The sequence below is a fragment of the Capricornis sumatraensis genome, chromosome 2, assembly GCF_032405125.1.
Source record: "Capricornis sumatraensis isolate serow.1 chromosome 2, serow.2, whole genome shotgun sequence".
Taxonomy (NCBI): Eukaryota; Metazoa; Chordata; class Mammalia; order Artiodactyla; family Bovidae; genus Capricornis; species Capricornis sumatraensis.
In genome coordinates, this window is record NC_091070.1 from 127551801 (window position 1) to 127695979 (window position 144179).

Here is a 144179-nt window from a genome sequence, read left to right on the forward strand (position 1 = left end):
CACAGGTTCGATCTCTGGTCTGGGAAGATCCTACATGCCGCGGAGCAGCTAACATAGGCCACAGTTACTGAAGCCCAAGCATCCCAGAGCCTGTGCTCCACAAGAAGAGAAGCCACGGCAATGAGAAGCCCAGACACAGGAACAAAGAGTGAGACCCTGTTCACCACAACTAGAGAAAGCCTGCGTGCAGCAATGGAGATCCACCACAGCCAAAAAATAAAATAAATCTTATGCCTTGTCCCCGCCCCCCCAAACTTCTAGATGACCAAGTCCCCCAACTCCTGGACTGGATCTTCATGAGCTGGTGCTTGAGAACCCTCCCATCACCTCACCTTTCAGACACAGAACCACTGTGTTTCTTTGAATGGGTCTTAATATCCTCTCATACTGTCCCCTCTGCTTGAATGGGTCTTAACATCCTCTCTAATTTTGCATACACTGTCCCCTCTGCTAAGAGCCCTCCCTACCTGATATATAACTACTTATTTAAAATTTGGGTTTGCGTCTCCTATGCAAAACCTTTCTTGACACCTTAGAAAGTGCACCGCTCCTTCCTCTATCTCTGCCATGAACTGCTATAATACTTATTACACATAATAAAATGAATGATTTACATGCCCATGCCCTCTCTGATAAGTCCATGAATTTCCTAAGGGCAGGAATCAGTTCTTACTCATCTTTCTATCTCTTCAAAAAATATTGAATGGCTAAAACAGTCAGACACTGTAGCCGGTGCAGTGATTTAGAACATGTACACACTTTGGAGCCAGAAAGACCTAGGTTCAAATCTTGAGCAAATTAGTTTCCTTAAGCCTCGATTTCCTCATCTCTAGGAATGGGGACAATAATAGGAGAAACTCCACTATCTTTGACACAATTAGAGCTATCAGTTGATCAGTTAACAGAAATGTCAGGTAAAGATGAGAATTATCAAGACATTCATGTATTTTAAAAATTTTATTTTCACTTCAATCATATAGTATGTATTTGCTCAACAATCTCTTGATACAGGCCCAGGTCTATTATCTGGAGTCTCCTCTCTTTGTTTTGCATAAACTAAACCTATTTCCTCTTCTACAACTTTCAGGTTTGATTTCTTTAAAATGGAGTAAGAATTAACAACAACAAAAAAACCAACGTTTGTAAAGTCAATGGAGTACAGATCTTCCTATGCTTTTATGATTTATAAAAACATAAATTGTTTATAGTTGTTTTGCCTGGACTTAAATTGACAGCACTGAAAAAAAAAAGCAATTTGCCTCTATCTAGTCTTTTCAAGGAATTCATCTCCTTTTCATCAACACATCTTTCTCTGGCACTCATATTTCATTGATTTACATATTATTCAATGAAATTATATAATCAAAGTAACCAGTACTGGTGGCACAAATACACTGGCAAACAGAACAGAGAGGACTCAGGTGAGCATTACTCCCCACCCCTAGTGGAGCCGAGCCAACCAGGTGTACAAGCCCCAAGCAGTGAGTGTATTAATCATGTCATTTTATTTCTGGTTTTTGATGCTTTGACATCCAGAGCCTGGAGACACTGCTCCTCTCAGGACTGACCAGTTCCTAGAAAAAGGAAGTCATTCCGATTTGCCTGTGAGCATGCCTTCCATCAGCTGGTAAAGAATCTGCCTGCAATGCAGGAGACCCCGGTTCGATTCCTGGGTTGGGAAGATCCCCTGGAGAAGGAAACAGCTACTCACTCCAGTATACTGGCCTGGAGAATTCCATGGACTGTATAGTCCACGGGGTTGCAAAGAGTCAGACAGGACTGATCAACTTTCATTTTTTCACTTTCATGCCTTCCGTGTGCAAACCCCTCCTCCACTGAGCTCTTACACTCAGGACCACTGTTCCTTGCTCAGATCACCCCAAGGCCAGGAACCAGATGTGTTGGGGGGAGAAGGGGAATAGCTGGAGTATTAAATTAGGCATATGCAGACCATGACCTATTGAACAAGGAGGCACAAACCACCCACATCGGGTCAGCAAGTTGCTCCCTCAGCATCTGAACCCCCACCCTGAGGAACTGAAACCCAGGGTCATTTTGATTGAAGGCGCAATTTCAATACACTCACACAAAGAAAGTTAAGTCATAAGATTTATTACTTACAGACCCCAGAAACCAGGGCTCGGGGACCAGCAAGCCAGGGGAAAGGCAGTCCTGCGACATCCCAGGTGTCCAGTGAGCAGGAGATAGCAGGCTAACAAGCGCCTATTACTTGTCAGGTGGCTGCGGTGGAGGCTGCAGGCTCAACTCAAAAGGGTTATTTTAAAAGGAGCCTGGGGAAAAGCAAAGTGGGGACTTGGGGCAGGAACCGTAAGCTCAGGTCCTTATCTATACGTTCAGGCTTTGGCTGTGAGCAGCACTTTTATCCTGTAAAATCCTAGGCAGCAACGCAAAATAGCTTTCTCATCACACCTGATAACTAAGGACACTTGCTATGCCCCAGAATCCGCTGAAATTCTCCAAACTAATCAATCCAAAGCCAGCTTACCCTGACTTGCCTGTTCCTTCCTGTGAAAACCAAAACAAGGGCTGCAGTCCATGCTTTTCTCTTGCTCCCTCTGCTGCCTGAGGGACGCTGGCGCTTCCCCGTGTGGTCCCTGGGGTGTGGTGTGACTCCTCCTCCTGGGATCTGTGAGTGAAAAAAGCTATCTTCTCAATGGGTGGCCCTGCTTCACTGAAATAATAAAACCTGTATTTTGAAGCGGTGTGCTACGCACACTGGTCTGTGGGTAAGAGGACATGGGGTGGCTGTTAGCTGGAAGATCCAGTTACATGAAGAGCACGTAAGAAATCTGCAGTGGTCACCTAGGGTGACCTGAGGCTCTTGCCCGGGTGAGAGTGCATGCGTATGCATGCTCAGTCAAGTCTGGCTCCTTGCGGCAAGAGTGCTAGAGTGGGGCGCCATTTCCTCTTCCAGGGGATCTTCCCAGCCCAGGGACTGAACCCATGTCTCCTGCATCTCCTGCACTGGCAGGCAGATTCTTGACTGCTTGAACCACCTGGGAAGCCCTCGTGCCCTCGCCCAGGTGCACAGCACATCAAAGCATCCCAGTGTTAGTTCCCAGTGGGAAGAGGTCCCTGCCCTCGGGCCACTTTCAGACGACCAGAGCATCTGTCAGGGGTTTCTCTTCCAGCCTAGAGGGGCAGATAAAGGCTCCCTGTGAGACTAGACACAGAAGCAGGAGTTGGAACAGGTAGAAAGAGGTTTCTGGATGAGCCAACAGCAGCTGCCAAGCCCTCTAGGAAGGACATAAGTGGGAGGTTTTCTGTGCTGAACACAATGCGTTGGCCATAGGAGTTGTGTGAGCAAGTTTTTATTTTTCTTTTAATATAAACTGAGGCAGGTACAGGCTCAGCAAGAGGTGTGGGACTGCTGCTGACCAGCTCTGACTGTGTCAGTGTTTTGATGTAAGCAGAATCTTCCCTCTTCGTGGAGAAGCATGCAGTGTTGGGCCATTTCCCACGGGACAGCGTTCATTGCGCATTCATAAACCTCTAGTCCCTACTATGGGGTTTCCCTGGTGGCTCAGTGGTAAAGAATTTGCCTGCCAATGCAGGAGATGCGGGTTCGATCCCTGGTCTGAGAAGATCTCCTGGAGAGGGAAATGGCAACCCACTCTAGTATTCTTGCCTGGGAAGTCCCATGGACAGAGAAGCCTAGCGGGCTACAGTCCATGGAGGCAAAAAAAAGCTGGACACAACTTGGCAACTAAAAACAACAAGTCCCTTCCATATGCCTGGACTGGGGCCAAGCCCCAGGCGAAGTTGGTTAACAAGGACACAGACCCAGCCTCTGAACACCTCACAAGTGAGGTGGTTGGTCCCTGCCCAAGACACAAATAGGGAAGGCTGGCCGAGGCTGAGCGGCTGCTCCTGGGGCCAGCAGGGAGGTGGGAGCCCCAGCACTCTCTCCTATCCTGGACTCAGAAGCCAGCAGCCTGGGGAAAGGATTGTTTTTAGATAATACAGGGGCCTGTATGGACCTGTATGGACCTGTTTGGCTCCAGACTGGGTCATGAGTCAGAAAAGCTGTTCTGTTCCAGGCACGACATGGTCACAGAACTTGGGTGTGTTTCCTCATCCGCAGAGAGGAACAGCCTCTAACTTCTCTCTTTCCTGGCAAGGGTCCTATAAGGTCGTGAGAATGCAGGGAGAGACCTAGAGACCATCCTCAGCAGGGGGGGCCCAGCCCTCACCTTTCCACTTGGTGGAAATCTCACTACTGGTCCTGTTAAATCCATTTCTTCTTTTATCTTTGGTGAACATCTACAACACTTTCACGGGATTCCAAGAGATGAGAAGGTGCTCTAGTGGCAAGGGAAATCAGCCACAGTCCCTTAGGCGGAGGAGATGAAAGGTTAACAGAGGCCGAGATCAAGTTCCTCACACAACTTCAGTTTAAATTAAACTTCCTTTAATGAAATAAAAAACAAACGGTGCATTGCATAATATTTTGTGGTCACAGTATAAAACAATACAATTAGTTCATATAACATTGGATATGGACAAAAATACACAAGACCCTTTCTTTTGTCTATGTAAAATTCGGCAGATCTGTATGTGCCACGCTAAAAAAGAAAGAAAATCAACTTTTTTTCTCCTAGTGATCTGCACATAATATTTATCACTGAGAATTTGGTCAAACAGCGGAGGAGAACTTACCCAAATCCCAGTTCCCTTCTTCCTCTGTTGTCATCGGTGAAGGTTAAAAAAAAAAAAGGGTTTTCTGAAAGTAGCAAGTTGTGTAGTATTGCTTATTATTCCTGCTAAAGAGGCTCAGTCTTTGGCGCACAGATGTCAGTGACAAAATCATGGCTGCAGGCAGTCTGCAAAGCAAGAAGCAAGAGCCACCAGGGAAAACAGACAAGGGTCTGGGCAGGAGAAGCCACTTTGACCAGGATCTTAGGGAAAGCCACATAGATAGGAGGGGAGAAAACACACAAATAAATACGTTTCTAAATTAAGATTTTAAATCCAGTTGGTGAGTCAGAGTTCCACTGTCCCATGAAAAATCTGAAAAGTTGTTAAAAAGTCAGAGCTGGCATTTTCTTTTTTTTAGAAAAGTGAAAAGTATATGTAAACATTATAAAGTAAACAATGGAAAGGACTTTTCAGGCGTTTATCTGAATATAGCTTAGGCTCTTTCTGGGGATATTTTTACGATCAGAAGAGGAAAAAAAAAAAGTCAAACTCTCTATCAAGTTTCTTTGTGTTACGCAGTGCACTTTCATCCGTGGCAGTCGTAGCTGGGTCCTTGCCTTCATGCCAGTGCTTCTGCGGTAACCTTTTCCAGAAGAGCACTCAGCAGGGGGCCCTATTTGGTATAACAAGAGTACATCTCACACTCTGACCAGGGCACATGTTCCAGCCATGTTCACGTCCCTGGAAGGAAGGAGGTCCTTGGTACAACGCCCTGTGACTTCTCCCTACTTTGTGCCAGCCCAGTGGATGGAGGGCGGGGCTAGGGGCTCAGTAGATGCCCTAAAAGCCCCAGCCTTGAACTGCAACAGCAGTTTGAAAGGAAAAGGTATGGTGTGTGAGCACGTGTCTCCTTTACTGCCTCTGGTTGTCTGCTGCGACCCGTCCACGCTTTTTCATACACCTGGGGCCACCGGGTCATCCAAAGCCAAGTATCCTTTCCTCCTTCCGAGGGCCTGTACTACGACAATCCTGAACCTTCTTTGAGAAGGCTGATCACTGTGAGGGCTCAGAGGGCACTGGCTGTTCTGAATGCAGCACCTGTGTCTATTTCCTGTTTGCACAATCACCTGTGACTCACCTCCTCTGAGATGGCACAGTTAGGAAATGGCATAGGAAATACCCGAATCTAGAGCTATCACAGCCTCTTCCCCTCCCCCTGGTCTTTCGTGCTCTGGTAGAGCAGACCTGCGGTACGTCTTCCCACCACAGATGCTAGGCCCGGAATTCCTCTGTTCTGCTACCGTTAGTACAGAATCTAGTTTCAATTATATGAGGGGTCCCCTCGGTGGGCAAAACCAAAAGGAAAAATTTGGTGGCAATCTGCCGTCTGCGGGGTGACTTGGTGATATGCACAGAACAAATCGTGGGCAACAGAGGAGGGAAGTAGAAGGGAAGATGGCTGGGAGCAGTCCAGCTTGTCCGGCCCATTGTGACAGAGAGCCGCATGTGAATGGCCATCATTTTGTATTACTTTATTGCTCAAAACAAACGAATCTTTTTTTCCCTTTTGGAAGACAAAGTGGTATTAGGTCCTTCAGAGCCAGGGTAAAAGGACGCAGAATGCAATGTGGGGACTGAGTCACCAGTGAGCCTCAGGAAACCCCACTGGGATGCTTCTGAAAGGCCAGCGCTGCGTAGGGGCAAGACACAGATCTTTCTGGGACCGCTGTCCTACTCCTGGTGCGAGTGATCGGGCAAAGCGGACCACTCTCAGATCTACTTTGTAGGCTGTTCACACAGCAATAAATTGCTGGGTTTCCTTTGTGTTCCTAATAGGAAACCAAACACACCACAAAGTATACCCTTTCTCACTAACCCCCTGCAGGGGATTTTTTAAGACTTGAAGGACTGACAAGGTCACAGAAAATGCATGGTTCTTCTGGGTAATTTCTGATTCTGTGAAGTTAGTCTTGCAAGCAGCAATTCGACTTCACATTAAAGAGCCCAAGTGGCTCGTGAAGGACATGGGGTGTCAGTGGTTCCCCCTGAAGACCCACAAGGCTTTAGCCTCTCATAAAAGGCGGGACAGGGAAGAGAGGTGGCTCTGTCCACCTGACACACCCCTGTACCACTGACCCTCTGGCACAAACTGCAGAAATCGAACTTCCAGGATATCCCCCTTCTGCAATCTCTGGGGCCCCCTGAGGCATGGTACCCTCGAACTATGGGAGTGACTGTCTGTTCCTTTCCTTGTCTCCGACGTCGTCTTCTTTGCAGGCCTTCTCACTGCCCTGGACAGAGGGGGCTGTGCATTTTTCTTCATACTCATTCTTAAGGCTAAGGTGGCAAGATAAGGTGCTTGGTGGAGAGCCAAATTCTCAATTCCAGGGCCATTTCAGCACTCGCACATAAAGCAAATACGAAAGAAGTGGAAAGGGGCAGAGAAGCAGAAAACCAAAAAACAAAATGCATTTGGGCTTGATAGGAAGTTACGGACTGCAGGTTTAGATTTTAAATGTAGCCTAAACCCCCTGGAAAATAGGGGGTGGGGAGGGCAGTAAAAGCCACACATTAGCCTTCAGCACTGGTCTGTGTTGTCCTCGGCCGGGGCAGAGGGTCGCCTTCCGCAGCTCTCTTAGCACGTGCCTCCGACTCGGAAGGCGTACGGATCTCACCCGAGACAAAGAACTCTGAACGCCTTCACCCCTTTCTCACTGCAACCCCTCAAAACAAAAGGTAGAAACACACACAAGTCAGAGATCTATAAGCCAGGAGGAGAAAAAAACTAGAGGTTAACCATTAAAAAGCCGCCGTCGGGAAAACACACACTCGATTGTTCCATCAGAAAGTGCCGTGGGAAGAAGAGCCGTGTGCTGGTAAACATGTCTGCGCTCAGGACTTGACATGCAGAAAAGAGAGAGCGCCGAGTCCCACCTGAGATTAGAGAGGACTGGTTTTTAGTGTAACACACTTTGCGTTAAAAGATTGCTGTCCTCATCTCGCCCGAACCGCTCCTCGACCGTCCCTCGGTCTCGGCCTTTCTGGCACCAACTAGTCCATCTCCATGGACATGAGCCGGCGGCGCTCTCGCCGGGTCTCCTGGACTTCCTTCTTGCAGCACCAGTGGGAGCTGCAGTACCCAATGAGGCAGGACAGGAGCCCGATGGCCGCGGACAGGCCGGTGCCAATCAGCAGCGGGTACTTGAAGGCGTTCAGCACTGGGAGGGAGAGACCAGAGGGACAGAATTAGTGATGCAAATCGCCGGGTGCCGGGGGGTGGTGGGGAGAGCTCAGGGAAGACCACTGCCTCCCCGCCTCCACTGCCCGGGGTCTCCCCTAGGAGTCTGACCTCACAGGTCTTGCACCTAGCACAGGGCTTGAGACAAGAGCAGCTCAGCCATAGGTGTTCAAAAATGAGCAAATATATCCCCACCCAATTCCATAGCAGGCGGGGCGGTGGGGGGGGGGTAACCCAGAAAAAAAATTTCCTTCGATATCTTTGAATGTCAACTTGCTTTTTAGGGTTTTGGCAGGAGATTGATTTTTAAAAGTCAGTATAAGGGCACCACACATTCAGCAGCAGATGCATCCTTAAAAAAAAAACTACATAAATCAATTCTATGCATCAGATAACTGAAGTGTACTAGGGGAGCTATTTTAAGTAACACTATAGTAAATTATCTAGCAAAGTGAATAATCACTCCCTGCTTGTTCAGTGAATCTGGATTTTCATATGGAATGACTTCAAGCAAGACATTTCTAAGAGGCAAATATGGTATCACTGACTAAGTTGCAGGAACGCATACAGTTCAGATCCTGCACCTACAAAGTCCCCGTCCCCCAAATAACCAGCAAACTTTGGGTGGAGGCTGGCACCATGCTTGTCTGCCTGCCATTTAGCACAACAGCCCCATGAGAGATTATTATCCCATTTAACAAGAGAGGACACAAAGGATTAGAAAGACTAAGTCGACTGTGGAAGAGCTGGGGCTCCAATTCCAGTCCCCACCAAACTGACACATCGTCAGTGAAACGCACTTGACGGCTCCTACTTAATCCTTCCAGGCACCTGGACTTGGATTCTGTCCATGACTTTTTCAATTTACACTTACTCTGACACTTTCTGCAGAGAAGACAAGTTTTCCGTTAACCAAGGAAAATGTGCCCCCACTCCAGGAGGCTCAGAGAGCAGAAGGGTGGGGAGAGGGCCCCCTGACCACTTAGGCTGACTGGTGGTCAGTGTGAGCGAACAAGGCGGGGAGCTCCCCCTCCCATCTCAGGGTTCTGTGAAGAACCCTCCCTGTGCGAGTGAATGGGAGGAGCCCCCTTTCACCAAAAGCAGGACCAGTAAGGAGCTTTCCCAGATGGCTCAGTGGGTAAAGAATCCACTTGCAATGCAGGAGACAAGGAGACTCGGGGTTCGATCCCTGGGTCAGGAAGATCCCCCGAAGGAGGAAATGGCAACTCACTCCAGTATTCTTGCCTGAAAAAGCCCATGGACAGAGAAGCCTGGTGCGCTGCAGTACATGGGCTCTCAAAGAGTCAGACACGACTGAGTGACTAGCACAGCACAGGGCCAGTAGAAGGGTGAAAGGGGCAGGAACTCACTCACGGCCCCTCCAAGAGACCTTGACCCACTCTCTAGATGTTGTTCTCTGCCCCTGCCTGGCAGAATCCGTGCCAACCCTAGGATACAACAAAGTGACTATGTCCAGAATTTATAGAATGCATTGAAAATCTGTCCAGTAAGTTTGAAAAATCATTTCCCAGTGGTGCCTCCAGCACACCCGGTACCTAAGCTGGGAAAACAGCAAGGGCTGAGTGTGCACGCCTGAGCCAGGCCAGAGAGAAACCAGGCACATTCCTCAAAGGGTGAGAACCTGGATCCCATCAGCAGTGGCAAAGCGTGCGGAGAAGACATTCCCCAAACACTGAGAAGGTTATTTGTGTGTCATTCTTACCATCCATCTTCACAGTTATAAAGATGGGCTTGGACTGGATCTCTGCCTCCTTCTGCCAGGAGCCTGTGGGTGACTTCACCCACGGAGTCACGGAGCAGTAGTAGTTGCCAAAGTCCTGGTCCTCGGAGCCGTGCACTTGCAGCAGGAATTCCAGCATGCTCATGCGCTCCAGGCTGAGGCTGCTCTTCCAGTCCCTCTGGGCCGTGTTCACAATCCCCTTCCGATCCAGTGACGACAGGAGGACAGGAGCCTTGTCCAGGCCAAAAGAGTGCACCGCAAACCAGGACACGTCAAAGGCCATATCGTCTACGGATGACCAAGCCAAAACCCTGGGATCAGTGGCACAGGCAGAAGTTCCAAGTATGGATAACACACCTAAGGTGGGGTTAGTGGTAAAGAACCAGCCTGCCTAATGCAGGAGACATAAGAGACCTGGGTTTAATCCCTGGGTTGGGAAGATCCCCTGGAGAAGGGCACGGCAACCCACTCCAGTATTCTTGCCTGGACAGTCCCATGGACAGAAGAGCCTGGCAGGCTACACTCCACAGTGTTGCAAAGAGTCAGACACAACTGAAGCCTGACTGGGGGCCAGCACGGCTCTGGGGACCTTAGGTGTCCCCGAATCCTCTCAACAACTGTACATGAAGGTACGGTCACATTTTCTAATCTCTGGGGGTCCCATTAACCTTGTTTGAGATCACACAGCCAGGAGTTTGCAAAGCATGTGGCTTAACCCAGGAGTTCAACTGCAGAATCCAGCCTTTTACCCAGGCCACTGCCACCACCCAGCTGAAGGAGCACAGCCCCCAAATGTCTCCTCTACAGAACTTGGGATGGAAAGCTGGTGTGTGGTGACATAGAATGCTCTCTCCCCCAAAAGAAAGCAGGGCCCTTCAGCATTTCAGGCAGAAGAACCCAAGACTGGAAGGACACTAGTTGTAAGCAACAATACGCACATGAAGTGAATCGTTCAGAGACTCTGTATGATTTCAATATCGTTAGATCATGAAATTTTTGCAACTTGTTTTATGTCCCTGGATATGTTCCAGTGTCTCCTAGTTTATAGTCCATGGGAACTTGAGTAGAATCTGTATTCTAGTATTGCATGAAAATTGTATAAATCTTATTTATGTTGAATTGGCTCAAAAAAAAAAAATAAGCTTTCAGTTACAAGATAAATAAACAGTACTGATGTGGTATACACATGATGACGGAAGCTAACACTGCTCCGTGATGTATATGAACATTAAGAGAATAAATTCTAAGAGTTTTCATTACAGGGAAAAAAACACTTTTTCGTATCTATGTGAGATGATGGATATCCACTAAACTTACTGTGATAATCATTTCATGATGTATATAAGGGAAATCATTATGCTGGGTACCTTAAACGTGTATAGGGATGTATGTCAATTTTATCTTAATAAAACTGGAAGGAAAAACGGAAAAAAAATAATAAAGTGAATCGTACAAAATGGAGAGTTGTAAACAGTTTAGATTTTATCATTCACTGTGATTTTTTTTTCTCCCCTGAAGTGCTTAAGTTCAAAACAAGAGGAAAAAAATGTCAAGCTGAGAAAATTGAACACGGTTTAACAGTCCCAGTGAGTAATGCTGTGGAATCGTAAAGTACTCTGCAAAATTAAGGTTCTAACAGCCTCAAATATATTAATGTGGGCACAAGAGTAAGATGACTTTGGCACAAGTGGTAATTCTCATCGAACGTGGAAATAAGACTGCAAATCCTAAGCCTCTGACCTCTTCTTCTGACAGTTACCAAGTGATACCAGCTGTGTCGGGTCTGAGAGTCACCCAGCAGGCAAGAAAGCAGGCCACAAACACTGCTTTATCTTAAATTCACTTGACAAGACTTTCTATACAAATGTTAAATGACACAATTTTTATTAAACAAAAAGTAATATCCATTTAGTAAAAATACACTAATGACCTCAAAAAGCACATTATAAGGCAAACAAATCATATTCAGATGCTTACACAGAGAAAAAGAATGTAAGCAAAATTAAAAGCAAGAATTTTTTTCTTTTTTTTCAGGGGGGCGCTACGTCTCTCAGCTTGTGGGGTATTAGTTCCCTGACCAGGGATAGAACCCTGCAGTGGTTAAGCACGGAGTCCTCACCACCGGACCACCAAGGAATTCCCCCAAAGTGAGAATTTCTACAAAATTGTTCAAATGATAATTCCTTTTCAACTCACAATAAAAATGTTAAGTGCCCAGTTGCTTTAGTCAAGTCCGACTCGGCGATCCCGTGGATTGTAGCCTGCCAGGCTCCTCTGTCCATGGGATTCTCCAGGCAAGAATATTGGAGTGGATAGCCTAACATGTTAATGGCCGCAGGCAAATCTCAACTCTACAAGTGATGTCAGCTCTCTACTCTGAGGCACCAAAATGTCATTTTTTTCCTTCCCATCAACCCACCGAGGCACTTGAGCAAAACATTTGATTGTTCCCAGCGTGCAGGCCATCTCTTGCCAAATGACCAACTCCCTGAGGGCAGAGGGCGTGCGGTCAACGTCCTCACATCCTGGCCAGTGCCTGGGCAGAGTAGATCACTGCCAGGTCCTCAATGAAAACCAGCTCAGCGCTGCTGTCACCTGCAGACACGGGGTGTTACTGAAGGCAGAGAGTCACAGCTGTGTCCATATTACTTGTGCCCGGACTCTAACCCCTCTCCCACCATGCCTTACAGTATGGTGGCCAGGCTGTAGAGTCAGGCTACTCAGGCTAGAATCCTAGCTCCCATTAGCCGTGTGACCTGGTTGAGTCACTTAAGTTCACAGTGAGTCAGTTTCCTCCTCTCTAAAAGGAAATTACAAGAGCACCCATGGTTAGTCAGCTGTATAAAATGCTTAAAATAACACCCGGAAGGTAGTAAGTGCACAGTAAAAGGTGGCCGCCATGAACATCCTTATCTCTGCAGTTCAACATACACACTGTACTAGGAGATGCTCTGACAGGAAGGGCACTGCCGCCTGCAGCAGGTGTTCCTGGCACTCGGCCCTGACCAGCTGGAGTGCTGGGCCCCCAACTGCTCTAGGTGTCGGCTGCTAAGCTCTCACACCTGAACCCTTCTCCAGTGGACTGTCCTTAGCTGTCAGAAGCCACCTCCAGGAGAGCCCCCCTGGAGGTGAGGAAACGCTACCCCTCCCCAGCCATTCACTGTGGGCAACAACCAACAACTGGGGAGGGCAGGTATAAGAGCCTTAGCTCAACAAGGTCACATTCTGTGGTATAGCCCATGCTCTGGGGCGCACCACAGGGGGTCACACTTGTTCTGAATTCCGATCTTGGCCTGGCTTCTTTCCTAGTTCTCCTTTGATTCCCTCAGTCCCTCCTAGTTTCCTCCTGAGGGCACATCTTCAATTAATCACTCGCACGCTTGTCTCAGGCTTTGCTTCTAGGGAATCTGACTTAAGACCCCGCCTCTAAAGAGCTGTGATCCTCCCCACCCCTCCCCCTGCGCTGGCACTTGGCCCACTTGGGCCACAAGTCCTTTCCAGAAGACAATTCCTTCATAGCCCATAGGAAACGTGAGGAAAAATGAAACCACAACTTGTGTTTAATTATTCAGAATCTTGTACCCATGTAGTCCAAGAGTGCAAAGTTCTGGAAAATTGTGATGTGTAAGATAACAGCTACCTATAGCTTTTGTAATTACATTGCAATTACCTATGAAAGTGAAAGTGAAAGTGAAGTCGCTCAGTCGTGTCCGACTCTTTGCAATCCCATGGACTGTAGCCTACCACGCTCCTCCGCCCGTGGGATTCTCCAGGCAAGAGTACTGGAGTGGGTTGCCGTTTCCTTCTCCAATAGCTTTTACAATTACATTGGAGGGAAAGACTTACGTTAAGGGCACAATTGGTGACCCATTAATTTATAAGAAAGACATTGAAATGTTACATTTTTATATATTTATAAATGAGCTTAATTTTTTTAATTTTTTATAAACAGAAGGATTGTTGGGGAGGGATAGTTAGGGAGGACATATACACTCTGTTATATTTTAAATGGATAACCAACAAGAATCTAGGTGACTCGTGCTCAATTGTGTCCAACTCTTTGCAACCCCAAGGACTGTAGCCCACTAGCCTCCTTTGTTCATGGGATTCTCTAGGCAAGAATGTTGCAGTGGACCTACTATAGAGTATATGCAACTCTGTTCAATGTTATATGGCAACTTGGATAGAAGAGGAGTTTGGGAGAGAATGGATACATGTATACGTATGGCTGAGTCCCTTCACTGCTCACTTGACACTATCACAACATTGCTTGTTAATTGGCTATAAACCAAAACAAAATAAAAAGTTTAAAAAACATTTTTTATAAATAAAGTTTAGAGGCAAAAATAGTATTAAATCATTTTAAGTTTTGCAAAGGACCTCCCTGCTCCCCCTTCCCTGGCAGCCTCCCACAGGAGTGGTGGCTCCTTCCTGACCAGAGGACAGAGCTGGCCGATCTTTGTTTCGGATGGTTTTTTTTTTTTTTCTTTTCCTTTTCTTAAGTTTTCCATAAACCCTTCTCCTTTTTTTTTTTTCAACCTGTAAAGCTCAATCATATTTAGGTTCCTGACAAGAGTCAATCTTGGTATCAATCAACTTGTGCAGGGTTCAGTAAACTGTAGCCTGCAGGTCAAGCCAGCCCACCACCTGTTTCTGTAAATAAAGTTTCACTGGAACACAGCCAGGCCCATTGGTTTATTCTCTTTGGCTGCTTTCCCTCTACAACAGCAGAGTAGAGTAACTGCCTCAGAGATCATATGGCCCACAGAGTCAAAAAAACTGAAAATACTCCCTACCTGGGTCCCTTCAGAAGAGGTTTGCTGACCCTGAGCTAGACGCACCTGGACCTTCAGCTGGGGGCCATGCGGGAGTCAGACCTCAGTGGGTGGAGGCCTGGGCCTCTGCTCCTGTTGGTCCCTCAAGATCAACTACAGCCCACTCTCAGTTTATGGACGGCTTGCCGTTAACATAGAACGAAGACCTGCTTCATTTCTACCCCAGGGCCACATGTCCAGTGGTCTCCGCAAAGAACTCAGTGAGCTCTGCACAATTTGGCCTTTTCAAGGTGCAAATCTGTGTGAGGTCATCAATCTGCCTATGATGGAGAAGGCAGTTCAAGACACCGGAGGTAAGAGCATGGGCAGCCCCTAGGCAGGGAGTCAGGGTCTCCACAGGCTCTGCAGAAGGCAGAGACACACCTGCATACATTTAATATTCTTTCAAACCCTGAGGATCTAAGTGAGAAGCACAGCACCTCATACTAAGGGCACCAAGCAGAAAAGGTGTAAGGCTGCTGGCCCACAACTCTTGAGCATCCTGTTGGCCCTGCTAATATCTTCTGCAAAGAAAAGATTTACAAAGATTTCCTAAAAGTTTAAACTGCAATAGCATACCCTGGTTACTTGCCACTCATTTGCTCTGCTTTGTATTTCTCCAGTGTTAATCACTATCTGATATTACACATATGGTGATTTCTTTCTTGTCTGTTTGATAAACTAGGCTGCAAGCTCCATGAAAGTAGATGTAGAATATTTTGATCATGCCTCTCTAATCCCAGTATCTAGAACAGCATCTGTTTATAGGAGTTCAACAACTATTCGAAGGAATAAACGAAAGACAAAATGGAAGGGAGCTGGACTCTTCCAGTGGGTTGCAAATCAGCCTGAATTAGCCCCTGAAGTGGCCACTGGATCACCATGAGAACTTACATTCGAATGTCTAGCTGTGTTTCCAAACCATCTAACAGATAGTGGCATCCATTTTAACAAGTCCTCAGTAAATATTTACTGAATACAAAGGACCGAGCTAGGCACTTTGGAAATAAATAGCCAAGCCAATCCCTGACCTTCACATCTGTAACACAGTGGGGATGATGAGTAACACTTAGAAAAGCCATATGAGGAAGGGGAAAGGATGGAGAGAGGTACCTGGATCCAAGGCTGCTCCTTCGACAGTGATGATACAGAACAATTTAATGAGATCTCCCCGGATGACCGACGGCGTGTCCGAATGCACAGAGGCATTGAATATAGGACCTGGAAGAAAGTAACATCACTTCATGATCCTCTTTCTCACTTTTGTTTAAATCCCATTCTTGGTGCACAAATGTGCATCCAAATGTGGGCTCCCTTTCCTTGCAACTGGGCTAGAAATCCACAAAACAGGTTTTTAAGTCCACAAAATAGATTTTTAAGGATGTTTTTCTTCTCTTCAGAGAGACATGAATTAAGCTACTTCCAGCTGAGCTTCACCTTAAGATTCCAACCATAGTCTCATTTCGAGACCACCCCACCTCCCATTCTGGTACAGTCGGGGATGTTTCTGGCTCCACACAGTTCACTTCCAGGGCAGAACGGCTCAGAGATCAGAGGGCTTGGGACTAAGTCAGGGACGCTTTTGGTCTCAACAGACTGAGTAGCTTCATTGTGCTGGGTACTGGCAATGGGCCCTGTTGTTACGAGGCTGACATCCAGTAGGGAGATGGGCAGGCCAACAATGATGATGTTGCTACAAGGTTCAGCTGAAGGCGATTCCAATCTGCTGGGGGAAACAGAGGCAGCTTGGAAATTCCTTTTAAATACCACCCAGACAGGACCTGTCCTGCCTGCTTCACTGGAATCCTCCCTCAACACCCAGTTCACTTTTATAAACGACCCCTTTACTTCTCCCAAAGGCCAGAAGATGGTTCTACACAAACCATGCTGACTCCTCATAGTATCACTGATTCACTGCAAGGCAGGGCTGTTTCAAGTTTGTAAGTTGTAAGGTAATGAGCATATTGTGTGGGCAAAAAATATGAAGGGTAAAGTAAAAATAATTTAGGGCTAGAAGTTAATAATATTTACCATAGAGTCAGTTGGATGCATTTGGCTGTAGGGATAATTATCATTGTGTTGTTTCATTACTAGGCACAAATAAATGACTTATTATATTAAAAAAAGGTATGCCTTGTATGGAAGAAATCTGTGGCTCCAATCCCCTCCTGAGGCAGAGAGAGGGGCTAGGTACTGCATTCTTTGGTTTTAACCCTTTGACAGCTTACTTTTTAGGTGAGGTTTAGCAGCTTTAAGCTAATCTGATCCTAAGAGCTCAATAGTTACCATATCCCAATTCTAACATCTAGGAATAGGCAAGCCTGAAGATGATTCCAGAATACCAATGCTATAGGATTTCCCTTGCGTTTTCTTGAAAACAAAGATAGATGGCCCTGGACACTGATTCTGAAACTCATTCGAAGATAAGAATGCAGATGTAACTACCTTTAAAATCAGATTATCAGGAAGGAAAAGGTACTTTTTAACATCCAAAAGAAATGACTGTGAGAAAGAGAGTAAAAGGTCATGTGAACCAATGAGGCAAAGAATTGAAAAGGCTATACTTTTATTTCAACATGAGTAGTAAGATGAATTCAACAAAGGGCTTTTCTAACACCGAGGTCACGAGTAGTCTGTTTTGCTGGGAGAAAGGCGAAGGATGGTTGGAGAGCATGGAAACCTTGAGGCGTCAGACGGCTCTGGTGGGTTCTGCTGAGCACTCACACTGGGCCTAGGGGATGGAGGACACAACAGAATGGCAGTTCCAGGACACGGGGAATGGGATGAAAGCGAAAAGGACAAGGAAACTTCACCCCCTTCTGGGCATCACGTCCCTCAATTAACTCGGCTCTCGGCCACGGTTTGCTCAGGTCCTTACCACCCTGGACTTGCTCTGTTTATAGCAGTGAGGTGGGAAAGGATTACGCCCGTTGCTCTGAGCTGGCTCAGTGGTGATGACTGGGGGGACTTCATGCCATTTATGGTCATCTGTGAGGACAGGTTAGTAGCAACCATGGTGAGCAATGGGGACTCAATTTTTTTTTCTCCGACTAGAAATTTCATGGTTAAAAATAGAACTATACTATGGGGCTTTCTTAAAGTGTTCCAGGCGCCTTCTCAGAGAACACAAGATAATGAAACACAAGGAGAGCCTCAGAGTGGATTCCGGTTCCTCTTTACTTAATTAGAAACAGCAAAGAAATTTGGACATATTTTCTTTACCTTATTTGGACAAATTTCCCTACCTAATCTGAACAGATTTCACTCTCTTTCCTTTACATTTCCAAAGAAACCCAAAATGCCTTCCGGCTCACAAGTCACAGCTCTCATTTCTCCTCGTGGCCGTGGGAACAACAGAGGATCTGCGCCATTCTCACCACACAGACGAGGACCAAGGAAAAGGCCTGCATTGTGGACTGTTCACAGCGGTGGATTTCCTTCGGACGAAACCAACAACTCACTGTTAATACGGGTCATTATCCCAGGCTTAGAAATGTTTTTATTATGGTCAATTTCTGGGTAATGCTGCTTTTGTGAGGGAATGTGTCTGGTTAACTTCACAGATGACAGATTATGGCACAGATAATCTAAGTGAACAACTAGGGCCACTACATGTCCCCAGATTCCTATCTGTAGAGTACACGGACCACTCAACTTTTAAACACAAACATTGACACAAACCATGCTCCAACTCTAGCCCCTAAGAAAAGACTGTAAAGGACAGTATTTCTGTGAAAGCCCAAACTGCAGACCATCTGCATGTCATCAGCAGGGAAGTGGTTAGCCAAATTCTAGCAGGTGTAGTCATTAAAGCTGGTATTGACCTATAATTTTTTATAACATGGAAAATGCTTATCTTATAATGTTAAAGTGGGGGAAAGCAGGTCATAAAATTGCATAGACAGCCTGATTTCAAAGTCATGAAGAAAACACGTAAGGGAAAAATTCTAAGATAACAAATACCACTAATTAGCAGTCTCTGGTAAGATGAAGGGTGATTGGGTGATTCCTCCTTGTATTTTATTTCCAAACTTCTCTATTAAGAAGAAAAATGTTATTATTATTCTTTTAACATCAAATATTAAATATTTAACATCATCATATTTAAACCATATAACCACATTTAAACCCCTGATACTTTGAGTCAGAAGATGTCACAACTCAGTAAGGCCCCTTGGGGAAACACGGTCCTTATACCAAGAGGTAAGTGTGCTGAAAACAGAGGACAAAAAGGTGGGCAGGAAAGACCTCTCTGTTACATGTATTTTACTGTGTGCCAATGATTTTTAGGAAGTGAAAGCTCTTCAGTATCAAGTCAATATTCTCATGGAGCTATTCAGGGCTATTGCAATGTGCTAGGTGTTGGATTTGATGCAGCTCCTCTTAATTAAACTGTGAACCCATGACAACTCCATGGGTTCAATAAAGCAAAAACCTTAAGCAGTCTATTCAACCTGTAAGCTACAGTGATTTTATCTGTTATGATGAGATTTAAAGAACTGGGTAAATAGATTCAATACCTATTCCTCACCTAGAAATACATATAAAAGATTTTATGTCTCCCTTCTTTCTCATAATAGTTTTAAAGAAACATCAAATAACAAATATAAAACAAAATGGAATAAAATCCTATAGACAATAAAAACAGATAACCCAAAGAACAAATACCCACATATTCATCTGAATCTCAATAGTCAGAGAGAAAGCATTTGATAACACCCAACACTAATTCGTAATAAAACATTCAACAGATTAGGGATGAAAGAAAACTTCCTCAACTCAATATTTGCTGTCTATGAAATACCCATAGCTAGCAAGATACTTAAGGGTAAAAGACACTTAACAGGAAAAATTCCCTCAAGATCAGGAAATAAACAAGGATTCCACTTGCACCACTACTGTTCAACACTTGACTAGAGATTCTAGCCAGGACAATTAAGCAAGACAAGTAATTAGAAGGCACTAAGGAAAACTGAATATAAGAAGTAAAACTACCTCTATATGTAGATGACACGGTCCTGTATTTAAAAAGCCTAAGCCACCAACAAAAACAACAGCAACAAACTATTAGGACGAATAAACAATTACAGCAAGGTTGCAGGATATAAGGCCAATTTATAGAAGTCAGTTCCGTTTCTGTACACTCACAATAAATAAGCTGAAAAGGAAATTAGGAAAGCAATTAATTAATTTACAGTTGCATCAACAATAAAATACCTAGGACAAATTTAATGAAAGAAGTTCAACATTTGTATGCTGGAAACTACAAACACCATTGAAAAATTTTAAAAGACCCGAATAAATGGGAAGACATCTCATGTTTATGGATTAGAAAACTATAGTGTTAAATGGTAATACTCTCCAAACTGATTTACAAATTTGGCACAATCCCTATCAAAGTCCCAGTTATCTTTTTTGCAGATATTAATGAGCTGATCTTAAAATTCATTTGGAAATGCAAGCAGCCCATAAAGCCAAAACAACTTTGAAAAACAACAAAATCAGAAGAGTCACACTTATTTCAAAACTTACTAGAAAGCTATAGTAACGAAACACTATGATTCTGGTACAGGAAAAGATACAGGATCATCAGAATAGAACTGAAAGTTCAGAAATAAATCCTTTTATTTATGGTTAAATTATTTTTGACAAGTGTACCAAAGTCGATGGGGGAAAGAATATAGACTTTTCAACAAATGGTGCCAGGACAACTAAGTATTCACACACAAAAGAATAAAGCTGAGTCCCAACTTCATACCACAGACAAAAATTAACTCAAAATGGATCATAGCCTTGAATGTTTGAGCTAAAACTGTAAAACTCTTAGAGGAAACCAGAGGTGTCAATCCTCACAGCCATGGATTAGGCAATGGTTTCTTAGATATGACACCAAACCCACAAGCAACAAAAATAAACTATAGATAAATTGGACTTCATCAAAATTAAAAACTTGGGTGCTTCAAAGGACACAATTAAGAAAGTGAAAAGACTACATAAAGAATAGATATTTTCAAATCACATATTTTGTTAAAGGACTTTTGTATTCAAACTATGAAAAGCTCCACTAGCCAACAATAAAAAAAAAAAGTCAATTAAAAAAGGGGTAAGTGGTATGAATAGACATCTCTACAGAGAAGACACACATATGACCAAGAACTGTTAATATCTGAAAAGATGCTCAACATCAACAGGCATTAAGGAAATGCAAATTAAAACCACAAAGAAATACTACTTCATATACACCTGTTGCTGTTTAGTCACCAAGTCGTGTCTGACTCTTTTTATGACCCCGTGGACGGTAGCCTGCCAGGGGCCTCTGTCCATGGGATAGCCCAGGCAAGGATACTGGGGTGGGTTGCCATTTCTTCTCCAGGGGATCTTCCCCAATCCAGGGATCCAATCCTCATCTCTTTATGTCTCCTGCATTGGCAGGCAGGTTCTTTACCACTAAGCCACGAGGGAAGCCCTCACATATACTAGGTTGGCTATAATTAAAAAAAAAAAAAAAGATGAAGAATAACAATAACTAACCCGTGAGAATGAGGACAAATTGGAACCCTTACACATTGCTGGTGGGAATGCAAAATGGTGCAGCTGCTTTGGAGAAATATTTGGCAATTCCTCAAAGAATTAAAGAGTTACCTTATGACCCAGCATCACTCCTAGGGGAGAAATGAAAATTTAATGTCTACACAAAAACTTGTACACTAACGTTTATTCAGCATATTATTATTATAATGGCCAAAGGATGGAAACAATCTAAAGGTCCATGGGCTGATGAACAGCTAAACAAAATGTGGTATATTCTCACACTGGAATATTATTCAGCAACAAAAGGAATGAGTTATTGACACATGATATAATATGATAGACCCTGAAAAAATGCTTCAGCAGAAGAAGACAATACAAAAGCCCACATACACGTCTCAAATCATATGAAATGTTTAAAAAGGCAAATCTATAGAGACAAACAGCAGAACAGCGGTTGCCAGAGGCTAGAGGTAGAGTTGGGAGTGATTATTAACAGGCACAGCGTGTGCTTTTTTGGAATGGTTAAAAAGTTCTAGAATTACATACTAGCAATGGTTGTACAATATATATCTGTGAATATACTAAAAACCATTGATATTTTGAATGGGTGAATTTTATGGTATATTAACCTTATTTCAATAAAGCTATTATTAGAAAATAAATAAGAGACACTTGTATTTTCTCTGTTCTTTCCAATTCCAAGGGTTTAAAATCAATATTCACTCTTTATTAATCTAAAGGTTGAGAGATGATTAGATGCCAGAACAGAAACCAACACAACACTGTAAAGCAATTATCCTCCAATTAAAAAATTGAAAAAAACAAAAAAAAGATTATTAGATGCCAGAAGATTATTACAATAATACAAAATAATACTAAAATAAAACAAACCTTACTAAGATTTAGTTTATCTTTCCTATAAATGCAATTCAACAAATATCTTGCATTCATTGTACTGATTCAATTAACACTTGAATCTTTATAGGTGAGTATGATCTTATACATCTAGAAATTTCTAACTGGAATCCAGGGCAGATTTAGTGAAAACATTCAGTGTTAAACTCAAAAGTGATGATCCTTCACTTTGATATTCTAAATAAGATTGGGAATTTAAAAATTTTAAATCATTTACCTGCTGAAACACACAGAGATTTGTCAGAGGAGCTTAATGAATTATACAGATGAATAAGAAACATTTCCATTTGAGAATATGTATGCATGCTATTAATAAAAAAAGGTAGATCTTCCCAACTTAAGGCATAAAAACATTTGACTTACCAAAGATAAATTATTCAGAACAGACACCAAAATGCTCCTGTTTTAATTAACCCTTTCATAACACTGCTAATAATTACTCTTAACAAAGCAGATTGACAGACACAGTCACATACACCACCAGAGCTCTGGAGACTCGACTAATTGGAAATCCTTTCCTAATCCAAAAGCAAAGGTGAGGCCCAAGGTTGGGATACTCACTTGTGTATGGAAATATTGCTGTGATAAATCAGACCAAGAATAGCACCTACCACCTTCAGTCCTAGGGACCTCAAAGAGTGAAAGCTACGGGCTGGATAAAACTTGGGTCTTAGCTTTGAATCTTTCACTCTTGGCAAGTCATTTAATCCCTCTAGAGGCCCAGTTCCCTCTTATCTTTATACTCTGCCATGTTCCCTGAAGGATTTGACATAGCCGTGTGTCAACTGATCTGTTTTAAAAATGAGGGGGTTGGGTTTCCCTGGGAGGCCAGTGGTTAAGAATCTGCCTTGCAACGCAGGGGATATGAGTTCAGTCCCTGGCCTGGGAAGACTGCACATGCCGCAGGGCAACTAAGCCTGTGTTCCACAACTACAGAACCCGTGCTCTAGAGCTGGGGAACCGCAATTACTGCAGCCTGCACGTCTACACCCTGTGCTCTGCAACAAGAGAAGCCGCCACAGGGAGAAGGTCACGCAGGGCAACTAGCTAGAGAACAGGCCCCACTCTCCACAACTAGACAAAGCCTGAGTACGGCAACAAAGGCACAGCACAACCAAAAATAAATACACAAATATTGGGGGAGTAAATGAGGGTCAAAGTAAAGGTAGTATGTTCACACAAAAACCTGCACCCAGATGCTCACAGCAGCATCACTCAGAATAATCAAGGACTGGAAACTCTCAAATGTCCGTTAGCTGATGAACAGATAGACAAAATGCGGTGTACTCACGTAACAGAATATTATTCAGTCATAAAAATGAAGTGCTAATAATTTATTTTGCATTAAATGCTCAAGTACAAAAAGGAGGGAATATGTGATTTTCCTGTGTTTGATTCTTTAAAAAACAATCAGTAGTATTTATAGTTGTGAGTTATACAGGTTTATGTGAAGAGAGCACAGTTTGCTATAGCCACCAAAAAAAAAAAAAGCCTTGCTAACACTTTCCAAGCACTTTGAGATTCCTAAACTTATTTTCTGATATACAAAATGTGGTATTTACTGGCATTATTTTGCATTTCTCAACACAAAAATGACATTAAGTAAAAGCTGTGTGTAAATTTGATTCACAGGTACTTAGAATCGCCAGTCTATGTCTGACGCAGGATACAGCATGCTTGGGGCTGGTGCATGGGGATGACCCACAGAGACGTTATGGGGAGGGAGGTGGGAGGGGGTTTCATGTTTGGGAACACATGTAAGAATTAAAGATTTTAAAATTAAATTAAAAAAAATTAATTAAAAAAAAAAAAAACCTGCAAATGAAACAAAAGGTCCCCAAAATTCAGACAATGATATTTTCTTTTTCTGACTATGAGTTTATATCTGATTTATTTTATAAATGGTTTAGTTAAAGCAGGCTTCAGTGGTGGCTCAGATGGTAAAGAATCTGCCAGCAGTGCAGGAGACCTGGGTTCGATCCCTGAGTTGGGAAGATCCCCTGGAGAAGGGAATGGCAACCCACTCCAGTATTACTGCCTGGAGAATCCATTGGACAGAGGAGCCTGGTCCACTACTGTCCATGGGGTCGCAAAGAGTCAGACACAACTGAGCAACTAACTCTCCTTTTCTTCTTTAAAGCACTGTTCCTTTTGACATTCAAGTTTTCATTGTACTACATTTTTCATGTAAGACCAAATCCAGAACTGCATTTTTACAGTGCCTTTTTCCTCTCAGTGCTGCTAAAAAGAAAAAGCAGCTAACATTTTGAATTTACAACATGCCAAAGATGACACAGAAATTATTACATTTATTTTTGTTCTTGTTAAAACTCTGTGAGCAACATTTACCAAGATAGCATGTTAAATTACTGGCATTCTCTAGGTACTAAATAAAAGGCTGCAACTCTCTAACATTAATATATATATATATATACAACATTCCCTAGCGGTCCAATGGTTAGGATTCTTGCTTTCACTGCTGAGGGCACAGGTTCAATTCCTGGTTAGGGAGCTAAGATCCAACAAGCTGCAAAGCACAACCAAAAAAATACAGACATAGAACAACAACAAAAAAAAGAGTAATTAAAAAAATAAACAGAACGAAGTACTGATATATATTATTACAATGTGGATGACTCTTGAAAACATGCTACATGAAAAAAGCCAGACACAAGACTATATACTACATTCCATTTATGTAAAATGTCCAGAATAGGCAAGTTTATAGAGACAGAAAGGAAGTATGTGGTTGCCAGGGGACAGGAGGTTGGGGAGCAGAGTAGGGGGTGTTGAGCGGGAGGACTGAAGGGTGTTAGCTAAGGGTGCAGGTTTCTATTGATTGCAATGAAAATGTTCTATAATTGATAGTGGTGATGGTTACACAACTCTGTGAATATACTATACATTTATATTTATAGTGTAGTATAAATATTGGGTTGACCAAAAAAGCTTGATTGGGTTTTTCTGTAACATGTTAAGGAAAAACCTGAATGGACTTTTTGCCAACCCAATACTCTAGTATAGTATTTAAATACTAAATATACTATGGTATAGTATATTCGCTGTTGGCTCAGTGGTAAAGAATCCTCCAGCACATGTAGGAGACTCGGGGTCAATCCCTGGGTTGGGAGGATGACTTGGGGAAGGAAACGGCAACCTACTCTAGTATTCTTGCCTGGGAAATCCCATGCACAGAGGTGCCAGGTGGGCTATAGTCCATGGGGTCACCAAGAGTCAGACACAACTGAGCACACACATAGTATATTTAAATACATACTATATATTTAGATGGGTAAACTGCGTGGCATGTGGATTACATCTCAATTAAGCTGTTTAAAAAAATGAAGACACTGGATCAAAACCCTCGGGTCTCTTCCAGTCAGTCTATGACTTACCAAGTTTCCCTGCTCACCTGAGGTTTGGAAGTCTATCTCAATAGGATTGGAGAGACTGGTTGCTGCTTCTCGCCACAGGCTGCCCCTGACAGGAGACCAGGCTGTCACCACACAGCGGTACAGGCCTGCATCTGAGACCTGAGTCTGGTACATTCGATAGCGAAATTCATCTTCCTGCACTTTCTCTAACACAACACCATCCACCCGCGATGCATCTGTCCAGTTCTCCAGCTTCACCACGGAATCCTGGTCCAGGGAGATGATGTACTTGGTTTCGTTGGGACTGGAGAGGTCCCCAACAGGTTTCTCAGCCGTGATGAGAACAGAGTAGCGTGGCGACTTAATATTTTTGGAAGACACTTTGCAAGTCATCTCAAATGTATTTCCAGCAGCGAAGAAAGGCTTGGGTTGCCTTGCCTTCACCACAAGCACGGAATCTGCAATGAAGTACCAGAAAGATGTGATTTCTAACAGGATTAGCTAAATGGATATGCATCTGAAAGCACAATGTCAAGGAAATAGAAATTTATTTGCAAATTGCTGCACAATAGCGTTTAGGAAAATCTGGAAACTCAGAAAGAAACTAGCGTGTGTCAGGAAGCAGACTGAACACCACCACGCTGCAGGAGGCAGAGCAGTCTGCTTCGATTTAACAGGTGTGAGGGAACAGAGGATCGATGGGTGAGAATTTGCTCTTAAGGATTTTCAAGTCCTTGAGAAGTCTCACCCAGAGTGAGAATTTGGGAAGCTACTGGTGCCACCACGGATGTGAGCGAGAACTTGCTTCTAGTAAAGTGGGGAAGATGCTCTAGGCAGTTCCACCTGCCTCTCCCCACTGGGACTCCCCTGGCTGCAAAGATAGTAGCAGAGCAAGTGAGAAATGGGTTCTACCGCTGTTTCACCATATGATGGTAACATTGTAGGACACGTCATTACTAATGTGACTGCAACATACGTGCGTAGATCTGTGTATGAAGATATGACTGCAAAGATGCATAGTCATTTCCAGAGATGCAATTAAAATTTAATTAATTTTAATTCTGAACCAGCATCCAAGGCTACTATCTTAAAGATTTAAGTGTGTTACTTCCTGTCTCTCTGTCAAAAAAAAAAAAATTAATCTCTAAGCATATACACATTAGAATTCATCTATATTATAATATTAATAGCTCAATGCCAGGCACTTGGAAGATACCTAAATGTTTGCTGAGTGGATGGATAAATGAGTTAAATACAACCCTTTTACCCTTTAATGATATAATTCTGTAACCCACCCAGTTACAAAACAAAATTTTTATGTTGGGGTTTTTTGAGGAATAGTTGTTCTACCAAACTATTAGGACAACATGTATGTTACCAGGGTCTCTCCAGAATTACTGATTCCTGAGGTTCCACTGAGCCATTTACATTCTTTCTTGAAGCTTCAATTTGTGAGATTAGAAGAGATAACTAGAGGTTAAACAGGAAAAGAGTTCAAGGACTGTGTCCTCAGGCATCTAATGTTTGAGGGTCAGAAAAGTAAACAGAAATCAGCAAAGGAAGCTGAGAAGAGGTCAAGCTTGGAGAAAAGCCCAGAGAGGATGGTGTCCCACAAACCAAGGAGAAACCAAAGTATTTCCAAGAAGAGGGAATGATCATCGTGGTAAATCCTGCTAAGTCAGGTAAGATGACTAACCATTAGATTTCGCAATATGTCACTCACTAGTCATCTGGATCAAAAGCCAGATGAGAGGAGATTAGAGAACAGGAGGAGGGAAAGTGGAGACACTGAGGACAGACAAATCAAAGGAAAGAAACAGAAAGGGGTAGGCAAGGGGTATGGAGAATAGAAAGACGGCGGTCGGGGAAGCAAGATCAAGTTTCAGTTCAGTTCAGTTCAGTCGCTAAGTCATGGCTGACTCTTTGTGACCCCATGGACTACAGCACACCAGGCCTCCCTGTCCATCACCAACTCCCAGAGTTTACTCAAACTCATGTCCATTGAGTGGGTGATGCCATCCAATCATCCCATCTTCTGTCGTCGTCTTCTCCTCCTGCCGTCAATCTTTCCCAGCATTAGAATCTTTTCAAATGAGTCAGTTCTTTGCATCAGGTGGACAAAGTATTGGAGTTTCAGCTTCAGCATCAATCCTTCCAATGAACACCCAGGACTGATTTCCTTTAGGATAGACTGGTTGGATCTCCTTGCAGTCTAAGGGACTCTCAAGAGTCTTCTCCAACACCACAGATCAAAAACATCAATTCTTTGGTGTTCAGCTTTCTTTATAGTCTAACTCTCACATCCACACATGACTACTGGAAAAACCATAGCTTTGACTAGATGGACCTTTGTTGGCAAAGTAATGTCTCTGCTTTTTAATATGCTGTCTAGGTTGGTCATAACTTTTCTTCCAAGGAGCACGAGTCTTTTAATTTCATGGCTGCAGTCACCATTTGCAGTGATTTTGGAGCACCGCCCCCCCCCCCAAAAATAAAGTCTGTCACTGTTTCCACTGTTTCCCCATCTATTTGCCATGAAGTGATGGGACAAGATGCCATGATCTTAGTTTTCTGAATGTGGAGCTTTAAGCCAAGTTTTTCACTCTCCTCTTTCACTTTCATCAGGAGGCTCTTTAGTTCTTCTCCGCTTTCTGGCATAAGGGTAGTGTCATCTGCCGGCAATCTTGATTCCAGCCTGTGCTTCATCCAGCCCAGCGTTTCTCATGACGTACTCTGCATATAAGTGAAATAAGCAGGGTGACAATATACAGCCTTTCCTTTCCCAATTTGGAAGCAGTCTGTTGTTCCATGTCCAGTTCTAACTTGCTTCCTGACCTGCATACAGATTTCTCAGGAGGCAGGTCAGGTGGTCTGGTATTCCCATCTCTTTAAGAATTTTCTACAGTTTGTTGTGATCCATACAGTCAAAGGCTTTGGCATAGTCAATAAAGCAAAGATAGATGTTTTTCTGGAACTCTCTTGCTTTTTCGATGATCCAGTGGATGCTGGCAATTTGATTTCTGGCTCCTCTGCCTTTTCTAAATCCAGCTTGAACATCTGGAAGTTCACGGTTCAAGTACTGTTGAAGCCTGACTTGGAGAATTTTGAGCATTACTTTACCAGCATGTTTGAGATGAGTGCAACTGTATGGTGTATGAGTACAACATTCTTTGGCATTGCCTTTCTTTGGAATTGGAATGAAACCTGACCTTTTCCAGTCCTGTGGCCACTGCTGAGTTTTCCAAATTTGCTGACATATAGAGTGCAGCACTTTCACAGCATCATCTTTCAAGATTTGAAATAGCTCAACTGGAATTCCATCACCTCCACTAGCTTTGTTTGTAGTGATGCTTCCTAAGGCCCACTTGACCTCGAATTCCAGGATGTCTGACTTTAGGTGAGTGATCATAACCATCGTGATTATTTGGGTCATGAAGATGTTTTTTTGATCAAAATTAGCTTAGCTTTAATTTAAAAAGACCAAATAATAATAATAATAATAAAATGACCACAACAAGAGATCTAACAGCATGTTAATAGGCCAACGGGAAACAATGGGAGTGATCTAGAAAGATAGGTGTGTTGAGAGGATAGGCTGCGTGGAATTGAGAGTATGGCAGGCTCTCAGCTATCAGAAGTGAGATTTCTAGCGTAGGGTGTAAGCTTGGGAGTGAATAACCCAAACAGGACAAAGGTCATGATGACTAGAGAAGGGGACACGAGACGGAGAATGAAAGGCTCCTCAACCTCAGATGCACCTGAGAACCATCCTGGCTGCATCTGAAAACTTCAATGCCCAGGTTGCAAGTAACCTCAGGCCAGTTAAGACAGAACTTCTTGTGCGACTTCAGCTTCAGTACTTTTTCAAAGCTCCTCAGGTGACTGCAACGTGCAGCCAAATATGACCCAGTGCCTATAAGGATCATGAAGACAGCAGGACAGAGGGGCTGTGAAACAAGAGTGAGCATCTCCACTCACTGCCTGGGGAGGACCCAGGAGTGACGGCAACAAGAGGAGGTGGAACCATCTGACGACTGGAGACCTGAAGCTGGATGTTTTCAGGGAGGAGGGAAAAGGGCCTGGAGGCTGCAGTGAGGGATGAGGGGCCTGCCCTATCTAGACTGGGCTACACAGAGAGAAGAAAACAGCACCACCCAGGAAGACTCCAGGGAAAATGGTGTCCTTGGGGAGAGCTAGGTGGGGCATGTTTACCGGGAGGAAGAGAAAGGAATATTCAGAGATGAGGTCAGGAAGCAGGAGATTTTGCCAAGTACTAGAGGGACCAGTGTGGGGTTTGGGGATTTCAGAGGCATGGCAATGAGGCCACAAAAGCATGTGGAGGGCTGTGAAGGAGGACCCAGGAGGCCTGGCCTTCCTGCAATACGGACTAGACCGAGGATAAAAGCCTTGACCAGTCTGATGTCCCAAGACACACCGGGCTCTGAGCATTCAGGAGGAGGCTGCATCAAAGAAACCGGTTCCCTGAAGTTCTTGTCAGCTCTCCCCAGGAACGGTCTCTCTGAATGGGTGACTGGCCGCTCAGGGGCAGGTGCCATGGCCTGGGGCTGCCCACTCACTCTGGGATTATCTCGAATGTGCCTGCGTCCAGCGGGAACTCATGGACACTGAAACACTCCCAAAGGACTGTGTGAAGTTTGGCTTGAGACCAGCCAATGGGGCAAGAGTGTGGATGGCTTCTCTGGGCACCTGTGAGCTCCCACGAGATGATATTCTATCTCCAACCAAGCCCCAGCCCTCTCATTAGGACTTATCCCTCTCAGCGTCAGCCCTGCAAGGGGATTCACACTGAGGACAAAAGGAACCGTCTCTCGACTGCACTTCTTAGATTCCTCATGTAGAGGGAGACTTGCAGGGTGACTGTGAATCTGAACTGCAGAGCAAGATGACCGAAGCCAAAACAAACCAAAAATGTTCATGCACGAGACGAAAGCGCCTACCTTCCAATGCCCAAAATATGTTGATGGGCTTGGAGAAGACGTCCTTGCTCTTCACCCAGCTATTGTTACGCTGTTTGGTCCAGGCAGACACAACACAGTAATAATTGCCCCTGTCTTCCTCTGTAGTCCTTTGGATCCGGAAATTGAACGTGTCCGGGTGCTCCTTAGAAAAAATGAAGTCTCCCTCCCGGGCCCGCTGCTTGCTCCGCTCTCCGTACTTGAGTGTCCAGTCCCCATTCATGACGGCCAGGAGCTCACTGGTGACCACGTCGTCGTTGCGCCGGTTCGCTCTGTAGTACCAGGACACTGTGAAACGGACGCTCGCCTCTGGGTTCTTCACATCCACTATCCGGCATTCCAGCTCGGTGAGGTCGTCTGAGAACTCAGGGGCCTTAGAAGCATTCAGGTACACCTGATAGTCTGGTTCTGAACAAGAGGGGGCCAGGATAAAAAAAAAAAAAAAATCCATCAATCAAATCAGACACAGCAATTTCCCAAGAATTAACAAAAGGAACAAGACAAGCACTATTCTTGTCCTGATGATTAAATGCCCATCCTACCAACTATAGTGAAAGAAATAGAAGTCTTTACAATGCACAGGAAGGATCCTCTGAGGTCGTCACAAAACTTGATATCACAAGTTTTGTTATCACAAAACTTGACAAGCACTGGCCCCACTCTGACCCTCAAGAAAAACTTCCAAGGCCAGAAACTAAATATCTCCAATCAGAGTCTTTATCTTCCCAGAGGGTTGGGGTCGGCTGTCAGTTTCCCCTGGAGGTTAGTCTTTTGACAATCTCTTAACTGGTATCCATGCTCGACCAACATGTCCTCTAGCATGCCAGGCAATGCCCAGAGACCTCCAAAGCCCCCACTGGAAAATCTCAGAATCTCAGTATACAGTTTGTTCTTGAGGCCAGTCAACCCCCCTTGGCTCCGGTTCCTGCCATCCTTGGCTTTGGCCTAAAGGTAAGGTCCTCATTTCCCCATGTGTGTTGGTTGCTCAGTCATGTCCACCTCTTTGCGACCCCATGGACCGTAGCTGGCCAGGCTCCTCTGTTCATGGGATTCTCTAGGTAAGAATACTGGGGTGGGTTGCCATTCACTTCTGCAGGGGATCTTCCCAACCCAAGAGATTGAACCCAGGTCTCCTGCATTGCAGGCAGATTCTTTACCCTCTAAGCCACCAAGGAAGTCCCCATGTATAGTCATACTTGAACTCCCCAAATAGCATTTTTTTTTTTCCACTGACACATGTAACTCTCCCATTCAATTCTGCCAACTGTGAAGCTAGCTCACTGTGATCCTGGCTCTAGTACAGCCTGCTCATGATGACCACTCTGCTTCTCGCCAGGCAGGTTCTGATGAGGGAGGGAGGGAAGTCAGCGTTCTCCTCATGTCCCCACCGCCACTGTCACAGTCCGGTTATTTTTCACTTGTATAAAAAGCCCTCCTGCTACAAGGGTCATGTAGGCATCTAATCCATTTTTGCAACTCAACATTTCACAGCCTCCCAGAAACTCCTACCGGGGAGCCTTCACACTTCCTTCCCTCCACCACCACCCTCTCTGGGTGTCACACCTAGTCATCTGAAGTCCTCTGTTCACCACAGTCTCACACCTCTGGTGACCTGTCTGCCGAGGCCTCTCCTCTTGACTTCCCTACAAATGCGCTCTCGTTCTTTCATCTCCTCCGTGCCCCCTTCCTGGGTCCCCAGAGTGTGACATCCTTTCTCTGTGCTCCCATAAGCAGCAACTTACTCCCTGCTTGAAGGTCTTGTCCCCAAGCTCCAAATACACAGCCTTCTATGCAGTAGTCACTTGGTGTGAAGCCTTTTAAAAAGGCTACATTTTTCTCCTATAGCACTTTGCCTGTTAGGAGACAAATAATTCTACCTACACAGAATTTTCCATTTGCCAATACGATATTCACATCACTTCCATCAGACAGTTTAGTTTTATTTAATGTTGCTTTTATTTATGACTCATACAAATTATAAACTGCTGAGGTCAAGGAACTGTTCTTTTGTGATTTATACTTCTTATGAAATGTATAACATCATGACTTCCCCAAGAGTGATTCAGTGGCCAGGAAATGGAAAGAACTCAAAATCCTAATTCCCTCAAATGTCATATTCACAAGCATTTAGTTGCAAGTGAGGCTGGACCCCGTGCCACAAAAAGTTCAGTCAATGCTGCTCTGCCTGCCGATGAGAGAATGTCCTCAGTGACATGGATGTTACAGAGAAACACGCTAGAATGTCATCTGCCACCTTGTCTCAGAGGTGAATGTGTTGAAGATGCATCGCTGGGGGGTTTCCTGGCCCTGGGCAGAGTGCTAACACACACATTGCCTCTCCAGCAACTGCTGACTCTGGAGCACTGAAATGTCACATGCATAAGGCAAGGCTTTCCCAAATGACCCCACATCCAGGGTTTCAGATCCTTCCCTCATGTCAGAGTTTGGCACGGCAGCAGGGGTGAGGACAAGGTCAACCAAGTTTACTTAATGCAGAAAGGACAGAGTTGAACAGGTCGTGCGTGCAGCAAGACTGCCCTCCTCAGTCCTGGCAGGACCAACCGCGAACACCGTATCACTAAGAGTCCTCTTGAAGCAGGAGCAACCTGCTGCGCTCTGAACCTTCCCATGGGTCACCACACTAACCTGAACAACAAACCGTGAAGCCGTAAAGAGCAGTGGCGAGGAGCCAGGGGTCTGGAAGACAGACTGCGTCTGCACCTGACTGTGCCATGACTGGCTGTGTGACACTGGGCAGAGTACTCAACCTCTCTGGTGGCTCATCTGCAAAACTGGGGGGAATAACAGTAACACCTCATGATGTTATCATGAGGATTAACAGGTAACATACAGGTGAAAGTGCTTAGACTGGTTGCTTAGTCCTGGGGGTGGGCGGAGGGAGGGTGTACTGCCAGAGGCGGGTGGGGAGCGAGATGAACTGGGTTGCAAACATGTTATTGCTGAGATCCAATGGAGACACCAAGTCAAGATGCTGAGGACAAAGCTAGATGCCATCGTTTGAACCTGGAGACTCAGAAAGAGCTGAGGCCAAAGCAGGGGAACGAACACACACACTCCCCTCCCCAAACAAAGACAGCCGGCTCCTCCCCTTACCTTTCCAACCACACCCCATTCTTCACTCCCCTGTGCCCATTCCCACTCTCCATGCAGATGGTCCCTAAGTCTCTCAATTCTACCTCCTCAGCATCTCTGCCACTCCTCGACGTCCAGGGCTCACACATAGTAGGTGCTTGATAGATATTTGTGCATAGAAGTGAAAACCTCACAACCGCCACTCCCATCCTGGCTCTCTGCCTCCATCCAAGACTATTGTGATAACCTTCCAACGTGCCTCCCAGTTCACACCAGCACCAGGGCATCTGTTCAAGAAGGCTGCCACGGCTTTTCCTCTCATCTACTGAGTTAGGGCTTCCCGGCTAGCTTAGCAGTAAAGAATTCTGCCAATGCAGAAGACGGGTTTGATCCCTGGGTCGGGAAGATCCCCTGGAGAAGGGCATGGCAATCCACTCCGGTATTCTTGCCTGGAGAATCCCATGGACAGAGGAGCCTGGAGGGCTCTAGTCCATGGGGTCACACAGAGTCAGACACAAGTGAAGCAACTGAGCACACACACACACACCGAGTTAAGAACACACTCCCCAGCCTGCTATTCAAGGCCCCACAGAACACGAGTCTAGCCGCTCTGTCCAGCCCCACTGCCCACTTCCCTCAGTATCCACTCCGGACTCCACTCCCTCATTGCCTCCTCCGCCTTCTTCCTGCTCTCGCCTCTGCGTGATCACATGGGACACCTGCTGAGTCAGGCACTGAGTAAATGGCTGAACAGATTCCTCTCCTCCGCTCCCCACAGAGCGTCTAAGTCTGAGTATTCAAATGTGGAGCGAGGACAGCACAGGGGTTGCAGCACGTGTGCATCTGGTCGCAGGGATTCCAGCTTGGCAGAAGAGCAGAGTCTCCTCGTTGACAGGCTGGTCTCCTTGTTCTCTGTTAAAACTAAATCTTAGGTCCCCAGAGGAGGAACCGAATTAAAAAACAAACAGACACGTGGATTTTTGTGAACTTACAAGGCCTAAGTTACAGTGGTTTAAAGCAGTGGCCCCTAATCTTTTTTGGCACCAGGGACCAATTTCGGGGAAGATAATTTTTCCATGGACTGTGAAAGGGGGGAGGTGGTTTTGGAATGACTCAAGTACATTACACTTATTATGCACTTTATTTCTAACCCAATGCCACTGGTGATCTAACAGGATACCGGTCTGAGACCTGGAAGTTGGGGACCCCTGGTTTAAAGGACGCACAAAGGTCATCTGAACTATCCCCCAGCCTTGGAGATCGTCTTTCAGACTTAGACTCCTAGAGAGGATAGGACTTCACTGCATCAGACTGGTAGGGGTGTGCGTGGGTTCTTATTTCCTTTTTGTTTTGGTGCATGTGTAGAAACCTTCCTTCGTTGCTGTTTCACAAGTTGGCAGAGACTGGGCCTGTTCCTCATGGTCCAAGGTACACAGACCTCACTCTGAACAGACAGAGACAGCCTCTCCTACTGGACAGGAAGGCCTCCTTTGAACTCACCAGCCCATCCCACCTCTACTTCTTATTCAGCAAACGTTCACAGAGACCCTACCACCTGCCAGCCTCCCTGCTCTCTAAGGACTCTCCTTGAACATTGCCTTGAATTTCAGTTACATGTCTGTTTGCCTCATGGACCTTCATTAGGGCCCTTCACTGGGTCTGGGACCCCCTACTTGATTCATCTGTGTGTGCTGTGCATACAGTGCCTTGTACATAAAAGACAGTAACACACTTGCTGAATTGGACTAAATTTAATACTTTGCATAAAAATGCTCATTTTCAGCATAAGCATTCCACTACTGATTACTGCTATATTCTGCTTGATCTCATCAAGAAATCATGTAAGAACGTAATGGTGCTTATGTTTAAAAAATGCTTATCAGTGAAAGATGCATACTAAAGTATTTAATGGCAAAATGACATGATGTCTGGGATGTGTTTTAAATTCTTTCAGAAGGAAAAAAAAGAGGGCAGCAGGGGAAAAAAAGAGAGAGAGAGGAACAGGGTGTGTGTGTGTGTGTGTGTGTGTGTATCCAGGGTGTGTGTGGGTATGTGTGTGTGCGTGCGTGTGTGTGCGTGCACGTGTGTGTTTGTATCCAGGGAGTGTGTGTGTGTGTATCCAGGGTGTGGGTGTGTGCGTGTGTGTGTACGTGTGTGTGTGCGTGCACATGTGTGTGTGTGTATCCAGGGTGTGGGTGTGTGGGTGTGTACATCCAGGGGAGGGAAGACAGATAAGTAAGATTAGCAAAATACCAGTAATTGTTGAAGCTGGTGGTTTGTTCTACTACTGTGTGAACTTCTGTTTCAAAAGCTTAAAACAAAGACCCCACCCACATAGTCAACCCTTTCACAGAATACTGAGGCCACTCTAAGGCACCACATCACTAACCTTCCAGAAACAAAGATCTCCCCCTAACCTGTCTCCCAGGTCAACCTGCTCACTTACACATCACCTCCCGAAGCTTTTGCCTCCCATAATGCAAACCCTATCACCTCTAAGAAAGACTTTATTTTTTGATTATGGATTATTAAACTCCTTTGTTACTACTTTCAAGACAATGAAAATATTCAGGATTATTGGCTAGTGTGTAAAAGCAGGCATTTTGTGCCTACTGCGTGCAGGACCCTGAACTGGGGGTTTCCATGGATTACCTCCTCCTTTTACTCTCACAATTCTGTGTGGAAAGTACAAGAATACTAAGAACTGGAATGTGTGCAGGGCCTCCTGTAAGCCAGGGACCACGCCATGTACTTTCCTTGCAATCTCGTTTAATCTTCAGAATATCCTTATGTAATAGGTACTACTTATTTACGTACATTTCCTAAACAAAAACAAAGCTAAAACCAGAGCTCAAAGGTTAAGTTCAAAGACTAAGGTCTTGCATGGTGTAGGGGAGCAGAATCATAGGAGAGGCTCCTGCTCCATGGCCTGGCTTCCACTAGTGCCAAACTGCACAACATCATTACACACCCAAAGATTAATGCTTCTCAAGGCCGGCTCCATCCCAGAAGACAAGAGTGATGATAACAGCTGAGGCACTAATCCCGAACTGTGTACAGTGCCACGTTCTAATACCCACTTTGAAGCCTAGGTAACTTGGGAGAGCTAATTAGATGAACAGGCTGCACACACATGTCAGAAGAAACAGCAGGAACTGGGCCTTGGCTTCTGCCAGTGCCGATTTTACCATCCTGCTGGGCAGGTACTTTAGAGGCAGCTGAATGAGCTGACTGTCAAAGAGCTGCCACCATCATCATTGGTATGTGCATGCATGCTCAGTCGCTAAGTCGTCTCTGACTCTCTGCAGCCCCATGGACTGTAGCCCGCCAGGCTCCTCTGTGCATGGGATTTCCCAGGCAAAAATACTGGAGTGGATTGCCATTTCCTCCTCCAGGGGATCTTCCCAACTCAGGGATCGAACTCACGTCTCTTGTGTCTCCTGCAATGGCAGGTGGATTCTTTACCATACATTTAAATATTCTCTAACATTTAAACAGAGAAGACTATAAATAAGCAGCTGTTATTGGGGGTGGGGGGCGCTTTATCCCACTTAGGAAAGTGGTTATTATGAGGTTGCATTCAGCATTATGGATTTCAGGGCAACAGAGATAACATTATTTGAATGGGATACCAATGCCCCACACCCAAAGTCACACTTGTGCCGGTTTTCTCTTTTCTTTCTTCACCCTCACTCACTCCTCCCAGAAAAAGAACAAAAAGTTATCAGATTTGGTGGGGGGGCGGATAAGGGCTAGGTGTGCTCAACTCGGCTCCTCTTTGGACCGACACATTCCTCGTTCTTCATGTCCTAAGACACCTCCAACGGCTTATTTTTTTCCCACGACTTATTTAGTTAAGAGCTTGATGGAGAAGAGCATGTTCTATATCGACTCTTCCTCCAAAACACTAATCAGTAACTGCCACTGCCACCATGAAAATGTATGGAGCACGTAAGTGCCAGGCACTGCCCTAAGGCACTTCATCTGCAATATCCCACAAAGCCAAGAAAACCAAAGCTTAGAAACCACAGGCATCAAGCCCGAGGCAGCAGGCCTAGAAGGTGGTGGAGCAGGACTCCTTCTCTCTTTGGCCTTCAGAGATAATCTTGGACAGACAGCAGATTGTAGTTGCCTGTAAAATTCTGCAGATCTAAACCTTATCTTCTATAGACGGCAAAGAACTTTCAAATCTCTCCCAAGTAGTTAGCAGATTAACAGCTCCTTTTAAAGAAAAATAATTACCTTCCTCACTGGCTCTCGGCTGGAAGAGGGGACAGTCCTGAAGTGGAGAAGAATGCAAATTAAGTGCTTAAGCTGGAATAGCCGAACTCGGCTCTGCCTCCTCCCGCTCTCCTATCTGAAGCCGGTAGAACCCTCTCCAATTAACACCACGGAAGTCTGGGACTTCGGGCAGACAGCTCAACCATGAACTGATTAGTATCCAACTCTTGCCAAGGGCTCATTGAAGACATCCGATAGCAGAGAGAGATGGCTTAATATGCAGAATGACCAGTCATTCCTCCAGATTCTCTATAGTTTTAGCCACATACTAAATGGGATAGACACAAGGCAACATTTGTCCTCTGGAGTAGCTCAGCTTCTTACAAAAACTCCTTCACACACTTAAGGTTTATGCCCTTGGCTTTTCTAGGGAATGGATATAAGAAACATCCATTTAAACAATCACCTAGAGTTTTCGTAAAAGAACAATAGAAAGCACTGTCCGTTATGTTATCCGATGCCCCTTAAAGAAAAAGCACGTGATATATTCAGTGCCAAGAAAAAGTTTGTTTCTCTTTCGTTTGTTTTCCCTCATCAGAATAGGACTGCATAATCACATCTCTTTTTGCCTCAACTCTCCAAAACTTCAGAGGCAAATTCAGTGCTCAAATGCAATAACTAATTCATCCCAACCATCTTGCCATATCTATTCTTTGATTTTTTTTTACCCCTTTTGATCTTGATTTTATTTTTGTGCCTCCTGCTTTAAATTGGACTTCGTTTTGCAAGCCAACTTATATCTTTTTCCCTTCAAAACTAGGACATCCATCTTAAGTAAAGAGGCTTTTCTTACCCTCTAAGGAAAATCATAGTCCTCCCAGATGCTACAAGTGCTCTTGGACTTCACAGACCCATTCATGTCTTTGCCCTAATCTGTCTGGTTAATACGGTGAACATGAGAAGACCCCAATCAGCTTCAACCCCTCACCTACTTAGTGCACCAACGCCAAGCAAATAAGAACAAGGACCACCCAGCTTTTAGGATTTTATGCTCTTGAGCTTCAGGAGTCAAGCTGATTCCCAAAGTCAAAATGTTTCCACGCAGGGTGACAATACTTGGGACAGACACCCCCCTTAAGATAAAAACACTTAGGACAGACTTGACCCACAGCCATAATTCTGTCCAAGCCATTCTAAACAATTTTTTTTGAAATAAAAGAAACAAGCATTAACCACACGTAGATTTTATTTTCCAAAGAGAGCTGCAGTAACGTTTCCCATTTCACACATCCTTTTTGCAAAGTGACCTTGCTAGTCTCCCATTAAGAGATGGGGTCTCTTTCTCTACTCCTTTGAACTTGGACAAACTCTGTAGTGGCCCTGGCCAACAGGAAACAGTGGAAGTGTGTTGTGCCAGGCCCAGGGATAGCTTTTAACCAGCCTGGCACTTCCACTTCCTGTGTCTTGGCAGTCAGCTGCCATAAAAGGAGCATGACTGTCCCGAGAAGACAGTGCCATAAAAAGCACCACATGGAAAGGGTCTGGATGAGACACCACGTGGGGACAGAGAGAGATGCCCCAGAACATGGTGACACATGCGTGAGAAAGCCATCCGGAAGGGGACCCCCAGCCCGAACTGTCCTAGCTGTCACCATGGGCATCGGAGATGAACCTGGACTCGTTCCCGAATTCCTGACCCTCCAAACTGTAAGCAAAACGAAAACCAGTGGTTTTCAAATGGGGACTGCGACAGTGTCTTAACTCACACTATTGTGAGGATCAAATATTTAATGCATGAAAAGCCTCTGGCCCAGTCCCTGGCATGCAGTAAGTGTCCAACACATGGTAGTGATCATTTTTAATTGGTCTAAGTAACAAACTGAGCATTTTGAGTCATACCTGCATAGGGAGCCGGCTTGCTCCAGAGCTCTTTTGTGACAACACTCCACAGTCACACAACATAAGATGACCTATATAAACAGAACACTTCCTGTCTTATCGCCACCTCAGCTACCTCCAACAGGCCGCGTGTGGCATGGGATCGACATGCGTATGCATACATGCTGTAAACCTAGAGAATGTCACATAGTGTCAAGCCATGCATGATCTCTGCCGGGCAGAGAATCCTTTCAGGAGGTCCTGGGGGAAGGTCTCCTGCTGCACTTATGCCCAACTCGCCTTCTGACAAATGTCCAGGGAGCTTCGTGGTATGAGTCGCAGGCACACGGAAGGAGAGATTTAAGGAAGACAAGAATACCACTTACACTCCTGGCAGGTTTACCCATGTGCCTCTGAATATTCTGAGCTGAACATTACTGCTTTCTTTGCCATTCTTCTTTTCCGATGCACATATTTTAACATATCCATGTGTAGGTGCTGCCTTATCTCCCCATCTGCCCAGTTGTTTACCGAGTGTCCATTACTTGCAAAGGTTCAGGATGGAGGTGGGAGGGTAGGTCACCCAGGGAAAAACGCACTGACAGCTTTCACAACAGCAGTACTGAACCCTTAGGAGAATAATTGAACCTTTCCCGGCAATTTAGTCTCCTTATTTCTTCCCACTTTCCGGAGAACACAGCCACCAACAAATCCCTCCCAGCTAAAAGAGCCCATTCCCTCCCAGAGCTCCCATCCTCTTCCAGCCAGTCCCGCCATCTCCCCCCAGGGTAGCCTGGGATCAATGCAGGAGGACTTCAAAGAGGCCCTCAAATTGGAGTGCAGGCAGCACTTTCTTTAAAAAAAAAGAGAGAGAAAAAAACCCCGCTGGAGCTGTGATCCTAAGTCAGTGGGGGAGGGGTGCAGGAGGCAGGGGTGGGGTCTGACAGCAGGGCACAACGAGGATTAGGGCTGTGAGACATATTCAGCTCCAGAGATGAAAACTCTTCTTTCAGTGCTGACAACATCTGTTTTATTTTGAAGGTTGCTAAGGAGAGTTCTAGCTGGGCTAACATTGTTCCAGTTCAGTACTTCATAGTGAGTCTCTGCGCAGGGTTCAGGCGGCAGGAATAAAAGCTCACCAGATAAACCCCGCTCCTTTCACTCTGCAGATATCAAAGAATCACTTTCCTACCAGGGATGACTACCACCCCGCCTCGTTTCGTTCTGAATTGGACGGACCCTCTGCTTACTCTCTTATTGCTCTTCCTCTCCCTGCCCCCCTTCTGTCCCCACTTGCCAACTCCCCATCTCTGCCAAATAATGGCTTATTAGGAGGAAACAAGACAGTGAATGTGCCACTAGCCTGGGAGAAGATTTCAATGCAGAGACAAGAAAGGGCTGAGGAATGAGCTGGGGCTCATGGAGTGAGGATGTATGGCATTAAACAAAGGAGGAAATGATTTCCTAGCCTTTAAAGATCTGTTTTATCTCCTAGTAGAGCAATGCCAAATGCCTTTGTGTGGGCTTAGAATGGTCAGGGGACAGTAGAGAGATCAAGTTCAAAACAGGCAAGAGGCTGACCGGCAGGCCTATGTCCATCTTTGCAGCAATGGATGTGGGAAGCAAGGCCCTCCACACTCCACTTGGTCCCATCCTGCCTAAGTTCACTTGCAATTAATTACAAGATGGTAACAAAATTAGGAAAAGCATTCAGAAAAATAAGAGATGGGGAGGATGACAGTGGTAAAAAAAAAAGAAGAAGAAAAAAAAGGATATGACAATGACCTTCATATATATGACAAGTAGCAATTGCATGAGTGGCAAGGTGGGCAACAGCTGAGGGCCACTCTGCTTCTCCCCAGGGAATCAGACTTGGGGAGAGGACCCTCCAGAAAAGGTGGGGAAACAGGAAAGCCCTTACATTTAATTGCTATCTGGAAAAAGAAAAATCATTCTGGGATGCCAGGGCATTCAGTGAAAAAACTGTGTTCCATTAACTGAAGGAATTCTTTTTCTTCCCCGGGCTTTAGAAAAGCAGCAGCTCCTCCTACCAGAGAATACCTAGGCGTCTAGGGAAACGCGAGGGAGAATGGCAGTGCGCTCCCTCCAACAAAGATCCATTTCAAAGAGCCAATCAGCAGGACTCCCAACCTTGCAAATCTCTGACCACAAAAGGAAACTGTATCCTCTCAAATGAGGGTATTGAGACAACTGAGGCCACATCATCTAAACATCCCCCTTGACTGCCAGATTCTGTTTCAGCCAGTTTTGCTTTCTCTCCTCCCCAGCTTGGGATCTATCCAGGAGAAAGTATGCTTGTCGATATCAAGAATGCCACAATGCAAAACACACAGCTCCTTGACTCCTCTCCAGATCCCAGGGGAAGGATTAAGCCAGAGAGGTGAAGAGCCACCCTCCAAAACCACTTACCTAGCCAGGTCACAGTCACTGCAGCCGGAGCTGACACGGCCTCCGCCACCTTGTGCCAGGTCCTGTTGTGTCCGGGGGTCCAGAGTGCCACATGGCAGAAATAGTAGCCAGCATTTTCTTTGCTGATATCTCGAACCAGTAGATGGTAGGAGCGTGCATCCATGTGACTCAGGGCCACACGAGGAGAGCTGTGCACCAGGGAGTCACGGTCCAGCCGAGCCAGCACACGGGAGCCAGGCAACGTGCTGTCGGGCGTCCGGCTGAAGGACCACGTCACCTCAGGTCTGACATCGTCCGCTCGGTCTGTCGTGATGTTGCAAGCCAGGCCCAGGTCCTTGCCTTCAGCTACAGACACATTCCTAGCCACAGCCGCTCGGAGAACTGGAAAACCAAAAACAAGGACATTGAGATAATCTCAGTTACATCTGCTGCTTCCACCCCATCCCCTTAGATCACCTCCTTTTACCTTCTTATGTACGACATTCAAGTTAGGAGACTTTGTGCAGTTTTATGTGCTTGAGAAATGTACTGAGTAAATGAACGAATATTTCTTTTTATTGCATTAAAACAATAACAGCAGCAAACACTTATATAGATGCTTCTATATACCAGGTACTCTTCTGAGTCCTTTATAAATGTCATCTTCAAAACAACCCTACGAGGTGGTTCTATTATCATCTCCATTTTACCAATAAGGCAACTGAACCACAGAGAAGTTAAGTAACTCGTCCAATGTCACACAGCTACTACTATGTGGCAGGGTTAGGATTCAAATTCAGGCTGCCTGCCTCTAGGGACTCTGTTCTTCAGTGTTATACCATCATTATGTACATTATCATTTGAAAACAACTCTGTTGAACATCACAAAACTAAATTTATATTTTCTCCACATGCATGATAGACTTGGGTGACTTTCAGAAAAAGGATAAGTCAGCTCTGGCTGGTACATACTGTCATTCGGGGGCTAGGAGACGGAGGGTGGAAGTGAGGGTAAAACCATCTTCTGGGTGAAACAGGGTTGGGGATGTAAACAGAAGGACTGGGAAAGGAAAACCAGACCACATGCCTAGCAGGTCAAGTCTCTCAAATGCAATGTACCTAGAGCATCATGCATGCTGTTCTACACCCCCACCTTAAAGTCAAGGATAAAGGATATTCTAAAACCAAAACACAGTGATTTCTGGACAATGCCACTGCCCTCTCTCATTAGTGTGGATAATTAAAAGTAAACAATATTTAGATGAAGCACTGAAGGATTTGGTGTGACAGTCCCCAGGCAGATCTGGTTTCAGCATTCCCCTGTCAAAGCTTTTTATATGGAAACATTTTATTTTATTCAAGGGATTTTTTTTTTGCAAAGAAGTTGAACATCTGTAATCAGAGTAGAAAACATTCAACACGTGGTAATGCTCTGGGAACAACTGCTTAGATGATGAGGAGCCGACACCTCCCAGGGGATTCAAGTGGAAGCACAGAACAGGCCTGATCTTCCAGCCAGGGTCGCTCAGCATCAGCTACAGACCTGGGTCAGCTCGGCGACAAATGCTGGCACTTGGTTCAGAAAAGACCCAACCTCCCGAACCCATGTGCTTTGAAGTAAATGACTTTCACTATAGATTTTTCCAAAGACTGATGATATTTCAAACTAGAGTTTCAGGTCAAGTTCAAGCTTCACTTTGATGAAGACAGAAAATGAGGTAGGCATAGTATCAGAAAAAGGAATTTAAAGTCTAATTTCTCATCACCACCCGCCTTCTTCCAAATTCTTCCTCCTCCTTCACCCCTTTAGAGGAGCCAAAAGCAATGTGAGCCATCATTTGGGAGGAGCCAGGAAACTGCTGCTTGGAGCCCATGCTGCCGTCTGAACCACTCTGTGTGCAACCATGGTCAGAGGCCCTGGAATACTACCAGAGTCGCTCTCTGCCAGCCACCACCACAGCAGCTGTACAAGAAGGCCCAGGAGGGAGCCAGCCGAGAAAAGAAGCAGACAGCAACTGCGGACAGTATGCATGAAGAAAACGGATCCTTGCATTTAGAAACATCAGCATCTCTGTAACAATATAGTTCGCTTTCTAATTTTTTTCTCTGCAAGTGGCTAAATATCACATCACTCAGCACAGTTTCCACATGTTTTATGGGATTGGAGGGTTCACTACTGGGACAAGATGAAGTATGGTGAAGGGAAAAAAGAATCAGTTCTAAGGACTCATAGAGGGGACTTCAGACAAAGTCTGTGATGGTGTAAGCTTTCTCCTATTGGATATAACTGACCCTATAAATTAAGACACCAGGCTTAGCATTATAGGGGGGTTTACTGCCACCTACATGGTACAGCCCCACCATGTAAGTCACTTTGTGCCATTTATCACAAGAATGCAATAAGAATAGTTAAGAAGTTAGCTATGGACAACTTCATAGCAGCACTATTTACTATAGCCAAGACATGGAAGCAACCTGTGTCCACCAACAGATGAATGGGTAAAGAAGATGTGGTGTATATAGACAATGGATCATTACTCAGCCATAAAAAAGAATGAAAGTTAGCCATGTGCAACAGCATGGATGGCCCTGTAGGGGTTTACACTTAGTGAAGTAAGTCAGACAGAGAAAGACAAATATTATGTTTCTCCTTATAGATGGAATCTAAGAAATAAACAATACAACAAAAACAAACAAACAAAAAGGCTCACAGATGCAGAAAGCAAACTAGTGGTTACCAATGGGGAGAGGAGGAGGTGGGGGAGCAAGATAGAGGAAGGGGGGACTTCCCTGGTGGTCCACAGATTAAGAATCTGCCTAGCAATTAGGACTTGGGTTCAATCCCTGGTCAAGGAACTAAGCCCTACAACTAAGATACAGAGCAACTAAGCCTGCATGCTGCAACTACTGAGGCTGCACATCACAAGGAAAGATCCTACGTGACATACTGAAGATCCTGCATGTTGCAACTATGACCCAACACAGCCAAATAAATAATACAAATTAGTAAATACTCTTTAAAAAAAAAAAAAAAGATAGAGGCAGGGAGTCAAGAGACAAGAAGTACTAACTACTAAGTAGAAAGTAAGTAAGATTCAAGGATGTAATGCACAGCACAGAAAATAGAGCCAATATTTTAAAACAACTTTAATGGAGTAAATGGGGCTTCCCTGGTGGCTCAGATGGTAAAGAATCTGCCTGCAGTGCAGGAGACCTGGGCTCAATCCCTAGGTTAGGATGATCCTCTGGAGAAGGGCATGGCAATCCACTCCAGTATTCTTGCCTGGATTATTTCATGGACAGAGGAGCTGATGGGCTACAGTCCATGGGGTTGGACACAACTGAGTGACTAACACTTTCACTTTTAATGGAGGAAAATCTATAAAACTATTGAATCACAGTGTTGTGAAACTGTCTTGCGACTCCATGGACTGCAGCACGCCAGGCTTCCCTGTCCATCACCAACTCCCAGAGCTTGCTCAAACTCATGTCCATCGAGTCAGTGATGCCATCCAACCATCTCATTCTCTGTCATCCTCTTCTCCTCCCGCCTTCAATCCTTCCCAGCACCAGGGTCTTTTCCTATGAGTCAGTTCTTCACATCAGATGGCTAAAGTATTGGAGCTTCAGCATCAGTCTTCCCAAACAATATTCAGGGCTGGTTTCCTTTAGGATGGACTGGTTGGATCTCCTTGCAGTCCAAGGGACTCTCAAGAGTCTTCTCCAACACCACTAATATGATATTATAAATCAAATAAACTCCAATTTTAAAAAAGAAAAGCTAGCTAGGGAGAATGCAAGTGTTTAAAATGAGAGAAAGACCATCACTCTAGTGTGGTGGTTCTTAATCCAGGATCCACAAAAAAAAAATCTAAGGAGTCTGTGACATGGATGTGAAAACAAATTGCCTTTCTTTTACTAACCTCTACCTGAAAGACAGCATCTCCTCTCATTATGAAACTAAGCAACAAACCAGTGTAGTATTATCTGTCCCTGGGATCTTGCTCCCAATAGAAATCACAGATATTTTGACATTACAGTTCAATTGTTGCAGATATCTTAAAATATTATTTATATTCCTCACTTACCAGAAATTACAGTAGTTGTTAGGTCTGCCACTCTATCTTATTATTTAATGCATTAATAAAACACTGGGCTTCCCAGGTGGCTCAGTGGTAAAAGAATCCAATGCAGGAGATGCAGGTTTGATCTCTGGGTCAGGAAAATCCCCAGGAGTAGGAAATGGCAACCCACTCCAGTATTCCTGCCTGGAAAATTCTGTGGACAGAGGAGGGCTATAGTCCATGGGGCCGCAAAAAGTCGGACACAACTGAGAGACTGCATACACACACACGCAATAAAACACTATATTATTATATAACAAATTTATCTTAAATATTTTTGATAACTATTTTAATGTTATTGTTTTCCTATGTCATCCTCTTTATGTATTTTATTAATTAAAATATATTAACTCTGAAAAGGGCTTGTGAGCTTCAAAGGACTGTCAAAGATACCTATGCACAAAAGGCTATGCACCCTCAGGCTTGAGTAAGAGCCAGATGCTACTGCCTGCCTAACAGGCTCAGAATGTTCAAGTCTTATAACTACATTCTGGGTTTTGTGGCTTGTTGGAAATTTTTAAACAAACAAACAAACAAACCTTTACAACTGAAATTTTTGCATTTGCTAAATCTGAAACTCTTAACCTGTTAAAATAGTTGTTTGATGCAAGATGAACATCCAAGGTTTCTTATGTCAGATTCCTGACATCATTTCCGAAAAGGCAGGTGACCTGAATCCATCTGGAAAGTGATTTCGGCAGCCAGGAGAATCACGATTGAGTGCAACCTGTGGCCCCTCTTGTCGGCGAGAACACCTCCGACTTGCCTGACTGCCACAGTCAAGAACATTAGTCCTGCTTTTACCAAATTCAGCTCTCATGCTGTGGTGTAAATTCAGGGGCAAGTGCTCAGGACAACACAGTTTGCAGAGGAAAAACACTTCCCATGTGTATCATTGTCTGCTTTCCTTCCCAGCTTAGCAACATAGCAGCCATGCTCTCTTGTTTATAGTCAGGAAACAAGTCCAGCCAAGGTCTCCCCAGTTTCCAAAACAGGAGACAGCAGCAACAGCTCAAAGTACTCTGCGATCTGGCAATGTCAGACTCCCAGCAAACAGTCATCCGACCACCCGCAGCAGGGACATCCCCCTGAGAAGGTCTCTTTACACCTTCCCTCTGCCGAGCCAGAAGCTCTGTGAGGCTTGGGCACGATCCTCAAGCATCTCTGACCCCAGAGCCCAGGACAGAACTCAGCACACAGCAGGTTCTCTACTCATGCTTGCTGGACACTGGAGGCAAAAATGGCATATTTTTCATTTATTTTTATGGGTTTTTGGAAATATATTTTGCATTTCTTTAATTGCTTCTCTAGTAAGAGTAAGAAGGTTTTTGGTTATTGTTTTTTAAAAAGATGGTTCACAGATGAAAACAACTCCTTGCATATAGACCCCAGAGTTGGATGCTTCTGAGGTTTGCGTCCTCAAGGAGATAAGAAGAGGCCCAGCCCTAGGGAATCCCTCACCTACAAGGGGATGTCACATCAGAGGGGACCTGAAAGGCAGGCCTAGAGGACCCAAGTCGGACAGAGGTTTGGGGACGAGCCAAACACGTCCCCAACAGCTGTGGGGAAGGGCAGATCCAGAGATTGGGAAACACCAAACAAAATGAAGCCATGGGAGCAAGGTGGGGGCAGCCCCACCTCAAAGCCCCTCTGAACACCAGGCTGGACCTTGTCCTGGCACTTAAAGGGACTTAATCTTTCAGTCACAAGATTCTCTTAGTGTCTTATGTAACCTGCAGCTTCCCGTGGGTATGAATCCAGAGAAAAAGCAGCTGCAGAGCAGAGCTCAGCATTTGGCACAAAACAAATGCATCCTTTCCAAACCATCAACACCACCCTATACCCTCACCCATCAACAGGAGGTCTTCCAGGAGGAGGAGAAATCTTGTCAGAGAGGAATAAGGCTCTGGCCTAGTTCTTTACCCGGCTTCCCTGATGGCTCAGCAGAAAAGAATCAGCCTGCAACGCAGGAGACCCAGGTTAGATCCCTGGGTGGGAAAGATCCCCTGGAGAAGGAAATGGCAACTCACTCCAGTATTCCTGCCTGGAAAATTCCATGGACAGAAGAGCCTGGTGGGCTACAGTCCATGGGGTTGCAAAGAGTCGGACACAATGGAGTGATTCAACAACAACAATAAATAGTCTAAAACATGCAATTTTCAGAAGCTCACCTGTTGGCTGGATCACCACGGTGGCCACATCCACGGCTTTTTCTTGAATTTCTTGCCAGCTTCCCTGCTCCCCGATCCACTCGCTGACGATGCACCTGTAGGAGCCCTGGTCGGAGGACAGGGCCCGGGACACGGAGAGGCGGTACCCGTCGCTCCCCACAGTGTCCAGGCGTACGTCCCCGCTGCGGTAGCGCTGCTCATAGCCAGGGCCGGGTCGGAACCTGCCTTCATGGGTCAGGAAGAGGATGCTCCGCCGGGCGGGGCCGCGCCGCACCTCCCACTGCAGCGCCAGGTGCGTGTGCAGCGGCGACGTGGTGGAGGCTGAGCACCGCAGCTCGAAGGGCTCGCCCTCGCGCAGGCTGGGGCCCGGGGAGGGCTGAGGGCTGGCGGCCACACGCAGGGCATCGGGTAGCACTGCGGGGAGAAAGCAGAGCGGTCAGAACACTGCTGCCCCAAGCACTGGGCAAGTGCCCGCCAGCCTCCAGGCCTTGAGGGACAACTTCTTCCTCCCCTCCCCTGCTCTAATGCCCGGATGGGCCCATCTGCCCATTTCACTACATCTCTCAGCTCAGCTGACATTCTGACTTGACGAAAGACACAGCACTAATAAGACACCCCTGCTAGAACTGGGTGGTGCAAACTCCCTTTGGGAAGCTGTGTCTTAGGCTATACTTCTGTCACCCTTAGGCAAGCCACTTAAACCCCTCTGTGCCTCGGTTTCCTCATTTCTAAAATGGGATGACAACTAGACCCAACTCAGGAAGCTGACTGAGAATTCAACTAGATATAAGGGAAGGTTCCCAGGACCGCGCTTGGTACTCAGTGATAACCAGCCATGACTGTCCAACATATCTTTGCTGGGACACAGGCTGGAGTAGGGAGCCTGGGGGATCTTCTAGAAGTTAAAGCAGTGTAATTTGCAGAGCACTAAAGTGTGGGAGAACTTCCTGCACCCCCAGGTCTAGGCAATGCCTAAGAATAACTAGGTTGAGAAGACGGTATCTGCAGGGAGATACCCTGGGTTAAGATCTCCTTAACCCATCAAGGAAAACCGAAGCCTCAGTTATTTAATTATTAGGACCCATTGGGAAAAGGCCAGGTTTAGATCAGGCAAGTGTTGGTGAGAGCTACTGAGGAAGGGAAGCCACACTTGATATAGCAGGGAGGAGGCCCCTACCAAAGAGACTGCAGGAACCACCACTTCTCAGGTTTGCCTAAGGCTGGCTGAGAGAATCCCCAAACACCACTGTTCACCATCTCCTTGGGTTTTCCTGCCATCCTACACTGGGAAATGAATTCAATGTCCTTGAAAAGGGACTACTTTAAATAACAGAAAAAATTGCTACATTTTTAGGACCTATCCCAAAGTCTTATCTCTACTGCAAATGAACATAATGACTTTCTAGTATATACATCAGTCTGTGAGTCCAGCTAACACGACTCAGTTCCCAAGACCAGTTATCTCTGAGGCCATGGATACATATAGTTTTAAGACCTGTGAAGCTGAAGGCCAGAGAGACCCTAGATCATGCCTGGCAGCCACCAGAGGCTCCATCTGGGCAGCCAGCCAGTCTCTTTCATGGCCATCCATCTGCTTTCCTGACCCTGAGGAAAGCCTCTCCTTGCTTCTCCTTCCAAAGACTGGAGAAGAAACAGAAAGATACTGGGGCAGAGGGCAGGAAGTTCCTCCCGCAGCCTCCAGCTCCTGAAGATGGGCCTCGCACATGGAGACAAGTGTGTATCTGATCTAATGGAGGTGTGGCATGTCATGTGTGTGAGGACTACGGAAGCAATGGATCACTCCAATGCAAGAATGCCTTATGAGACTTTGTTCCAAAAAACATGTTTGATTTTTGTATAGGAATGAGAAGAGGTAATGGAAGAGGCAGATTTGACATTTTAATGCTTCCATAATGGAAGTGGCTCTTTTTATCCCCTCATGAGTCTAGTTGGGGAACAGAATCTGGAATATGGTAGGAGTCAAGAAATCATTACAGAAGAAATGAATGCCTGAATCAACCCCTTCCTTTTTATATCATATCATGTAGATTTTCTGCTTTCTTGATCATTTAATACACTACTACCCTGACATAATTCTTTTTGGAACAAGGCAACTAAAGGCATAATTAAGTAGCAGTAATAACAACATTAATGTTTCTATTTTGCTAGCCTCAAATTAAAATTATTTGTTCTTGCTCATTTACCAATTAGCTGTGTGATTTTAGGCAAGTAATTAACCTATGCTTTTCCATCTCCTTGTGTGTAAATTAGGGAAATACCCTGCCCTCTCTTCTTTATTGGGTTGAGAACTGAATGGGTGAGTAAATCAAACAGAACTTAGAAAAATGAAAAAACAAACAAACTCAAATATTCCAGTCATGTTAGGTGTGATTACTTGCACAGCTAGGCCCACCAGCTTGCAGTGGCCACATCATGCCTTCTCTACATGACCCATACGACTTCTAGAAAACACAGGTACTTAAATCATGAAGGGCACAGAGAAAGAAAGACATGAGCTTCGAAGAATCTCTTATTCCCATAAACATGAACAGTGTCCACGTGACCGTCATCCTCACATCCCTAACTTGACTGAGTGCTTACTATGGCACTGCTGAGGCTTTACATGTGCTAATTCACCTTGGGGGTTTCCCTGGTGGCTCAGTAGTAAAGGCTCTGCCTGCCAATGCAGGAGACGTGGGTTTGACCCCTGGGTCAGGAAGATCCCTTGAAAAAGGAAATGGTAACCCACTCTAGTATTCTTGCCTGGGAAATCCCAGGGACAGAGGAGCCTGGCGGGTTAGAGTCCATGGGGTCGCAAGAGTCGGACAAGACTTAGCGACTAAATAAGAGCAGTTCACTTTGACCTTTATGGGAGGTACTGTTTTCCAGAGGAGGAAGCTGAGGCATGGGACATACAAATGGCCAGAGAGCTGACAAACGGGAGAGCCAGCCATGGAACTAAGCGCAGGCAACCTGGCTCAGAGCTGGACTCTCCACCACACACCATGCTGCCTCCAACTCACCAGCCACGAGACAGTTCTATTCACCATGGAATGAAGAGGGGGACCTCAGAGGCCCTCTGGCCCATCCTCTGCCTTTCATCAGGTAAGATACTATTACTCCCTTGGACAGAGGAGGGAGCAGAGCCCCGGGCACAGTCACTCACGGCGGGGTGGCAGAGGGAAGTACGGTCCCCTGGCACAGCGATCCCCCTCCTCCCACGAGGATGCACCTTTAACCTGCACTGTATCCTCATAGTTGCCCTGCATGGTGGCGTCCGTGCTGGGGGTAGAGCACTTGTAGTGGCCCTGGTCGGGGTCCTGGACATTCTTTATGTGCAGCTCCACCGCGTCGTTGGCCGTCCGCCGCAGCAGGATGTCGCCCCTCTGCAGGCGCTCGCGGTACTGTTGGGCTGGGAAGCCCGCTTCCCAGGTGCTGGCAAGCTCCACGAAGCTGCTGCCCGAGGCCGAGAAGCTCCAGTCAAAGTTCTGCTCGCTGGGGCCATCGTAGTCACTGACGTTGCAGGGGATGACCAGCTCGGTGCCCACTACCCGCACCAGGCTGCCCGCAGGGACCCTCACCACGCGCCCTCGGCAAAGAGCTGCAACGACAAGAAGTGAAAAGAGGGAGGCTTGAATCCAATAAGCTCTTCCCGGAATAAATGTGGCAAGCCTGTGGGCGCTTCAGCTCCCAGGCACATAATGGAAAACATAACACTGAGCAGCGTGCTGCCAGTGTCTGTGCAGAAGAAGGTTCAGCCCACCCCAAGGACCCTGAGCCAAGAATAGCCCCCTGCAGTGAGTATCTCTCATGCACCAGTCTCCTAGGATCAACAGGGAGGAAGACAGGTGCTAAAAGTAGGCTAACTATAAATTTGAAGAGCTTTCTCCCTCCCGTTACTATTTAACCTACTGTGATCACTCAACGGGATGTGGAAATAGTTTAGGTTTTGTGTGAAAGAAAAGGACACAGCTAATCAAGTATTTACATTTCTGCCCACCCTATATCAACCCTCTTCCCTAGAGACCATTCCCCAGGGCTCCTGAGACCTGATTTACAATGATGGATGCCAATTTTTTAAATCCTGAAGCAGCCTGCTGATAAAATGATTTAACTCTGGTTATCTGACATCGCCTATAAATTAATTTTAAAATGTGACGACTCTACCAAGTATTAATTTTCTATTTTCTGGCTCATTTCCTTCTCTCTACTTTTCGCCCTGATCCAGATGCAGAATGAGGCTAGGGAAGCACAAAGAGAGAGAGTACGTGCTCTGGCCTGTTGCTGGGCATTGGTAGGAATGCAGCAGCTTACTGGGGATAGGCCGGGTGGACAACACCAAGAGTTCACTGGCATTTCCCGCCCCAAGAGCACAGACCTCTCGGGCCTCTGGGCGGGCCCTTGGGGCCTGTCATGGGTGTCCTTTAAGATAGCTTCTTTGTGATGAACTTTGGCACATTCTCTAGTGAGTTTACTACCTGTGTAAGCATTTCAATTTGGACCAAAAGAACTTGCACGGTTCTTTCCTGAGGTTCTATGAATATGCCCAGCATCAAGATATACAGGAGAAAGGGTGGGCTCTGAAATCAAGGGGGGTGTGTGTGTGTTAGTCTCTCAGCTGTGTCCGACTCTTTGTGACCCCATGGACTGCAGACCACCAGGTTCTTCTGTCCATGGAATTCTCCAGGCAAGAATATGGAATGGATGGCCATTTCCTCCTCCAGGGGACCTTCCAACCCAGGGATCGAGCCCAGGTCTCCTGAGTTACGAGCAGATCTTTACCGTCTGAGCCACCAGGGAAGCCCTGAAATCAAGGGGACCTGAGTTGAAATTTGAGAGACTTCTTTTAGCTTTGGCTTCCTCAACAATAAAATGAGGCAAGAAGGAGTCATTGAGCTGATGAAATAAAACGGCTAGCTGAGACTCCATCATGTAAGAAGAGCTCAACCAAAGGGATCTTCTATTATTTATTTTCAATTTTGTGTTTCTGTCGCTTGTTCTGGGTGGAGTTGTGTCTCCCTACCACCACCTCCCCATTCATATGCTGAAGCCCAGGCCCTCAGCACCTCAGAATATGACCTTATTTGGGAATAGGTTGTTGCAGCTGTGATTAGCTTAACTGTGATGAGGTCACGCAGAGAAGAGTGTGCCCCTGATCCAATGACCAGCATCCTTAAAAGGGGGGGAGAGTGCTAGGTGAGGCTCAAGGAAGAGATCTGTCTACGATCCAAGGAATGCCCTGCACCCCAGACTCAGGGACAGACACCGAGGCTGAAACCAGGTCCGAGTCCTCCTGGCTCATTTCTGCTGAAACTTCTCAGAAAGACATTTTCACCTCCTTTGGGATCAGGGTCTTAAAGGGATGCTTTGCTCTGAAACAGCACATGGGCAGCCCTCTTGACTAGGCAAGAAAGCGGTCTATGGCAGAAGAGACTCAGGCCAACACCAGGAGAGGTGCAAGGAATGTGTCCTCCTGACAGATAGCCTCATCTGAGCCACTAGATTTGGCCACACCCTCTACGTCATTCCACACTTGCCCATGCACACACATGTGCATGTCTTCCCCAGACATTTCAATTCCTTACAATTCCACTCACATTTATGGTCCTTAAGCTAATATCTGTCACTGGCAACTCAGGGCACTGAAATAAAACATACCTACCCAACAGTGAGGTCATCATCACCACAGTTCACAAAAGAAATAGGCGATCTTTTTTACATTTAATTTCAGAGATGACCGGATAATCCTAAATCTCACAGAGACCCTTCAGAAGGAAGGTCACAGTGGAGACCTGTAAGAGGGGTCACAGCCTAATGCTTTTTTCCTCGTGCCCAGTGTCCTCTTCTATGAAGTGGACACATGACCCCTTAGGGCTTTGTAAGGCTTAAATGAGCCACAGAGCCCCCATGACAGGGCATGAAATTCGGTAAGGCTCTGCTTTGCAGGCGGCATCTATAATAAACTTGATCACATTCATTCACTCTGCTTCCCCAGCAGGTTTACAAAGGAATTTCCTGACGTGTCAATCTTTGCAATTCCTAGCCCTTGTCAAGAGGCTGACCAGGTTAATAACCAGCTCAACAGGGCCCTTCGGCATGAGGCTATATTTCTTGTAAAGTCTCTGTCTTTATTCTTAGTGAGCAGAGCTTGGGGGACAGCCGGTTCTTCTCAGCTCTCCAGTCCTGCTTCCACACACAGCTGCCCAAATCATCTTTTAAGGCATAAATCATGTCACTTCACTGGTCAGAAGTCCTTCACGGCTCCTCATCACCTGCAGGATTCACTCTATCTTCCAGGTCCCCTACTGTGATCCCCCTGGTTCAAGCTACCTTCCCTCTCACCTGAATTATTGCAACAGTCTCTCAACTGGCTGCCCACCTGCCCTCCACTCTCAACATGGCCAAGCCATCTTTTAACAACTCAAGCTGTCTGACACCTTTACTCTGTTCAAAGCTTCAGATAAAAGGCAAGACCTCACAGGACCCGGCCCTTTTTGCTTCTCCACCCTCCTGCTCCTCCTTCCACTGTACTCTAGCCATCCTTAACTCCTAAGACTCTTGAGCAAACAGAACTACTCCAACCTCAGGGTTTCTGTGCGTTGCTAAGTCCAGAACATTCTCAGATGCTCACCATGCTCCATCATCAGCTCCACATTTCATTACAATGTCGCCTTCCCTTTCCTGACCATCTTAAAATTGCACATACCCATTTGGCCACCTCATGAGAAGAGTTGACTCACTGGAAAAGACTCTGATGCTGGGAGAGATTGGGGGCAGGAGGAGAAGGGGACGACAGAGGATGAGATGGCTGGATGGCATCAGAGACTCAATGGACGTGAGTCTGAGTGAACTCTGGGAGTTGGTGATGGACAGGGAGGCCTGGCGTGCTGCAATTCGTGGGGTCGCAAACGGTCGGACACGACTGAGCAACTGAACTGAACTGAACTGATCCTTATTCTTGTTGTATTTTCTTGTCACTTATCAATAATACTCTTTACGTGTATCCATATATTTTTACTACTATTTATTATCCACCTCCTCCCACTAGAATGTAAGGACTATATGAGCTGCGATTTTTACCTGTTTCCTTTGCTCCTGAATGCCAGTGCCTAGAACTGGACCTGATAGCAGATGTTCAGAAAATATTTGCTAAATGAGTGGATAAATAAAAATACACAAGATCCTTCAGAGTCTGGACCATGGCTACCATTCCAGCTTCATCAGCTATCACTCTCCCAGCCCTTAGTGCTTAGATGTCAACAAAACAAATGGCCGTTCGTTCTCCGGAAATGCCATGCTTCTCTTGTGTGCCACAGACTCTGCTTCTAGGCCTCATTCATCTGGAATTGCCATTTCAACAACTTCTCAGCCTCTTGCAAGAAGCAGCTCCAGCCCCATCTCCCTTGTGAAGTCTGCCTCACCTCCCCAGGGGTCACTCAGGCACGCCTGCCTCCACATTCCAACTCAACCTGCAGACGTGCCTTCCATGCTGGCTATTTTACAGTGCCGCTGGGAAAAGCCAAGCAGATATGAACAGATGCTTGAAAGACCAAATTCTAATCTCAAAAAGATAGAAACCTGAGTAGCGGCATACATGAAGATCTGGGCTGTCCTCTCATCTGTGCAAAGCAAGATTTTGAAGTTGAGAGAACAGAATTTCAACTTACTAATAGCAAGCTGGTATTTAGCACATATTTCCTTTAATACTGTTAGATAACAGTTAATAATATTTAAAAAGAAATACAACTTGTGAAACATAGAGCATATGGCTCTTTCAGAATCAAAAAGAATATCTGCAAAGTCACACATTGCCAACTTTATTTAGTTGAAACCTCTTGTAACAGCTGATAACTAAAGGGAAAAAGAACAAAATTCTCCTCTGGTTTTCCAAATTCCACCAAATTTCACATGAAGAGTCCCAAACACTTTGGCACCTGAACTGTATTAGTTTCACGTTCTATAAAAATATCTGTATTAAGAAATAATTTAAAATTGTAGTTTCATTTGTTTTCAGAGGTCAATATAAGAAACCTTCACAGGAAATACATTTCTTTATTAGTCTTAAACGGACTATTGAGGGCACTACTGTGTTTGGTGACACAAGAAAACATGATAAGCCTCTTAAAATTTAGGGCCTGAACTCCTGCTAATGGCCCACTGCGTGTTCTTTCCCCAGAAAATAAGAACTACATAGGCGTCTCTCACCACTCAGGCCAGAAACCACAGCCCAAGTACCTTTGAAACTCAACACAAAATTAGGGCACCTTAAAGCACATTTTGTGCGGTATATTAAGGCTCTGATGCTAAGGCTCTTCCTCATAACCCAATTACTAAGTGGACCAGTACCACATCACCATGCCCCGACTAGACCAGACCTTCTTACATAGGTCTCAGAACCCTGCACTGCTTCCTAATTCCTGTTTCTAAAATTTCTGCCTAAACCTCCCAGCAAACACACACACACACACACACACACACACACACACACCCCTGAATACAACTGTGACTACTAAATTCATCATCTCTCTTTTCTCTGTTCCAACTTCCAAGTCTTGTTTTCCCCATCATATATAAAATTCGTGTGTCCTTTTGTACTTTGGGCTTCCCTGGTGGCTCAGAGGGTGAAGAATCTGTCTACAATGGTGGAGACCTGGGTTTAATCCCTGGGTCTGGAAGATCCCCTGGAGGAGGAAATGGCAACTCACTTCAGTATTCTTGCTTGGAGAATTCCCTGGACAGAAGAGCCCGGCGAGCTATATAGTCCATGGAGTCCCAAAGAGTCAGACACGAATGAGTGACTAACACTTTCACTTTTGTACCTTAGCTTCAAGGAAATCTAGTACTAAATAAGATAGTGAAATATGGAAACCATCACAACTTAACTTTCTAATAATTATCTCTTTCCTCTATCTCTATAACTGCTTTTGCCATCTTTTGCGTCTCCTGCACTAGCAGGCAGATTCTTTACCACTGCACCACGTGGGAAGCTGGGGAAACAAAACTTGAAGTTCTGAGTTCACAAAGGAAGGCAGACTGTAGTAAACACCCCAGAATGGATTACAGCCCTGGAGACGGCTATGCCTTTGGAGTAAGAGCAAAGCTGAAGAAAAAAACCTGCTCTGTTAATACTGAAATCTCATGTCAAAACATCTCAGTTCCTCATTGGATGACAGTGAGTTTCTCTTACTCTTTAGCCTGCTAGGAGAAAAGGAAAGTACATCTTGTGAAGAAGATGGCATCATACAGAGCCTCTACAACTTTTCAATATTTAATCAAAACCTACCAGACACCCCATATGACAGCACCAAATGACTGAAAACAAAAGGCAACAAAACAGACAATAGAAACAGATGCACAGGGATCCAGACAGTGGTGTTATTAGACACGGGCTTTAAAATAACTACAATTAATTTACCAAAGAAATAGACCACAGGTTTCATTTACCTTAATCTATTAAAATAATCAGATTAAAATCTAGAACTAAAAAAAAAAAAAATCTAGAATTAAGAGCTCAATAAATGGGTTTGATATCAGATTAGATGCAGAGAAAAGAAGTCAGTATAAGATATCCAATCCTGGAGAAGGAAATGGCAAGCTACTCTGCCATTGTGAGCATTCCTGCCTGGAGAATTCCTTGGACAGAGAGACTAGTGGGCTACAGTCCATGGGGTTGCAACAGTAGGACATGACTGAGCAACTATCAGTCACTCATAAGATATCCAAACTGAAGCCCAGGGTGTAAAAAAGATTAAAAATATAGAAAACAGTCTAAGAGACACATGAGAGATAGCAAAAAGGCCAAACATGTAACAGAGACCCAGGATGAGACAGAAAGAATGCGATAGAATTGGGCGGAATTAATTTCTGAAGAGATAATGGCTAAGATGTTTCTCAAACTGACAAATACAGCATGCCACAGATTCAGGAAGTACTATGTCTCAGAGGCAGTGCAAATACGAAGAAAACCACACCTAGGCGCACAGTAGTAAAACTGCTGAAAGGTAGAGAAGGGAGCAACAATACAACGATGCTGACTTTCAGTAGAAATGATGCTCTTAAAACAATGTAATGACATCTTTAAAGGGATGAAAGAAAGTAACCCCCAACTAAGAATTCTACACAGAAATGCCAAAATAAATTTTAAAAGGAAGGCAAAATAAATATGCTTTCAACTAACTCTCAACAAGGGAAAGAGAATTAATAAAAAGAAATAGTAACGAAATACCCAAAAGATATACAAAAGGGCATTCTTCAAATAGGAGAAGAATGATCCCAGATGGAATCATGGAAATGTACAAAGACAATAGAAAGGTTACGTGTGGGGACTATATAATACAATATTAATCATGTCTTCAGGCATTTAAAATATATGCGTAATTAAAATATATGACAAAAAAAATAAAATAAAATATATGACAACAGCAGCACAAAAAATGAGGGCAAGAATGAAATAAATGGAGCCTAAATGTTTTCTAAGGTCTTGCATATGGTAAAAGGATCATCAGTAGACACTAATAAGTCAACAATATATGTTCTAATCTCTAGAATAATCATAAAAATAAAAAAACAGGTAACAAACTAAAGAGAGAGGGATAATAAAAATTACTTGATTAGGGACTTCTTTGGTGGTCCAGTGGTCAAGAATCCACCTGTCAACGCCCGGGACATGGGTTTGATCCCTGATCCAGGAAGATCTCACATGCTGCAGAGCAACTAAAGACCTGCATCGTGACTACTGAGCCGGTGCTCCAGAGCCCTCCAGGCACAGCTACTGAGCCCATGCGCTGCAATTACTGAAGCCCAGGCACCCCCTCCAGTATTCTTGCCTGGAGAATCCCATGAACAGAGGAGCCTGGCAGGCTCCAAACAGTCTATAGGGTCAGAGTCAGATATGACTGAAGCGACTTAGCACTCATGCGTGCACACATCTAGAGCCTGCCAGCCACAACAAGAGACGCCATCACATCGAGAAGCCCATGCACCACAATAAAGAGCAGCCCCTGCTTGCAGCAACGAGAGAAAAGCACACAGCAGCAAAGACCCAGCACCGCCAAAAATAAATAAATGAAGAAGAATCCAGCTGCCAATGCAAGGGACACAGTTCCAGGAACTCAGATCCCACACGCCTCGGGGCAACTAAGCCCCTGCCTAACAACTACTGAGCCTGCGTGCTCTGGAGCCCGTGCTCTGCAACAAAAGAAACCACAACTGAGAATTCCACATACTGCAACTCGAGAAAGCCCGTGCACAGCAACGAAGACCCAACACAGCCAAAAATAAATAAATACTAAAATAAATTTTTAAAAGAATCACTGTTCTAGTCCATTCTTAAATAAATTTAAAACATATATTAAAAAAACCTGATTAATCAAAGAATCCATAATTTCAGCTAAAACGACATAAGCATTTTTCAAGTATTTACTTTGTAATCTGTTCACTTTGATTCATCACCAAATTTCTCTTCACAAGGCTGAGATAGAGTAAGAGGAGGAATAATAACCCCCTATGTCTCTCTTATATGCCAGAACATCCCTATCACTGAACCGAGGAACCTGAGACTTAGCAAGTCAATAGCTGGCATGAAAGTATGAAGTGAGGGACTCTAGGTTTATCTGGTTCATGCACTGCCCTGTCAGGACAAAGACTGGCCGGGTTGGTTTTGTCTTCAACTGCATTGTTGATATTACCACCTTCTGTTGATTTTGTGTTTGTGCTAAGTGGGAAGAAGGAACAGCTTGACATTCCCTATAAAACATTTCAAATTCTCCAAGGACAATGTGAATCAGATAGGCAGCAAAGTAACCAAAACGAGTTACTAAGGAGGAGAAATACATATTCTTGATATAAAGTAGACAGAGGAGAAAAACAGAAAAACAGGATTATTAAAAATAACGTCCAGTTTCTTAAAAAATTTTTTTCTGACAGACTATCTTCATTATTTTAAGTGATACTAACTCTATGTCTTACACTTTCATATTCAAATAAGGTGAAGAGAACTTTATTCTAAAAACATATAGGAAGGACTTTTGGAAGCCTACTGCTCTTTCTTGCAGTACATACAATTAATATGCAAGCGGTAACTGGTTCCAGATTTCTATTTGCCTACCTCTGAAGTACTCAGGAAAACAATTAAATGCCTTCAACTTTCTTCCATCATGCAGAACAGATGGGGATAGGCTTGCTCCTTGGAAGAAAAGCTATGACCAACCTAGACAGCATATTCAAAAGCAGAGACATTACTTTACCAACAAAGGTCTGCATAGTCAAAGCTATGGTTTTTCCAGCAGTGATGTATGGATGTGAGAGTATGACCATAAAGAAAGATGAGTGCTGAAGAACTGATGCTCTTGAACTATGGCGCTGGAGAAGACTCTTGAGAGTCCCTTGGACTGCAAGGAAATCAAACCAGTCAATCCTAACGGAAATCAATCCTGAATATTCATTGGAAGGATTGATGCTGAAGCTGAAGCTCCAATACTTTGGCTACGTGATGTGAAGGGCTGACTCATTCGAAAAGACCCTGATGCTGGGAAAGACTGAAGGCAGGAGAAGGGGACAACAGAAGATGAGATAGTTGAGTGGCATCACTGACTTGATGGACATGAGTTTGAGCGAGTTTCAGGGATTGGTGATGGACAGGAAAGCCTGGTATGCTGCAGTCCATGAGGTCACCAAGAGTTGGACACAACTGAGTGACTGAACTGAACTGAGGCAAGAAAAATCAGGCAACTTTTTCAGTGCAATCATTCCTGCAATGTTCATTTCAATAAGTGTTATTGGCAACCATGAGGAATCATTAAGAGAGACCAGCTAATGAAGACGAACTGTATTTATCCAGGCTCTTTCACCTCCTCATGATAGCCATGGGAAATAGATTTTATTTCCTGGGTTACCATCAACATTATTCTAAATCAAGACCTGAAGATAAGGATATTTGCAATTGTTTCTGTTATTGCTGAAATGTTATCACCTCACTGAGCAGTCTAGAAACAAACAATCTGACTTTCCAATCAGAGTTAAGCTCTAAGAAAAGTATTGAAAGTTACTGAATCCCATAGCACAGGTAGAACAGAAACACTGAAACTGAAGAGCTTGTGGTATTTTCACTTTGCCTTGTCAAATGACACTGAAATCCCCCTTTCCCAGTGCTTACAAGCCCTTTAAGAAAGACTAGGGGCCTGTGGATTTCTACATGAAGTTTCCAGTCCACACATGATTTAGAAATGGATATACAAGGTCAAACCTATAAACCCTCATAGGGCCTTCACTGCAGCATCTGACTTCACAAATGCTAAACCTTTGTCTCTGCATGACTGCCACTGAGAGGTCTGGCAAGAAGGGAACACACCAGCTTTCATTTAGACAGTTCCTATGTGATGAAAATGCAGCAATGTACACATTAAACAAGTTACAGCCAGCAGAGAATGTGTAATGAAGTCACATATGGCACTACTTCAAAACCCCATCCAAACGCAAATAAGGTTCTACTAGAGTAGGCCTCATACTCATTAAAAAAAAAAAAAAAAAAGATTTAGCTAAGACCTTACAGAGATAAACTAGACAAATACAATATGACTTTTTAAACGAACAACTATTGAGCAAGAAGCCCCCTGGCTAGATGATATGTGAGAGAGGAAGGTAAATCAGCCTTGGACCTTCTTTTAAGAGACTTACGGTATATTGAGTTTTAGAGGCATATTGAGTCTTAGGGGCACGAGAAAAACTAACAGGAGGAAGGATATTTGTAACCAAAGAAAGGTACTAGCAAGTGCCAGGGGATCCACAGAAACTGAGGGTGCATCCCTAAAGAGATTAGGGAAAAGCTTCCTGCAGTGTCAACATTTGTATCGGGCCTCTGAAAAATGGCTGGGGGCTAGGGGCTAGGCAGGGGACACTGAGGAGAAAGGTGACCAGTGTTAAAAGCAGGAGCATAAGCAAAGGCCTAGAGGGAACATGTGGGTTGTGGTGAAGAGCAGGGTGAGTGGAGAGTGCAGTGTGAGCAGGCTGGAATGGACACACACAGGGGAGGCCAATCAGGAATCCTCAACGAGATGGGGGTGGGGAGGTTGGTGTAAGAATCAAAAGAAGAACAAGGGTGGGAGTGGAAAGGCAGCAGCTCTGAGAGCCAGGCTGCAAGAAGAATCCACTGACAGTCCTGCGATGAGGGAGATGTCCCAGGGAAGCTGAGAGCTGCTGAGGAAATACTGGGGAGAAAAGCAGTCAGTGAGACTCAGACGAGTTGAAAGGTCCACCAGGAATGGAAACCCGCGATATGCGAGCCCCATAAGAATGTAGAATCACGTGCTTGGAGAGGGGACTGGGTGAAGATCTCAGAGATATGGAAGTCCATGGAGTCACCAGGGGCCAGAGTACAAACAAGAGGAAAGGAAGAAAACCACAGAATCACTGCAAATTTCTATTATTTAAACACAAACAGAAGAAACGGACTGAAAAGGGACCAAAAAAAAAAAAAGGAAAGGAAAAAGGAACAGCAGCCAGTGAGGAAAAGAACCAGAAAAGGCTTATGTCCTAGCAGCCACCAAGGGATGCAAGAATTCCAAGAAGCAAAGGTTGGGAGTGACATCTACTGTTTTCCTTACAGACATACCCATCTATGGGTTGTCCAAAATGTTTGTCTGCATTTTGCCATAAGACGTTATAGAAAACCTGGAACAAACTTTATGGCCAACCCAATACTTGCTCCTGGGAGGCTGCACGCTCCTATGGCAGGACCTGGCTCCTATACTACGTGCATCTCGCACAGCACCTAGAGCAGCATCCTATTATGTTTCGGTTTGGGAAAAAAACGAGCAACAGTGTCAACCAAACCTGCAGAAAAGTCAAGAAGATGGGTGCTGAGAAAAGACTTCTGAACTGATGATCAAGTAACCACTGGTAACCTCCACAGAAATGCATTTACAATAATGTGGTGTGGGACTTGGTGAGTAACAGCCAGGAGAAAGGAACAATCCAGATGCAAGGAAGAGAGGGTACAGCCACGAAAGAGACCGCAAAGTAGGCAAGTGGCAATGAAGGGCACAAGTGGCAGTATATCCTGGAAAGTCAGCCAGCTGGTCCTCTAAGCACTTTCTAGGCACTGCGGACATTCAGCCAAGGGTCCCTGCTTGCAAGAAGCTTGAGCTCCTGTTAAGGAGAGAGTGGGGAAACAAGTCAGGAGGGCTGACAAATGCTATCAAGATAAAACAGGCTGATGTGCTGGTGACTGGGGATGGGGACGGTGAAGGGCTGCTTTTAGCCAGTGTGGTCAGGAAAGTCTCATCTGAGGTCACCAGTGATTGCAGACCTGAATAAGGAGGAGGCAGGGCCCAAACTCCGGGGTAAGACTGCTCCAGGCAGAGACCAGCGAATACAAAAACACCAAGACTGGAGCAAGCCTGGAGTATTCGAGGGGTAGAAAAACAGACCAGCGTGGTTGGATTATAATGAACAAGGGGGCAGAGGCCTTGGACTCTGGCTGAAACAGGAAGCACATAAACTAGGGAACGAAAAAGCTGACTTTATCATAGAAAGTCCACCCCGGCTGCTCTGTGAAAGACGGACAACAGTGGGGCTAACTTGGATGTAACGATGCCGGAATGGAAGAAGTTATGGTAAATCAAGCAAAAGATGATGGATGCTGGGCCTCAGCTTGTAGTACTGGTGACTCTCAGGAGTAGTCAGATCCAAAACATGTTTTATAAATAAAATAAAAAGATGCACTGCTATTTTGAGTGTGGAGAATGAGGAAGACAGGAATAGGGGTGGTACAGGCTCTGGCTGGGGCATATGCGTTCATGGTGAAGCCATTCACTGAGATGGGAAAGTAACTGACAGGAAGGAATTCATATCAGACAAGACTAGAGCTCTTCTCCAGCCCTTTTAAGCTTGAGATGCTTATTGGACATGAGTAGGGAGATCCAACCAGTCCATTCTGAAGGAGATCAGCCCTGGGATTTCTTTGGAGGGAATGATGCTGAAGCTGAAACTCCAGTACTTTGGCCACCTCATGTGAAGAGTTGACTCATTGGAAAAGACTCTGATGCTGAGAGGGATTGGGGGCAGGAGGAGAAGGGGACGACAGAGGATGAAATGGCTGGATGGCATCACTGTATCGATGGACGTGAGTCTGGGTGAACTCCAGGAGATGGTGATGGACAGGGAGGCCTGGGGTGCTGCGATTGATTCATGGGGTTGCAAAGAGTCGGACACGACTGAGCAACTGAACTGAACTGAACTGAGGGGAGCAGTGGAGTAGGCAATGGGTACATATGTCTGAAGCTCAGGGGGAAGGTCCAACCAGAGACAATCACTGAAGAGTCTTCAGCACATAGATGGTATTCAAAGCCACAAGTGACATGGGAGTCACATACAGATACGCTGCATACATACAGAGGAGAAGAGAGCCAAAGACAGGGTCCTTACTTTTTGCAGAATTTAGGAGAAAAGGATGGGTAAAAATACAGCAAGGTTTTGAGGCAAAAAAAAGCTTGAGGAGCCTTAGGCTGGTCTCCAGTGTCACAGAGAAGTAGTAGAAAAGGGATTAGATCCTGGAGACTGTGGACAGGTTTAGAATAAGAATTAGAAGGAATATAATGGCAAACCATCACAAAATTATTACAAGGTTAACTGAGATGTACTAAAGATGCCCTAGTTGGTAAGAAAATGAGGTGGGCAGGATTTAAGATTTTGCAAGATGATAAAGCTTAGACAGCTGGATGGCATCACTGACTCGATGGACATGAGTTTGGGTGAACTCCGGGAGTTGGTGATGGACAGGGAGGCCTGGCGTGCTGCAGTTCATGGGGTCGCAGAGAGTCAGACACGACTCAGCGACTGAACTGAACTGAACTGAACTGAAAGCTTAGACTTAGAGACTATGGTTGATGTGGGTTACTCAACCATGATATGAGAACTGGCAAAGAAATGAGGCAGAGGGTCCTTAGGATGTTAACAAGCTCACAGCTGACACGCTGACCACCAGGATAAGAGCTCATGAACTCAAAGTGGATTGAAGAAAAAGGAATTTTCAAGATCAGGGAATCACAGTGAGGATGAAGAGTAGGTTCAACACATATGAGGAAACTTGTGAGGAGTAAAGAGAAGCAATTTTGGTCACAGAGGGAAATATCAGCATGGACAATCAAAAAGGTCAAAGAATTCTGAATGATGACAAGGTCCAGGTATGGCCATTAAATCTCATAAAATGTGTTATTTTCTTAGGGGTTAAGGTGACCATAGAAGGCATTTCCTTGGCCCTCACTGACCTGAGATGGCTGCAGAAACACGAGGAAGGGGCCATATGACCAACAGACCACAGGAGTGAAGAAGGGCGGAGCTATCATTCTGACTCTTTGTGACCCCAAGGACTCTAGCCCACCAGGCTCCTCTGTCCATGCGATTTCCCAGGCAAGAATACTGGAGTGGGTTGCCATTTCCTTCTCCAGGAGATCTTCCTGATCCAGGGATCAAACCCAAATCTCTGGTGTCTCCTGTGTGGCAGGCAGATTCTTTACCACTGAGCCACCCAGGAAACCTCGAAGAAGGGTGGTACAGGGATCTAAACTGTGTTCTCACTTAGCGTTTACACGACAGTTTCTGGCTCTAGTCTGCAATCATTCGCATCTGCAAATCTTCTTTTAGTCTTCGTAATGGAAGAGGAGAAAGAGTAAGTATGTGTTTCTCCAGGTCAAACAGGAACTAGACGGTAGAAAGATTTCATGCTTGGGACTTTCCTGATGGTTCAGTGGTTAAGAATCTGCCTGCCAATGCAGGAACATGGATTCAATCCCTGATCTTGGAAGATCTCACATGCTGAGAGGCAACAAAGCCTCTGAGCCACAACTATACATGCCCTAGAAACTGTGCTCCACAGCAAGAGAAGGCACCACATGAGAAGCCTTGGCACTGCGAGTAGAGTGCTCTCTGCAACTAGAGGAAGCCCATGTGCAGCAACAAAGACCCAGAGCAGCCACAGATGAATAAACAAAACTTTAAAACAGACTTCACGCTCCCTGGGAATTGACAGGCTCTTCAGTCAGTGCAACTTTCCATAGCTTTGGCTGCTGAGATAACCATTCCCTCCAGCACTACAAGTAGGAAAGGCAAGGAAGACAGGAGATGCAAATGAAGAACACAGCTGCAAGTCACTTTAAGACTGGATCATTAACTAAGTGAATTTCTTACCAGGGAAACCCCAGACCATGTAATCATGACATCACTCCAGCAATGTGGCCTTTGAGAGATCCTGAAAGGCCAGAGTCACCCCAAATCCTTAATTCTGCATTAGGACACGGTGCAGGTTTGTCCTGAGTCAATATGGTTACATGGAACTACACCTCCAAGAGTCCTCCTTCCTGTGCAGTTCCAGGTTCAGTTCAGTTCAGTTGCTCAGTCGTGTCCGACTCTTTGCGACCCCATGAATCGCAGCACGCCAGGCCTCCCTGTCCATTACCAACTCCCGGAGTTCACTCAGATTCACGTCCATCGAGTCAGTGCTGCCATCCGGCCATCTCATCCTCTGTCATCCCCTTCTCCTCCTGCCCCCAATCCCTCCCAGCATCAGAGTCTTTTCCAATGAGTCAACTCTTCGCATGAGGTGGCCAAAGTACTGGAGCTTCAGCTTTAGCATCAAAGAAATCCCAGGGCTGATCTCCTTCAGAATGGACTGGTTGGATCTCCTTGCAGTCCAAGGGACTCTCAAGAGTCATCTCCAACACCACAGCTCAAAAGCATCAATTCTTTGGCACTCAGCTTTCTTCACAGTCCAACTCTCACATCCGTACCTGACTACTGGAAAAACCATAGCCTTCACTAGACGGACCTTAGTCGGCAAAGTAATGTCTCTGCTTTTGAATATGCTATCTAGGTTGGTCATAACTTTTCTTCCAAGGAATAAGCGTCTTTTAATTTCATGGCTGCAGTCACCATCTGCAGTGATTTTGGAGCCCCAAAAAACAAAGTCTGACACTGTTTCCACTGTTTCCCCATCTATTTCCCATGAAGTGATGGGACCAGATGCCATGATCTTCATTTTCTGAATGTTGAGCTTTAAGCCAACTTATTCACTCTCCTCTTTCACTTTCATCAAGAGGCTTTTTAGCTCCTCTTCACTTTCTGCCATAAGGGTGGTGTCATCCGCATATCTGAGGTTATTGATATTTCTCTCAGCAATCTTGATTTCAGCTTGTGTTTCTTCCAGTCCAGCGTTTCTCATGATGTACTCTGCACAGAAGTTAAATAAGCAGGGTGACAATATACAGCCTTGATGTACTCCTTGTCCTATTTGGAACCAGTCTGTTGTTCCATGTCCAGTTCTAACGGTTGCTTCCTGACCTGCATACAGATTTCTCTAGAGGCAGGTCAGGTGGTCTGGTATTCCCATCTCTTGAACAATTTTCTACAGTTTATTGTGTTCCACACAGTCAAAGGCTTTGGCATAGTCAATAAAGCAGAAATAGATGTTTTTCTGGAACTCTCTTGCTTTTTCGATGATCCAGGAGATGTTGGCAATTTGATCTCTGGTTCCTCTGCCTTTTCTAAAACCAGCTTGAACATCAGGAAGCTCACGGTTCATGTATTGCTGAAGCCTGGCTTGGAGAATTTTGAACATTACTTGACTAGCATGTGAGATGAGTGCAATTGTATGGTGATTTGAATATTCTTTGGCATTGCCTTTCTTTGGGACTGGAATGAAAACTGACCTTTTCCAGTCCTGTGGCCACTGCTGAGTTTTCCAAATTTGCTGGCATATTGAGTGTAGCACTTTCACAGCATCATCTTTCAGGATTTGAAATAGCTCAACTGGAATGCGATCACCTCCACTAGCTTTGTTCGTAGTGATGCTTTCTAAGACCCACTTGACTTCACATTTCAGGATGTCTGGCTCTAGATGAGTGATCACATCATCGTGATTATCTGGGTCATGAAGATCTTTTTTGTACAGTTCTTGTGTATTCTTGCCACCTCTTCTTAATATCTTCTGCTTCTGTTAGGTCCATACCATTTCTGTCCTTTATCGAGCCCATCTTTGCATGAAATGTTCCCTTGGTATCTCTAATTTTCTTGAAGAGATCTCTAGTCTTTCCCATTCTGTTCTTTTCCTCTATTTCTTTTCCTCCATTGATCGCTGAAGAAGGCTTTCTTATCTCTTCTTGCTATTCTTTGGAACTCTGCATTCAGATGCTTATATCTTTCCTTTTCTCCTTTACTTTTCGCTTCTCTTCTTTTCACAGGTATTTGTAAGGCCTCCCCAGACAGCCATTTTGCTTTGTTGCATTTCTTTTCCATGGGGATGGTCTTGATCCCTGTCTCCTGTACAATGTCATGAACCTCATTCCCTAGTTCATCAGGCACTCTATCTATCAGATCTAGACCCTTAAATCTATTTCTCACTTCCACTGTATAATCATAAGGGATTTGATTTAGGTCATACCTGAATGGTCTAGTGGTTTTCCCTACTTTCTTCAGTTTAAGTCTGAATTTGGTATAAGGAGTTCATGATCTGAGCCACAGTCAGTTCCTGGTCTTGTTTTTGTTGACCAAATAGAGCTTCTCCATCTTTGGCTGCAAAGAATATAATCAATCTGATTTCGGTGTTGACCATCTGGTGATGTCCATGTGTAGAGTCTTCTCTTGTGTTGTTGGAAGAGGGTGTTTGCTATGACCAGTGCATTTTCCTGGCAAAACTCTATTAGTCTTTGCCCTGCTTCATTCTGCATTCCAAGGCCAAATTTGCCTGTTACTCCAGGTGTTTCTTGACTTCCTACTTTTGCATTCCAGTCCCCTATAATGAAAAGGACATTTTTTTGGGGTGTTAGTTCTAAAAGGTCTTGTAGGTCTTCATAGAACCGTTCAACTTCAGCTTCTTCAGCGTTACTGGTTGGGGCATAGACTTGGGTAACTGTGATATTGAATGGTTTGCCTTGGAGACGAACAGAGATCATTCTGTCGTTTTTGAGATTGCATCCAAGTACTGCATTTCGGACTCTTTTGTTGACCATGATGGCTACTCCATTTCTTCTGAGGGATTCCTGCCCGCAGTAGTAGATATAATGATCATCTGAGTTAAATTCACCCATTCCAGCCCATTTTAGTTCCAGGTTAGAGCTGGACAAAAGGGAGGTGAGTACATGCAAGATTTGGGAGCAGAAAGGAAGCAGGAGCCATAATGCTCCGGGGGTCATCAAGGTTCAAGGAAGCTAGAGACAGATGCGCAGGTGTCAGTGGGTTCTAGCCTGTTCTTGCTCTTCTTTCTGCTCTGATTTTCTTCCCGAATGTTATCTTTACTGACCAAAGTGGCTCCAGGACCGCCAGCTAGAAGCTATGAAGAAGCAATTGTCTTTGCATAAACTCTTATGTCAGACCATTCCCTCTCTTCATGGTCCTACTCTGCCTGGCTTCTCCATTCCTCGGCCAGCTTCAACATGTCCACCGCTACCAGTGCTTAGGAGAGCTGGCTTTTCCCTGACCCCTTTTCATTTCCCTGACCTTCATTTACCCAGCTCCTCCCAAACCTGTACAGTCTAATTCCTCTACTAGATGTCTTATTCCATAATATTCACAGCGGCTCTGCTCCTCTGATGGAGCCCTGATACATAAGCCAAGTATCGAGCAGAAAGCTTTGCCCTCAAGAACTCAGTAATTGACAGAAACCACCTTACATTTATAGCATGGCTTTACAGTTAGCAAATCCTGTCCACATGATTTAATACCCAACCTTGAGAGGATTAAATCAGGAAACTGAGGTCCGGAGAAGTTAGGTGACCAAAGCACACAAAGACACAGAAAGCACTTTGAGACAATCCTTACTGGTGGGTAACCGAAATAACACAACATGACGTGATTGAAACAGTTCTCTGTCCAAGGACCAGAGACAGAAAGAGCTGAGGCAAGATCTACCCAAAAGGATTATTTTAGAACATTCTGTAAAATTAACAGCTGCTAGAGGCCTCAGCACTGCCCTGCACCCCTTACTACTCAGCCATTTTCAATCCTCCCTGTGTTCAAACAGGCCAACAGAGCCTGCCAAGTTGTGTGTGAACACCTGGTCCTCCTTGCAGTCTCAAGTTTATAGAGAATGGGAGAGTCACGTGAGTTTAAACATGCATCTGGGCGCGAATGCACCTGGGACAACTGTTGGTAAAATTCTCCCTTGCTCCTTTCCTTGGGCAGCTGTGTCCTCTCCTTCCTGATTTTACCGTTTCCCATTTTCTGCTCTTCCTTTGTCTTGTCCATCCCTCTCCCCCAGCAAGGCTTAAGCCTATCCTTGATATTTACAGACACACCACCAGATGCCATGGGTGGTGGAGAGGCCCAGAGAGGGGTGCAGTGTGGTAGACTGACTTGAAAATGACTCTGAGTTCACATGCCATTTAAGGAACAGGCCTGGACTCCATCGATCTGATATCTCATTCCTTCATTCAGCAGTTCTTTACTGCACACCTGCTGGGTGCAGAACCACATCATCAGGTGAGTCAACACCCGGCCAAGTGTCAACGTCAAGGGTGTTGGAACAATGTGGCAGATTGATAGAAAATCTCAGGGCAGGGGTGGGGAGGGATAAATTAGGAGTCTGGAATTAGTGGATACAAACTACTATATATAAAATAGTTAAACAACAAGGTCCCATTGTATAGCACAGGGAACTATATTCAATATCCTATAAGAATCTATAATGAAAAAGAACCTGAAAAAGAATATATATATATGTACACACACATACATGTGTACATATATGTGTACTTGGGCTTCCCCGGTGGCTCAGGGGTAAAGAATCTGCCTGCAGTGCAGGAAACACAGGAGACTCAGGTTTGATCCCTGGGTCAGGAAGATGCGCTGGAGGAGGGCATGGCAACCCATCCAGTGTTTTTGCCTGGAGAATCCCAGGGACAAAAGAGCCTTGTGGGCTACAGTCCATAGGGTTGCAAAGAGTCAGATGGGACTGAAGTGACTGAGCTCATGCACACACATGTGTACACACATATATATGCATAACTGAATCACTCTGCTGTGCACCAGAAACTAACACAGGCTTCCCTGGTGGCTTAGATGGTAAAGAGTCCATCTGCAATACAGGAGACCTGGGTTGATCCCTGGGTTGGGAAGATCCACTGGAGGAGGGCATGGCAACCCACTCCAGTATTCTGCCTGGAGAAACCCCATGGACAGAGGAGCCCAGTGGGCTATCGTCCATAGGGTCACAAAGAGTCGGACACAACTGAGCGACTAAGCACAGACCAGCACAACACAGAAACTAACACAGTATAAATTAACTATACCCCAATAAAAAGAGAAAGAGAAAAGGAGATGAGTCCTCCAACAAGGAGAACCTTTTAAAGTATCAAGTAAATAAAGGACACAAGGGACTTAGGGCAGGCAGAACTAGTAAAAAATAGACGTTCACTCACAGTGAACGTGTGCTGGTGCACAGCAGAGTGAGTCAGTTACACATATATATGTGTGTATGCATGTTTGTGCGTGAGCTCAGGCTTAAACTCCTTCAGGTGACATTCCAGGCTCTTTCCAATCTTAGGATTTTCTCTCCTGTCTCAACCCTTTCCTTCTGAAGCCCCTACAACTTATCCCCAAATCAAGCCACCAAAAGGTTTTCTTCAGGCAAGACCAGTTTACTTTTAAAGTAATTATCCTCTAATTAAAATAAATACATTTCAAAAAAGAAGCCAGTTCTCAGCACCCAGGAAGTGATCACTCAGGAAGTGGTATCATCTCAATAATCTAAACCCCCAAATCTGCCACATCAGTTTTATTTTCACTCTTCTTTGGGGCCAGAGAAGCCAATGACCTGGATGCTCCGGATCCTCACAAAATATTCCCAATCCAGGCATGGCACTAAAACCTAAAAAATGCATATTCTGTACAGGTAGAGAGGATACAGGTAGTGATACAAGCAGGTGTAAAGGATTATGTCCGCTGTCCCACCTTTTCTGCAAGAGCACCTCTGTCCAAATTAGCCCAGAACACTCTCCCTTTTTTTTGAAGTTGTAGCATTTTTTCCCTAACAATCCTTAGACACTTTTTATTTTGGCTGCACTACACTGCTTGCAGGATCTTAGTTCCCCATCCAGGGGTCAAACCCGTGCCCCCTGCAGTGGAAGCACAGAGTCTTAACTGCAGGACCCGCCAGGGAAATCCCCTTGGACACTTCTTCCAGGCCACCTCTCTTCTTCTGTATATGTCAGGCCTCCACATGAGACCGGCAGCTACAGGAGTTGAGGGTCTGTGACTACGTCCTTATATATCCCCAGAGCTCAGGTCTAATGCCTGGCACAGGGTAGGTAATAAGAAGTCGTCACAAGCCAGGTCAACACATGCTACAGGCAGCAGCCCCACTGCCCCTTCCTGCAGATGTGCCCAGAGCTTGCCATCTATGAGAACAGTGGTGGCAAGGAGGCAGTATGTGGTTTGGACTAACCCAGCCACCAGGCCCTTGAAACCTGTACTGGAACTGAACAAAAGTGCTTCCCCACTCTGTGAGCAACTAAGATGAAGCCTAGGAAGAAGCAGATGCCAGTCAGGGATGGGAGAGGCTGTGTCAGTCCCACAAAGGCCAGAGTGAGTGTAGAGATGATAGTGAGAACACATGAATCATGTGTCTTCTACAGGAGCTGCAAGGGGAAAAACTGAGAAAGACGAGGAAGAAAGAGGACTTTCTTCTCACCTCTTCCTCTTTGTGGGTGGACTCCATTTTCTTCCTCCCCTACCCAACCCCGCTCAGTCGTGTCCGACTCTTTGCGACCCCATGAATCGCAGCACGCCAGGCCTCCCTGTCCATCACCATCTCCCGGAGTTCACCCAGACTCATGTCCATCGAGTCGGTGATGCCATCCAGCCATCTCATCCTCTGTCGTCCCCTTCTCCTTCTGCCCCCAATCCCTGCCAGCATCAGAGTCTTTTCCAGTGAGTCAACTCTTTGCATGAGGTGGCCAAAGTACTGGAGCTTCAGCTTTAGCATCATTCCTTCCAAAGAAATCCCAGGGCTGATCTCCTTCAGAATGGATTGGCTGGATCTTCTTGAAGTCCAAGGGACTTTCAATAGTCTTCTCCAACACCACAGTTCAAAAGATTCATGGAGTTGCAAAGAGTTGGACACGACTGAGCGACTGAACTGAACTGAACTGACCCAACCCTACAAACCTGTTACCGGCAATTACTTTGAAAATGCTATGGTAGTAACAACAAAAAAAAAAAAACAGTAAAATACACAAACGGAAGATAAAGATACTGAGGACACATAGATAAGCTCCATCCCCTTAGTGACTTAAGGCCCACAATACAAATTTTATACATATATCTCATATATTCTTTGTACATGTCATATGTAGTATATATATATGTATATGAGATATATACACATTTCCTAAATACATAATTTAATCATTCAAAGACTCAAGTCCTAAGACACTGGAGTAAACAGAAACAGACCTGGCCCCGCTTTTATGGTGCTTGTAGTCTGGGGTGAGACAGACACTCAACCTAGTAAGCAGATCATTATAAATTTCCGGCTGCGCTCTGAAGGAATGGGGCCAGTAAGAGCCCAGGACACAGGAGAGGACGCAGCTGCATGCCTACGTTACAGGCAGTCTTCCCCTGGGTCAGGATGCATGCTCACCACTCCCAGGGCATGAGGCTTGAACCGGGCTCCAAAGAATCAAACAAACAGTGTAACTCCAAGACAATTTATAAACATAACAGGGGCAATGTGTGCACAGATTATACAGCTGTTTCTAAGGGCATGAAATGAGGGATGTTTGGGAAGTCTTCCCTTGTCATCCAGTGGCTAAGACTCCATCATCCCAATGCAGGGGGCCCAGGTTCAATCCCTGGTCAGGGAACCACATCCCACATACCACAACTAAAGATCCTGCCTGGTGCAACTAAAACCCAGCACAGCCAAATAAAATTTCTTCTAAATTTGATTATATGCTTCTTTGTTCTGAGACTTAAAACACTGTCAGTGAACACACCAGAGAGAACACAGAGCTTGTCTTACCAGTGCCATTTTCTTAGGACCACAGTGCTGTGGGATAATTCCCATTAGGTCTGTGGATCCTGAAGGTACAGTTGGGCAGTGTATACCACCTCCTGCCTCTGGGACACGCCACAGACCCAGCAACAGAAGCACCATCCCCAGGTACTTAGAAGCCAGGTTCAACACTAAGCTTTCTGGGACTCATATTGATGTTCAGAAAGAACTAGTTTGTGGGATAAACTGTTATTAAAGTGGGACTCTGATGAATAGACCACATGATTGCATTAACCTTGGTCCCAGAGAAAGCCATCTCTAACTTCCCATCCTTCCTCTGAAACTTATCTGTGTCTCTTATCAGGCGACAGTCCTTTGAAGAAATGCTCTGATACACTACCTAAGGGGAACATCGGCAATTGTTTTATGAGCAGTTTTCCTCATAAGAAACAACCAAAAATAAGACTATGGCCTGACTTACCACCTTAATTTAGCAGACTAGCTTCCTGTGGGCCCCAGTGGACCTTGCCAGCCTCATGTATGTGGGTTCTTAGCTGCTCTGGGAGCACCAAAAATGCTGCTGACACCTATCAGGGTGACTGCTCCCGTTCCTCCCCTCTACCAACCTCCTGGCCCCAGAGTTTAATTCCCACAACCCCTGAGGTCTGTTTTCCTGTTCCACCTTAAGTCAGCTAATCCCCAAACAGAACACCACGCGCACACGCTGATTTGCTCCCCATATCTGAGATGCTGCGCCGGTCATTTTCTCACCTGGAAAGCTTTTTCCTGCTCTTGGCTCAAACAGCTTTCCAGACCCACCTGCTCCATGGAGCTTTATGATAAAGCAGCTCCCGGCCTTGGTCTGATCCCTGTAATTGTGACAGCCCCATATGCACAGCTGTCCAGTAATCCATCCACTCAAGATTTTTAAAAAGCACCCATAATCCATTCCTGCTGTTCAGCTGTACCTGGTTCAGTTTCCACTTTGGACTCTACTTCCTAATTCCTGTGTCATTTTCACAGTGTCAGAAACATGATAGTGCTGGCCATTCAGTTGTGTCCAGTTCTTTGCAACCCCATGCCCACCAGGCTCTTCTGTCCATGGAATTGCCCAGGCAAGAATACTAAAATGGGTAGCCATTGCCTTCTCCAGGGGATCTGCCCAACCCAGGGACTGAACCCAGGTCTCCTGCATCGCAGGCAGATTCTTTATCATCTGAGCCACCAGGGAAGACCAGAAACATAGTAAAGAGTCCCGAAATGCTGCTGAAGTATGAAAAAAAATAAGGCCGTAAGAAAAAGCAGGAGTGTTGTATATTAACAGTTGGGCACAATGTATTTATTCACAACTGTGTTCACTTGACCAATGTGACCAAGCGCCTGTCATGTGCCAGGCTCTGGGCTGGGCTCTATGGTCTTCAGTTGGAACTTCCTGCATGGCTTTCCCAATCAAAGATGATGGACTATAATGCCCTCTAATAAATAAGAAAACATTTGGGTGTGCCAGCCTTCAGAAAATGGAAAGATGAAAAGCTGTGCCGAAAGTGGTTTGGTTTTGCTCTTTTTAACTCCTCACCACAGCATAAGCCAAGTAGCAGCATGCAGGACAGACATTAAACCAGCTAACATTCTGTTCTGAGGACATCCTAGAGGGACAGTGCATTTATAAAGCACTATCCTCTGCTTTGCCTCCAGGATAGCTCATGACAGCAAGCCACTTCAAACACAGTGGAGAATTCACTCCCAGAGGGTCCTTGCTTCAGTCATGTCCAACTCTGTGCAACCCAATGGACTGCAGCCCACCAGGCTCCTTTGTCCATGGGATTCTCCAGGCAACAATGCTGGATTGGGTTGCCATGCCCTTCTCCAGGGAATCTTCCCGACTCAGGGATTGAACTCACATTTCTTATGTCTCCTGCATTGGCAGGCAGGTTCTTTACCACAAGCACCACCTGGGAAGCTTGATGAGGGTCCTTGATGAGCCTCAGAAAGACCCACATCCAGGACATGGGTCAACACCACCATCCACAGGTGCACCTCAGAGTAGCCAGGAGGTCTGGGCAACAGCCAGCCTGCAGTGAGGACTGAGGTCGTAACACAAGCTCCTACCAACAATATGAAGTTTGTGATAATGTAGCCTTTTCATTGCTATTGTAGCCAACATCATTTGCATCTTCCCCCTATCAGACTAACACGCTGAAAAGGAAGAAAGTCCACAAACTTTAGAACACATTGCTCAGCCAAGTAAGGCTATGGATTGGAGATGTTGGAATTTCAACTCTCATACTCTACAGGAGTGTGGAAAACTCCAAAGCAGTGTCAACATTTGGACCCAGCAAAAGGTGTCTGTGTCTCTTCTTGCTGTGGTTTGGGGGAGTCAGGAAAAGGAAAACCAGTGGTGCATAACCATCTACTGACTCAAGGTCAGTTCTAAATGGGGAAGAAAACACATATTCCTCAACTGAAACTTACTTGTGGCTGAGGTCCTCAACAAAACTTACACACACACATAAAATCAGTAATAAGGAACAGTTTGCTGGGAATGAATGAAGGCAAAAGGAGAAGAGGGCAACAGGGGATGAGGTGGTTGGATGGCATCACCAACTCAATAGACATGAGTTTGAGCAAACTCTGGGAGATGACGGAGGACAGGGAAGCCTGGTGTGCTGCAGTCCATGGGGACTTAGCAACTAAGCAACAAACTGCCATCTAGAAACCTTCATCAGTTTTACTGTTTCTGTGGCTCTTCCCAGAGGTCCACTGGGAACCGCAGATGGCCCATGGTAGGGACATCTCAGTAGCCTAGAGCACTATGAGGAGAGAGCCCAGTTTCAGGGCTAGGAGGACCTAGCGGCTGCAGCAGTGACAAACAGCAAACAGTTCCCAAGCCCTCCGAGGCACCACAGCCCCGCTGTGGAGAGGTGCCAGGCAGGTGAGAGATAAAAGGCCCAGGCCGCAGACAGGAGCGGTGGGAAAGACGGGCGAGGACCCAGGGCTGGACCAAACAGCCCACCTGGCCCACAGCAAGGGTCAGCGTGAACTCAAAGAATTCTGGAGATGAACCGAGGCCTTGCAATCACCTAGCCCAGCCTCTTACTTTACAGAAGCTGAGAGCTATTCATCAACTTGTTCAAGGTCACAAAACCAGTGAGTGGAAGATCAAGGGCCAGAATCCCAGCCTCCTGTTTTAAAAGACGAGGACACAAATGTTGTCACATCTTAACTGCATCAATTCCTTTCTGTGTTTTCAAACATGTGTTTGACTGAGTATCTGGACTAAGACAGAGAGGGGGAACAGTGTGCCACGGTGATGAGCCCAGACCCTGGAGCCAGGCCGTCTGGGCTTGAACCACAGCAGCTCACCCACTTACTGTGTGACTTTGAGTAAGTTACTTCACCTCTCTGTGACTCAGTTTTCTCTTCTATCAAATGGAGGTCATAATAATTCCTACCCCATCGGGTTATATACCCACCCCATTGGGTTAAAAGACCCTGATATTGGGAAAGATTTGAGAGCAGGAGGAGAAGGGGGGCAACAGAGGATAAGATGGTTGGATGGCATTATCAACTCAATGGACATGAGCCTGAGCAAACACCAGGAGACAGTGGAGGACAGGGAAGCCTGGCGTGCTACACTCCATGGGGTCAAAAAGAGTCAGACACGACTGAGCGACTTAACAATAATGGGTTATGAGGCCTACTGAAGAAGTTAATAAATGGAAAATATAGTGCCTGGCACAAAATAAGTGCTATATAAACGGTAGGAAGAAATTTCTTCTTTTTTTTTTTTTTTAAATTTTGTATTGGAGTAGAGCCGATTAATGGGCTTCCCTAGTAGCTCAGGTGGCAAAGAATCCACCTGCAATGCAGGAGACCTGGGTTCAATCCCTGGGTTGGGAAGATCCCCTGGAGGAGGGCATGGCAACCCACTCCAGGATTCTTGCCTGGAGAATCCCCATGGACAGAGGAGCCTGGCGGGCTAAGTCCATGGAGTCACAAAGGTTCGGACTAAGCGACTAAGCACAGCACAGCACAGCACAGAGCCGATTAACAATGTTGTAATAGTTTCAGGTGGACAGCAAAGGGACTCAGCCATATATATACATGTAAGGAAGGAATTTCTTGAGGAAGAATAACCCTCATCCGAATGTTGGTTCCTCCCCAGCACACCTGCTCCCAACGCCCATTCATCTTCCTCATACGTTGACTTTGTCCCTACAATACTTGGGACTAATGCTTCTAAAACCTCACACCTTTGTCTCTTAATCCATTCAGCCCAACCCAATCAGATGTTAGATATAAACTGGCCAAAATGATGTGAGAGGTGAAGACTTTGGCTACTACCCACCAGGCCTACTGCCCCTCAGATTTGCATTTTTGAGACCCTGGACTCAGAAGTTACCTCCTCCAACCCTCACCTCCTACCTTCCTGGCCCACTCACACCCTTGGACCTCGGAATCTCCATTTTTCACCTTCATCTTGTCCCCCAGGCCCTCAAACCTTCTGTGATTCACCAGGCCTTCCAGCCTGTCAGCTGCCAGTCCCACCTGGACCCCTTGGCCAATTGTTTCCGTGATGCTATCAGGACTTTTTACGAATTCCTGCACCCTCCTCTCATGGAGAGATCACACCATGTCCCTGTCTTGCTCCTCTGCTGCTGAACCTGGTAGAGAAGGTCAGGAGACCAGGCTAAGTGCCTCCTTCTTTCATGGCTAACTGACCACCTCCTTCATTCCCACAGAGCCCACCCCATCCCATACACCCATACTCCCCCTTGTGGTCTGATGCTCTGACCACGGCCTTTGCCTCAGAGTTCACCAGGGATGTCCAGGCCACCAAACAGCCCATGTGTCAAGCACTCTTCCAGATAAGGCTATCTCAAAATTTAGAGAATTTGAATCCCTCTAAATCCCTCATTTGAATCCCTTAGGGATATGGTTAAACCACAGACTCGAATTCAGCAGACTGGACCAGGTCCTGAGATTTTTCTCAGGAGCTGTTGACACTCTTGGTCCCCAGACCCCACTTTGAGTAGTAAAGTTCTAGGGATTAATATGTTCTTGTTGTCGTTTTGGTCCCTAAGTTGTGTCTGATTCTTTTGCAGTGGACTGTAGCCCTCCAGGCTCCTCTCTCCATGGGAGTCTCCAGGCAAGAATACTGGAGTGGGCTGCCATTTTCTTTTCCAGGGGATCTTTCCCACCCAGGGATCGAACCCACATCTCCTGCGTTGGTATGCAGATTCTTTACCATCTGAGCCACCAGGGAAGCCCAAGGATTTACATACATGAAGTTTAATGTGTGTATTTTCCTAGACATATTATTTTGTCTTCATGACAAACCTGCAAGAGAGGTATTAGTGCCTTTTTACACGTGTAGAAAATGAGGCTCAGAAACCACTGCTGGAGGGCAGGATTCCAATGGAAGGCTGATTCCAAAGCCTAAGTCCTGTTTTTTTTTCTCTCCCTAAGTGACTTTGAAGAGCAGAAGTAGCTTAGAAGCACACAAGTAATGTGTTTATTTGTAATACAAATTATTGAAATCTTAGCTGATGAAGATGGGAGAAAGATGCATTATAAAACTGACCCCAAATCTCCGTGCTGGAGATTCCAACTAAAAGCTGAAGGCCTCAAAGCAGCTGTCAGAGAGGTTAATTCCACCAGTCAGCGTGGACGAGGACACACAGTGGGACACGAGACAAACTTTTACAAATGTACACAGAGAATGGAAGGGAACACATAGTGACCTCTAGCTTACACGTCTGGGGACTCTGCGGCCGCTCTCAGGGCTAAGCAGGCTGCAAGCATTGCAGAAACTAGGCGCCCCACATCTTGCGGCTCCCGCCCCGTCCCCACCACCTTCTCATTTCCATCCTCTCCACACGGTCCAAAGCTAAGGCTTCTCTATCTCTCTGGTTTCCTGCAGCACTTGAGCATTCTGTCCGTGTATATGTTGTGCAGTGCTCGGTCACTTACTCGTGTCCAACTCTTTGCGACCCCATGGACTGTAGTCTTCCAGGCTCCTCTGTCCATGGGGATTCTCCAGGCAAGAATACTGGAGGGGGTTGCCATGCCCTCCTCCAGGGGATCTTCCCAACCCAGGGATTGAATCCAGGTCTCCCTCCCGCATTGCAGGCAGATTCTTTACCAGCTGAGCTACCAGGGAAGCCCATATACATATATATATTTTATTTATTTGTGGCTGTGCTGGGTCTGCATTGCTGTATGGCTTTCTCTAGTTGCAGTGAGCGGGGGGTGTGGGGGTGGGGGGCTGCTCTTCGTTGCAAAGCGCAGCCTTCTCATTGTGGAGGCTTCTCTTGTTACAGAGCATGGGTTCCAGGGTACGTGGGCGTCAGTAGTTTTTCGTTCCCGGACTCTAGAGCACAGGCTCCACAGTTGTGGCAAGTGGGCTTAGCTGCTCCACGGCATGTGGGATCTTCCCAGATCAGGGAATGAACCCGTGACTCCCCCGCTGGCAGGCAATTCTTTACCACTGAGCCACTGGGAAGCCCACTGACCATTTGTCCTTTAACAAATCTACAGCACCCACCTCTGCTTGGCTTCTGACAGTGATCTCCTGGTTCTCCTCCCTGGGACTACTCCTTCGAGAACTCTCCCTCCCATTTCCTGTCCCCTTGCTACAGGTATTCCCATGAACTCGCCCTTGACCCTTGCCTCTATTATCCAGTGCAGGTGGTGCTGCACTTTCTGGGGACACCACCAGCCACACATTGAATCCATCCTGTCCCACCCTTGGAGGGCAGAGCTGAGTTGGCTCTGTCCGATGCAGCATCCCCAGAGCTGAGAACAATGCTTGGCCTGGAGCTGGAGGTACTCTCTCAATATTCGCTAAATAAACCAATGAGTGACATGCCATGTCACTTAGCTTCTCATCTTCCATCTTGAAAGTACTCATCCCAAGGCCAGACTGGGGCTCAGGGGCTGCAAGGCTCTCCCCCAGGTAAGAGGGAGAACAGCCAACCTCATCTGATCACAGCACATACAGGAAACGGTACTGGCTCTATGGCTGTCAGGGTAGACAGGGCTTCTGGTTTTGAGGCAGCTCTGACCTGTGAGTTCCAGGGGCTGAGGGTGTCAGTGTCATGATACACCTACAACCCACTTGAAGCTTCCCATGTGGGTCCCTTAGCATGACCCACAAGCAGGGAAGTTTGGTCCAGTCTAACCCTAAGTAACAACAAGGAAGAACCATTATAAGGATGTTCTTGGCTCGGTATCACTTTTTTAAAATTATTATTTCTGGCTGTGCCGGATCTTCGTTGCAGCTTGTGAGCTACTCTCTAGTTGTGATGCTTCTGCTTCTCATCGCGGAGGCTCCTCTTGTTGCGGAACACGGACTTCAGCAATTGTGGCCCTTGGACTCTAGAAAACAGTCTTAGTAGTGGTGGCACGCGGACCCAGTTGCTCCGCAGCATGTGGAATCTTCCTGGACCAGGGATGGACTCATCTCTCCTGCATTGGCAGGCGGATTCTTAACCAGTGGACCACCAGGAAAGTCCTGCTGTCACTTTTAAGGTCTGAGAAGTAACCCATCTGTCTGCATTGCTGCCTCTATTTCATTAGGATTCCAAGGTAGCACTCATAAAGTCCCCCGAACCCTTATGTACAATGCTGTTCTTCACAGTTCTAAGGCAAATTCATCCTAGACAAGAGCAACTCTAAGCCAAACACTGTTTCTCCAAGGCCCTGCAACATCCTGAGGGATGTCAACGCCTTCACATTCAACCACTTATAATAGTGCAAAGTAGGATGCAGTTGAGGTCCCAGAACATCATATTTAAACTTGAATCCAGCTGCTTAGCGACCGCATAAGCCAGTACGAACACACTGTGAGTGTTGGGGGGAAATCAACACTTCGAAGAACACAAATCTGCCCACAGTGCCAGTATCTCTAGATCCTGGAAATTACACTGTCGGTCCATGAGAGCGTTAGCTACTGGGTCTAATTCTGTTGCTACACAAAGACTACAGTTGGTATGGAGGAAAATATTCCAAGATCTAAAAAGCACTCGGTGTGCCAACTACAGCACTTTGCCTTTTCCAGAAGATAAATTATGACGAATTTTCTGCCAGTTCAAGTTATTTTCCCAAAGCAGAGCGTCAAATGGCCTTGCTACCTTGCCTTTAAGGAACCAAGGCAATTAAACCAAACAGCTATGAACTGCCCTGACAGCTTTCCCCAACTTCATTTGATAAAGTGAGACACAGACGTACACTGACAGATAAGCACACACCTTCTTCAACTGTGAGACACAGCGCCAGTGTGGAAATGTACATTGAGTCTACGGGGTAGAAATCAACTCGGCAGCTCGGCACAGCAACAAAGTAGCCCTATACATGCCGACTAGCCCGACTGCCTTGTAAGGAATGATTGCTGATGACTAGAGTTCCTATTCGGCAGGCTAATAAGAATAATTATAGCCAGGGCAGGCATTCATCAGCTTGGCAGATACAGGAATTCTGTTAACAAGGCTAAAATGAGAGCTGAGGACTCTCTGAAGGCCACAGCACTTCAAAGACCGTGGAGCTGGACGGATTGACTGGTGTTCCTCCCGCCAGCCTTTCTCCTCCAGCGCTTTCTGGAGGAAGCTGTAGTTTGGTCCGTATCCTCAGAGCAGGGTGGCGATGCCTTAGGGATTACAAAGCTGCCACATCTCTCAGGTGCATCCTGACACGGCCCCTCCCTTCAGGAATCCTGCACTCACCCCAGACCTTCCTCTTTGTAACTGCACTTTTGCTTTCAAACCACTTGCATCCTTTTTCACTTAAACTAATCTTGCAGGGTACACAGCCTAAGATGATGGCGTACCTCAGTCAATCCTAGCTCGGCAGAGACCAAATTTGGGTCCTGCGGTCAAATCCTGGCTCAACCATGGATCAGCTGTAGGAATCCAGACAAGTTATTTAACTTTTCTGGCTGGCAGTTTCCTCATCTGTAACATGGAGAAAATAGCAGTACCTTTCTCAAACTGTTGCCAGGAGAATTCAATAGTCTGATGCTTGGTATGCATGTTATAAATAGCAGCTATTATTACTCTGTGCCTGATCTGAGTGGAACTCTGTGCAGAAGCTATGAAAAAAGGCCAAACAGGGCTTCCCTGATGGCTCACTGGTAAAGAAGCCACCTACCAACGCAGGAGACACACGTTTGATCCTTGACCTAGGAGGATCCCACATGCCATAGAGCAACTAAGCTCGTGCGCCACTACTATTGAGACTGTGCTCAGTAGCCCTAACTACCGATGCCATGTGCCCTACAGCCCAGGCTCCACAAGAGAAGCCACCGTACTGAGCAGCCTGTACATCACAACCAAGAGTAGCCTGCCCACTCGCCACAGCTAGAGAAAGCACTCCTACAGCAACAAAAAGCCAGCACAGCCATAAAAAAATAAAAGTATATATATATAAATCAAACACAATATTTAGTATATGGACACATGTACATTATATATGAGTGGCTATACCTGGGCAGCGGGAGGGTGGGCACATTCATCCTTTTACCTCATATTCTTTATAAGTGACACTGAGACAGCCAGCTGTCCCCCAGATCTGTTCTTCTCGTCTTCCACAGTGGTCAGCACACTGCTACCAGCTTCCTCTGCATTTCCCAGCCTCCCTGGCAGCTAGTGTGGCCTAGATCAAATCCTCTGCCACGAAGTGTATGCAGAAGTGGTAGGAGCCACTTCCGAGCTTAGCCCAGGAAGCCTCTAGATAGCCCCCTCCATGCTCTTTTCCCTTTGTGCTACGCGCTCAGTCACTCAGTTGTGTCTGACTCTCTGCAACCCTATGGACTGCAGCCTGACAGGGTCCTCTGTCCAGGGGATTTTCCAGACAAGAATACTGGAGTGGGTTGTCATTTCCTACTCCGGGGGATCTTCCTGACCCAGGGATCAAACCTGCATCTCCAGTGTCTCCCACATTGGCAGGCGGATTCTTTACCACTGAGCCACCTGGGAAGCCCCCTATTTACGGGGCTGGAAAGGGGATGATGACAACCCAGGTGAACTTAGAAACTACTGGCTGAAGACAGCAAAACCACCATCAGCCTGGGAGTTCAGAATGCCCATGTGAAACAGCAGTCCCACCCAACCGTTTCACTGGAAACACCTCCAACCCACTCCCCGGCCCCCCAGGAACGGCTAGGAAAGACACTTCTGTTGTTTGAACCACTGTGATTTCAGTCTATTTGTGAGAACAATTCCGCCTACCCAATAGGATAATACAGTACCCATCTATGAAATTTGGATTTTAAAACAGATACAATGTTTTTGTTGTTTAGAAACTATTTTGATAGGTTTGCAACTTTTTTTAAAAAGATGCACATGAAGAGAGAGTATCTTAATCCCCCTCCACAGTCTTCATACCTCCCACTCTCTAATTCCTGCTGCACACTAGGACTGACCTCCTCAAACACATCACCATGCTGTCTCAATCTCACACTGCGAATCTGCAATGGCAGACCATAACCCACAGATAAAATGATATATACATGCCTTCATCCAGGCAGCCAGGATTTACCAAACACCTACTCTGTGCTGGACACCCAGTATGAGGAATACTACAGTGAACAATACCAACCTGGTCCCTGCCTCATGGGATATAATCAGAGTGGGGATTTAGAGCAGGAAAAATCACACAGTGAGATAAATAAGTACTCTGATGGGAGAAGCACAGTTGTGCAGCAGCACCCACAAGGCCAACAAGCCCATCCAAATGGCAAGGACTTCAGCACTGCAGGAACAGCTTTGAGAATCCAACCCAGACCCACTTTTCCAATTTGCCCTCCTAGTGTATCCTCTGCCCTCCTCCAGTTTCATGGAACTTCCATGCCCTTTCTGAATGAACCATGTCCTTCCACTTATCCACGCTGGATGCCTTTCCCCAGAGCCTGGAAGCCTCTCCCATCCTTTCTCTCAAAATACTAATTATCCTCAAGGCTCAGCTCAAATGTCACCTCTTCAGCAAAATCAACCTCAATCCCAAGTCAAAATTAATCTTCCTCTTCCTTGCTTCCTACCAGCACCTGGTTTCTATGTCAGGTATGTCATTCTGGCTTGTAGTTAGCTTTTATTATTAACTGTCTGCCCACCCCAACTGACCACTCAGTGAGACGCTATGTCTCGGTCATTTGTCTGGGACACTCTTATTGCCACAGTGGGGATTCAAGAAAGGCTATATATACAGATGGATGAGACATAGGCCATGGAAGTGAAAACCTGAAGCTGAGTGTGTTCTGCTGTGATCATTATAGGTAGACTCATTTAGAGAAGCTTTATGGAGGAAGCAGTTTTAAGGGGGAAAGGAAATAGGTAAGAGGGAAGAAGAAGGAGACACTTTTCCAGGCCATGAGAAATGGAAAGACCAGAAGGTCTACATACATTCAATGTAAAGGGTAGCAAACAAGTTCCTTAGAATGAGAAAGGCCCTACTCAGAGAGAAGTAGCAAGGAAGAGAATACAAGGGGCAGAACATCCTCAGAAGAAAATCATAAGGGATCATGGAATTAAGGTGGCACCTCCAAAAACAATCCGAAGGGAGGCTGGTGGGAAAAGTCAAACAGGAAGATGTCAGATCTGTGTGGGGAGCTGTCAGAACTGGGGCTAGGACAGTAGCTTTAGATAAGGAAGAACAGAAGATGCTGGAGTCTGCACCATAGGAAAAGTGACAGAGCGAATGTGGAGGTCAAAGAGAGGGACAGTAAGATTATGCCCAGGTTGCAATACAAGAGGAAAGATGATCTAGCTTATCAACATACTAGGTGGCAGGAATCAGTACAGCATAGAGTATCACAGGGAGGGCATCTGGGAGGTCAAACCGAAGCCACACCAAGTGAGATTCGGTATGGCAGAGTTATTACATAAACATGAAGTTCAGTAACTGTTAGGGGACAAGGCATTCACTGGTGACACCAGAGACATTCCCGCTGCATAGGTGACATGACACGTCCAGCCAGGCAGGGTGCACTGGTATACCTCAAAGCTACCCCAAGCCGGGCTTTCCCCACTTCCGGTTTTGCTTTTGTTAGTCTCTCTTTGCCCTTTCTCTCTTTTCCTCTTACCATAGTTACTCAAAGACATTCTTTTCAAATTTCTACCTGGCCGCACCCACTTAACTAGTGCAAGGGTTGTGAATCACAAAACTCTAGGGAGGGCCATTCACACAGGCAGAAAGTGACAGCAGCTCCTAGAGTTGTTCCTAGAGTTGAGCAGTGTACAATCAGTGCAACCAGGGGCCGTGGCCCTGCCTGACCCAGACCCATCAGCCAATTATGTAAAGGGTGTAGACTATCACCAGCAGTGTGCAACAGAGGGAAAACCTACAAGGGTCCCAGAGTGAAAGGAAGAGAATAAAAGCACTAAGATCTGAGAGCACAGAACAGATGCCACAAAATCAAGTGAAAGACGTGCAAGCTTTCTGCACCTGGTGGCATCTAAAGCAATGTGGTGGCTGGGTGAGCTCTCCTAGGGAGGAAGTTCCAGAAAACCCCTCAGAGGGGAAGGAAGAAAACACAGTAGCAGCTAGAAAGGCTGGCCCCCACCAGCGGCAGGAGTCACAGGGGTGGGGACAGTGTGAGACCCGATGCCAGGCTGGGAGTGGCAATGGAAGGCCTCCACTGGGACCCTCTGACCGTAAGTGCAGTGTAGTCACTTAGCCTGTGTGCAGCTGGGGCCTGGCTAGGATAGACACCACACACTGTGTGGCTTTATAAAAGATTCAGTTCTGCCATCTCCAGGGGTGAGGAAGAAAATCCCCGCGCAGGTCACAGGATTCCTTCTGTTCTGGTTGACGCTGACTAAAGGCTTCAAGTACAGCTTTTAAGAGTCAGCCTCCCTGATCCACGGTGGGCACTTATTAAGCAGATGATTTCTGTGGCTGATAACCACTTGGTTATACTAATATAACCACATTATACGAGGTGAAGATGGTGTCTGTGTCTATGGAAGATGGGGGCGGGGTGGGGGGGGAAACACCAAAGATTCCTTGGGTTGGGTGGAGGGCGCTGGGTCAAATGATCAGGAGGCACCGAGGTTTTAGAGAGTGTGCAAGACAGGGGACATTAAGGGAGAAAAGTAACAGGTAGGAAAAGTTGAAGAAGCCAAGGCACCCAGGTCTTTGTGTGCAAATATGCAGCGAGGCAGCTTCTACAAGCGCTGAAGGAGAAGACTAAGGCAGAAAAGCTAGTTACAGCTAACACAACGGAGGGCCCCGCACACCCATTCTGACTGTAGCGCTCGGGGCCACCCGGTGACCTTCGGAGAAGGAAGTTGGTGGATCCTCTCGCTTCCCTGGAAAGGCAGCTGGGCGCGGGGTAGGGTGTGCGGAGCGCGGTTCTGCCGCTCTCGGCCATGGCGGGGCAGATGAAAGCCGCAGATTTCCGCTCGCAAGCCCGGGACTAGGGCCGGGACCGCAGGCACCCTCCGGGCCGGGAGTTCAAGGTGAGCCGGCAGCTGGCGACTAACAGGTAGGGAGGGCCGGGGGAAGCCGGCCGCGGGCCACTCCCCCCCGCACATGGGGGCGAGGCTCGGCCTACAGGACGGCGACTCGCACCCCGCGCCCGGCTCCGGGCGGCCCCGCGCCCTCTCCCCAGCCGGGCCCTGCCTCCCGCGGACCCCGGCCAGGTCTCCCGGGAGCGGCCCCGGCCCCGTTGGCGCTCCAGGCCGCGCGCGGCAGCCGCGCCCCGCCAGTCCCCCCGCGCCCGGCCGAGCCCCCTGCGCCTCACCGGGCCCCGCGCGCACTCACCCAGCGACAGGAGCGCCAGCAGCAGCGGCCTCGGCGCCAGGCGCCCCATGCTCGCCGGGCGGGAGCGACTCTCCCCCTCCTCCTCCTTCCCCGCCGCCTCTCCTCCTCCTCCTCCTCCAGCTCCGGCTGCTCCAGAGTCAGCGCTCCTCCGCCTGGGCCGCGCGCCTGCTCCGCTCTCCTCGCGAGCCGAGAAATCCCAGCGCTGGGGCCGACGTGCGCCCCTCGCTCCGCTCCGCTCACGCCCGCCTCTGCCCGCCTCCTCCAGCCGGCCGGGCACCGGGAGCCGGGCGCCAAGGCCGCCCCGCCGAGCCAAGCTTGCAGCCCCGACCGCTTCCCGAAAGCAGGAGGGGAGAACCGCAGCACCCGCCCGCCCGCGCCTCCCATCCGGCGCTTTGCCAGCAACAAACACAAACTTTCCCAAGCCCCTCCCCGCTCCAGGTAACGGAGGCAGCGCTGGGACCACCCGCTTAAAGGGGAGGAGGCGTCGGAGCCCACCCAGCTCTCCCCCCTCGGGGCCCCCGCCCCGCCACAAACTTTCCTCCGACCTTTAAAAGTTGGCCTTGGAAAGACTCGTCTGGAAATCCCATCGCTTGAGCGCCATTCCTAGCCACCCCGCGTCCCACCACTCTGGAGTCCCCACGTGGGCCTCTGGGTCCCTCAGCTAACTCCCCGCACGGTCACCGACTCGTCCCGAACGAAGCACCCACCAACCAGCCGCTAGGACTTGGCTAAATATTATCCAGATAGAACTGAAAGAGATGAAAGGACTGTAAACGCCGGGGATGCCAGCCTCCAAGGTGCAGAGGCGTGAAGTGTTTGGGTGCCCTGCCCGAAGATTCACAGCGAAGTGTCAAGACCAAAACCCAGATCTCACAGGCTCTGCTCACTGCCCTGTGGTTGGGTAGGCCTCGCCTCCCGTCGCCCACCTCCTTCCTTCCTTCTCCCGGGTGCCTATGGCACTGATTAACACTTACCACAAATAGACCCATGGTGGGGGGGATGCGGACGCTCAGAACCCAAGTGTATTAATAGCTTCAGTACTTCATATGGAATGTACTCTTTAAACTTTTTATTTATTGCTTTAAGTGGACAGAACTGGTTGCCAATAAAGATTCTTTTCTTCCCCTACAATGGGGCTTTGTGCTTTTAATTTGAATACACAAGACCCAGTATTAGGGGGAAATTTTTAGTGTTCATTGTTTAAAACTTCTCAAGGATAATTCAAACACAGCACTAGTGTCCCCCACCCCCACCCCCCAGTGCCGCAGCCTCTCATTAATATATGCAAAACAAAGCACAGATGTTAGTGGGGAACTGCCGCAACTAGGGAGAGGAACTTTGCTTTTACCTCAGTACATCATTATTTCCACTAACAAGTGTCTCTTATTTCCACTAACAAAAGTGCCTTTAGCCAGGTATGAACCCATCTGCAAGAGACTTAAAAATTTGTCCCTGATGGGCCAATAATGTGAGTGTACTTAATGCCATTGGACTGTAGACTTTAAAAACAGTTAAAATGGTAGATTCTGTGTTATATATGGGACTTTCTAGTTGCTCAGTGGTAAAGAATTTGCCTTCCAATGTAGGAGATTCCAGTTAAATCCCAAAGTTGGGAAGATCCCCTGAAAAAGGAAATGGCAATCCACTCCAGTATTCTTGCCTGGAGAATCCCATGGACAGAGGAGCTTGGCAGGCTACAGTCCATAGGGTCGCAAAGAGTCAAATAATACTTAGCAACTAAACAACAACAAAAGGTTATATATGTTTTAACATGCTGAAAAAAATTTTTTTAAATTTATTTTTGTCACAAGCCTTTCTTCATGCTATTCACCCACCCAGCAGTTCCTTTGCATTCCCCATCCCATGGAATCCTCTAGAATTTCTCTGGGAAGTCTTTCAATTTAATTCAATCAGGCTTAAATGCAAGCCTCATGTTAGGCCTTGAGAGATGCTGAAGCTACAGAGAAGAGTAAGACCTGACCCCTCCAGAAGCTCAAATCTTTCCCTTTCTTAACTACCCACAGTGCTTAACATTTGAAGCACACATTCTGGCACTTGGTCACATTCAGTTTAGCCCATGCTATGCACTGAATGTACTGTGTCCCCCAACCAAACTCATATTGAAGCCCTAATCTCCAAAGGTATTTGGAGGTGGGGACTTCAGGGAGTAATTAAGTCCAGAGGATGGAGCCCTGATGCATGGGATTAGTGCCCTTATAAGTAGAGACGTGAGAGGCATTATACCTATATCTATGCTGTGTGAGGGTACAGCAAGAAGGCATTTGTCTGCAAACCAGGAGAGGGCCCTCACCAGGTACTGAATGGGCCAGCATCTTGATCTTAGACTTCACAGCCTCCAGAAGTGGGAGACATAACTGTCTGTTGTTTAAGCCACCCAATTCATGATATTTGTTATATCAGCTCAAGCTGACAGCAAATGTGCTCGTTTTATGTCTCACATCACTGTAGAGTCGATATTTGCTAAAAAGTTTTGTTTAACAAAGTGCATGTCAGGAAGTGTGCCTGGCACATGGTAGGTCTTCAGTTAATATTTGTGGAGTAAACTAATGCCACTTACTGGGCTCGAGCCTGGGGAAACAAAGGTAAATATAACCGTTCCTGCCCTTGAGGTGCTTACAGTCCGTGCATCCTGACTCAGTAGGTGTGACAGCACTGCCAGATGCAGTTGTCAGTCATGAGGAAGCTTGTCCAAAAAGCTCAGTGGGGATGACTGTGAACCGAGTCTTGAACGACCAGCAGGTCTCTAGCTGTGAGGTGGACGGATGAGCCAGCAATAGCCATTGTGTATTCAGTGTGGAAGGGATTCTTCTCTCCTCCCTTCCCCACACCCAGATATTATTAAATTAATGGTGCATCTTACAGTCATTGAAACAGCAGTAGTTAGTTGAAATGGAAAGAAGAAATAAGACTGTCCAGGCAGGGCCAGAACAATGAGGGCAAAAGTGCATGGTTTCTTGGTAGTGGGTAGTCAACTGTGTCATGTCATGAGAGTCAGCCCTAGATAACCGTTTATGTAGCAGAAAATGAGGCTAAATTAATCACTACAGGTGCTTGGACATAGCACCACACCCTTTGCATAGCCCTGACTACCAGAGGATGGAATATGTTTCCAGCTAAAGGAACATAGCACCTGAAACTGACCGACACAATGTGTTAAGTCATAACTCTGGAATGTGATGATGCTTTCATTATAAAAGACTTTTATTAATATTTTCTGAGTCAGTAACCCCATGTATAGGTAAGGCTTTTGCCCCAGACAATTGTTCCCAGTTTGCTTAGTCTGTAGGCTTGCCTGGGGCAGGAAGGCTCACTCTCCAGTAACTGATCCACACCCATCCCCAAGGAAGGGAGTCCCGCCTCTGTAGGTTTCCTGCCAGATCACGGAGACCCTCAGAGGCTCAGGTTACAACAGCCAACCATTACAGTCTTTTGATTACTGGAATCTGTCTGCAGGCATTGCCCCTGAAAACCCCTGAGGGTCCCACATTCTCACTTGTAACAGGTTTTCCTGCTGAGATCAGTAAAATCACCTTACTGGTTAAAGGTGAACATGCAAATGTCAAAAGGTCCCAATGAATGAATTTGCCAGATTATCCTAAGAGTCCCCCAGACCCTGTGTGTTACCTGTGCTGCTTCCGTCAGCCCATTCTCTCCCTCTCCTTCCCTCACTTTCTCTCTGCCTCTGTTTCTCTACAGATGACCCTGATGCTACTTTAGCAGAATGGCCAGCAAAAGAATACGTTCTACAGCAGCATTTCCTTCCACTAATCATTTTCACTACGTTTCCTTTGTATTGGTTCCAGGTGTCTGTTTCTCCTATTGAAGTTAAACACGGGGATTACTAATCAAAAAGAACTTTAAGATTTAATCACAGAATTAGAGAATGGAATTAAGAGTTAAAAAGGTAGGGGTTGGGGAGAGGAAGCCTTCATTTCCTGATGAGTGAAAGTCATTCAGTGAGGCCATGAGGGAAGTTGTGGAATGCCCATCTGACAAGTTTCAAAAACAGAAAAGGGCCTTATCTGCCTGGAATGGGTTAAGTATGGTCCTGCCAAAGGCTGTGCTCTGTGACCTCTGGCCTCGAAGACCAAAATGGGAGATAACAGAGAAAGTGTCCTTAGATGTCTAGAACTGGCCCTGATTCCAGACCAGGAGTGACTTCCAAGCATTTACTCCTTCAGCGACGCTGGGGTGAAAGTGTGAGGAGAGAAATAAGAAAATGGAACGAGACAAGGCTTTTGCAATAAAAGCTTTCTACAAAAGTGAGGCATTATTACTATATTAAGAGTACGCATAGCCCTTGCCCTAGAGGAGTTTATAATCTAGTTTAGTGTATCAAAAGACCTGAAATGCTATAAAGGAAGGGGGAGAAGATTGATGCCAAAAGAGCGAAGGAACTTGAAGGGGAGTAAGTAGAGAGAGAGGCGCCAGTTATTGTGTGTAGTTTTGTGCCAATATGCTATCATCTGGGCTGAAAATACCTCCAACAATGAATAGAGACCGCAGAGTCCATTACGGGAAGGAAGTGTGGCCACATCCCAGAAGTTGGAAATAGCTAGAGGGGGCTTAGGGATGCTGGAGGAGATACTTTACCAAGTTAAAGCTGCCAAGCATGATGGTACCCAAAGGTGCCCACCTGGCCTGACCTTGTGCCCTGGTCCCAAGATGGTATCCAGGGAAGGGGCTTTCTGCCTTTACTGGAAGGCGCTTTACCCTGTTCTTCACACAGAAGCGTGAGTGAGGGTAATGGGGAGTTGGTCAAGGGGCGAGGGGTCCCCGTTCCTGCTTCAGACTTTCTCACCCACCTTGAGCTCTGCTTGAAGGTTCAAATGGAACAATGCCTTAAGTTCTAGGCACTACGTTTCAAAAACATTTGCAAACTAAAGTGCAACCAGAGTAGAGCTGCTACCTAAAATACAAGATACCCGGTTGAATTTGAGTTTCAGATAAATAAGGAATGCTTTTTCAGTGTAAATACATCCCAAATATTACATGAAGCATACTTATACTGGAAAAGTATTCCTTATTTATCTGAAACACAAATTCAGCTGGACATCCCACATTTGTATTTGCTAAGTCTGGCAACCCTCATCCAGAGAGGAGTTACCTTATATGGAAATAGGCTCTTATGGAAGACTTGGAGAAGACAACAGGGAGCTCTGAGTAGTTATCTTTGGATTATGTGGAAGTTTGGCCTTTCAAAGGAGGAATACACTTGGTTTGGATGTTATGTTGAGTCACTGGGTAAAAATTGCTTAGAGACTGAACTGGCATCATTTGTCATTAGCAGTTAGTCATCAGTGATGAGGGGAGCTTTATTATTTGGTGTTATCCTCTTCTCTCTAAAAACCATTCAGTGGAAAGTTACATGCCTACCTGTAAGGGGGGCTGTGAGGGGACTACTGTACTGGGTGGGGACCCAGACAAGCTGCCTTGGAAGGAAGTCCTCAAGAGTGTGTGATTTATCTAAATCCAGCCAACTGTCTTTTCTAGTTCCTCTTCCAAAGTTAAGGCTTTGTCCCTGCTGTTTCCTTTTCTTGAGCTTCCACCCCTTAGGGCTGGGCTGGTGTGTGCCCTTGCAGTTAGAGAACAGAGCAAAGTCTGTGGAAGCTTTGCACAAAACTAGGTCCTGGTAGCTCAGAGGGTAAAGAGTCTGCCTGCAATGCAGGAGACCTGGGTTCAATCCCTGGGTCAGGAAGAGCTTCTGCAAAAGGAAATGGCAACCCACTCCAGTATTCTTGCCTGGAAAACCACATGGACAGAGGAGCCTGAGGGGCTATAATCCATGGGGGTCACAAAGAGTTGGTCACGACTGAACAACTCAGACAACAAGGAGGATTACTACCCCTGCTACCTACCTACTCTATGTGGGGATTCTGATTAGTGATTTTAAAACCAAGCCACCATTTCTGATAGACATCTTCCCATTTTCATCCACTTCATAGCTCATAATCACCTTCTGCAAGTCATTTAGTAGAGAGGTACTTTTTTTGGTAACTTTGTCTCTCCTGGAAGGTGCGTAGGGAGTGGCATTTTGATAGCAAACCACTTCAGGGACACTTTACTGAATAGCTTTTCTTTCCCTGTGGCAGAAGCCTTCGGGGTCCCTGCTTCAATATGTTTTTTGGTGGCCTAAAATTGGTACATCCATGCTTTATGACGTAAAGCTTGTGGGGCCTAGCTCACCCATCTGCGTCTGAGTTAGAAAGAATACGAAGTTACTTTCCGAGGAGAATCTTGGCCGCCTGCCCACGGAAACTGTGGAAGTCTGCACCCCAGTCACAGTGGGCGTCTGGGGCTGGCCCCAGCATTTCGCAAGAGGATGGCAGACCCACCCCAGGTGGGCTGATGGACGGCTGGAGCAGGTGCTTTTGTGCTTAACCAGCCACCTGGACCAGCCACCATCCAGATGATGATTTCAGACTTTCTTCTGCCCGATACTTTTAAGAGCTCAGCTGCATGAAACAATATTTCTGGAAGATTGCCTGACGTGAATATGGCCTATATGTTCCTTTAGGTACCCTGAGAACCTACCCCTGAATTACGAATTAAGTAGACCATCAGCGAGTGTGACGCCTAGCTCTATCTTAATATCACCCCCATAGAGTTGCTCTTACTGAACTGCACTTTCGTCACAATGCCATCAGTCTGTATTGAGGGACGTCCTAAGGAACAACCCTAAGGACAGGTTTACAGACGCACTTCATCACTTCCGGCAGCAGCCTCTCTACTTAGGACCCATGGAGAAATTTTACCATGGTCTCAGTGCTACAAAAACCTGTGCTGTATCTCAGCAACTGGTCTTTTTCCACCTTGTTGTTGTTCAGTTGCTCAGTCATGTCTGACTCTCTGCAACCCCGTGGACTGTAGCACACCAGGCTTCCCTGTCCTTCACCACCTCCCAGAGCTTGCTCAAACTCATGTCCACTAAGTCAGTGATGCCATCCAGCCATCTCGTCCTCTGTCATCCCTTTCTCCTGCTGCCCTCCCTTTCTCCTCCTGCCCTCCATCTTTCCCTTATGGACTTTGTAACTGCTGTAACTGACAGTTTTCCTTTTCATAACAGTGGTTAGAAAGCTTATGGTCCAATCTGTGGCCTTCCTCTAGCAGACAGGAATAGGACTTCCCCCATGAATTTTGAATTGCCTCACTTTCAGCTCCTCCTTATCGCGCCACTATAATTGGCAAGGGAAAGGAACTCCCTTTCCCTCATTTTACCTTTTTTCATTTCTCTTATTATGTTCAGGTAGGGGCACAACATAGGAAGTGGTTTTCTAGTCTCCCTACTGTAAAATTCTATGCCACACCTCCTGCTCTTCAAGACACATTCTAACTCCTCATTTGCAGATTAAATACAATGAGGTAATAATCACAAGGAATGAACTCTGCTTCCAGGGAAAGGCTGGCTAGTGATTTGCCTGTGTCAGCCACCCTTCAACTTGAGGACTGGTGGGATGAGGAGGGCACTGCAACCCATCAGAGTCTCGGGAGCTCCTGAGAAAGGACACCATTTTCAGGAGCAGCTGGCAGTGGCCTCTCCTCTGCTAACCCTTGAAAAGTGCACTGTTGCTTGTCTACCCTGATTAGCAAATCTTAGAATGAGCTTGCCCTCTCCAAGCACACAAGGGTTGGAGGGTTGGAGTGGTCTGAGAGCATCCTGGGCAGATGGATGGTAGTTGACCCCAGGTTCTATGCAGACAACAGCTCGGGCTCAGATGTGCTGGGCCAGCCAGGCCCTGATCTACTCCGCGGCGTCTCATTTCTCAGTGTTGCCGCCCTGTCCCAGCTCTGCACTCTCACACTACAGCACATGGCCACCCCTTTAGGTTAGGTTCCCTTGAAAGCAAAACTGGAGATGTTGACTTGGGTGTGAGTGGCTGATTTGGGAAGTGCTCTCAGAAAGTAGTGCTGAGGGAGCAGGGGGTAAGTCAGGGAAGGAGAGAGAAAGAAAGAGTGTGTTCTTCGAGGAGGCCCTGCTGCGGGCCCTCTGTGTCTCTTGTGCCTCAGAACCATCCTCTGGGGGACAGAAGGCTTAAGCACTGACCCTCTGATCCTCATGTCTTGACAGCTGAGATGCCTCTGCAGCTTCTGAGCCCGAGTCCTGATGCAGGCAGGTGGGCAGATGCAGGCGTGCTTGGGCTGGGCCACTGGCAGCATGCACTGAAATGCCTCACGTGGCTGTGTGGAGACCACGGGGGGTCCAGCGCTGTGCCTGTCCCCCCAGGTTGCTGTCCCCTGCCCACCCGTGCCCTGTGCCTCTCTCTAGCTCTGTATCTGAATGTGTCTTACAGTTGCACAGCTGTCCTGTATTTTCCTCCGTCTCCCTCACCAGAATGAGAAAAGAAGCTATGCTCGACTCACCCAGCACCGGTATTTGACACTTGGTAGGCCTGTTTAGCAAAGGCTTCCGCTCCAACTAGAGCTGGTGTAATTTTATCCCTTATGTATTGGAACGCCACGTAAAAATTTTATTTGAAGGAAAAATCATCCAAAACCACTATCTACTCTAACCCCCTCATTTTACAGACGAGGCATTTGAGGCCCGGAGAGCCTAAGTAACTTGTTCAAGATTACGCCATGTATTAAAGTGATTATGGAATATTAAAATGATTTCACAAAATATGCCAAATGCAGACAAGGGAACCGACTGGAGTTACAATGTGAGTTATTAGCACTTCAAATGGAGGGTATGACCACCTCTGTGCTGGGTTTCCAGGAGGAAATTGTTTAAAATAAATTAACTTGGAAAGTTCTTGAGCTCTGATTAAAGAGGTGAATGGCTGGAATGAGGCCCTCTCCTCGAGGAGAAGAAATTCATCCTCGATAAACACATTTTCAGGTAACGTACCAAGGACTTTGAGTCAGGAGGAACTCATTTAGCATTTTCTTACTTCACCCTGTTCATCTCACAGTGGCAGCATAGGGAAAATACTGTGTTTGTTTTTAATTTAAAAAATGAGATGTGGACGGTACTACCATTTGAATAAATTGGAAAAGCTTTCTGTCAGCCCTCCCCTTTGCCTGAACATCCTTTCTCCTTCAAGACCACACCTTTGCTGCCATCTTGGGTATGTGTGTGACATGCAGAATGCCAGGCGTGGTCAAAGATTATGATGAAAACCAAGAAAAGTAAGATTTGATCACTTCTCACTGCAGGCTGGGCTTCCCCGAAGAATCTGACTGCGATACAGGAGACACAGGAGACTCGAGTTCAAGCCCTGGGTTGGGAAGATCTCCTGGAGAAGGGAATGGTAACCCACTCCAGTATTCTTGCCAGGAAAATCCCATGGACAGAGGAGCCTCAAGGGCTACACGCTGTGGGATCGCAAAGAATCCAACAGGACTGAGCACAGAAACTCAGGCACTGCATGCTAGTATAAGAAAGAGAAAAGAGTGAAACTTTATATTTTGTGGGGAAAGAATGGGGGTTGTCATGAGAACTACTTATTCCTGACAAATGAGAGAGTTAGGGTTTATTTGAACAGCCCTGCTTGTACTACACTTTTCTTATTTGCCCAGACATGGGTCAACATTACTCTAGAAAAGAAGGGCTGGTATAGCATTTCCATGGTCTAAATTACAGTGACAAAAAAAGAACTTGGTGGGTGTACGGCAGACCCCTGCCCCTCATCTGCGTGGTCCATTCTTAGAAGTTTTCTTCTGACATTCATCTGAGCCAGAAGCACCGGAAGTCAAACAAGAAAGAAAGAAGTGGTGGTGGGTTTTTTCAGGTGATGTAGGGACCACATTGGAGTCACACAGCATAGATGAACATTCACCCTCTGCCACTTACAAAAGCTCTCTGACCTGACACAAATTATTTAACCTCTCTGGGTCTTTTTCCACATCGGTAAGGTGGGGACAAAAATAATATTGTTTGGGGCGTAACTGAAAAAGCATAAATAACATTTCCGTGGTAGAAACTGTTGCTTTGTCATCCAACAGTGAGTGCCCCCACCCCCCACCCCCACCAGAGTGGACACCCAGCTCACCACCAAAATGTATGTCACATTCCGCAGTGTGGAGTTATCACTGGCTCTCCTGCCAGGGACTATATTTCTAGCTCCCTTTCCAGGTGTTTATGTGGTGAGTGAGTATGAGCAGAAATTCCACATGTAACTTTGAGGGGAGCAGTTGAAGTAATTCTGTGGGTTCTTTACAGTCTCTTTCCCTCATCTGCTGGATGGAAGCAGACACCTAAGGTGTCAGGGCCACAAGATGGGGAGGAAATAAGAGTCCCTGAATCTCCCCATGGAGGAAAGCTGCCTGCAACCAGGAACATCTGTATTGTCCTGCCAGGCTAGGTAGGAATTAGCTTTGAAGGTGTTTAGTCCCTGAAATTTGAGGGCTTACTTGTTAAAGCTGCTACAGTTACCATAAGTAATGCCCCTCCCTTCCTCTTTTTCTAATGGAACCTCACTGTTGCTGAGGGGCCCATCCACTTCTGCTGAACCATATACCTCAAGGGAGACCGCCTCCATCCCCTCAGGTCTGATAGGTAATTCCTGGTTGCTCTATAACAGATCTCCAGAGCTCCAAGGTTAAGGTTCATAAATTCCATTCCCTTGTCAGTGATTGGTTTAAGCATGAAAGTGAAAGTGAAGTCACTCAGTCGAGCCGACTCTTTATGACCCCATGGACTGTAGCCTACCAAGCCCCTCCCTCCATGGGATTTTCCAGGCAAGAGTACTGAAGTGGGTTGCCATTTCCTTCTCCAGGGGATCTTCCCAACCCAGGGATTGAACCCAGGTCTCCTGCATTGTAGGCAGATGCTTTACCATCTGAGCCACCAGAGAAGAGGTTTAAGCATGAACATGAGCAAAATCTGGTCAATGAGATGTGAGGGGAGGTCTTCTGAAGGGGAGCTGTTCTTGGAAAGGCTTTCTTTTTCTTCTATTAATATAGCTATTTTAGCTTTCTTCTCATTACAGGATTTTTTGTTTTGTTTTGTTTTGTTTTCATTTTCTTCTTATTTTTAAGATTTAGTGAGATGACATATAATAAAATTGACCAATTTAAATACACAGTTTGATGAGTTTTGCAGATCTAGACAGTCATATAACCGCAACCACCGCAATCATTATAAAAATTATTTCTTCGCCCAGAAGTTTCCCATGCTCCTTTGAGGTCAGTCTCCTTCCTCTGCACCCTGGTTGCTGGCAACCACTGACCTGCTTTCTATCACTATAGTTTTATATTTTCTAAGATGTCATATAAATTGAATCATACAGATATAGTCTTACATGTCTGGATTCTTTCACATAGCATAATGCTTTTGAGATTCATCCATGTTATTACATGTGTCAGCAGTCTGTCTTTTTTTTTTTAATTGCTGAGCAGTATTCCATTATAGATATAACACAATTTGTTCTGCACTCATCAGCTGATGCACACTTATGTTCTTTTCAGTTTTTTTGTCTATTATGAACATAGTTACTATGAACATTTGCAAGTGTTTATGTCGACTTTTTTTTTCCTCTTGGGAAAATGGCTGAGTGATATTATTAGATCACATGTTAGGTTTATGTTTAAATTTATAAGGCACTCCCAAACTGTTTTCCAGATAACATTTTAAAATATATTATTTGGCATTTTTACCTGAAACATATGAGAGTTTCAGTTCTTCTACACTCTTGCCAACACTTGGTTTTGTCAGGAATTTTTAACTTAAGCTATCCTAGTGAGTCTGTAGTAGAATTACCATGTGGTTTTAGTCTGTATATCTCTAGAGACTAATCATGTGAAGTATCTTTTCATGTGTTTATTTGCCATCTGAATTTTTAAAATATGGTTGTTTCTCTTCTTATGAATAACTTATAGAATTTCATTGTTTTTGAAAACAAGTCCTTTATCAGCTACATGTTTTGCAGACATTTTTTTCCAGATTTGTATTTGCATGGTATATCTTTTTCACCTTTTATCTTTACCTATCTGTGACTTTTTATTTAAAATGCAATTTTAACAGATTGTGTCTAGTTGGATTTTGCCTTTTTAATCTGTTCTATCTCTGCCTTGTAATTGGATTGTTTGAAACATTTACATGTAATGTAATTTCAGTATGGTTGAGTGTAATTCTATGATCCTGATGTTTCCTATCCATCTCATATGGTCTTTTTTTTTCTGCCTTTATTTGATTGAGTTTTGTTTTGTTTTCATGTGTTCTGTTTTATCTCTTCTTTTGGTTTTTAGGTATACCTCTTTGCTATTCTTTTTAAAATTGGTTTCTATGTTTACAGACTGCATCTTGAACTTGTCACAGTCTACCTCATGTTAGTATAAGTTACAAACTACTTCCATTTTCCTTTCTCCCCCCTTGTGTTATTGCTTTCATTAACTTTTTCTACCTTTGTTATAAATCTCAGACTACATTATTATTATTTTGTGGTTAGACAGTCAGTTACCTTTTAAAGTAGTCTTAAAATAAGGAAAAATGTCTCTTATTAATCCACATGCTTACATCCTAGAGCTCTTAATTCCCCTGTGTGGTTCCCAATTTCTATCTAGTATTGTTTTCCTTCCACTAAAAACTACTTTAACATTTCTTATATGTGTTCTACTGCAGATGATAAATTCTCCAGCTTTTGTTTGCCTGAAAATGTCTTTGTTTTGTCTTCATTTTATGAAGGACACTATTTCCCCTGGATGTAGAATTTTAGATTGTAAGTTTTTCTTTCAATACTTTAAAGATGTCATTCATTGTCTTCTGGTTTGCAGTGTTTTTGACAAGAAGTCAGCCCTGTCAGCCTTATTTTTGTTTTTTGTTTGTATCTCTTTCTGTGGCTACCTTAAAGAGTTCCTCTTTACTATTGGTTTACAATAATTTTTTTAAAGAATTTTAAAAATATGTATTATTTAATTATTTTTGGCTGCATTGGGTCTTCATTGCTATGCATGGCCTTTCTCTAGTTGCAGAGAGAGGGGGCTACTGTCTAGTTGTGGTACATGGGCTTCTGTTTGCAGTGGCTTATCTTGCTTCAGAGCATGGGCTGTAGGGCACTCAGGCTTCAGTAGCTGTGGCACACAGACTTAGTTGCCCTCATGGCACATGGGATCTTCCTGGACCAGGGATTGAACCCATGTCCCCTGCATTGCAAGGCAGATTCATAACCACTGGACAACCAGGGGAGCCATCAATAATTTTATTATGATGTGTTTGGCTGAGATTTTCCTTATATTTATCTTCTCTTGAGTTTATTAAAATTTTAAGACCCATGGCTTATAGTTTTCATTAAAATTTTTAAAAATTGGGCCACTATTTTTTCAAATATATTTTTTGACCGAAATGCCCTTTTTGTGCTTCTGAACTCCAGTTGAATGTATGTTGGTCACAATATTATCCCAAAGGGCACTGTGACTCTGCTCATTGTTTGAAAAACATCTTTCTGTCTGTGCTTCATAGATTTCATTGCTATGTCTTCAAGTTCATTGATCTTTTCTTTTGTGGTATTGATTATGCTGGTAAGTCCAATCAGCAAATTTTTCATTTCAGATATTTGTATTTTCAGCTCTAGAAGTTTCTTTATTTTTGTAGTTTCCATTTATGTCTTCATTATCTTCATGTTTTACTTTGAAATCTTCAATATATTTATAATAACTATTTAAATTCTTTTTTTTTTGGCTGCACCACACAGCTTGCAGGATCTTAGTTCTCTGATCAGGGATTGAACCTGGGCTCCAGCAATGAAAGCACAGAGTCTTAACCACTGGACTGCCAAGGAATTCCCTTAAATTTCTTTTTTTGAAAATTTCACCATGATCTCATTTTTAATGTTTCTGCTGATTTTCTTCTGGTTAGGAGACACATTGCTCTGCTTCTTAGATGTTAGGCAATGTGAACATTATATTCTAGATTTTGGTATCCTCCCTAAAAGAGTGATAGGCTTTATATGGACAGGCGGTTAAGTTACCTGCAGATAAGCTTGATTTTTTTTTAAAACTATTTAAATTGTTTTAATTCTTAGAAGTAATATATGCTTATTAGACAAAAGCTAGAAGTCTAAAAATTATATAAAAAAATAAAAACAACAGAGAATATAATCTTCCACCTATAACCACTGTTAATATTTATATATTTCCTTTCAATGTTTTTTACCCTTTAAGGATACATTTCATTAAAAAATATATAAATAATACCATAATGAGCACACAGGTAAGTTTCCTGCTTTTTTTTTTAACATAGCTTTCTCTCCTGTAATTAAACATCTTTTATAAACTTACTTGTTTAGACTTTTATTTTGAAATAATTTTAGATTTGCAGAAGAGTTGCGAAGGGAGTACAGAGTTCCTCTGTCTCCTTCATTCAGCTTCCCTTGATATTAACATCTTCTGTAACTACAGTAAGGCATTCCTCACTTTATTGTATTTCAACTGACTGTACTTCACAGTCATTGAGCTTTTCACAATGGAAGGTTTATGGCAACCCTGGATTGAGCAGATTTATCAGTGCCATTTTCCAATAGCATTTGATGAGTTCATGTCTCTATGTCACATTTTGGTAATTCTCACAGTATTTCACAAGTTTTCATAATTATTATATTTGTTATAGCGATCTGTGATCAGTGATCTTTTATGTTACTATAGCAAAAAGATTGCAACTCACTGAATAGTTTGATAATATTTATCATTTTTAATTATTTATCAGATAGTAGTTATCATTTTTTAGCGATAAAGCATTTTAAAATTAAGATGTGTGTGTGTGTGTTAGTTGTTCAGTCGTGTCCAACTCTTTGCAACCTGTGGACTATAGTCCACCAGGCTCCTCTGTCCATGGAATTCTTCAGGCAAGAATACTGGAGTGGGTTGCCATTCCCTTCTCCAGGGGATCTTCCCGATGCAGGGATCGAACCCGGTCTCCTACGTTGCAAGTAGATGCTTTACAGTCTGAGCCACCAGGGAAGATAAGGTATATATATATTTAGACATGCCATTATTACATACTTAATAGAGTACAGTATAGCATAAACATAACTTTTATATGGGCTGGGAAACCAAAAAATTCATGTGACTTGCTTTATTGTGATAGTCACCTTATTTTGACAGTCTGGAATTTAACCTGTAGTATCTCTAATATATGCCTGTACATTTTATCTTGAGTTTCCAGCCAGATTTAGCAAATAGAAACACAGAACACCTAGTTAATCTTGAATGTCAGACAAATAGACAATGTATACACACACACACACTTTTTTTTTTTTAAAGAGATCAATTCTTTTAAGGATTTTTAAATCTTTGTTATGGCAGGTAACCTTTACTCTAGGGTTAGTTTAGCCTTACTACTAATGCAAGATCCTTCCGAATCTCTATTGAATGCTCAGGTATCCAGAGAAGACCCTCCAGTCCATCTAGCTGCTATACAAACAGCTGTTTTTCCTGTGTGAGAACTGGGAACTGTGCAGCTTCAAGACTTGTTTTATTGCCCAGTTTTGTACAGTTTTATTCTGAATTTATTCAGCTTAGTATTCAACCAAAGACTCAAAGTTTTCCCTGAAGCTGATCGCTGGGGGTTCTTTCTCTCTGTGTCTTTTGTCTCTCTAACACTCTGCCCCTCATTTCAAAACCTACATCCCAGATTCTGATTGTGTCTCCCAAACTCAGAGAGGCTACCTTCTCTGCATGGGTCCCCTTCCTGCTCTGTGATCCAGAAATGTCTGCAGGAAGAAAGTCAAAGCAATTGCAGGGCTCATCTATATTTTCCCTTCTCTTGGGGATCACTCTGCTCTGCTTGTGAATGATGATGGAAAACAGTTTTTCATATATTGTATCCAGTTTGATAGTTGTTTGTGGCAGAAATCAATTCCAATGTCAGCTACAGTTTCATAGCCAGAAAGAGAGAAGTCTCCTTTTTCTTATTAAAAAAACAAAGCAAAACACATACACACATGGTGTCTTCTTTCTTGGATGCTGCTGTGCTTGATTGTGATGATGGCTGTGTTAGCCAAGTTATAGACATGAGAAAAGCTGGCTTGCAGAAAAAGCTAATATGACAAGAACGGCAGGGACTTCCCTGGTGTTCCGGTGATTAAGAGCCCGCCTGCCAATGCGGGGGACATGGGTTCAGTCGTTGGTCCAGGAAGATTCCACATTGCAGGGCAACTAGCCCCAGGCACCCCAACTACTGAGTTCACGCTTCGGAGCCATGCTCCACAGCAAGACAAGCCATTGCAATGAGAAGCCTATACAGTGCAATGAAGAGTAGCCCCTGCTGACTGCAACCAGGGAAAGCCCGTGCACAGCAACGAAGACACAGCACAGCCAAAAATAAATAATAAAATAATATTTATTTTTAAAAAAAGTATGGCAGGGACAAAGAGAGAATGCTTGTGTCCTTGGTAACATCATCAATCCACTGAACTAATCAACCAGGGAACCCCTCCCGAAGAATTATTGGTATGTGAACAAAATTTTTTTCTTAATTGTTAAGCCAGTTGGGTTGCAATTTTTGTTATTTGATGTCAAAAGTATCGTAATTAATACAAATTAGTGTACTAATGAAATAGCAAATGCTCAGTACTTGTTAGTAAGTAATAAAAGATATACAGTTGTAGAGCACTGTGTGCCATCTAGGTTGTGCACTGAGAGATTTCTATGTATATTATTGCACTTAGGGCTTCCCTAGTAGCTCAGATGGTAAAGAATCCGCCTGCAATGCGGGAGACCTGGGTTCCATCCCTGGGTTGGGGCTCATCTCCAGCTGTCCCTGGAGAAGGGAACAGTATTCTGGCCTGGAGAATTCCACGGACTATATAGTCCATGGGGTTGCAAAAAGTCAGACACGATTGAACGACTTTGACTTCACTATCTCACTTCATGTCATAGCCAACTTAGTAGGTAGTGAGTACCAAGCCCACTTTACAGATGCAGAACTTGAGGCTGAGAGAAAAGCACAGTTTTCAAGCTTGCAGATTTAATCTAATCTCTGGCTTCTCTGACTTCAAAGTTACACTGTTATTTAGTCTTTCTAATACTTGTTTTTAAGTCCCTAAACTTAATCTAGACCATAGATCTTTTCCTTAAAAGGAGAAAACTGATCAATGAAAAAAAGTACCATTTAAGATGGGAAACCAGGACACCCAAATGTTAGCTCAGTCAGGAGAGAGAAGGTTCTAATCTAGTCCTGGATCCTAAATTCCCCTGCCTGCCATTTCTGAGGATAAAGTTTGAGTGCTTTCTGCTAAGTCAGGACAGCTGGCCCAGTCAGAATAAAGACCACCTGAAGCAGGCAAGCATCTGGGAATCAGAGTTAGGTCCCCAGCAGCAAAAGCTCAGATGTGCAACAAGGCCGAAACAGCAACCAGAGAGCATTGTCAGGGCCACCCAACCTGAAGGAAGTTTTCAAGTCAGAGTCAGGGATACAGGAGGTAGGAAACAGAAGTTGCTGGGAAAAGCCCAGAGTCCCATGTCATAGCCCTGCTATCAGGAAACTGAATGATGCTTGTTCAGAGATGCTGGAAAGAGGGACAGAGCCACAGCCCTTAAAGCTTACTCTGTTTGTGCTAGGAATGCCAAAGTGATAGTTTTAAAACTTTGAGAGATATAAAAATGGACTGCATTCTGGTGGATACAGAGTAAATCCTCTAGGAAACTCTTTATAAGTCACTTAGTATAAGTGAAGTTTCTGAGAGCTGCTATCAGCAGAGAGAGAGAGAAATATATATACATATATGAGAGAGAGAGAGAGAAAGGTGGAGAAACTCAGGAGCAGGCAAGAAGATGAGCCATACTGAGGCAGGGCAGCAAGCCCAGCGCTGGGGTCCAGTGGGTCAACTGCACAGGATCCAGTCGATCCAGTAGATCATTGCAGAATCTGCAATGACTGACTCTAGGCAGACTCAAGATGAGAATGGGCATGAGGCTGAAAAAGCACATTTCTGTTCCTGACTAGTGCCTTTCCCAAATAGGTTGGGCAATAAACCGGCATGAGTCATCAAGGCAGTGAAAACACGTCACCAACAGAAAGGAGGGTACCTGGGGGGATGGAGGGAGTGTGTGTGTGTGTGTGTGTGTGTGCGTGTGTGTGTGTGTGTGTGTGTGTGTTGTAGGGATGTAAGCCAAGAGACAGAAGGAAGGGGACTCATCTTTCTCCCCAATGCCAAGAAGTCTGAAAATGACAATAATTTGGGTAGAACTGCCTTCAGAAGTGGGGAGGAGAGAAGAGACATCTAAGGCATGACAGATTGAGTAAAAAGAGCAATAAAAATTGCATTAGCTATGGAGGAGAACAAGGAAAAATGAAAACAGAGAATTTGCTGGTGGGGGAGGGTGGGACGGTGGATGCTTTTTAAAAAAATCTGTTATTTCAATACATAGCTTTTAAAAACTGACATCCTGTGTTTGAGAGTCAGGATTTCATCTGAATAGAACTAAATCCCTGTCCTGGAATTTAACTTGCTGCTCCAGGGGCTGGTAGCACTTTAAATTGATCCTGAGAACAAAGAAGGGAGACTTTGCCATACTTTAATGGTCTCCAGCTGCCGGGCCAGCCCCTCCCAGGCCTTAGCCCTGACCACACCCTCAGAGCACTCTGCTTTTGGGCAGTCTGCACTCCCTGAGGTTTGGCTGTGGCGGAGTTAGATCGGCTCCCTGGAAAATGTTACTGCCCATGTCACTGGTTGCAGAAAGCATTCTGCCTTTGGCATGAGGACCCTTGCTGGCTTTAATTTCTTAGGCTCTCCCATAGGGAGGGGAGGGATGGGGATGAGGGGAGCTCTGTTCTCCACAACTGCCGTGTGGATAGGGAGACTTGCTGGAAAGCCTGTCCTGGTTGATCAATGAAAGCCTGAACTCCCCTTGCCAAGTGGTCCTTCCAGCCTGGGTAAAATGATGTGACATGTAGCCTGTCACCCAGCTCCACCTTTGTGGCATCTCACAGGGGATGTTCAGCCAGTTAACCCATTTTACAAATCACCAGATTTGAAGGTCCCTCCCCCCTTAAGCCCAGCAAGGAGAACCTGGATGCTTAGATCGCCTTTGTCCTGTATTAATTAAAATTTTAAACTTTAAAATTAAGCGAAACACTGTGAAGGTTTCTCAAAAAATTAAAAATTATCACACCACCCAGCAATTCCACTTCTAGATATATTCCCCAAAGAGTTGAAAGCAGGTACTCATACAGATGTTTGTGCCTCAGCATTCACAGCTTCGTTATTCACAATAGTGAAAAGGCAGAAGTAACCTACATGTCCATCACCAGGTGGGTGGATAACAAAACCTGGTACATAGCGACAATGGAATATTACTCAGCCTTAAAAAGGAAGGGAAAACCTGACATACGCTACAACATCAGTGAACCTTGAAAATATTATGCTCAGTAAAAGAAGACAACCACCAAAGGACAGATAGGATCCTACTTACATGTGGTACCTGGGGTAGTCAAAGTGATAGAGATAGAAGAACGGCGGTTGCCAGGGGAAGTAGGGAATGGAGAGTTAATAAAGACATCAGATGTGCTGATGAAAAGGTTCATAGACATGGATGTTGATGCTCATTGCCCAACAGTGTGAATGTACCTAATGCCGCGGAATTGTCCACTTAAACGGTTCAGATGGTAAATGTCTGTATATTTGACTACAAAAATTAAATGGAACGCATTAAGTAATTTAGTTATTCACTTAGTTAATGAGCATTTATGGGGAACGCATATGCCAGTGCTGTATCACTAGACAGAATACAAAAAGAGAGTAAAAACTGTTACTGCTCTCAGAGAGGTCACCATTCAAGATGCCAAATACAGTCTAGCCAAACTAGACTCATTTCCTTCCTAGACACTGTCAAGGGAGTCCATAGATAGAAATCCATCTTTTTTTGCCAGACCTTTTTAAAATATTCTTTCGTCTTAGTCCTCTCTACCTAGTCCCTTTCTCCCCTGTACTTACACACACCTGTATGCCTTTACGAACCCTTATAACATCATCGTGGAATCACCGGCCTGTGTATTTATCTCTTCTAGACTCTGATCTCCCTGATTCATCCCGCCCCTAACACCAGAAATGCTGTATTCATGTATCGGAGAGTGTGGGATGAGCCTTGCTACTCCAAACGTGGTCTGAGAACCAGCTGTGTCAGCATCACTTGGACGCTTATTAGCAATGCAGGCTCTGAGACCCCACTCAGACCTATTTAATCAGAATTTGCATTTTTATAGGTGCCCCAGATGATCTGATTGGATTCCCTGAGGGCTCAGATGTCGAGCCTGCCTGCAATTCAGGAGACTCGGCTTCGATCCCTGGGTCAGGAAGATCCCCTGGAGAAGGAAATGGCAATCCACTCCAGTATTCTTGCCTGGAAAATCCCATGGGCGGAGGAGCCTGGCAGGTTACAGTCCATGGGGTCACAAGAGTCAGGCATGACTTTCACTTTCAGATGATCTGCGCAGTGCATTCCAATTTGAGCAGCCTGGGGGGAGGGGGTAGAGGTTAACATGGGTGGGTGGGGAGCATGCACTTGGGTGTGTGTGTTCACACACACTTTTTTGTAGGGTCTGACCACCCCCCTAAGGAGACCCTAATTGGTAGCCTCTGGAAGCATCCCCTCTAATTATTCAACCCATCTCTAGATAGATTAACCACAACTTTCTTCCCAAACAGTGACTGAACAGAACTTAAGCAAGAGGTAGAAGAAAATGAGCCGTAATACAGAGAATTCCAGCCTGCCCGGGTGAGACTCCATTCAGCACAATGGAACAGTTACTACTTCCTCCCGTTAAATCTTAATACCACAGCAAAGTTGACATAGTAAAATCCCTCGCCCAGTAAACATTTCTGCTTTCCGGCTGACTGTTTATTTCTTTCAAGGAAGAATTTCAAAGAGTTACATGGTTGTAAAGGTAAAATTTTAAGCTTCTACTTTAATACCTCCATTTCACAGGAGAGCAAACTGAAGACCAAGTGGCCCCTAGGATCAAGACTAGGCTGAAGCTGTGAGCAGCCGGCAGATTAATGAATTGATGTCCCTTCAATTTGTTATTTTTGAAATATTTGTTCAACACTTATCTGGTATTCCATGGATAAACTGATCTTCTATTAATAAAAATTATGTACAGAAATGGATCCTATTGTTAATTTATATCTACTGGCCAAAACAGAGTCTTCATACCAAAAAAACCTGGTAAAATATTTTCCACTTTTCTGATGTTCTTATTCTCACTTCTATTTTCTTTTATAATTTTCTAAACATGACAACTTCCTCATGGGAATATAAAAGGGTTTGCAATTTACATAAAAAGAATTAGATTACTTGATCTTAGTAAGTAGCACTATTTGCCCCTGTTCAGGTTCAGTATTCATCTAATTGTGACTGCTAACTTCAGATATGGTTGCATCAAGCATGTGGATGTGGGCCTTCTGTGTACAGTCCACAGAGGTAGGTCAATTTGGTAGAGTGGGTTTTTTGTCTTTTTTTAAAAACTTTAAGTGTAGTTGATTAACAGTGTTGTGTTAGTTTCTGATATACAGTAAAGTGATTCAGTTATATATATATTTATTTATGTATATTCCTTTTTATATTATTTTCCATTATGGATTATCATAGGATATTGAATAAAGTTCCCTGTGCTACACAGTGGTACTTTGTTGTTTATCTGTTTCGACAGATTGTTTTTAAATTTACTACTCAAGGGTGTTGTGTGTTTTGAGGAGACAGACCAATAGTCACATGACTTCAGGGGAAATCTAAATTAAGTGGCAATCGTTCCAATTTATAATAGCAGTGTTCTGTTATCCTGGGCAGTTGCTTGGCTGGATCTTATTAATCCAGCTCTGACTGAAATCTAGGCATCTGGGCATACCTGGAAGATTAAAGGGACAGGCTTCCAGGAGACTATTTGCATGAAGGGCCAAGAAGGGCCGTGGAAGAAAGGATTACTGGAAAAAGAGGCATCCTGATGAGTCAGACCCACAAACTTGCCTCAGCACCTCCCATTTTCTAGTGGCAGCTCCATTTGCCCTAGGGACCTTTGGAATATTCCCTGGCTCCTCCCGCTTCCTCTCCTGTTCCAGAATGCGGCTCTGGCACTGAGGAGTAGCGAGCTCAGTGCTCTTCACCACAGGTACCAGGAGCAGGTCCCCCATCAGGGGACCCATGGAGACCAGAGAAGGAGAGGAGGAGCGTGGAGGATGTCACGTGGGACTTGGAAGGACTTGTTGATGAGCGCAGGCGAGCCTTCTCAGGGTACCCAGAATAGGACCAGAGAGCCAGCTATAGCACTATTAGGGTTAGTCTATTTATTTCCTACGCTCTCTTGTTCTGATGGAAGAAACAACACACCAGGAGTCAGGACCTCTGCTGCTTCCTACTCAGGCGACCATTGGCATTTAGTGATCTCTCGGATCCTCACTTTCCTCTTTTGTAAAACAGGGCTCTAATAATTGCCTGATCCCTTTCCAAGAATATTGAGTTTCATGTGATATAAAGGACTTAAAGGACTTCCCTGGTGGTCCAGTGGTTAAGAATCTGCCTGCCAGTGCAGGAGACATGGGTTCAATCCCTGGTCTGGGAAAATTCCACATGCTGCAGGGCAACTGAATCCACTGACCCTGTGCACCACAATAACTAAGCCTGCTTTCTAGAGCCCACGAGCTGCAACTACTGAAGCCACACGCCCTACAGCCTGTGCTCCACAACAAAGGACGCCGCCACAATGAGAAACTCATGCCCCGCACCTGGAGAGCAGCCCCCACTCACTGCAATGGCAGAACGCCTGTCAGAGCAACCAAGACCCAGCACAGCCATAAACAAACAAACAAACAAAGAAAAACCTGAAGGTGTTTTGCTAACTATAAACAAAAGTAAGGTGTTTACCAGAAGAAAGTCAACGCCCAAGGGTAGGGCCCAAGAGAGAAGGCTGTGGACTAAGATGAGAGGCACCTAGGAACCCAGAGTTAGACATTTTACATTTGTGCTAAAGGAACAAAGAAATACTATGATACAGCTAACACCAGCTGCTTGGCAGAGGAGCTGACTGTGAACGGTGGCCCTGGAATTGTGTGACACAGAGCTCAGGTTCTTTGGGCCCCCACAACTCCTTGTGTTGCATTAAAACTTGATTGTGTGTTTGAATCACCTGCACTAGACTTGATTTTATTTGACTGTCAGCAGAGGTACTTTTTGCGGGGGAAGAAGCTAAGGAAGAATTATGAGCAATGGGCAAAATCTCTGAGTGGACATGCCTATCTGCATATTATCCTGGGTGGTGGCCGAAAAAAGCTTAACCCAAGATCTCGCAGAGCCGCATGTCACATCCTGTCTAGAAAAGGCCTTTCCCAGGCAGGCAGGAGGCTCTCAGCATTCTGTAGTCATTGCCATTATGTCATAGTCTCGGGTTCTTTGAGAGACAGGTAACATACAGAGAAGTACAGGTTACAGCATGCAGTGCTCCAACAGGCACTGGGCTACACAAACCTAAGTAGTGACTTGAATGGTAGAAAACCTTCTGTAAGAAGTTAAAGTGGCCTTGGTTATGTTAGAAATCATTGTTAGCCTCACCAGTGGATCCTATCACAAAGGAAAATTTGGGTGTTCTTTCAGGTTAGGAAGGGTATCCTTTCCTTGGGAAGGAATACTAGAGAATGCTGTGCTAATCACATTTGGACAAAAAGTATTGCAGATATTTCCGTGTTCCACACAGAAAGCCTCAGCAGTGAAACCAGAAAATGCAATCTTGGCAGAAACCGCTGGGGTTCCTGGAAACCCATTCAGTGCAGACACCTGGGGCCAGATCCTTGGAGCAAAAGAGGTATTCCCTTCTTATCCTGGCCGGTGACAGCTGCTTTGTGGTCCCCTGCCCAGGGTCTAAATTGTTCAGTTGTCAATCAAACAACCTTTAATCAGTGGTCAAGCTCTAAATTTCTATGAGTCTGTCATCAAATTCTCCGTTTGTAACTTAAGTATCCAAGGGTCTATCCCTGACTCTATGAAAGTTACAGGGTCTCTTCTTCCCATTCCCCATTCTCCCAAGAGCTTATCTGTTTGAAAAACCAGTGAATAAAACTAAAGAGCATTCACATCTACTTAACATCTTCTGTTAAAGCCTTGCAAGCAAATTACTTTTCCAGATAACTGCAACTTACTTCATTAAGTGCCAAGGATTTATTTGAATTTGTTTTGATGGAAATCTTTTCAAAATGTATCATACAGCTCTCTATTTTCTTTTCTTTTCTTTTTTTTTAAAAAATTAAGACTGGGGAGATTTATTAATCTTTTCAGGATCTCTGATACAAAGCACAGTAAAAGGCCACAGACCAGTAAATAAACATCACGGTTTTTGGCTCTTTCATGACTGCTGCTGCGGCCATAAGAGCAAAACACCCTTTTCCATCACTTTGAACGGAGGAGTACAAATGGCAAATGAAAAGCGTTAGTTACTTCTCTGCTTTAAAAGTTTAATAAAGCTTTAAGGGTTTGCTGGTTTAAATACTACCCATCTAAAAAAATAATAATTAAAAAATTTTTAACATGAGATTTATATAGAAAGTGACTTGGTTTTGAAGGCAATGCAGTTGATTCCTATGCCATAAGAAACTTACCCTCCAGATTTATGAATTAGTAAAGTAATAGATTGTATTATAGGCCGAGTCACATAAATTTATGTTATTAGCATTATCTTTAAATTTATAATATAAACAAAACTGTATATATATATTAGCTTTGTTTTCCAGAATAATAGGCAACTCATTAGCCAAAGACACCATAGCCTACAAAACAAAAAGGCACATCTGTATAGACCCATGCTCTTATTCCTTCTATGATTGGGTTAGGTAGTCTACATTTTGACCAAATAATAAGTACAGTGTATTCTATAATTTTCATTCAATTTTTCACTTTTGTCTTCAGCAGCAAATTCTGGCATTTAAGACATGACATTAAAGAGTTTAAGAACAGTGGGTGTTATTTACAATTTTCCTAAATCTAAAAACTAGAAGATGGTCAAAGAGCCTTAAAAATCTGTATCACCACGCACCCCCATGTGTGTGTAAATTCACTGCCTTAAAAAGTCTTGAATTCTACCTCTATTTTCTTAAAGTTATGGTACTGAACATGATGTAGTCTTTATTTTTTTAATGGAAACAAGTCTTTATTAAGTAACTTTTAACATCATAAAAATAAATAAAACTCTTGCAGTTCTCTTTACAGCAAATATATCATATCAATGCTTTGGCTATCTTAAAAGCCCTTTACCATAAAATATTTGGTTTTAAAGTTTACTCAAATAAAATGCATAATCCCTATGACTCCCCTACATATACATAACAAAAGAGTGCAGTAAAATTAGTAAATACTGTTCTGATGCTGGGAGGGATTGGGGGCAGGAGGAAAAGGGGACGACAGAGGATGAGATGGCTGGATGGCATCAGAGACTCAATGGATGTGAGTCTGAGTGAATTCTGGGAGATGGTGATGGACAGGGAGACCTGGCGTGCTGTGATTCATGGGGTCACAGAGTCGGACACAACTGAGCTACTGAACTGAACTGAACTGAAACTGTATTGATAATTTATCATTCTCAGTTTGTGGTTTTTAGAAACAGTACAGTTACCTAAACACATGTCGATTCCTTGGCTTATTTGTTGCAGTATATAGTGCAACAAAATACAAAATACATACTTGGTGAATATCCGTTTTATCTACAAGACAGCAGCTAAAGATTAGGCTTCAATACTGACATTTAACTATCCTACAGGCAATTAGCATTACCTCAGAAATGTAGCCTTTCTTTAAGTTACTATTCATTTGCAACCATTTGTTCAACAGATGTTTTGTACGTAGCTAGTATTGATTACACCCTCCTAATTCCTGGGAATACAATGCGCTGTACATAAATCCTGTCCTCTAAGAGCTTTCAGGCGATGGAGGAGATAGAGAAGTTAATAGGCAGTTGCTGTACATCAAGCTACTTCCCTGGTAGGGTACAGGGAGAGGAGGACTTTAATCTTGAGGTCAGGAAAGGCTTCCAAAGGCCCTTGCAAGTGGAAAGGGAAGTACCAGCAGAACTTAGCTGAAGCAGGAATGAAGCACTGAAGGGCACCTTTCAAGAAGCTGCTACTGCTGCTAAGTCGCTTCAGTCGTGTCCGACTCTGTGCGACTCCACAGATGGCAGCCCACCAGGCTCCCCCGTCCCTGGGATTCTCCAGGCAAGAATACTGGAGTGGGTTGCCATTTCCTTCTCCATTGCATGAAAGTGAAAAGTGAAAGTGAAGTCACTCAGTCAACTCTGAAAGTGAAGTCTGACTCTGTGTGATACTATGGACAGCAGCCCACCAGGCTCCTCTATCCATAGGCCTCTCCAGGCAAGAATACTGGAGTGGGTTGCCATTTCCTTCTTCATCGTTCAAGAAGAGAAAACTGCAAAAGCAAATGCCAGAAGTACTATGAAGTTTGAGGGAAAACGCAGAGAAGACCAAGGGGGTGGGGGGTGGGGGCATACAGTAGGGGGGATGTGCTGTGATGAAACCACAGGGCATCTAATGCAGAGAAGGCTGGAGTCTGGAGACATGAACAGAACCAGGACACCAAGAGCTTCCTATGTCTTTGGATACCAATTGGATCTTCATCTTCTTTTCAGTCTGTGCACAGCACAGTTTGACTTATCAGCAAACAAACGTTAATTGGCCACCTACCAGATGCCAGGCGTTGATAATAATAATTGCTAACCATGAGTGCTTACTATATGCCAGCCATGTCTCTATGCACTTTTGAAGGTTGCCTTTTTTAATCCTCAGAAAATGGACATTACCCCCAGGGGATTTCCCTCGTGGCACAGTGGATAAGAATTCACCTGCCAATGCAGGGAACCCAAGTTTGATCCCTGGTCTGGAGAGATTCCACACGCCAAGGGACAGCTAAGCCTGTGTGCCACACTACTGACCCTGCATGCCTAGAGCCCGTGCTCTGCAACAAGAGAAGCCGCCACAGTGAGAAGTCTGTGCACAGCAGTAGCACCCACTCACCACAGCTAAAGAAAGCCTGTGCAAAGCAATGAAGACCCAGAGGAGCCAAAAATAAAATAAATAAATAAATAGTTTAAAAAAATACTGTGCCCATTCTACGGATGAGGGAATTAAGATTCCAAGAATTTAGGCAGCTTGCTTATAGCTACCCTGTTCACCTGGCCCGTGCCACAGTAGGTGCCACAGATAATGAAGACGTATCTAGGCAGATTTTTGTAAAAGTGCATGGCAATTTTTTTACGATCTCCACCATCATTTCTGCCTTACTCTTTGGATCAAAGCAGTCCCAAAGACTCTCCCAAGTAAAGGGGACTTTGACCTCACCACCGGATGGGAGGAGAACAAATGTCACATTGTCAGAGGAGCCAAAAGGGTAGGAGATATTTTGGCTCCCATATTTGGAAGATGCAGTCTGCCTGGGAGTACCTTGGGAAAAGGTCCACAGATGGAAGGGCTTGACCCACTGCCTGGCCAGGCCCATCGTGCAGTGCACAAACTAGAGAAACCCACGCAGCAACCTCGGGCCCATCAGTTTTGTTTTGGGAGACCCTGACCTGGGTGAATCACCGAGGGAGGGAGTGTTTTCTGAATTTCCATGCTGAACCACCTGGGATCATTTTTACCTTACGTTGCCAAGGTCTTATTAGCAAGACTGGTGTGGCTAGGTGCACAGATAGAAATACTCAATGATGTGAAGGTCTCCAGTCTACCAAGCAGTGGGGGAAGCTGCAAGTGAGGGGCAGCTATCGGGGGGCGGGGGCAGACGGTGGGCAGTAGTTGTAGTGTTTGTCCCTGAGAGTTGATGATTCCTGAGTCACTACCTCTCCCCAGTAGGTTGTATTTCATTAATTATGAACATAGTGGTTACCCTTCCAGAGCCTATTTGGGAAGGAGTATCTGGAAAAGACTGGAATTGCTGGTAGTACAGATGGAGGCTCAATGTATCCAGGTAAGCATTGTGTCACCTGCTGATTTCTAGCCAAGATAAAAAAGCAAGAAATTGTAAATACACACACACACACACACACACACACCCAGGACTCACTGGATGGCTGAATCTGTTTTATTATAGCGAGTGGTCAGAGAAGTGAAATAGCGGAACAGAAGCTCAGATAGGTAAATTGCAGAGGCTCCTAAACATCAGGCTAGTATCTTCTTACCTAGACCAGTCATTTCCAAACAGTTTTCATCATACAATCCAATAATATGACATTTTTTTGAGCACCCCTTGTTGAAATGAATACTCATCATGTATATACTAATAAATGGTGTACATTATATAAGAAGAGAATTAAAGCAGAGGCCAGATAATTATTAAAGATAATCCTAATTATCTTTATTTAAAAAATTTTTCTCTAATTAATTTTTTTCTGCATCCCAACAGATGAGCACACACACTTAATGTTAGAGGCCACTGGCTCAGACAATGGGAAAGCTTTGAAGGGTCTTGATCCTAGAAGAGACGAGGTCAAGGTGGCACAGGAGGAAATCTAGCCCTTGCCGTGGTTTTGTTACCAAGGAGAATCTATTATTCAAGTGTGAACTCACCTGGCTCCCTCCTGGGTTTCCTCATCTCTCTCCTTTCCCAGCTCTTCAGGATTGGAATACTCATTGCATTGTTCAAGCCACTGAACAAATTGCATGGAGATCTATAGACCTGCAGCATCTCAAATAAAGGAAAATCATGTCTCATTCTGTCAAAGTTTTTCCCTTGATCCAGCCTGAAAAGATACCCGGTCTGTCTTCCTTTGCTACCATGTGCTACAATTTCTCTCATCACCAAAATCTTGATAGCTCCCTTTCTCTGGCGGCTTGTGTTGGAACCTTGTGAATCACCCGGTGGGCCAATACTGCTGTTCTGCGTAGGCGAATGTCTGATAATATTGTGTAATATGAGTTCAGCAGTGTGAATACGCACAGCTGTCGAATGTTAATTCTCTCGGCAGGCTTTAAAACACAAGCACCAGTTAGTCCTGAAGTCAAGCTTTGGGATGTCTGCTCCTCTTGTTTGTCAATAACCCCAAGGCTAGGGGTTTGGTTGGAGTCCATGGGCTTACACTTTCCAACTGGTCATGGAAAGCCTGTCTGCCTGCCCTCTTTCATCACTGCTACCTTTTGGAGGATGTGGTTATTTATTTATTCATTTTTACTGGCTGATGTTGGGAACCCAGGTTTAACTGGTTTTTCAGAGTCTCTTAGGGAGGTGGGCTTAAGGTGGGTGGCAATGAATAAGCCACAGCCTTGCTGTGGTTCTAGAACCAGACTAGGGTGAGGCAAGTGAGGTGCCCAGGGTGCTGAGCTTTAGGAGGTATCAGTCTTAGCATCACCCCCATGCAGGGCTGGCATCTGAGACAGATGCCTCTTCAAATCTTGCCTTGCTCTTGGAGTCCTTTTCTTCTCCAGAATGACTGTTTTTGTTCATTGTTCAGTGACTAAGTCGTGTCTAACTCTTTGAGACTCCATGGACTGCAGGACGCCAGGCTTCTCTGTCCTTCACCATCTCCTGGAGCTTGCTCAAACTCATGTCCATCGAGTTGGTGATGCCATCCAACCATCTCGTCCTCTGTCAGCCCCGCTTCCTTCTCCCTTCAATCTTTCCCAGCATCAGGGTCTTTTCCAATGAGTTGGCTCTTCGCATCAGGTGGCCAAAGTATTGGAGCTGCGGCTAGACTGACTTAGTGCCCAGGATAGAGCTGCTGAGATGTGAGGAGATGGATAATTTCTTTTGCCAGGGTTTAAGCTGAATCCCATCTGGTCTAAGTATATACCAGACTCTGAGGTTTTAGTCCAGAGGGGCTGAGCCCAGATGGAGTTGGGAATGTAGCCCATGGTGATTCAGAGTTTTGAGTCTCTGAGGCTAGGAAAAATGAAATCGCAGAGATTGGGGGAGGAGAAATAATTCATGTCTCTTGTATACACACACGTCATTGTGGCCCGTGGTAAGTGGCTGGTGGCAGTTCTTTTGCTTGTGGGGAGCATTTGAGTCATTCACCTGCATCCTGCTGGCTTAAGGAGCCCTGGCCTTTTAAGCTCTGACCAGTGGGCCATCTGTTGCTGAGTTAAAAATGTTACTTTTGCAAATTGGCTGCTCTCTGCTTGGTTTCTAGCACATTGGCACCAACAGTTCGAGTGTAATTCCGTTTGCTCTTTCATTCCTTCCAGGTCCTTCAGTAAAGGATAGCATCTCATGAAATCCTTCCAGCTCACACACTTTTAACCTTTGAGTCAACTTTGATGGTTGGTCAAAGGGTATCAAAATGGCTCCAAATGCACAGATTAAGTAGCTCTTCACTGAATAGTTGAAGTATCCAAGAAAAGGACAAAAATGGAAGCAAAGATTGTCTTCTTTGCTTTGTTTTCTTCTTTGGAAATGGGGACAAGCTGCAAACAATCTAAATACCCAAAACAAGGAACTGGCTAAGTCAATTATGGTGCAGCAACTTGAGGGAATGCTATACAGCAATTAAGATAAGAAAATGACCTATGAAAATATCTTTATAATGTTAACACTTAAATCCAGGATACAGAACTATATGTTCACTGTATGAAATATGTGAGTGCATGAACAGAAGAAACATGCGTGCATAAAATTGTTTGCATGGGTATGGTGACATTTTTTTCTCATTTAAACATGCTTTTAACGATGTTATCTATATAACGATATTGGTGTCCAAAAAATTGCTAAGTACTTTGAAAAAAAAGAATCTGATGAAGACTAGGGATTAGTGTCATTCAGTGAATGTCCAGACCCCAGTGTGACAGGCTGGAATGTGGGCTCTGGTTTCTTCTTCGTCTTTTATTTCTTTTTGTTTATTTAATGAATTTATTTGGCTGCACCAGGTCTTAGTTGAGGCATAAGGGGTCTTAGTTCCCTGACCAGGGATTGAACCCAGGTCCCCTGCATTGGGAGCATGGAGTCTTAGCCACTGGACTGCCAGGGAAGTTCCTGGGCTCCAGCTTCTACTGGTCTGGGTTGAGATCCGATTTTGCCACTTTGTCGAAACATGACCTTGAGCATATTCTTATCTCACCTGTCAAATAGAGATGAGAATGGTGTCTGTTACATAGGCTATTACAAGTTGCTGTGAGTTAGTGTATGTAGAGTGCTTAGAAAAATTCCTGGCCCAGAGTGAGCACTCAGCAAATATTAGCGCTCGTGATTATACTATGGATGCAAGAAACATCAGTCTGGGCAGAAAGCTTAAGTCAGAGGAATTTCTCTGGCTTGACCATGACCCATTCTCATAGGTCGTCTCTGCCTTTTTGCAGGACGATTCATGAGTATTTGGAAAGAGAGGGGGTCCTGGCTGCCTCAGCTGGCTGGCAAAAAGAAAGCCTCCCCACTGCCCCTGGCTACCACTCGTGCTGAGTCCTGCTGCCCACCGTAGAGAGGCTGGTTATCCCTTCCAAGGACAGAGAGGCACCTGCTGCTGAAGCTGCAGGGCTGGTGGTCAGGGTGGCAGCTACTGCAGATGCCCCAGCTGGATGCCCAGAGTCACATGCTGGCTGCCCCGTGTGAGTCTCCTGTGTGCACCGCCACCTTGTCCTGGGGAGAGCACGGCTTTCACTTTTCATGTGTGTGCAGCCCACTCACTCTCAGTCCATGGGGATGGGGACAGGTCTGAGTGACAACACCGCTACTCTCCGCCCTGCCCCTGCTTCCGCTGAGTCAGTGATGAGCCACAGACTGTGTGGGGCTGACTCTCCCTTTGTTCCCAGGAGGCCCCACCTGTCTTCTTGCCAGGCACCTCACTCTTCCCAGCAGGACAAGCCCAGACCTGACCGTATCCTCACGGGAGGACAGTTCTGCTCCAGCTGGGACCCCATGCAGCATGACACTGGACTGGCATCCAACCTGGAGAAAACATCTGGAGGCAGGAATGAGGAACAGATGCCCAGACAGACCAAGGGCAGGGATGGTCAGCGTGGGAGGCGAGTGACTGAGGCTGCTGCTGACTGGACACACAGGGTGAGGAGAGGAGGAAGGACGAGAGGCAGCTGCTGAAAAGGAACAAGGGAGGTCCCAGCAGATGCTAAAAAAAAAAAAAACCTTCAAGCTCATTTGCACACATCAGCTTCAATCTCCCCAGAGTATCTTCCTCAATCCTTACCTCTCCACACACCACCGCCGCCCCCCCCAACCCCCAGATTCTTTTCTGGCTTCTAATCTTCACAAAAGAAGAGTGTCTGAGGTTGGGGAGGGCAGGAGCTGTTCACTAGTGTGACTGTCTTACATACGTTGTGCTAGAGACAGACCTACTATTCAAATAATGCTTTCTTTCCCCTTCACCAGAGTGGGATTAGAAATGGGGACAAGTTTCCTTACTAAAGGGGAGGGGGTGTGTTTGAGGAAAGCTGGATGTTGTGAAGAGGGAAGAAGAGACAACAGTAAAAAGCCCTGGTGGAAATAAAGTGCTTCACCAGTCCTGTATCCATTAAAGTAATACCATCGTTCCCTGGCAGGTTTATCACTCCCTTACAGCTCCTCAGCGTGGGAGCTGCGGCTCTTTTTAAAAATGAGAACGGAGTTGTGAGCTGCTGCTCCAGTGTGGAAGGGCAGGCCTCCCTGTGTCTCCCCTTCAGTGACCCTCCCTCACCACCCCCCCCCCCAACCTTGGACTTCTCCCAGCCTCTAGGACCATCACTAAAATTCATTTCAGTCTTTAATTAGATTTCATGGAGTAAGGGATTGGGAGGGGTGCTGGGAAAGGCATTCATATGACCTCTTTCTGTAGAGAGGGGTAATGCTGTTGATAGGGGAGGTGGGACAATGGTTGCCATGGAGACATATTCCCAGACATACAGACACACACTCATTTAAATGCCTTTTTTTTTTTTTTCCAGCGGGGAAGGATCCGGTGCCCTATTTTTAGTGTCAGATTTCAGCAAAACAATTCACTTTCATTTCATCACACACACACACTGCTGGGTTTTAAAGTAGGTCACATTTTCTAACCATATCAAGAGCTCAGATCTGTCTTGCTCAAGAAGCGCAAGGTTCCACTGAAGATTTTACTGATTGAGACGGAGATCTCAGACTTGCCTTGATACAGTTTCCTTTCATCTCTATTTGACAGGCATTAGAATAGGCAGAATGAAGAGATGTAGGTAAATTTACATTTTAAAGACTAATACAAAATGTCTAAGCAGTGATGATGGTAAGGGGAGGCATAGAAATTAAAAACGACAAACTGGTCTGTTATTCTGTTATCAGATTATCACTGATAATTATAAAAAATATTCCTTGAGTGCCAATCTACACAGCCCATTGGGGAAGAAATAAGTCCTGACTGGTAGCTGTCCAATTTAAATCTTTAATCTTTATTCCAGCTTGACAGGGTATGCTAGAATATGTAAATCCAGAGTTTGGGGTTTTATTTCTGCTCCATGCCAAACTGCAGTTTTTAAGTGTTTTCGTCTGCATTTCTTGTTTCGTGCTCTTTGCCAAATTTCACAGCCCCGTGGTGACCAGAATACCCTATTGACTGGAATGAACGGGACACTCCCCAGCAGAATTAGCCTGAAGCAAGACTGTGAATTGGCCCAGAATTTCCGGTCGCCCTAAACTCACCCACTTCCCCAGATGGTGTCAGTGCCTCCTCTTCCTTGGGTTTGGTGCTTTCCGAGGTGGCAAGAAATCTAGAGTAATTTAGGAAGGATTACCCTCTCTTTCCTTGAAACTCGTTTTATATCGAGTCCTTTTGTTTCTAATGGGGGAGTTATTTTTACACTGGCAGAGAATGCTGGCATCCCTTTCATAGCACGGAGTGGGGAACTGCCTGTGTGTAGAATCAAAGGGTACCCTGTGGTCCACAGTCTTCAAAATATAATAGCCTGATAGAAAAAGGAAGACTGAAATGAAATCATCTTGATAGAATACTAACAGTGTTATCCCAAGTAGAGAGAGATCAGTTGACTAATTTTCTCCTTCCTAACTTTTCGTATATTCTAAACTTCGTTGAGCATACACTGCCTTATTAATCAGGAAGTAATAAAAAAATGATAAACTCATACAGGCACTGGCTTCAGCACCCCAGGCTATGCAGTCAGCTATGCCAGGACCCAGTCTTTGCCCACCAGTGGGCCAGCAGCCTTTGCATCACACAAAGCCTGGCAGCCAACAGTGCCAGGGGCCAGCCCCACCCACCAGCACGCTCACAGCAGTCAGTCCTGCCACCATAGCAGGGCATATGCACCCCACATATGGGGTACCCCTAAAGCATATAGTTCTGGTGACCAGAAGGGAGTGCGCTACTAGACCCCACAGAACATCTACCTAAAGCCGCTTCTGTAAGACTCAGGGCTTCCCAGGTGGCTCAATGGAAAAGAATCCACCTGCCAATGCAGGAGATGCAAGAGATACAGGTTTGATCCCTGGGTTGGGAAGATCCTCTGGGGTAGGAATTGGCAACCCACTCCAGTATTCTTGCCTGGGAGAGCCCATGGACAGAGGAGCCTGTTCATGGGAGCCAGTCCATTGGGTGGCAAAGAGTTAGACACAACTAAGCGTGCAATCACACGGAAGCAGCAAGATCAGAAAATGTAACCAACCTACATTCCACATACAAATAAACATAGAGTATTAGGCAAAGTGAAGTGACACGAGAATATGCTCCAGACAAAAGAATAAGATAAACCTCCAGAAGCAGAACTAAGTAAAATAGAAATAAGCAATCTACCTGATAAAGAGTTCAAGGCAATGATCGTAAACGTGCTAAATGAGCTGGGGAGAAGACTGAATGAACACTGTGAGAAGCTTAACAAAGAGAAAATATAAAGAAGACCCAAACAAACCGAAGAATACAATAACTGAAATGAAAAATACACTAACAGGAATCAAAGGCAGATTAGATGAAACAGAGGAATGGATCGACAAGCTGATCTGGAAGACAGACTCGTGGAAGTCATCCAAGCTAAACGGAAAAAAAAAAAAAAAGAATTTTAAAAAGTGAGGATGATTTAAAAGACTAGGGGGACAACATCAAGCATACTAACATTCACATTATATGTGTCCTAGAAGAAGAGAGAGAGAAAGGGGAAGAGAACTTATTTAAAGGAATAATAGCTGAAAACTTCCCTAACCTGAGAAAGGAAACAGACATCCAGGTCCAAGAACTACACACAATTCCGAACAAGATGAACCCAAAGAGGTCTCCCAAAGACACACTGTAATTAAAACAGCAAAAATTAAAGATAAAGCGAGAATCTTGAAAAGCAGCAAGGGAAAAGCAGCTAGTTATGTACAAGGGAACTCCCATAAGGCTGTCAGTTTACTCCTCAGCAGAAACTTTTCAGGCCAGAGGGAGTGGAATGATATATTCAAAGTGATGAAAGAAAAAGCTACAACCAAGAATACTCTAGCATTCAAGCAAGAATACTAGAGTGGGTTGCCATTTCCTTTCCCAGGGTATCTCCCTGACCCAGGGGTTGAACCTGCCTCTCTCTCATCTCCTGCAATGCGGGTGGATTCTTTACCACTGCCATTTAGTAAATACTAAATGCCAAACACTGTATGTGTGTGTGAGTATATATATATATGTTAATATATACATTATAAAATTATTATGCCCATTATACATGTATGTATATACATATATGTATAAGTGTATATATAGTCATATCTGTACAGGTAGTTTTATTTTTTAATCTATAGTCTATAGTTAAGAAAACTGAGATTCAGTAAGGTAATTTCCCTAAAGTCACAGAGGTAGTAAGTAATTGGAGTAGGGGATATTTGATCCAGGTTTTTGCAAAGCTTATGGTAGCTCCTTGGGGCTGTGGGGTTGAACTAGGGTATTGGACATCTGGTCCAGTCTCTCAGTTAAGGGATGAACATTGTCTAATATAGATACACTATTGTCATACACGTAAAACTCTATTCAATGAAAACTGAGTTTTGACTACCTAGCAAAATATATTTTTCTGCTGTGTAGATTGCAGGTAGGCTCCATCACTCTTCACAGCAAAAGGTCCTATCCTATAGGTTGTGGTTGTTGTTTAGTCTCTAAGTTATGTCCCATTCTTTCACGATCCCATGGACTCTAGCCTGCCAGGCTCCTCTGTCCATGGGATTTCCCAGGCAATAACACTGGAGTAGGTCGCCATTTCCCAGCCTATTCTCAGTAATGGCTGCTTTGTTTATGAAGACAGCCTCAGGTGGTCTGAAGCATGCTGCAACTAAGACCTGGCACAGCCAAGTAAATAAATAAACAAATATTAAAAGATTTATCCTAAAAGGTGATGCTGTGAAAGTGTTGCACTCAATATGCCAGCAAATTTGGAAAACTCAGGAGTGGCTATGGGACTGGAAAAGGTCAGTTTTCATTTCAATCCCAAAGAAACGCAGTGCCAAAGAATGCTCAAACTACCGCACAATTGCACTCATCTCACATGCTAGTAAAGTAATACTTAAAATTCTCCAAGCCAGGCTTCAACAGTATGTGAACCGTGAAACTTCCGGATGTCCAAGCTGAATTTAGAAAAGGCAGAGGAACCAGAGATCAAATTGCCAACATCCACTGGATCATGGAAAAAGCAAGAGAGTTCCAGAAAAACATCTATTTCTGCTTCATTGACTATGCCAAAGCCTTTGACTGTGTGGATCACAATAAACTGTGGAAAATTCTGAAAGAGATGGGAATACCAGAGCACCTGACCTGCCTCTTGAGAAATCTGTATGCAGGTCAGAAAGCAACAGTTAGAACTGGACATGGAACAACAGACTGGTTCCAAATAGGAAAAAAAGTACGTCAAGGCTGTATATTGTCACTATGCTTATTTAACTTCTATGCAGAGTACATCATGAGAAACACTGGGCTGGAAGAAGCACAGGCGGAATTAAGATTGCCAGGAGAAATATCAATAACCTCAGATATGCAGATGACACCACCCTTATGGCAGAAAGTGAAGAAGAACTAGAACCTCTTGATGAAAGTGAAAAAGGAGAGTGAAAAAGTTGACTTAAAGCTCAACATTCAGAAAACTAAGATCATGGTATCCAGTCCCATCACTTCATGGGAAATAGATGGGGAAGCAGTGGAAACAGTGTCAGACTTTATTTTTCGGGGCTCCAAAATCACTGCAGATGGTGACTGCAGTCATTAAATTAAAAGACGCTTACTCTTTGGAAGAAAAGTGATGACCAACCAAGGCAGCATATTCAAAAGCAGAGACATTACTTCTTCAACAAAAGTCTGTCTAGTCAAGGCTATGATCTTCCCAGTGGTCATGTATGGATGTGAGAGTTGGACTATAAAGGAAGCTGAGTGCTGAAGAATTGATGCTTTTGAACTGTATTGTTGGAAAAGACTCTTGAGAATTCCATGGACAGCAAGGAGATCCAACCAGTCCATCCTAAAGGAAATCAGTCCTAAATGTTCATTGACAGGACTGATGTTGAAGCTGAAACTCCAATATTTTGGCCACCTGATGTGAAGAGCTGACTCATTTGAAAAGACCCTGATGCTGGGAATAATTGAAGGCGGGGGGAGAAGGGGTCGACAGAGGATGAGATGGTTGGATGGCATCACTGACTCAATGGGCATGAGTTTGAGTAAACTCAGGGAGTTGGTAATGAACAGGGAGGCCTGGCATGCTGCAGTCCATGGGGTTGCAAAGAGTCGGACACGACTGAGCAACTGAACTGAACCGAACTGAAAAAAGGGAACAAAAGAAAGAAAAAGAAAAACCATCTCTCTCCCAGACAATAGGTGATAGCTTAGCTATGTCTAAAATAAAAAAAGTGGTGCTGTCTTTCCAAAATTTACTATTTCAGATAGCCTCAACTGAGTATCATTAAACCAGGGGAGGGATGGAAAGAGGACAAAGGTCTACGATTCAAATATCTAAGTCTTCAGGTTTAAAAGCTAAGTTTAGATGAGATCTTTGGTTGATACTTGTGCATGGAACTGATAGAAGGCACATGGAGGAGATGCCTACTGAGTTTTTGAGGGAATTGCATGGCCAAACACACCATAACCCTAACATGCAAAAGTCTGTGACTATTCAATGCCTGAAACAAAACTTGTGTTTCCACATCTGCACCAGCAGGAAATAGACTCTGAAAGCAGAGCAGCCCTCAAAAAGCACACTCACTGTTTGCTGCCCCAGCCATGGCCATGGAGCGTAATGGACGCAAGAGAACCTCCCAGAGGCCAGTTGGCTGACCTCTTCTGTTTCAGAAGACAGTCTCCTCTATTTTTGCTCAGAAGGATTTGGTCAATGTTTTAGACTGTGACTTCTGAGGGTTCCCTATTTTCTGAATGGCAGTTTTAATTACAGTTTTCCTATTCTTCCTGCAACACTGTGTATGTAATGTGACAGGGCCAGATAAGTAGCCTTTTAGTTTCTGGTTTGCAAGATCTTGTAACATCACATCTGGATTCACACAGGGAGACTACATATCACCCAAAATCTTGATTCTGAGCTGGGAACAATCCCAAGATAAGATTTGAGTGTACCTTCTTTTGGGGACAGAGTGCATCCTATGAAGAGGAAGAAGGGTACAAGTTTACTTTTAGGAGGTCAAAGGGGTAAATCATGGTAGAAACTGCTTAATTGCCCCAAAACATTAGTCTTCTGAAACTTTATAGCATTAGAACCCTTAATATTTAGCCAGGAGAGATGATCTCTTCTCTTTGTCTGTTTCTGCCTTCCTTCTCCTGGCTGAAATGAGGGTGAAGGGCTGGAGCTAAAGCAGCCATTTTGGATCATGAGATCATTTGGGAACTGGAGATTATGTCAGGCAGAAAATTAAGGAAAAAGAACCCGAATCCCGCTACTGTGTAACACTTTACAATCTATGAACCACTTATCTAGCTTTATATGAAAGAGAAACAAATTTCTATGTTGTTTAAGCCACTGTTTTTGTTCATTTGTTTGGGATCAGGAGAGAAGAGCAAGGATAGTTCAGCCTCCTTCTTTGAAAGCTAACTAGTACATGAGAAATTACTTTCTTGAGTTATCTCAATTTCCCTGGAACAAGCATATTTTAGAGGCTGAAGACCAAGAAAATTCAGAGCAGCTATGAATTAAAGTAAATATGATACCACCTTTCCTTATGATACATAAGTTAGAGGAGGGCCCCATGCACAGAGTGTTCACATTCTGTTATACTACAATTTATATCATCATCAGTATCTCTAGGAGACACAAATACAAGTATCCCATGGTCTCAAAAATTTGCTTCACACCAGTTCACTTTTAAGAAAGACCTACATTAGTACCTGTTTTCCCTAACCAAAAGAAATCTGAAGAGAAGTTTTGCTTTCCTGAACAATTATTTTACAGTGAGCTGTTTTAGAAGCAGTGTACACCTGTAGGAATTAGAATGGCACTGCCAAGCTCCTTCCAGGGGATCTGCACTCAGCACCAAACCACCGTGAATGTGAACTGCGAGCATCTGTGCTGTATCTCAATTTATTTTGTGCATCTATTAGCAAGGTGTGTTGTAAAGTAATTGGTTTTTGCATCACACCACCTTAACTTAGGAAAGGTTTCTAGGAATTCTCTACTTTTGGATAGTTGGGGACAAGAATACCTATCCCTCTGTATTGAGACACTGGAGCTTCAGAAATTAAATTTATTTACTTCTCTGAGTTTTAGCCAAGGAGCTTGTCTGCAAAGCCCCCTTTTTAGATAATTGTCTGCCAAGTTGGTTTAGGAAAAATTGCCCAACTGGCAAAGAATATCTGTGGCTCTGGAAAATGACTCAACTATTCCAAACTGTTTAAAAAGTCAATCCATTCTTAATATCCCAACAATTGTTTAAATTTTGTTCCCATCTAGTTTGGTATAAATCTATTTTTACTTAACTCCTAATATCCTCATTGACTTCAGTTTTTGTTTAGAAATTTTAATATTTGATTTCTTCTAAATGATATCTTATTAGTTCGATGCTGTTGCAGCTTACCTCTGATGTACATCATTATTTAATCACTTCAGTATAGCATTGATTTAATGATTTTGCTCTTGGTTACCTAAATATTGGGGCTTCCCTGGTGGTGCAGAGGTTAAAACATCTGCCTGCAATATGGGAGACCTGGGTTCGATCCCTGGGTCAGGAAGATCCCCTGGAGAAGGAAATGGCAACCCACTCCAGTATTCTTGCCTGGAGAATCCCATGGACAGAGGAAGTTGGTGGGCTACAGTCCATGGGTGGCAAATAGTCGGACACGACTGAGCGACTTCACTTTCACTACCTAAATATTACTAGTTTCCTTCCATTTCCTCTCTTGTACAATGATAGTGCTTGTTTATAAAATTTCTTTGAAATTACTAAGGGGAAAGAGGTACATCAAGATAACGTGCTGTGTTGTTCTTCCCTTGGAAATATGCCTGGAATCAAATTTGAACTTGGGGTATAAATTGTAAAAGATTCTGCCAAGAGAATTCCAGTTCTGATAGGCAGTGCTAGATGAGTCTCTGCTTCCAAGCCAGGTCATTATGCAACTTGAGGGAGAGATGGGAAAGGAGAGTCAGGCAGGAGAAAGACAGCGGTTTTTTATTCTATCATGAAGAAAAGGAAGTTGAGTTCCATTTTCCCCTCTCGCCCTCCTTTCTGGCCTCCTCCTTTCCTTCCTTTTTTCCTTCTTTCTAAAGTTTCTAATTTCTTCCTTCCCACAACCTCTCCTCCCTTCCTGCTTTCCTTCCACCCACAAATACTTAGTGAATCTGGTGGCAGCTAATCTTCAGAGATGCTATCCACAGTGAATTGGAGAGGTCATATGCAGGCACTCCAGACCACAGACTTAGCTCAACTCGTAGCCAATAGCCAGCCATACATGTCAGTCATGTCTTTTAGATGGCACCAGCCCCATGTGCTACCTGACTGCAAGCATGAAAGATTTCCATTGAAGAACCACCCAGCTGAGCCCAGTCACATGGGATAGTGGGATTTTAATGAACTGTTGTTTAAAGTCACCATGTTTTAGGATGGTTTATGGTGCATCACAGATCATTAAAATGAGCATTCATTTACTATGAGCCAGGTGTTGTTTTAGAATCTGGAGGTGAACAAAACAAAAATCTGTTCCCATATGAACCCACATGCTAGTGGGAGAGATAGGCAATGAAAAAGATAAATATGTGAATAATGAGTCCAATAAGAGAAAATAAAGTATAGTAGAAAAAGGGAGTATGAAGTATGGGAGTTTGGGGAAAGTTTGATTAGGTTTGCTAAGGAAGGCCCACTGAGAAAATGGTTTCTGAGTCATGAACCAAGAGCAGTGCAGGTGTAGCTGGTGCAGAGTGCAAATGGCTGGTGATGAGGTTGAAGAGGGTGGGGGTACACAAATTTGCTGGAGAGACATGATGGCAGCTTGGATCTAGGTGGTGGTCACAGCAAATGGTGAGGAAGAGGTTGAATTCCGGCTTATTTTGAAACTATCAGTGATGATGGACTGAATTTGGGTTGGGAGAGAAAGAGAGGCATCAAGCATGATACCACGGTCTCAGCCACTGGAAAATGAAGACACTATTAATTGAGATGAAGGACAAAATAGAAGGAGCTGTCTTGGGGAGAGTATTTTGTGTTTATTAATTTCCTAATTTGTGCCCTTCCTCCCTCCTTTCCTTCCTTTTTTCATCCTTGTTGAAGTGGGATGTCTCACTACCTAGTTTGAGATGCAAATTGTGTGCCCAGTCAGTTGACAGAGCACCTCATTGTTTGTATTGGCAACAGCAGGAAGCCCAAAAGGAGAAGCCGGTCTTACCCCTCTAAATCTGTAGCCACCATTTTATGTCTAAGGATCTCAAGAGTGTAAATAAGAGTCCAGTCCAGTCTGGGCCTCTCTTAGTATGCTCTCTGGGCAGAGAGATGCTGGTGGCTGAGTAAAGTTTGGCCAACATGGATCCTATTTAGAATCTGGAAACTACTCAAAGTCCTTTCCTCTAGTATCAACCTCAGGTCCTTGGATGGCCTGCCTTGTCTTGCAAAAGCATCTTTCTGAGGGCTAGCCCATTCAACCAGAGCTATGCTCAGTGATGGATACTTTTGACCAAACTGCCAGGACAGTTCAGAACACCTTCTGTTGCTCCACCAAGGAACAGTAGGCATCTCATGGACACCCAGCAACAGAGATTTGGACTAAGGAGCGATATTGCCACAAGCTAACTTAGAAACTTGGCAGAGGAAAAGTTGGATCAGTGGTTGAGTCTCTCTGATGGAAGGTAAGAATTTCAGGTCCCAGGTGGTGCTAATGTTAAAAAACTCACCTGCCAATGCAGGCTAGATGCAAGACATGCCAGTTTGATCCCTGGGTCAGGAAGATCCTCTGGAGAAGGGAATGGCAATCCACTCCAGTATTCTTGCCTGGAAAATCCCATGGACAGAGGAGCCTGGCAGGCTGCAGTTCATAGGGTTGCACAGAGTTGGACACAACTGAAGCGACTTAGCACGGGAAGCAATTCCAGAGTCAGTCAAGCCTGGAGAATAGTGGTAGTACCTGAGCTGCTCCAGATCCTCCAGTGTATGCTCTCTGAGTGTGCTCAGTCATGAGGACCTTACACCCTAGCTGGTTTCAGGGCTACAGGGTTATAGTCCTGGATGTATTGCTAAATGTATAACAACTGGCTCCCCCAGGGAGTGGGGGTTGGGAGGAAGCATTGATTAGTAGAGTCTATCCATTTTTAAGGTGTAAATACTCTCACCATGATTGATTTCAAGCTAGCAATGTGGACATCACTGAAGGCTGAGTTGGTAATCCATAGTGGCTCACCATTATGTACAAAATTTCCCCCATACAGCAACAATAGGTGTAGATAACCTCCAGAACACAGGTAATAGTAAAATGTGAGAAAATAATTAGTAGGTGATGAGTTTCAAGGTTTATTGTCTTTGTTTTTAATATAATTATTTAATTAAAAGTTTCCATAATTCAATATTTAATGATTATAATTGGCTTGCACAATTTCTGAAAAATTTACCATCAATTCTTGCAAGCCATTATGAGTGACTTCCAGAATACCATGGGTTTATAGCTATTGCCAGCCAACTCTTTTGTCCACACACACACACACACACACACACCCATACCCACTTCCCTGGTGTCAAGCTGGCCAAATACAGTGAGTTTAGGACTGGTGCCAGCCTCATCTGACTTGCTGGGGATCTGACCACCTGGTAAAGCTTTCTATCAAGGACAAAGGAATGCCAGTTGCTCTCCTGCCTCCTGGGAATTTTATTGTCCAGACCCTGAGTCATGCCACCATGAGATAACTCAGGGAGGCCCAGGGAGCAGGAACATGAACTTTAATCCTTTCCCTCCCAGGAGGCATTGAACTCTCAGGCAAACAGGTCTTCTACTGCCACAAGGCCTAAATCTGCTTATGAAAGAATGGGGGAGGTTTTCACCAGGAAGGGGTGAGAGAAGGGAGAGGGGGAAAAAAATCAGCCTACTAAAACTTCTTCCCAAGGGGTTTCCCTGGTGGCTCAGATGGTAAAGAATCTGCCTGCAATGAAGAAGACCCAGGTCCAATCCCTGGGTTGGGAAGATCCCCCTGGAGAAAGGAATGACAACCCACTCCAGTGCTTTTGCCTGGAGAGTTGCGTGGACAGAGGAGCCTGGTGGGCTGCAGTCTATTGTGCTGCAAAGAGTCAGACACAACTGAGCCGGCTAACATACGTACAGAACTTCTCCTAGGACAAAGGGCCTAATTGTCCTACATTTATGCAACTAAGGGAGATGATGAGAGACTTGTCACTGAGCAAGGCGTACCTGCTTCAGGATGATTCACTAGGTCCAATACTCCTACGTTATGTAAGCAACTGCAGGAAGCTACTTAGAGGTTCTTCAGAGAATAAAGACACACTTTAATGCAATTTTCTGCCCTTGACTATAGAGAGAAGCAACTCCTGCTGCAGAAAAGCAAAGCACAAGTTTAATCTCTGTTGCCTCCCTGTGGGGAAGCCTCTGGTCTCCCTTCCCCTCTCTTTATGTCTTCTCCCCTCCACCACTTCCTTCCTTCTCAAAACATTTACTTGGTGCCTTTCTCAAAGCATGCTGCTCGGAAGGCCAAGAGGAGGAAGAGGACAACCCACTCTGTTTCCCTTCAATTCTTTCTCGACAAATCTGCCTGAGTGCTCTTTTAAAAATGCAAATCAAAATGTAACCCAACTCTTTTGCTTTACATTTCTATTCCATTTCCTTATCTTATTTTTCTCTTTTTGTCTTTGGGAAATAATGATTGGCTGGCTTCCCTTCTTCAGAGGTTAAAGCATCTGCCTGCAATGTGGCAGACCTGGGTTCGATCCCTGGGTTGGGAAGATCCCCTGGAGAAGGATATGGCAACCCACTCCAGTATTCTTGCCTGGAGAATCCCATGGACGGAAGGAGCCGGCTACCGTCCACGGGGTCGCAAAGAGTCGGACACGACTGAGCGACTTCACTTTCACTTTTCCTTTCTTCAATAAAAAGTCTGAACGAGGTAGGTAGCCAGTTTGGAGGAAGTAAGCTGGAGGAGCAGTGAGCTAGGGGGCATGACCTGGTGAGGTAAGAGACTGACTACATAGAGGTAGTTTGGGATGGTGGGAGCAAGTTGTCCACTGTTAAAGAAGGAAGGCACAAATATGGCAAGGGAAAAACAAAAATAAACCTCACAGTGTTGGACTGAAACTGAAACTTGTCCGTGTATACTACGGTTTAGGGACATACATAGATGGAGAGCTGAATGGAGAGAGATGTAAGTGTGTGTATACATGTCCATACATTTATTTTCTAGCTCTGTCCAGTGAAAGAACTGGGATGACTGACACTGCAAGTAGCAACGAGTATTCTTAGTGCTCAGAACAGTGCTACTCAACACCGCTCCTTATAGGAACCGTGGTTTCCTTGGACAGATGGCTGATTCCAGGGTTGGGGCTGGGAAAGAACAAGATTGACCTGAAACATCTTGTACCACAGTGGAAGGAATTTCTCTAAGAACGATGATTACATGTTGAAACAACACAGAAATAATCTTGCTGCTGCTGTTGCTAAGTCGCTCCAGTCGTGTCTGACTCTGTGCGACCCCATAGACGGCAGCCCACCAGGCTCCCCCGTCCCTGGGATTCTCCAGGCAAGAACACTGGAGTGGGTTGCCATTTCCTTCTCCAATGCATGAAAGTGAAAAGTGAAAGCGAAGTCACTCAGTCGTGTCCGACTCTTTACGATCCCATGGACTGCAGCCGACCAGGCTCCTCCATTCATGGGATTTTCCAGGCAAGAGTACTGGAGTGGGGTGCCGTTGCCTTCTCTGGAAACAGTCTTGAAGGGGCTTCTATTGATCAAATCTGGGACAATTTGAGGGTCAAAATGAATAATGATAACCCACTGAATAAAACAGAAGCTATGAGCCTGTAGATACAGTCATGTGTATGGGTGTTAGTCCCTCAGTCATGTCTGACTATTTGTGACCCCATGGACTGTAGCCCACCAGGCTCTTCTGTCCATGGGATTCTCCAGGCAAGAATACTGGAGTGGGTTGCCATTTCCTTCTCCAAGGGATCTTCCCAACGAGGGATCAAACCCAGGTCTCCAGCATTGCAGGCAGATTCTTTACCATCTGAGCCATCAGGGAATCCCCAGGTACAGTCATGAACATTAACAAATAAATGTGAAGAAATTTCTTACAGTAAAAAGTCAACCAATAAATGTAGAAGGAATAGTGGTATTGAAATACACCATTTGAAAATCATCAGTGTTAATAATTGAGGCAAGAAACATCAGTGGGTGGTGGTGAATATGGGTGACAGTCTGGTGAGGAGAGGACTCAGGCACATCCCACGTCTCCTGGGCATTCCTGAAGCAGTGTGGGTAGCAGTGCCAGGCAAGGTTCTCTCAGACCTGTACCTTCATGGCTGACCTGGGTGTACACCTTTTCCTGTCTTCTGGGCTTTGCTTCTTTCCTTATTGCTTATGACCTTTCTAAATCACAAGCTTGAACTAAATTTTATATAAAGATTAAAAAAAAATGGTTCCTGGGAGTTAAGCACCCTATTGTAATCTTTTAATAAAGTAATGATAAAACAATAGCTAAATATTTATTTCACCTGTGTTCTCCCATTTAATCCTTACAATAATTCCAGGGAGGACTACTCTCATCCATACTCTACATGTGAGGACATTTGGGCCCAAAGACATGAAATGATAACTTAATGAGAAAAAAAAAGAACTGGCTTTTAAATGCTGATAATGTGACTCAAGAAATAGGAGTGAGAGACGTGCCTTAGGCCCCCAAAGATGAAGTTTAAGCAACTAAGATTGCCATTGACCTGCCAAAGGAACTGATGCTCACATAGCTATGGGCACTTGTTTTCCAGCCACATTCATGTCTTCAAATGTAAGCTTTTTCTCTTGCCCCTTGTTAGAATGCCTATGATGGCCTAAACTAGGGGAGTGACTGGAAACAGATTACGGTGAGAGGCCAGCGGGAAAAGTCAGTCCAGGTGCAGGCAAATAAGGCATGTATTAGTCTGTAGAGAGTTTAAAAATAATAATAAAGCCAACTAAAAGCCATCTGGTTTGTATTATCACCATGCACCATGGCGATTCTAAATAATGTCATTGACAAAATGCTCCTCCCAGCCAAGGGCTGACTCTTACCCTCCACCACCTTGGAATGCCACTGGTTGGATGAGATTCATCTTCTTCGATAGTAAACTTTATCCAGTTTTGATGTCCCAGAATCTGTAGTGCCTGGGTATAATAGATGCTCAGTAAACCTTACCACACACAGAAAAAAAGTAACCTTGAACTCAGATATGTATGTGGCCCTTTAAAACTAGGCTGATGTTCCCCCAAAGACTTGCCTGGGTGTCACCTATCACAAAGGAAACTTGAGGCAACACAAGCCCACTCAGTTAAAACACAGAGGAAAATTGAGGCAATCACCCAAGATCTGTAGGCGAAGCTGGAGCTCTGCCCAAATGATATAGACAGCTGCCTTCATTTTTCACTCTGCGTTGGCAGTGGTTATCAGGCACACCACCAAGTGATTTTATTCATATATTTTATTTCCCTTCTTTGGAAAACCAGTGAAAATCACCTCATAATTCAGGCTATTAAAGGATCCATTAGTTCTAGTTGGGTTTAGGGTCCTAAGGGAAGCTAAGTGCTTAAGAAAACCCTCCTCCTACTGCACAGACACCCTCCAAACTCTCAGATTACCAAACCAGCTCATAATTGGGACCAGCTGGCAGGATGAGAAAAGAGGCCCCTTGCACCAAGTCAGGAATCATGTTACAAATTTCATCCCTAGAACGGAGTTCATCTTGTTCCCTTAAGGGTTAAGATGTGGGAGGTCAGAGGAATAGTGCTTAGGAGCTGGAACGGAAGTTGGCCAAACAGATCCTGGAAGCAAAGGGTGCTCAGAGTAGCAACTATAACTCCTCCATTTGGCGAGGACAAAGCATGTATGAAATAACTGAGTTGATTCTGCAGGGCTATAGCATCAGCTGAATTTCACTTTGTTTTTCCAGAATTGGTGTAATTGATATGTTAACAACCCAATAGCTTTCCTTTTCCCTTATGCCCACTCAGCTTGGAAGCACAGACCTTCCCATCTGCAAACTAGGAATGGGGAGGATTTGAAGCGAGTGATGACTATGACACCTGGTATCTCCTAATCTCAAGTATTTCTTGAGATCTGCTTTTGCCTGCTTTCTCGATAGACTACCAGCACCTGGGCTCTGCGCCCCTCATCTCACTCCAGCCTGAGCCAGAACTACAGCTCTGCTTTCGGCAGCAGCTCATGAGGGCTGTCCTTCCAGCATTGGCACTGGGTCCTCCAGTCTGAACTGGAAATCTGGAGGAAATAAATCAAGCCCTTGGAGGGAGAGCACGCTTTTTGAGTACAGTCCAGTGGCAGCCGTGGCTGGTAGTGGCTGGTGGCCGTAGTGCTGGTGGCACTGTCCCAGCTGAGTGGTTTTCAGTGGTGTGACCTTGGCTGTCCTCTCTGGTGCCAGTCTCTCTTGGTTCTTGCCTGTTGGCTGAGTTAGATTCTCCAGGCTTCCTGTCGATTCCACTAACGACTTGACGGCTTTCCAGTATTTTTTTTTCTACTTAACAGAGTCAATTTCTGGTGTCAGAAACCAAGAACCCTGACTGGTACAGCATCTGTCCCTGCACAAGACTTAAGAGACTGACGCCAGCACTCAAGAGGGAAAAGGAGAGATCAAAGGAAACAGGAGAATCAGAATAAAGAAGGGGCGTTAGGCAGCAGAAAAGGCTGAGGCTTCATGGAGTGTGGGGCAAAGGAGGAGTCATACGAGGAGGGGAAAACGGCGGGAGGCGGAGGGGCTGGAGGTGGGGACAGGGAATTGGCAGGTGAGGCAGAACAGCCTAGAAGGGGTCAGTCACCTTGTTAATACTTGTAATAGCAGCCTCGAAGGAAATTGCCAAGCAGCCTCCCTGAGGTATTTCTACATTTCTATTTCTGGCAGACAATGTGGTTTAGATGGTTTTCTATGACTATTTCAGGAACAACAATTCCTTGATTTGGGTTTGCTTGTGGAGATAACGGAAGGTGTGAGGTTTTACCTCAGACATTTATCAAATGCTCTGCATGCTTGGAAGCACACAGATGTATGGGCATGCATATGCATGCTGTGATGTGATAAATATATGCATGAAGAAAATGGGTCTCGGGCTAGTTATGTAGGAGGGGGCATTTTATGTAACAAGCCTATTGAATACCTCAAAGGGAAAACATTACTTACTATGCCATATTAGCATATCATTCATCTTCCTGGGAAGACAGAATGAAAAAATATTTAACAATTAATAGAAATCATAGGAAAAATTATGATTAAGTGCCATCTGCTGGCTTCTGTGGGTTTTATTTTCATACAGCTTCAAGCCTGTTCGCATAATCATTGGATGTCTCTGTTGCTGAGAGTGAACTCACTCATTGCATTATTTGGCCTATTAATAAATGCCTCATTGTGTGTATGTGTGTGTGCCTGTGTGTGTGAATGAAATTAATTTGGGAGAACAAATTCGCCCTAGAAAAATCCATTTTCCTCTAAATTCTTATTTGAGAGAGCAGACGAGGGTTTATTTTAAAATTCTGTTTTCGTAGCAGATTGCAAAAGCTCTGTGTGCTTAGCATGTGTATGGAAGGGGAAGGCAGGGGGATGGTTCTCTGAAAGTGACTTCTCTCTTCTATTCTACGGCTCTCCTCTGAGAATGGCTATGGTTTGCATCTCAAAAGCTCTGTCTAGCTTATGGCAGGTGAAAAATCTCCATGTCTCATTTTGATGACATTGCAACAAGCAAAGCATCTCATTGCTCAAAAGTTAGTGGAAAGGGAAACAGGTTATATGCTAGTATATTTGACCTCTTTCCTTGTGTCTAGTTCTGGAGACTGGACTGGAATTCTCAGCAGGAAATAGGTCTTGCTGTTAGTAAATTACCATGACTTGTGTTTACATGGTGAGTCAACAGGCCTAGATCAGCTCTCCTCTCCAAGCAGACCCTTGAGCTGATTATTTATCCGGGAAACTCACATTCCAGATCCACTGTTTGCCTGTGATTAATGAGATTGAGTATCAGGACTTCCCAAGCAATAATAGTTACCATTAACTGAGTGCACACTATGTACTAGAAACTGTGGTAGACCATTTAGAAATATATATATACATATTCATATTTAAAACATTTATATAGTCAAATACTTTGTTGTTATTCAGTCACTCAGTCATGTCCAACTCTTTGCGACTCCATGGACTGCAGCAGGCCAGGTTTCCCTCTCTGTCCTTCACTATCTCGGAGTCTGCTCAGACTCACATCCATTGAGTTGGTGATGCCATCCAACCATCTCATCCTCTGTTGCCCTCTTCTCCTCCTTCCCTCAATCTTTCCCAGCATCAGGGTCTTTTCTAGTGAGTCAGCTCTTACATGTTTGAAATTCATCTAGGAATTTCAATAATATGTAAAGTCAAGCAAGTGTCCTATACTATTTTAACATTACATTTGATACATAAAGAGTATAGATAATATATGTGTGTTATTACATATAACAATAAAATGAATAAAAATGAAACTATCACATGATTCAAGGTGGGAACCCAGAATATTACCAGTACTGCTACATTGTGGTACATTCTCTATGTGTCTTAGTCCCATCTATCACATTTTTATGACATACATGTTATTCTCCTCAATACAGTTCAGTAAACTGAGGGTCAGAAAGATAGAGCAACTTCTAAACATTATCAGGTGGCACTAGAGGTAAAGAACCTGTAGTGAACAGGGTCAGAGAGAGAAAGTGAAGTGCAGTCGCTCAGTCATGTCTGACTCTTTGCTACCCCATGGACTGCAGCCTACCAGGCACCTCCATCCATGGGACTTTCCAGGCAAGAGTACTGGAGTGGGTTGCCATTTCCTTCTCCAGGGGATCTTCCCAACCCAGGGATCGAACTCGGATCTCCCGCACTGCAGGCAGATGCTTTACTGTCTGAGCCACCAGGGAAGCAACTTCTAGACATTATCAGGTGGCACTGGAGGTGAAGAATCTGCCTGCCAATGCAGGAGACATGAGAGACTTGGGTTCAATCTCTGGGTCAGAAGATCCCCTGGAGGAGGAAATGGCAACTCACTCCAATATTATTGCCTGGAGAATCCCATAGATTGAGGAGCCTGGTGGGCTACAGTCCACTGGATCACAAAGAGTCAGACACAACTGAAGTGACTTAGCAGGCAAGCAAGCATGTTGGATTAATGGTTCTAATCAGTTTATGTCGCGTCCTCAGGCTATGTCATTCTTTTGTGCTTCCCAGGTAGCACAGTGGTAAAGAATCCACTTGCCAATGCAAGAGATACAAGAGACTCAGGTTCAGACCCTGAGTTGGGAAGATCCCCTGGAGGAAGGCACGGCAACCCACTCTAGCATTCTAGTCTGGAGAATCCCATGGACAAAGGAACCTGGAGGGTTCTAGTCCATAGGACCTCAAAGAGTTGGACATGACTGAGTATTCATGAACCAAAATGTTATCAGGGTTCAGTAATACCCACCTCCCCTCCCTCTCTGGAGGCAAGGCAGCCTCCTCTTCCCTCCCCCATCATAGGAGTGCCAGGCCACTTACTCTGCCCTTGGGCTTGTGAATATGTCACTCCTGGACTGAGGCAACATAATGTCCCCGAGAGACTGCCCAGGCTCTCTCCTCCCCAGCATGGTAGGTTCTGTTAGCGCTCGACCCACATCCGCCCCCTCCCCGTCCCTGGTGCTCACCGTCCCCATTCATGCCCTTGCTTCTTCCCACAGTCGCCTGCAAGTCTGCTCAAGTGAGCCAGGTAGGTGGGAACTGCCAGGGAGTGACTGCCTCCAGGAGTGGCTCTGCGTAATGACACACAGGATTTGGAGGATAAATACAACTGCTTCTTTGTCCTTGGAGTAGGATGACGCAGGGCAAGTTCTAGTCTGTCTCACATGATCTTCTAGCAGCATCTGATTCCTTAAAGCACTTCACACTGATTTCCTTTCATTCCCTATCTCACTTCTTTATGGCCAGATAAGCTATTTGTGCTCACATCTTGGGCTGAGGGTTGGCCTCTAGAAGAGAATTCAACTTGGGTACCTCAGTGTCTGTTCTGAGGATGCAGCTACCATGTGAGGCGGATCCTACATGGTTGCACTGTTCACATCCTGTTCTGGGAAAGGCTTGTCACCCCAGGGGCTGGAGTGCTGCCTGCAGACAGCCTTCCATGCTCAGCCACTGAGGGGATCACCTCAACTTCGGAGAGTCACTTTGCCTGGGGTCCGCCCCGGGACTGCCGTGGAGGTTATAAGGATCCAGCCATCTTGGTCCAACCTGGGATAGGTCTAAACGACTACTCAAGCTGCAGACCCTGTAGGTTTGGCTGAGGTCATCTCTGGGACTGTATATCAGCTCAGTTCCTCCCTCTGCGCACTCCTATTTCCTTCTGCTCTTTTTCACAGGTGTTGATCCCAGGAGTGCTCCCTAACATGCCCCCTGTATGTTAATTTCCCATCTGAGCCTGCTTTGCAGGAATGCCAACCTGCCGCATGCCACCAGTCCTCCTGGGTCCAGGAGCCCATTCTCATGGTGGACTTGTACTGAGTGACACTGGTTCTTTGTTGTATTAAGCTGATGATATTTCAGCGCTAAGGTGTGAGCACAGGATAACATAGTGGCTTTACATTTATCTGCCTCCAATGCCTGCATTCTTTCCAGAATCATTCTATTTCCTAAAACAGTCATTCCTCCCCTGGCTTTGGCTGGCAGTCCTAACATCTTGCATCTTGACTGCATTCTAGCTTGTCTCATGTACAACCTTTGATCTTAATGGTCCAAGAGACTGCTGAGGTTGGCTATACAGGTCTAAACAAGAGGTTTCAGAGGCTTTAAGTGACTCATCTAGCTTCCCGCCCAGGGCGGGGACTTAGAGGCTGGGCCTGGGGCACCTGCCTGCAGGGCACTAACTCCAGGAGACTGTAGAATGTAACTAGTTCTTCTTAACACGTGTGTGTGTGTGTGTGTGTGTGTGTGTGTGTGTGTTCAGTCGTGTCTGACTCTTTGCAACCTCCTGGACTGTAGCCCACCAGGCTCCTCTGTCCTTGGAATTTCCAGGCAAGGGAACATGTTCATTCCACATACATTTTGAAAGCACTTCCTGTGTCCCACAGGCTGAGGACATGAAAATAGATAAGAAACAACCCTTGATCTTAGCCTTGTCATACTAGATAGGCAGGTAAGCTAGTACTTGCAGTGCAAATCTGTAAGTAACTAAATGGGTGCAGACGAAGGGCCCAGGAATCTGACCAGAGGAATTCAGGCAGGGCTGGCATCATGGATAAGGTACCATTCGAGCCTGATCTTAATCAAAGGAGATCACTAGTAGAGCAAGTGCAGGGAAGAGAATTCCAAATAGAGGGAACAGTCTATGCAAAAGCATGGAAACATGAGAAGCAAGAAATTTCATTGACTAGAGCAGAGGTGTGAGGCCAGAAGAAAGGGTGGTAAGTCAGGCCCTTGGAACCCACTGGGCCTTTAAACCTTATTATGCAGACCAAAAGGATTTGTATTACCAGAATTTACTTTTGGGGAGCAAAAAGTAAGTTCTGATGATATTTATCACAGAATTAACATAAGCTATGTATCTTACATCAATTACTTCACTCCTTTCTTAAAGAGCTTTATAAGATAAAAAACATCACTGGACTTCCATGGTAGTCCAGTGGTTAGAATCCGTGCGCCAATGCAGGTGACATGGGTTTTATCCCTGGCCCAGGAAGATGTCAGACGCGGCAGGGCAACTAACCCTGCAACTATTGAGACTGCACTCTAGAGCCCATGCTTCTCAGCAAGAGAAGACACACGATGAGAAGCTGGTGTACGGTAACTGGAGAGTAGCCCACACACAGCAATGAAGACCCAGCACAGCCAAAAATAAATAAGTTAAAAAAATTTTTTTTAAGTAACAGAAGAAGTAATACTATATTTAAAAAAGAGAACATCATCATTTATGGGCTATTATGCTTATGGGAAAAAGTTACTTATGGTAGCAGAGTAGGGGATAAACTAGAATGATAAAACCTGGTGGCATGGAGAATAGTTTAGGAAGCGTGTGACATTCCAGGAGAGAAATGGCAAAGCCCTGAGCTAAGGGGCAGCAGAGGCAAAGAGAGAAAAGTTCAGATGTCTGAGCTGTTTGTATGGGACTTGATTGATTAGCTGAGGCTGGGAGACTGGGAGGCCCCATAAACCATGAAAGGGATCACTGGAAGGGAAACTCATGGGGAAGCATATTGCATCTAAGATTTCTGCAGTTGTCCATGTAGAGATTTCTTGAGGAATTGGGTCTGGAGGCCAGGAGAGCGGCTCGGAGTGGAAATACAGATTTGCTATGCTCTCGCTATAGATGGTAAATGAGGACACGGCACGTGAGTATTAAAAAGAGCTTGTGCACTAGAGAGAGCAGGTCCCAACTCCGTTATTTACTGGTAGTCTATGTGATCTTCAGCAGGTTAATCTGTGACCCCAGTTTCCTCACTTGTAAACATGGGGATGCTAATACCAACCTCACAGAGTTATAGCAAGCATTTATTTAGAATGTCTAGTAGCATGTTTAGAACATAATAAGTGGTCAATAAACAGTAACTAGTATTGGATAAGTAGATGAAATCACAGGGGGAAAGCATGTACAATGAAAAAGAAGCAGGATGAGGCTGGAACCCTGGAGGATAGCAACATGCCAGAGGGAGGTAAAGAAGCAGAAACCAGAAAAGAGACAACAAAGGATTCAAAAGACAGGAGTGTCCTGGAAGCAGAAGAAAAAGATCATTTCAAGAGAATATGGATTTGCTGATATCAATACCTATGGAAGCTACAAAAACCCAAAAATACGTCATATAAGTGTTTGAAAAGATGTTTAATCCCATTCATCAATGTAGAAGTGCAGATTAAAGTGATAATGAGGTACTATTTTTTGCCATTAGATTAGGAAAAATGATAAAGTTTAGTGTTGACCAAGGCTGCCAGACTTGATAGGAATGTATGTACATGTCATATTCTAAAGAGCAATTTGCCAAAATATATCCAGATTGTGAAGGTACATGTTCTTGACCCAGACATTACACTTCTGAGCATTTACAACAAACAAGTATCCAAAGATTTATCTTTCAGGATATTAATAATCACATCATTTAACACAGCAAAAGAAAACTAGAAGCAGCCTAAATATACATCAAAAAGGGACTGATTAAATAAACTGTAGTGCATCCTTACAGCTTCGATGGGGTGCTTGGGAGAAGGAAAGGGTTGGGATGGGGATGCAGAGGCCTTGGGAAAAAGGCATGACTATAACCGCTGAGACTCTGTGTGCGCGCGCGTGTGTGTGTATGTGTGTGTGTGTGTGTGTGTGTGTGTGAGCGAACAGGGGCCAAAGAGGAGAACACCCAGTATGGGATGGCAAGACTATGAAGGAGAGGCATGTTAAACATAGTTATGTTTAAGAAAGAGATGCCAACCTCTGGCAATGTGACCCTTCTCCCCAACACCATCAACCTTTAATAATACTTTATTCATCAGATATATTTGGTATGACTGGGTTTCTTGTAAATGCCCCTTGACCAGGGGCTGAGTTTTGTCTCAAGCATGGCATGGGACCAAAAGAGAGTCCAGTCATATGGATAAGGTAGACAGCCGACATCTGGGTCACATATATATTTGTATATGTGTAAAAATTCTCTAGAGTTGGATGCAAAAATCTGTTATTAGGGTGACCTCTGGGAAGTGAGATTGGGATGTTGCATGGAGATAGACTTCACTTTTCAGGTTACATCCTTCCAGTCCGTGAGCATTTCCTCTTTAAAAACAGTTTTAAAAATTATATTGCTCAGACAATACAAATGGATAATAATGACAATTGTTGGACAGCTGAACGGAGTCTCAATTTTTCCCTCATATGATACTTGGGTGACTATGAAGACATCCAAACAATGACTCTCACAGAGAAGTACTGCTAAAGAGATGGTGTCTGCAAAGTTTTGAATATCTCATTTTCCTGAAATCATACAATTCATGCATTATAGAAAAAGAAGGGTTTACTGTACTTCTCAGTTTATTGGCTTTAATAATGTTTAAAATATTTAAATACTTTGTCCAGAGTTAAGCTATACATGATACATTTGACTAAATTTTAGGGGAACCATAACTCTGTCCATTGTGAACTGCTACTATGATAGTAATCCTCTACTGTGTGTTTGGCATAAATACTGCACCATTCTCCTGACCTATGTCCCAAGTGATGCATTAAACCAAAACAAGGTGTTAAAGTTTCAATAAAATCACCCACACAATACTTAGTAGTCCCATATAAGCTATTTTCAGGACATTTGAGACTCACTTTTACAGCAGTTCTGAAATTTTCCCATTTAATTCAGTTCTCGAGAAGGGAGATGCCTTTCACAAACTCCAGAAGCCCCTGTTGAGATCCTGGGACTGCAATTTTCCATTTTGAAAGCAAAGTCTTTGTTGGTAATGCTGTTCCCCCAGGCAGGCTGGAAGCAGAACTGGAAAATGATCACAGCTTGTCTGGCAGGAGAAGTCCTGTGCAGATGTTCTAAGTGATACAGACTTTCCTGGCTGCAGCAGCAAGACCCTTTGGGGCCGGGGTTCCCTCGTCGGATCCACCCTTCAGGAAAGAACTGCCTCCTCCGCTTCCCTCAGTGCAGCCGGGAGCTCCATTTCTACCTCCCTGGTGCCAATTTAACGGGTTTATACATCTGAATAGGGCATCTCCATTTACTCCACTGAGGCTGCTTATAGCATGATAGCTCAGAGGGGCCACCAGATTTTACTTTTGACTTTCTCTCCCAACGTTTTTTTAAGCTTTTTA

At 45.0% G+C, this 144179-nt stretch overlaps 1 protein-coding gene across 1 annotated transcript; it reads right to left on the minus strand.

The window, feature by feature from the left end:
- Positions 1 to 4471: 4471 nt before the first annotated feature.
- PTGFRN (prostaglandin F2 receptor inhibitor) lies at positions 4472 to 87932 on the minus strand. The gene is made up of 9 exons (XM_068960557.1): positions 87884 to 87932; positions 51377 to 51745; positions 48145 to 48558; positions 41871 to 42251; positions 30231 to 30656; positions 25311 to 25730; positions 15566 to 15673; positions 9621 to 9926; positions 4472 to 7877 (listed from the first exon to the last, which is right to left on the minus strand). The coding sequence occupies exons 1-9, from the start codon at positions 87930 to 87932 to the stop codon at positions 7711 to 7713; spliced, it is 2640 nt and encodes an 879-aa protein (XP_068816658.1). The 3' UTR covers positions 4472 to 7710.
- Between the last annotated feature and the right edge of the window lie 56247 nt (positions 87933 to 144179).

Coding starts and splice junctions, on each gene's coding strand:
- PTGFRN (XM_068960557.1), bottom strand. CDS start 87,932: ATGGGGCGCCTGGCGCCGAGGCCGCTGCTGCTGGCGCTCCTGTCGCTG. Junction 51,746..87,883: donor GCTGGCGCTCCTGTCGCTGG/GTGAGTGCGCGC, acceptor TTGTCGTTGCAG/CTCTTTGCCGAGGGCGCGTG. Junction 25,731..30,230: donor CATATTTTGGGCATTGGAAG/GTAGGCGCTTTC, acceptor ACTTCATTGCAG/ATTCCGTGCTTGTGGTGAAG.